This window comes from Typopeltis vanoorti, chromosome 7, assembly GCF_054136105.1.
Source record: "Typopeltis vanoorti isolate ZY-2024b chromosome 7, IOZ_Tvanoo_1.0, whole genome shotgun sequence".
Taxonomy (NCBI): domain Eukaryota; kingdom Metazoa; phylum Arthropoda; class Arachnida; order Uropygi; family Thelyphonidae; genus Typopeltis; species Typopeltis vanoorti.
The window spans coordinates 112,082,346-112,226,524 of record NC_143555.1 but is presented as its reverse complement, the minus strand read 5'-3'; the positions used below and the strand labels follow the sequence as shown (position 1 = coordinate 112,226,524).

At 33.6% G+C, this 144,179-nt stretch overlaps 1 protein-coding gene across 2 annotated transcripts; it reads left to right on the top strand.

Annotated features, from left to right (window-relative positions):
* The first annotated feature begins 56,527 nt into the window (after positions 1–56,527).
* Positions 56,528–138,909, top strand: Eip75B (Ecdysone-induced protein 75B). Of its 2 annotated transcripts, XM_090395441.1 has the most exons (8): positions 56,528–56,811; positions 116,783–116,921; positions 119,398–119,486; positions 123,365–123,509; positions 131,892–132,130; positions 134,460–134,627; positions 135,420–135,648; positions 136,198–138,909. In XM_090395441.1, exons 2-8 carry the CDS (start codon positions 116,831–116,833, stop codon positions 138,003–138,005), a joined length of 2,769 nt encoding a protein of 922 aa, XP_090251567.1. In that variant the 5' UTR covers positions 56,528–56,811; positions 116,783–116,830; the 3' UTR covers positions 138,006–138,909. The 2 variants fall into 2 exon arrangements, with proteins under 2 accessions (XP_090251567.1, XP_090251568.1); XM_090395442.1 differs by lacking the exons at positions 56,528–56,811; positions 116,783–116,921; positions 119,398–119,486; positions 123,365–123,509 and adding an exon at positions 129,522–130,258.
* The last annotated feature ends 5,270 nt before the right edge of the window (positions 138,910–144,179 follow it).

Genomic DNA, 144,179 nt, shown 5'->3' with positions numbered 1-144,179 from the left:
AGTCATTATAATTAGAAACATACGCGACTGTCTTGTCGCATCCCTCCCCCCCATCTCTGCTGAGATCTCAATCCGGAAATATTACACAATCGGTCGGCATACGGAGCGGTGACCTGAGTTCACTGTACAACCAGATGAGAATTGTCTTCCAGATGGGCCCCCATTTTTTTTACGCTGAATTGAGGGCTTTTGTAATAGTAAAAGAAGTCTGGAATCGTTTTACTATTACGCACATATGCCTATCAAAACATGAACAGTTTTTGAACTTAACGCACGCATAATAAGTATTATAACATTGAAGTATTCTCATTTTAAGATACTCAAAGATAAAATTATTGAAAATTATTCGGCTATTCTGAAAAGGAAGTCAAAATTCCACATACTTTAAAATTCCTTTTATATACACTATTGACTGATTAGACAGGACAACTCTTCCAACTGTAAAGTAGAATGATTTTAGGAAATTTCGTCGCTAAACTAAACTTTTGAATGGAAATTTGTCAGAGTAGCAACAAGTGCATCATTAAATTACGAAATAAAAAAGAGTGATAAAGAAACACATTATATTACACAAAATTACCGAAGGCGAAAGCAAATTAAAATCTTACTAGTATTAATAGTTTTAGATACAATTATGTAAATAGATAGATAGATAGAGAGAGAGAGAGAGAGATGGAGATTTTAGATAGATATTCTGCCTCCTCTTACTGTAGACGTTGTTCAAGTATTCCGGACACGGTTGAATAGATATTCCTCATAAATACTACTTATGATGTTAGCAAAAATCTATTATATCTCTCGAATGCTCATATAATTGGCCTGTTTTTTGCTAAAATAAAAACTTGCCGAAAGAAAATTTCTAACTGCCTTAAATAGACTCGGAAAATTCCTCTTCTCACAAGCGAGATTTCAACCAACATCTCTTTTCCGGACAAGTGATGCATGATGAGTCGCGGATGCATAAAATGCTTTTAACGAACTACCTGCGACAAGCACTTTGGATGTTTCTAATAAAGATATTCAGTTGTGTAAATTGAGAGTGTTTTAATAGGTATCTTTTTTGAATTAAGTTTGGTAAATGACTTGCACAAATTCGTAACACAATATATCTTCTTGTATGATTCGGAATTTTTGCTTACAAATGAAGAAAAAAATCAGAGTAATTTACAAAGTAATTTACATTTAAAATAGACATTTTAGAACTAATAAAATCATAGTGTGTATCAGAAAGAGAGAGAGAGAGAGAGAGTTTAACTTAAATACATTTTTTTTTTCTTACAAACGAAACGGTTCGACTTAATTACACTTATCACGTTTTAATTAAGTTTTGCTATTGACAAAACTTTGAGATAGATGCGTGTAAAGCCTGGGAAATTTATTATTTTATCAGATTTTTTTTTTTTTTTTTAAGTGGTAAATGATTTTCAGCGCCAGATGTGAAAACATCTTAATGGAGGTAGGAAGTTTATATTTAAAAACTATTTGGAAAATGAACCGAATTTATTAATAAGCCAGATTAATAATTGTAAAATATACCAGTCTTAACACAAAACAAAACTCAGTATTCAAATCAGCAGGGTTGACTTTTAGTCGGTTCGTTCGAACGTCTTTAGTAACGTCTTAGTATCTGACTTGATGGCACCATAGCATCGTCAGATTACGTTAATGCTAGGAATAAGATGCTGGGGTGCTACAAATCCAAAGTTAAAGGTACATCTTCTTGATTTACGTTTGAATTTCAAGATCAACTTGAGACCAACTTTGCTGGTCTTGTTGTTACTGTATCAGCTCTCCAACCAGCAAGCTGCAGGTTTGAATTTCTGGGCACCCCAGAAATTCAAACCCGCAGAATTTCAAATTTTGAATTTGAAATTCAAAATTTCAGAAATTCAAAATTTTCTTTGGGAGTGCTCGGGCCCAAGGGGCCCGGGCACCCCCAAAGAAAAAGGAAAAACACTAGAAAATTTTCCAAAAATCTTTTCCTAATTAATAACATTCATTTTTTTTAATTTATGTTGTGTCGTGTCTTCTATTTCTGTACTACTTATGAATTAGCGATCATTGTAGATGCTCAGTCATAGGTCGTATGCGATGCGTAGTGTGTATTCTCAAATTGTCTACTCAACTCGGCCCACCCCCAAGATTAAATCCTGAGTGCGCTACTGACTTACACATTATTCTACATTTGCAATCCTCTTAGAAAAAGTCTTTCCTTTGTTGCACAAAGTCCTCAGCTGCAGATAGGACTTAATCATTGTAAATTTGGGAATAAGAAATAGTCAGATGGGGCCAGGCCTAGTGAATAAGGTGGGTGAGGCAGACAATGAAAGCCCAAGTTGTGTATTGTCTGTTGGGTTTCATGAGCAATATGAGCAGATGTGTTGTCCTTCAAAAGCAACACACCTCTGCTCAGTTTGCCTCGGCGTTTTTCCTTCAATTCCTTCAGAGCTGTTGAATCAACTGCTACTGTAACAGTTTCGCCTTTTTTCGGGTACTTGGTAAGGATTACACCATCCACATCCCAAAAGACAATGACAAGAACCTTCCCTGCTGACTTTTGAGTTCGGAACTTTCTTGGCCGTGGAGAACCTTTGTGTCTCCACTCCATTGAACAGTCACAATACAAGCCAAAAAATTTGCACACCTGATTTCTCAAAATGACCCAAAATCCCTTGAGATGACATCACATATTCTCTCTTTTGGTCAGCATTCAAATATTTGGGGGATCCACTTCATTGAGAGCTTCTGCATGTCCAGATATTGGTAGATAATGACCCCCAACTCATTCCCTGGATATCCCCAGAGTCTTTGCAATATTTTTGGCTGGTATTCGTCTATCAACAAGGATCATGGTATGTAGTGTATCGATGTTTTCAGGTGTGATCGCTGTGGAAGGTCTTCCTGATCTGGGGGCATCTGTTTTCTCAGGATGCCCAGTTTTAAACTTGGCCATCCATCTGGCAACTGTTAGATACGCTAGGGCACAGTTCCTTAAAATCTCACACAAAGTTTGGTGAATTTCAGTTGCGGACTTAATGATGGTCCACACCTCTGTGTCTTTGAATTTATTCAAAGCCTCTGACATGTCTTCTTATATATCCTAAAAGAAAAAGAACAAATTATTACAATTTGATGAAACATGGGAGATAAAAGGTTTTAAGATATGTTCGTTCTTGTGGTTATATCAGTTGCTTTAATATCATTTTTGTTCTAGGTTTTTGTCAGAACTTTTAATCCTCCCCCGTATATTCTTAAAGGAAAAAAATAATAACTGAAATAGATTATGCAGTGTTATTGATTTAATATGTGTTACAGGAAGAAAAAGCGTGCAATACATATCGTATCCTCATAAAAAGAAAATGTGTTGTGTATGAAACATTGTAAAGCTTTAACTCTCTTTTCCAATTGTGAATTCTCACTGTTCTATTTTAAAGCATCGTGCGTCTGGACCTCGACTATTTGAATGACAGAAAAGTGGTTCTCAAGCATGCAGAAGCTAACCGACGTTCCTATATAGAATAGTCTTCCCAATGTGAAGGATAGCAACTTAGATTTTTGAAAAAAAATTATGTTCTTTTTATGTATTAAGTTTTTCTAGAGTAAAAGCATGCTCTGAAGAAAAAAATCCTTCTGTTCCCATAATGACACCACCTGACTCTCCTGAAAAGTCATTATAAAGGTTCTTCGTGTCCTAGATGAGATTCTAATCCAGGTCTTTCTAACCAAAGGATTTCGTTGAAACCGATTGAGCTACGGTGGCTCTCTCTAGGGATGCATCAGTGGAATGGCAGGCCAGCTGCATTAAAACTGCAAGGAAAAAAACAAAACAAAACTAATCAGAAGACTCAATCCTCTTTGGACTTTTGTGTACCTGATTTGACAACTTAAAAATAGTAACGACTTACATTTTTACTTGTAGTTTTTCTGTTCCAAAACCTACCAATATCTATAGGTGAAAAATCGCTTATTTTCGGCGTCACTATCAGTTGTGATCAAGTTTCTACGGTTACAAGCACTATTGATGCTGGTTTTGTGATGGAGGAATGCCAACTTTCGTAATTATCTCCAAACGATATCGATGGACGTTCGATGCAAAGTTGATCCACAAAATTGTCAATCTTAACACGATTTCGCACACGAAGCTTTTTTGTTTCTTGCGGTAGTACTCAATAATTAGCAAAAGATTAATAGCAGGAAGCGTGTTTTGTTTTCATCTAATATATAATACCTGCAAGTTGGTATTATATACTAGATGATTACTACGCCACCTGTCGTTGAACATATTTTATTATGAAAAAAAAAATAATTTCGCGTTGCTCAGAAATTAGATATTGATGTATATGGCAAAGCTTATTCAAGAATGAATGGAATGAAGCTTCCTTTTTTTATGTAATCAAAATGGTAGGCTACTTTTTAAACAGGTTAATAAATATAAATGACTAACAATACATCTTAACTTTAACATTATGCAAAATTTGAGCAATCAGTTCTTAGTCGTAACATTCAATTTCAAGAGAGAGAGAGAGAGAGAAACAGAAAGTACAAATTACTCCGTAGAGAAATAATCACGTGTTTAACGTATGTCCTTAGCTGTGTAGATGTATTACTCAACACTCGCCAGTCTTCCAGTGTTAATATGACGGAGTGAGGCAAAACGCCGAAATAATCTTGTTTGTCCCAAGAACTGTTAACCGCACGTGACGCGCATACATACAGTGTTTCTTAACATAACTTGATGTAGGATCAAGTTTGTGCAGTCACTTTTAAGCATGCCAATACCTATGAAATTAGAATAATTGAGGGAAGAGAGAAGGTGTTATTCGAATCGAGGAGCGGTTACACGTGGATGATACTGTGAAAGTACATTGCATGGTGAATAACTTTGTAAGATTCATTAGCGTACTTGAGTAAGAGATTACATCACGCTAGGTCTTTTAATATTGCAACTTAAGCAACAAGCTTTATTGTGTTTTCGTACTGCGTGCGGTAAAAGTCTTTTTGATTGCTTTGTAGAGTGGAAAAATTTTTCACTGTCCTGAATACTTCATGCAAAATATTCGCACCAATAAAAAAGATTATGCTGGACATTTTATACTAAAAAAACTTAACAGTTTTGATGTTACCGTGAATCAGTCAATATAAGGGAAGTCTCAGTGGCGAAACTGTTTCAAGCTATTAAACTGATCGCATTCCGAGAATCCAAAGTGTCCACATGTCACAGCCAGATTTTTTTTTTAATTTTAAATTTTAAGACATGCATTTAAAATTTTAATTTTAAATGCATGTCTTAAAATTAAAGCATTTAGCAATTAAAAATGAAAATATTTTAGATTGTTCTTTAGATTATACACGTCGGCCTAATTGGCCGAGTGGATAGTATATCCACTCTCCAGCTAAAAGGCTGCGGATTCGAATCCCGCCGTGGGCATGGATGTTTGCAATTGTCTGTCGAAATAATCAGTCAGCGGTAGATGGCGTTGGTGTAGTTGGGTCAGTTGGTGATTGAATGGTAGAGATGGAGTTGTACAGCAGGCCCTCCCTCATTGAGTCCTTGGACTCCCTGGAGGTGTCAAATAATAATAATTATTATTATTATTTCAGATTATCCTTGAAATTAAGGAATAAAATAATAACGGATATATATTATCTTTTAAAAAAATATATATATAATAAATATTCATTATTATTTTATAAGCAGACAATGTTTGCCTTTGTAACTTTAAAAGTTTAGAAAGTGATCAAGAACATTAAAATATAAACGTTCCGATTGAGTAGAGTGGCATTACCACAACTTGGATGCTTCCCAAGAGACCTTGAGAGCATGCGCATTTGCCACTGCTGCAAACACCGCAGGTGCTCCTCCTTTGGAATAATATTCTACGCTGTCAATTCAATCGGCAGCTCTGAAACTTACTCAAATCTCTGCTCATTAAGCTACTGCACTTCATCTTGGTATAGAGCAAAGTAAAAAAAAAAAAAAGTCACATAGGAGCTAGGCCTGAAGAGTAAGAAAAGTGGCGTGTGTGTGTGTGTGTGTGTGTGTGTGTGTGTGTGCGTGCGCGCGTGCGCGTGCGTGCGTGCGTGCGTGTGTTAATTGCATGCGTTTCTATAGCCGATTTTTATCATCGGGAAAATAAACCATACCACCCACGTATGAGACCAACTAAGTCACCTTCAGTTGAAAAGTCTCTCTCTCTCTCTCTGCAAACTACGGGTAGAAGATTCGAATTCCACTATGGCACGAATGCTTGTAATGTCTTTAAGTGACAGATGGTTTTCAATGAAGTGTTTCAATGAACCACCATTCCGACTGTTAGAGGCCCGAACCAGGTGACTTTATAAAAGATCCGCCATGTTTGATTATAAAATATTCAGATTTTTAATTAGTTGTATATTATTACATTAGTAAAGATTAAACAGGTGGCACATGCTCTAAGCATGTGGCTCGTGCCTTATTTTGTTTACAAATTTGTACTTTAACGGTTTATTTGATGTTTCCTTTATTTATCTTGGTCTCTTTGTAAAAATATATATATATACCCTGAGGAAATGCCCATTTGGTTGTTGCGAAACTAGTCGGTTTAATCTATACTAGTATAAAAATATATGATGACTAATTAAAGATATTCGAGTATTATTAATTTAGCAGGGGATGAAAAAATTTTATGACCGTGGTAAAAAGAATAAGTAATCCTGAAAATCTGCACTTAACCTCAAATGTTTTGCAGGCTGCAACTTGTTTAAAAGTACTATTTTAAGCTACCAAATTTAAGCACATTAACAAGAAGCAAGTGCAATAACTAACCGGGAAAAAAAAAATTGATACAACGTCAAATTAATAATATATCTCAAAATCTATTTTAATTAATTTTTATTAATTATTATTTGAATAATTAGAGATTTTCATAATTATATTGTAAATTAAAGTATTAATTAACGAGAAAAATGATACTTTCTTCTATCAATATTTTCCCTACGCTCTGTAGTTCAATCAGCATCGATGATGCTCTACCGAAGAAGAGGGGGCACAATTAAAAGAATAAATATTTAGTTTGTAACAATGCTCAACTGCGTGTTCGAATCTGAGATACCGTATGAAATTCAAAATGTTTGTTTTTAATTTGTTGTTGGATATACAGAATACTAAACAAAGCTTTCGTGCCCTGTTGAATGCAATTCTGTGATGCGATCTTTCAATGAAACTATTACTACAGCAAGTCTCGTGTCACGCACAATCATGTTTCCTGTGTGCTATGTAGAATAGCAATAAGTCAAGAAGGCAGCTCGTATGTGCTGCTAGAACAGTATAATACTTGTGCCAGAATTTCAGAGTAGTATTGTGGATATTTCAATTTTGAATACTGATAACCATTTGCTACAATAGTGTGTAGGCATGTCGTAAAAACTCCAGAGAGTAGAAGGCATCCGATCACTTCGTGATATGTTGTGTCTCACGTCCTCCCTCTATTTTTCGGTTAAAAGTGAAACCTGAGAGGGACTTTCTCAAGGATACGGCATCCCTCTACATCATTTCTGTATGTTATTGTTTCTCATAGATCTCGTATCAAGAGAAGGGATGTCAAGAGCTATTTGTATGACCTCGAAAAGATAATAAAAACATAATAAAAGTTGCGCTTCGTTCTAGGTTACTATAGCAACGTTCGATTACGTCTCTTTCTATTCTAAGAGTTTTTTTTTTTTTCCTCTCTCTTTAGAAATCGGGCACTCGGCCAAATATGGCAACGTCACTTCCTTATGGGAGGAGGGAGCCTCTTTGAGGAAGTTTCGCTCTGAGTGGGAGGCAAGTATGGAAAATTCGTGGTGCATTGTTAAGGATGTTTGACCTTCCCTTTTTGCAAAAGGCGTAGGCCATAAACGAATCCCCCCCCCGTCCCTTATCATTGTCAATGAAAAATTTAGGACGATGGTGGGTATGTCCTCATGGCTTGCATTGTGCAAGCTCATTGCGAAATCGAAAATCTTAGCTAAGAAGCAGTGTTATCTGGCACTGGAACAATCATTTGTCCAGTGTATGCTCTACAACATTTAAAGTAAACTCTAGTCACTGAGACACAGTATGTTATATTCGTTTTCAGATATACTTTGAAAACAATAAATTTGACTCGCAAAAAAAAAAACTTTAAAATGCAGAGCAGCATCCCTAAGACTCATAAAAAACCACTCTTTAAAAAAAAAAAAAAAAAAACTTTATCTAGAATGAAAATGAAGGGATGAGAAAATGTCAGCGGAATCAGCGAAAAAATCGCAAACGGAATCTTTTCAATGAAATTATAAATAATTAATCATTTTCCAGGTTAATATTCGTTTAATCTATAAATTTCTGTTCACTACTATCTATATAAGTAGGTTTAGTAAACTATAAGAAACGGCAAAATGCAGTCTGTAAAAAAAGACGCCCACACATGATTTTAAGAATGGATTATATATGTAGAGTGTAGAGTTCGATTTGCGTTCAGATTTGAAAAAATTATTTTCCTTATTACACAATAATATTCAATGTACAGCTTTCAAGGCAAAATTTTTGTAAGCACGACGATCTCATTAAAAGCCACTGCTATTTAAAAAAAAAAAAAAATTAAAAAAAAAAAAAAAAAAAAAAAAAACGTATTATATGCTAAATAGTTGCACACTGTGTTGGACATTGATCTCGCAAATTTTGATTATCACCTATCTCAATATAATTATATAAATCGCTACTTCAACATGTAAACTATGTAATTTGCAGACCAAATTCTATCTATCTAAGAATACTAAAATATCTCATATATATTCAACGTTTTGCTTATGATTCTTAGTACAAAGTTAATACAATGGCAGAATCGGGTTAAATGTAACTACGTAACATTGTAACTACAATTTAGACCATCCAAATTTAGGAGTTCTGTCTATGAAGCAGGGGAGAGAATGATACGTCAAACTGTTAAATCTGAATCAGAATCGAATTTAGGAAGTCTTTATAACGGACATTGGCGGCTCGTGGCTTGAAATCGTGGGGGTGCTGCAACTTTCGAAATATACATGCACACTGTAAGTGTATACGTGTTTGGATAAAATATCAAAATTATGATAAAAATTAAAAAAAATTAAACATGAAAAAGTATTGTTTATTTTCGATAAAAATTAATACAGTTTAGTATAATTCAAAATTACTTGAAAATAAAATATATTCTTCTTGTTTTGTTTCATGAAAAAATATTGTTTATTATCGATAAAATTATACAGTTTAGTATAATTCAAAATTACTTAAAAATTACTATAACAAATGCTATGTCTTTAATTGTAATGTCCAAATATTTAAAGAGACGGAGTAAACATGACAAGCACTACGAACACTCTACTACTGGCGCAAACTGCATATAAATAACATTGGAACTGCCCGACGGACAGTGCCGCATTACGCTAATAGCTCGCATCTCACTATAACGTGCAATCAGATTCCATAAGGTGTTAACAGGACTGGACTCTCGATATTTCTAGAGATGTCTCTGTTGTCACAGCACATATATTTATTCTAATATTCTTGTATTTTTAACACAAACGCAGCGCACCTGAAAATAAAAAAGCGAGTGTTATATGAAGTACCAACAGTTTTGCCAACGACAGACACGTCTTAGACCTTGTAAGCAGTGGAGGCTCGTGGCTTGAAATCGTGGGGGTGCTGCAACTTTCGAAATATACATACTGTAAGTACAGTGTATACATGTTTGGTAAAAAAAAAATATTATTTATTATCGATAAAATTATATAGTTTAGCATAATTCAAAATTACTTAAAAATAAAATCCATTCCTTTAATTAAAAGAATGAATTTACAATTTTTGGACATTACAATTAAATCCTTTAATTATTATTATTTGACACCTCCAGGGAGTCCAAAGACTCATCGAGGGAGAGTGTGCCAACAGCATCGAACGGTTGGGCCCCTTCCAACTACTAACCGCGCTCAAACTTACTTAACTGAGCTTAGTAGCAGAGGCTCTACCAATCGACCCCCTACAAACACTCCACTACTGGCGCAAACTGCATATAAACAACAGTAGAACTGCGCGACGGACAGTGCCGCACTACGCTAATAGCTCGCATCTCAATATGACGTGCTTGCGCGCGTACCGATATGACACTGTGGTAAACACAGTGCTGCTAGCGTCCTTCGCCCTCCTAAGTGCTATTATTTCTATTATTTTTTATATAAAATAAGAGAATTGTATAGGATTGTTGATGATAAAATTAAATATTACAAGCAAATATAAATAAATTAATAAATATATTTATATATCGAGAAAAATTAAGGGTGCTGCAGCTCCGTAGTGCCTATGCACGAGTCGTTCCTGATAACGGACCTCCTATCAAATTTGATCAAACTCTGTTAATCGGTTCCAGAATGAAACGAGGAATATCACAGGCAGATAAACAAACTTAAAGTGTTATGTTCAAGGGTAATGACCACCTAAAATATTGTTGTTTGCTCAAATCCATTGTATTTGAATTTGTATCAATATACAAATATAGCTAATGACAAACTTGGCTGATCGTTTCGTCTTAGTAAAGCAAAAGCAACTTGGTTACTATGACAGCATGAGCTCGGCGGTAAAGGCCAAGGCCTCGAGCTGCAATATCACTAATGATAAGAAGCGTTTTGCGTTTTACTGTTTTTAGAATATATCCACGCGTAAAAGAACATTAAAGTACATTTAATAAACCTATGTTCCGTCTTTTTTTTTTTTTTTTGATATTATCGAAATATAATAAACTTCACTGAGCAATGAAAATAAAACTGCACGATACCGAGTATTTATAAAATAACTTGGGATGGAGGGTTATGTGTAGAGATGTAGATGGTCCACTAACCTTTGACACTTAAGATTGCTGTAGTAAATTAGCGAAATGACGTGTTTCGACTGTTTGTCATTAGCAAAATGTTCTTTTAGGATCGTCTATACAAAATCTGGTGTGGAGCTCCATTTAGCAATAATGAGGCTCCAGCCCAATAAATATATATATCGTTTTTTTCCTGGTATATAATTAATTATGAGTGCCATTTTATTAGGAGGATCCACAGAATTTTTACAATTTCGGAAGGGTTTAAAATTATTCACAGCTTATTTCTAGATTGTCCAATTTCTGATTTCACTGCCATTTTAATGTTCCGGATGAGTGTTTTTCAATTTCTGATTTGTATTTTCAAACAAACTAATATTTTTTTTCAAGATAGCAGCCATCTGATTTAGGTGTTCTAAATGCTTAAACTCTCCCCCTCCCCCATTTTATATTCTATCCAGTAGGCTCTAGGATAAATCAACAAGTCTGATTTGTTGTGTTTTTTCATTTATACAATAATGGAATATGTACGCCCAAAATCATCACGATTAAGGCCTGTTTGTCTATGAAAAAGTCTGCAAAAATTTTAAAATAGCTGACTTTGAAATTTAAAAACATTATGTGGAAGATCAAATAAAAATTTTTAATTTTTATGAGAGGTACTCATGATCATCATATCTACTCGTTCATCCTATCTTATAGCTAATTCATGCAATAGGGTGGCCACTCCTTGCTGCATCACCTAAGGGCAGTATTTCTGACTGTAGTCCATGTGTGTTCACGGGGTCGGTTTGCCTGTTGTGGGGGACCAAAAACCCGAGTTTTCCAGTGGGAAAAAAAAAAAAACCTACCCCCGTATGAGACTGGCTAACTCACCTTTCGTCGAAAGAGACCAGTGAAGGTTCCTCGCGTCACTAACGAAACCCAGGTCTTTCCAACCAAAGGGCTTTATCTATACTGACTGAGCTACGGAGCTCATACTTATAATAGGTGGCTATAAAGGAGAATTATAGTTCGCCCACCGATTAGAGATCCTTCGACACTTCTGCGCATGTCAGAAAAAGGAGAATCCATTCCGATAATAGGGTAATCAGTCCGTATTGTGGGATGAGTTGTTTATTATTACCGGTCGGAAAATTAACTTCTCTTTTATGATTATTGTAGTTAACTATGTTGGTTGTATAACAGTTGGAAAATTTGACCTAAAAAGCACGTGATTTCGCGTGTTGACGACCAATTCGTACGCCCTTCATTTCTTTCTCCCCTTCAGCATGAATCGACTATTCTTGGCAAGACGCCAAGCAGAGACCTACAAACAGTGGGCGAACTATAGTCGAATCGTGGTCATTTCTTTTTCTTTTGAAAATGAACAAAACTGTAAATTTTTGTTGCATTTTGCAACGTATTCAGCACAAAAAAAAGTAAATAAATAAATGTATGCCTAGAAAGAAAAAAACAAACAAACCCTGAATGAACTGTGTTAATATGGCTAACCACAAAGATGATGTTGATTGATTCGCAGAGCGGTACTTTTGTGCCATCTCACATGGCAATGTTCGGATATTCATTAAATGGTTGGTCACAAAGAAAAGCTTATAAAGGACTAATGAAATCTAAATAGTGTAACTGCAAGCTATGCTCGACTTCTGTTCTAACAACATTGCTGGTATAAAATTATTTTCTGTATCCAGCAAAGACAATGAACGTAAAGATAAGATGCTTAAAGAAATATTTGAAGCAGAGAAAATTGACAACACAAGAGTGTGATTACCACGACTGGATGATTATATCTGTCGTATTTACGATGGTATTTATTAATGTTGAAACTGAATTACGATAGAATTATTATTAAAATTACAACAGAGGTATATCTTTTGGAAAAATAGATATTTAAGTGGTGATAAGCAGTTTATATATACCTATAATCAGTAAAAATAGGAAAAAAAATTCTTAGTCCACTCATCCACTATACGAATGTACTATTGGTTTATAAATAAACCTTTCGTGGGTGAAAACTACATAAAAAAAGTAAAACTAGTTAAAAATAGACAAAATTTTATAAGCACTTCAAACAGCTTATCTGTTCTGCAAAGAACAGATAAGCAATATGAAATTATATTGCTTATATTAGCTAAAGTTACTGGTAGAGAAGTGAAAAGTGTACTTTTTTTTAAAGCTTTAGTCTACCTTTATATTAATAGTAGTAACATGTAAATACTTTCAGCATATGACTTGCTTATTTCGCATCAATCAGGAGGTCTTAAAAATTAAGCCTTAATCAGTGGATGTGCTAAAAACACTGAAAGATGCAACAAACAAAATTGCAGTTTTCTTCATTTTCAAAAGGCTGTCTACTCTGAAAGGATAAAAATAATAGAAAGAGATCGATTTTGCGTTATCCATCTATCAACAGGATCAACATTCTTTTTTTTTGCATACTTTTTAGGCTTTAAAGTCAGCCGTTTTTAATTTTCTTGCAAACTTTGAGGCAAATTTTTTTCATAGAAGAAATACTCCAATCAACGTGATTTTGGGTACACTTATTCCGCTCTATGCAAAAATATAAAATGTAAAAAAATCAGACTTATCTTTGGATTACAGAGTAGAGTACAAAATGGAGAAAAATAATACTGGGTATACTTAAAACAGGTAGTTGTCGTCTTGAAAAAAATTAACTTGTCTGAAAATGCAAATAAGAAATTAGACGATCTAGAAATAAGTTATGTTAATTTTAAAATCCTCCGAAATTGCGAAAATTCTATGCTTCGCCGAATAAAAATGGCTACCAGACTTGAGAGGATGTCAAGAAAAAGAAATCTTCCATCCAAAGGAGAGGAGAGGGTGACAAAATAACTCGCTTTATTAAAAAACAAAAACTATGCAGCTTCATCCTCCCCCTTGATAATTTCACTTGGAATGACCAGGGTCATTGTATTAATTTTTTATGAAATGGTTATGTGACTCTTACACAGAAAAGCATGTAAACTTAATAGTATATTAGTACTTTGGTTTAATTATAAATTAAATTTATAATTAAACTGTAGTTTATATTAAACTTATATTAAAGTATAACTTTAATATAAACGTTATATTAAAATTATATAACTTTTATATTAAAGTTATTTATTAATAATATTAAATTAATATAATTAAAATGTACAATTAGAATAGGCAAAATGGATCACGGTGATAGATCATTTTTGTTGATTCAGAAAGCTTGTTACCCCTTTTCCAAAAAACCATTGTTCCCAACATGTGGGTATGCTTCTTATACAATTACTATCATTAACATTGAAAATGGTAGACGAGATTAATGTTTTTATATACATGAGTATAGAAGAGCTGTTGCGTAAAGTGATTTTATTAAAACTAAAATGTGTATGTATTTAATTTTTACTGGACTCTAATGGCAGTTTATACTGGAGTTTTCTTATATTTCATGCTACATTACACCTGACACTGCTGCTTATTTTTATTTTGTTGATCGCTATTTTGTTAGCTCATCTTTCGTCGAACTACTTGTCAGGTGTTCTTTACTGAAAATGCTACGTGATTAAATGTTGCAATAAATAATTCAAGTAATTTTATTGAATTATTGGCAAGAATAACGGTTGTGGAGAAGCGAATAAAGAAATTCATACTTGAAATTACAAAGGCCTTGATGACATTGCGTTACAAATTCGGTATGACATTACATGCGTATGAATGGCGTATCAGAAAAAGTGTGTAGGTTGAATTTTAGCAATACAAAGTGGTTCTTGAACACGCAATAGGGTCACCTTCGAAATATTTCCTTGCCTTCGGCATATTCCTCGAATATTTTTTCGGACACAGGTTGTCAAACGAATTCTGAAGTTGTTGTTTTTTTTTTTTTTTTTTTTTTTTTTTTAAGTTGTACAACAAACAAAGATATTTGTTTGTTGTACAACTTAAAAATCTTCGATAGCCGAAATAAGAATTTTAGGATAAATTTTAGAGAGAACATTACGTGCCAGTAAAAGAAATGCTAGATGACTTTCTCAGAAATCGATCTGAGAAAGGTGTCCGAAGTCTTTAAAACGGACAATGGAAAGAGGAAAAGAATGAAATCGCCGGACTGAGAGAATGAAATCTTATTCATTCTTTAATATGCTAAGAATATGAAAGATTATTGTTTGTCCAAAATAATGCATTCCAAGGTAAATGAGAACAGAGAAGATACGTTGCAAAGTGGAATGTTTCACAGGTGAAATAAAGCTGGAAATTATCAGGAGTGATAACAAACTAAAAAGTAGAATTTATAGTAAACTTTAAAACTAATCATGTGAAAGTGAAGTCAATTTAACGTCCACTTGCTTCTAATTTAAATTATATCATTAATTGTGGCCGTTTGCTGTTTTGAAAAGAGATGCCATAAAAGGAGGATCGTTAAACTATTAAAAAATAGCAAATGCTTTCTCTTGATTAATATTTCTATGAGATTATTTATTGATTGACTCACTGATTTATGCAGATAGACATGCTCTTTCTTATTAACTCTGCCTCGGCCAGTTGGATTAACAATGTTCAATGAAGTACACGTAATATCAAACTGTATTCTTTACGATCTTATCGAATCTAATTAACTATGTAATTAAACAAATTATAGCAAATATCTCTCTAACGACAAGATTAAAATTCAGCTAATAGTTTAGAGCTTAGTAGCAAGTCACCAAGACAAATATATAAACAGACAGAAACACATATAACAAATAACTTACAGCGAGTTTTCGAAATGAATTTTAGTTAAACTTCCCTATTCCAAATTTTATAAAAATAAGGGTTGGATCTCTGCTTTAAACACCGGTTGTTTAGGACAGCACTTCCCAAACTATGGGCCGCGGCTCCCTTTGGGGGCCGTAGGTTTTGTTGAGGGGACCGTAAAATAATGAAAACAAATTGAAAATGTTTTAATACTAAGTAGATTTTTTTATCTTAAAAGAAACGTATTTAATTTTTATTATTTCTTTTTTGTTATTTTTTATATTTTAATGGAAAAAAATCAAACATTGGTGCGGGTTCACAGTTTTTTCTTCCTGCGTATTTCGGCGCTCAATGAATATTAGTAAATATAAGTTTATTCATATAAGTTTCATTTCAAAGCAGAAATGTAAGAATTGCAGTTTCAAATATTTCACCTGATATTGACTTTTTGTGTAGCAGTATTGGAACACATCCATCGCATTAAATTGTTATTAAACTTCTTTTATGTTTTTAATTCTTTCTTTATTACTAATCGTTTTACGTTTCATGTGCTTATACTGCAAATGTACAATAACAATATATCCATCTATATAAAAATATGAGATAATGTGCCATGTCAAATATGTATGCAAGATGCTAAAAATGTAATATTTGCATTTAATTTTTACAATATTCGTTGTGTACTTGTATTGAATATAAATACAATAAATATTATAATAATATATGTCTACATTACGATTTTGTTTCGAGGAGGCGTGAAATATTTTAATTTTTCCAAAGGGGGTCCTGACATCCAGAAGTTTGGGAAGCACTGGTTTAGGATATAGACAGAGCGACACACATGACCTCCATATACTGTTCGTATTATATAACGAACAAATGCAGATCAAATTTCTTTCAATATCAGTTACATGCATCTGATAAGGTGCATGTAAAAATTACAATCTGGTTGACATTGGATTCTAAACGTAGACAAAGGTCAATTATTACTGATCTAAAAACGGAAGCAAGAGTTCAGTTTTCTGAGATTTGAGAGCAACTCAGAAAGCTAGATATTTTTTTTTAAAAATGTTAAGAATTCTCAACAAAAGCTCAGGATATTCAATAAGCTTTTCGCATTGTAACTATTATCTATGATTTTATTATATTGCTATAAAAGAGAAAATTAATGAAAAAATTATTGTGTTTTTCGTTGTTTATATATAAAATATTCTTTAATAATAATAATAATAATAATATATTGTAATATTTTGTATAAAATTGATACATTTGGTACCAATATATATATTAATATTATATATATATATAAAGGTAGTAGCAAACACCTACTATAAAACAAAAAATCGGAGTGTTATATTCCATTGATTTTTCCATTAGTTGTGTCAGCGTAGATATTGAATCTGTGTAGTACGACTTCCAGATCTCAAACTTTGTGGTTCATTTAATATTAAGGATTAATTTATAATTTCCTGAATAAGTTTTGCACGGATTTTCAATGTCAATGATAATAAATTAATCCCTCTATGTTTATTTTGATCTGTTTTATCTCGTTTATTAAAAAATGACCCTATAATATTTTTCCTCCATTCATTTGGTATTTGCTTGCAAGATATATTAGAAAAGCTGCTCTTTTATTTCTTTAAGGTCGATAGTTCAACTTCCTCAAAGTACGAGAAGCCATCTCTCTCTCGCTCTCTCTCCCCTAAGATCTTTGTTTAATGTTATTTGTAAAGATTTCCAAGCTTTGATTCAGTTCTATGTTTTCATTAAAACTATTTTTGTTATACTGTTATTTTATTCTTCGTTGATATTTTTCTGTAATAGTTCAACCTTAAACTATTGATTTTTCTTCAGAAATCGTAATTTTCCAATAAGAAATGCATGTAAGTTCCTGTATCAGCTAATGCTAGAATATATCAATTCTTTTTTCAGACTTTTCTATTTGTTATTATATAGTCTATTGTAGATAAATTTCTTGAGGGTCTTCTTGTACTATCAATTCATTAATTGTACCGAACTGTAATAATTTAATTCCATTTTTCTTGCACGGGTTCGTTACATCATTGACATATTCCTGATATTATCCGGTTCTTAATTCATGCATTAAATCTCCGGCTATTACGATCATTTCTGTTGGTTTTATTTTATCTAGAATTGCTTGTATTTATTTGTATAATGCATTTATTTCTGTTTCTTGTTGTTCCCTCTTTCAGTTGATAAACACTTATGAAATTTATTACATGTCGTTTCACGTTTATTATTGCGTATGAATGAATATTTATTTCCATGTAGTTACATTCTTTTATATTTAACTCGTATTGCTCAGGTATCATTATTGCTACTGTATATCATTACGCAGTTTTGTGTTTTATATGTTTTTTTTTTCTTATTTTTTTTTCAGATAATGCTTCAGATAATGATCTCACGTGCCAAGTTGCTATTTCCAAATCTTATCGTTTCCGGTTAATTTCAATTCACTCTTTACAATTCATTTACCTTAAAGTAAATGATCATGCAAATATAAAGTTTTTTTTATTAAATTCAAAATAAATATCAATAATTAAATGCTACAACAATTACAGCAAGTAAAATATTACATTACAGGTGTTGTTAAGTGTTGAAAATGCTCTGGGTCGCCCTAAACTATGTTGTTGTTTTTTTTAACTCAAAATGGCTTTTGGGAAGATCCATGATAATTTTTCACTACATCCCCCGATTCCTCGTTTATATAGCAGTTAGAAAATTTCGGCAGAAAATGACAGATCATGCCCCGTGTAAAATTCTTCACTGATTGCTACTGTTTCTGTTATTCAGTGCTCTTAGCAATTCATTGTCAGATGTCACCTTTCGGTACGTGAGAGATAGAGTCAGAATTTAGACTTTGTATTCATTGATACACTTTGCAGATGTCATAGATAGAAATGCACCTTCTAAAGAAGCACAGGTGCATAAATCCCATAGGGAAAGTCCCCCCCCCCCTTCGTAAGACTATATGCTTGTATTTATGTCGGTTATATCCTCTTAGATTACAGACATGAACATCGCTTAAGGCTAAAGTTATTGCTCAAGTAGTTAACAAATACTTCTAGCATTTCTAGCTTCGTATGACACATTTTGTAAAGCATATATTAAAATAATCAGATCTATTTGGAAATCATTTTTTCTCTCTTTTTTATGGAATTCTTTTCTTTCTTCATGAACTGATTTGTACAAGCTCTTGTATTTCTTTTCATCGAAACAATTTTGCAGCTTTACTTACTCTTTTTTTTTTTTTTTTCCTTCGTTCTCTTCCTCATTCTCTGTGCAGATAGACCACAGAAAGTTGTACAAAACACCTTCACTACACCAGATCGCAGAATTACCGTGGATATTGACAACCAATAGAATTTTACCATGGAGGGAAATTCGGTTAAGAGAATTATGTCATTGGGTCATGACGTAAGGGGAAAGAGCATCTACCAGTGTGCCAGCGGTTAGCGCGAGGGTTCAACGACCGCCTGTTTCTCGGGTACGCGGCCACCATTTCTGCCGCCGTTCAACTACGACAGGCCTCTTCGGAGAAAGTGTTTCGGAGTCAATGCGAGCAACAACTCGGACAGTTAGGCTTATGGACCTCGTGTGTTTATGGCATCAATGGATTACTATTGTACTGTGAATGGTTGTGGTGGTGTCAGGGTTTTTACAAGAGTACTCTAAAAGCGTGCCTAGTGCTCAATCATCGAACAAGATCACAATTGTAGGTTTTCTTTGTGACGTTTCTGTAACATTTCATCTGCTAGCTAACTGGCGTCCTCCGAAGGCAATGGGAGAAGACATCGAGGATAGAAATGACTCAAAACAAGAAGGCCTTCAAGAGATTCAACCCATCGAACAAATAGGTATAGACTTTTGGTAGTGTTCCTTTGCATTATTTATTTGCTTATCTTTAATTAATATTTTATTCATTGAATGCTATACCGTTAGGATTAATTAATAACGTCTGTCAGCTGCGATCTTTTTTTGATATTGCATGCTTCCAACAGGTGTGACAGACCACCTTAGAAGTTAGGCCTCGCTACTGGAACATCAACTAATCGTTTGAGACTGAATTATTATTATTGTTGTTGTTGGTTATTATTATTATTATTATTATTATTATTATTATTATTATTATTATTATTATTATTATTATTATTATTATTAAAAATAAAGAACTTAAGAAGGAGAGAGGTAGAGAAAGGAAATATGATATGATTTTGCAGAAGTCAAGTCAAGACAAACCATCTGATGGATCTTTTTCATTGAGCTCTCCGTTACTAAAATAACTATTATTGATATCAGGCAGGAATTACACGCACATCTTATATAACACGCACATCACTTACTGTTGTACATGGTTACGTGTTGACATTTAAAAGAAAAATTCTTCTAATGCCTCTTTAAAAAAAAACTACATAGTTCAGTCTATTTCAGACCACATGCGTGAAATGTGAAGTAACTAATATAACTGTCTTGATCATTACTTCCTTCAAATATTCGATTTTTTTGACTTTTTCCCAATTTGACGCCGTTACTATTGAAACTCTTATAACACAAGTACAGTAATTAGTGCAATAACACTAAGCAAAGTTCATATGAGATCAGTTTAATCAGCTGCAAAGAAAAAAAAAGCATAACATCAGGAATTGATCACATAAAACACATACAAAGTGACACAGTATCGTGTTGATCATGAGTTTTGTGAAAATTCTGATTTTAATAAAGGTATTTACATAGCTTACATTAGTTCTGGCAGCAAGACATTGTTGACAAAAAAGAGGTAAAAAAAAAGCTAAGTGTTATCTTCCTTAATATTTATTTCTTGGTTGAATGCTTTGGGTGAAACATTCAGATTATATCGTCGCGTGTCAAACATTACATGTGTCAAGTATTTATTGATAAGTGTAGTAGAGAATTTTATTGTTAACATGAAAATATTAATTGGTATTAACTGAAGAGTTGGTTTCGATGAGTTGTAAATACTTAGTGTCAAATCTTGTTTCGGATGCGAAGACCAAGAACCTTTATTAGGATTTTCAAATGAAGGTGAGTTTACTGGTCTCATGCGAGGTGTGTGTGTGTGTGGGGGGGGTCCTTCCGGAAACTCGGATTTTTTTATTTTTTATTTTTTATTTTTTTTGCACAGCCAAAGAAAATACACGCAGCTTACCAAAAGCACAATATTTAAACATGAAGCTAACCACCTTATCTTAAAATTATAGTTACGAAGGTCTTTAGTTAACTAGTTATTTAGTTATAAGACCGAGATCTGTAACATTTCATCTGCTAGCTAACTGGCGTCCTCCGAAGGCAATGGGAGAAGACATCGAGGATAGAAATGCTTCGATATGAAAAAAGTAAATAGTTTTCAAAGTATTTAAATTATATAAATTTAAAAAACTATTCAAATGAAATAGTTTAAAACGATTTAATTAAAACTGAGCTTACTTTTAATGAGTTTCTAGTGTAAATAATTTTTTATTGGTTAACTATAATTAAAATATTTTAAAATTTAAGTGCAAATTATGAACATTAATGTACCTATGCCAAGTAACATGAACACAGCAGCCCAAATTGAGGAAATCACATAGTAAGGGGGGGGGGGGATTATTTTATTTCATGTTCAGAGCTGGGAACTGAGCGAACGAAGTCAAAGTATTAAATCACATCAAATTACTTTTGTTAAAGCATCGGAAAAAATGTATTTTAGAAATATCATTGTAATTTTAATTATTGTTGAGTAACTACATCAAGATGCTTTTTTCGTAAGTATCATAAGGAAAATTTTTCATGTGTTGTCTCACGCCTCTATTATACTGTGATTGTAACTAGTAACAGATTTATTTACGAATCGCTGGGCATAATATCTATCAGAAATTAATACTACCTGTTGCTACGGTGAATTTTCGCTGTATTATAATATACAATATAAAGCAGGTAACTTTAAGCTACTTATCGAATTTTTCACTTCGCAAGGATAAAACAGATACTTATTATAAAATAAATACAGTAAAAAAAACTGTACACATAGTTAAGCATAAGTCAACAATAACCTATGCTGAAATTAATTTAAAAATTATAATTATAAATTATGAAATTTAAATTTTTGATACTTTTAAAAATTTTCCTATCAGTGACTAATGTTTTAGCATTATTTATTTTCTTCCTAATTAATATTGAGAAAATGTGCAAAATTTTGAAAGATGGAAAGTATAAAGTATGCGATAGTTTTTATTTATTTTTTTAATGCCAATTAACAGTTTACGAAATTTTATTAAATTTCCTTAACAGACCTTCTCATCTTCCATTTTTTTTACTGTCTTTTTAGAAACAGAAATTTTTCAATGGCTAGTCCTACACTATACACAGAGTCTAATTTGTCTGGTGTCGAGATTAGCAACCCAGCTTTCCTAGAAACCCAAGTAGAACATGTTGCCACAATAAACTTTGTAGCAAACGGCAACAGAAACTGAAATTTGGACTGTTTCTCTCTGTCTGAATTTTTTCGTTTTGGATTTAAGATTAAATGAATCTTCAATATCCATGGAACCAATCATTACCGCTCTTAAAAATCGCAATTAAAAAAAGATAAAAGGAAAACATGAAAGCAGTTTGACTAAAAATAAAAATATAATAAAATAACAAAGTACATTAAAAACTATAAAATAAAAATAGGGGTTGGGAAAAGAAGAAGAAGACGTGGAAGATTAAGTTGAATTGCTCTAAATACAAGCAGACGTTAATATTGTCAAATAGTGAGTTGGAACAACTTTACTAAAAACTAAGAAACACTGTTTGCAGTAAATGAAACTGTGAGTTCGAATCGATAAGGCTAACCAAACTGTTGCCCTCAGTACTGGCCAGAACGTGAAATATTTTCAGTTCCTTTGGCAAGATGCCAAATGTGGACTATTTAAAGGAATTGATCAAAGTGTTCATGCACTTTTGCCCAGGAAGTCATGCTGAATAAAGGCGTTGCCTTGGCTGTCACTCTTAACAGAAAACAAATCTCAACTTAAAACCAGTAACGAGTCTATTCTTAATCTCTAATGAACTGGCTATACATGTGATGGAGAGCATCCTACTTACTTGAAAGATCCATAACGAGCTGCGTGATTCATAAACTAGAACAACTAACATTAATTGCAGAACCCCAACAGTACCTCGCAATCGCCTACATTCTGCTTAACAAATGTCTAATTTCTCCTGAACACTTGGTTGATGCACGTGCCGATGATTGCACACGTGCAGAAAATTTAAAAGGAAACTAAAACGCTATCTTTATCAACTACATATAAGCGACACTCATAATTGTCCATTTTATTTGCGTTTTTTTTTTTCCCCATACGAACGGAGTGTCTATCTCCCAGAAAAAAATACCTTTACTATTTTAGAATTTTACTATTTTTAGAATTCAATATCTTGATTAAATTCGTTGCTATCGGTTGTTCCTTATATCAGTATCCGCGATGCAAAAGTGGAAAATGGTTTGTCCAGCCATAAAAAAATTAATCCTCTTATGCCTACTAGAAATGCTTAGTCAACTGATTGTCATATCAATGTCCACTATATAACTTATTGAACATTCTCTTGAAGTCCATAAAATAGCTGATAAACTATTCGTCTAATTCACTCTATGCTCAAGTATCATGCGATTAATCTTGGCAGCAATATTCTTATGTTTTTTTTTTTTAACTTTTTGTTTCCTCCCATAAACTGACACTAAAGAAAACTGTGTGTCTTCTCTAATAAGTTTCATATCTCGAAAATTTACGACATAGTTCTCAGTACAATACTGTTCGTTTAATACAGGAATTCCAAGTAACAAATAAATAATTGTTGATAAATCAATAAATAGCGTTTTTTTATTTTTTATTTTGAGACCCAACCGAAAAAAAGTATCTATAAGATAATTAGAACATCAGAAATATGTATAATTGCTAAGACTCATATTATACGTAAAAAATATAGGCCGCCTCTCTTAATTATGGAAAATTGTGAAATATTTTAGTAAATGAGCGTGTTATTCTTTCTTAAGAGTGTAATACTGATTCTAAGATAAGTTTACAATTTTCAGTATTTAAAGATAAGTATACAATTATACAGATTGTATAAACATCGTCGACTTATAAATAGTTGTAAGTTGATGTTCAACAACAGAAGAAATCTCTTATTTCAGTGGCACAGGCAGGATAAAGAAAAGGATCATTCCACCTCTTACCCCCCCCCACACACACCCGAAGAAGAGAGACAGTCTAGATCCCTTTGAACCAGATGCCATTACATCCAAAATATTATTTTGGAGAAAATGACGTCATTATTTTTAAGTTCTGCTACAGCTTGATAGCATATTGTTAAACAACAATATGTTAAAACAACAATATGTTAAACAACAATAATAAAATAAGTTAATTTTTAAAAAAATATTAACCTTTCTTTAGGAAAATTCTGCTTATGTTACTGCTATTTCTTTTTTGTTGTTTAATAATTGATACTACATTTTCAGCTGTAGTATGTGACGCATCAAAGTCTAAAATACTTGAAATCTACTAATCTAAAAATAACGCAAAACTTGTACTTCTAATACGTTAAAAAAAGTTAGTGTTTAACAATCTAATATCACCCAAACTTACTTTCCATAACAAATTTCTTTCTTTATGAAGATTTGTTCTTCATAAAGAAAGGCAGCTCGTTTGTGAAAGCTAAGACAAAGTACTGTGAGAAAGCCAAGAACGGATGCTTTATCAAGTAAATCTTTGTTTCCCATTAGCACAGACAATAAGAACCATTTTTCATTTAATAAATTAAATATAACGATTAAAAGAGAGCCACCCGAGGATATACATTATAATTCTTCTGAAATTTTCGTTAATTAAAAACATCTTAAGAAGAAATGTGACAGTTTTAAAATGATTATAGTTTAGTCATCAGTTAGTATATTATATTTTGACTCGCTAATTCTAAAAAAAAGTGCAAAAATGAACTCCAAAAAGATGCATTTCTCACGAGGAAAACTTATTCAGGACCCCAAATTTGATACTGAAGAAAGCAATGAGCATTTTTTTCCTTTGCCCAGTTGTTTGCTTCCTGAACTGAACTTTTGCACTCCTCAGTGAACATATTCAGTAATTTTCTTTTTTTCTTTTTATTTTTTTTATTCGGTTATAGCATGTATAGAATACAGTCTTCCGTGATCCATAGCCCTGATTGAAATGCATGGCTGAGAGTAAATTAAAATTTGCCTAATCGAGTTTGTATTGTCTTATAAATATTGGAGTAGTTCGCCCAATTTATCTGCTTCTCCATTGGATGAACCCAATTTCACCACACACACACACACACACACGGTACAGTGGTAACTGGGGCCACACACCGTGGCCCTAGCTACCACTGTGTTATGTGGGGTTGCACTAGCCTAGTTAGCGGTTGTTGACCTACGATCACGGTTAACCTTTTTTACGGTTCTTTAAAGCACTGGGCTAGATATCTACCTTATAACACTGTTAATATGTAAGAAAAAAAAGGGGGGGAAAACAATCAAACAATACTTCATTATCATTTAGGCTTACAGATTTAAAACTTCGATGACCACAGAAACCTATACCTGAGCACTAATTTTCTTCCTTCTACCTCAAGGAGTAAAATCTAATAGACTTTTGAACCTGAGTACCTGAGTGATTTGTTCAGCAAGTATATTGAAAGAAAGTAGACTTAATGTTTTCTACACCTACAAGCAGTTTTCTTTTTTCTGTCCCCCGCAAAGGCTTATCTAACGAATGTTATAGCTACTAAAAAAAAATGTGTTCGATTTCATTTTTTCTGTTTTATTTTTTTGTTAAAAGCTTAAATAAAGAACAATTTCCTATTATAATGAACTTAAAATTCTACAATCACATCTGTAGCTAATATTAACTGTATGCGTATGAAATCAATTCTTTATTTCATACGCATAAATATTAACTACAGATGTGATTGTAGAATTTTAAGTTCATTATAATAGGAAATTGTTCTTTATTTAAGCTTTTAACAAAAAAAAAAATAAAACAGAAAAAATGAAATCGAACACATTTTTTTTTTTTTTAGTAGCTATTTTCAGGTAGAAAATTTGATGAAATATTTAGAAAAGATACAAAGTAATAATTCCGCTTTGGTTAGATGGAATTCCATAAGATTTTGTATTTAGGATGCTACTAAACTTCATTTTCATTTCAGTCGAACCATTTTAATGGCATAATTAAAGAACACAAAATGATGTCTACGTTAAATACATCAAAAATGGCTAATAAGTTCATTTACAATTATGAATGTGGTTACTGCACAGGAATATTATTACGAAACGCACTTTTTGTGGTTACGCAATATATAACCTTATTGCGTAAACGTACGAACAACCCCCCCCCCCCCAACACGTATTCTCTAAAAATGCATAAAATTGAATGAACAATATTGCTATCATCTATCTTCAAAATTTTTGAATATAGGGGGGGGGGATTACAGACGGCTGGTTGCTTCGTGGAACAGACTCCTCTGAAAGCATTGTGGTATTACTGAAAATTAAAACAGGGTTAATGCGAATGAAATGCCAATTCGGAATACTTAACGCTAACAAAATTTCATTATTACGGTTAAGATAAATGTAAATTGCATGGCCGTCAGTTAGGATTATATAATAATAACAAACTTCAAAGCATGCGCTGATTTGCTACCTTTATGTTAGGTCGAAGGTAATTAGCTGCTTAAATTGAATATATATACAATAACGGAAAGAAAATACACATATCATTACGATACATGAGAAACTTAGTTAATTTTGCGTGCCCAGAGCTTTACGGAAATTAAGAATAGGCAATGCCAAAGAGAAATTAAAACCGCCATGAATGCAACGTGTTTTAGAAATTCAACGCCAGTCAAAAATTGCTGATTACCAAACACAGCTTAAAAATTGCTGTGCCACATAAATTTATTGCTCATATATTTCTTCAAAACATCAGTTTGAAAATATTTTAGAATAGTTACTTAATACACATATATAAAAATAATATACTACGCAAGATTCAGCATATTGGACAGATGTTTGGTTAAAAATTTTTCAAGAACCATAAAAGCGGATTTCAAAATCTTGAAGGCTAAAAAACTTCCTACATATCACGCAGGTGTTGTAAGGTTCCTATACGTGTAAGTTATCAGACGTGAAGTGTTTTTTTTTTCTTTTTCCTTAATTCAACAGAACCTTCGACAGAAAGATTTTATGAAAGGGAAAAATTGCATCCGAAAATCCTGTGGGTTTTCTCTTCATAAAAGATTAAAAAAAAAAAATTACTGTTAAGCAGGAGATTAAGTGGATTTCACTGTAAATAAAATACTTTTTTTTTTTCTCCTACATCATCAGCCTGGATAATTTAAGGTATTCACATTGCACACGCGCGCACTCTAACACGTTATCGTGCCCAAACAACAGTTCTATTCTCATATCCTGAAGGTAGTTTCGTAGACGTCACAGCACTTCAAGATAATGCCTTTGGGTTGGCAGTGCGATCACACAAAGTAAATATCCGGCGTACGATTTTATTTCTATCAGAACAACAAAACAAAACAACGACAACAAAAAAGATCAGCTTCATCTTTACCTTTGATTTCGACATTTGTTGAGGCCTGCCGATGTTGGAGTTTTATATTACATCTTTGTCTTTGTATTCGTCTTACTGGATTTGCTGCGAAAAATACAAGGGTTTCTCTCTTAGCAACTTCTGCACTGGACTGACATTATACGGAACCATTTGTACACAATGTTTCTTATGTACAAATTTCTAGTTAAAATGGATATTACATATCTCTTTCTTAATGTTTCTTAAAGTCCTTTACTGAAATTCATCTTAAATAAGGAAATGTAATCATGAAATAGATGTATTTCGTATTAATATTCTCCTTATTTAGTGATACCACATCAGTTAAATCCAAAGTCCTTTTCTAGTATATGTACTGAAAACATAATTTAGTTCTGGTCGTAATGAAATGAAAATTGAAATGACTCCAAAGCATTTTAATGGAGATCCTAAAAACCAAATTTCATTAAGCTAGAGAGGAATTATTATTATCATTTCGAATTTTCTTGCTAATAAAAACGGTCCAATTATAGAGAAGAAAGAACTGTCGTCAACCTGTCACGAATAACAAAACTAAACATTATTGAACTACAGCATATACGTATGACCAAATATGTATCATCCTATTATCAGCTTCATTGTTTATATGTAGGAGTGAAATTATCCAGAGTTGAATTTTCGATTGTTGATATTTCAATCGTTTTTTTTAAATTAATTTAAGAAAAATTAATGTAATTAATATAAGAAAAATTTATGCAAAAGTATTGCTATTAGTTAGAATCCTTTTGTTATTTTTTTTTAATTATCCGACTGAAATAAAAATTTAATCGAAGGGACATTAACATTTTACTGTACATTTTAAATAACAAAATTTATTTGTATCTGTCTAGTTAGAGTGGATTTATTGCTATATAATTTTGAAGCATTCTATCTCTTCTTGTCAGCGAAACTGGTCATAATAATAATAATAATAAAAGATAGCTCAGATTTTTGTAAGGATTCCGAAAATACTGAATTTCATGAAAATCCGTCCAACGAGTCCACGAATAATTTACGCATGGACAGACAAAACGAATCTAATATGGGATTATCTATTATGCTAACACAATTAAAAAAGTAGAATCAGCTATCCATGTTTTCCCTACCGACAGTTTCTTCCACCGTAATCATTTTGTTCTTTATCCTTTGCGTGGTGCATTATTATTATTATTATTATTATTTCGTTTATTTCTTCAGAGCTATCGTTTGCTAAGCCTACAGGCTACCAGTATTTACAATTGGGCTGGACCAGCCAAAAAACAGGACGGGCGGTAACCCATTGGTCCAACTTTCTCCATTTCACTTTCTATAGCCTAGCTGACCTTGTAACACACTTTTCCAGCCGCTGGCGCTACGGCCCTTTCATTTCTGCTCCAAGCGCGCAGCGTTGCACGTGCTGGTAAGGCCACCGTTAATCGCTAACCATGTCACTTTCCTTGCGGTCGTTGCTCCCGTTCTGTTTATAACAAGTTCCGAGCCGCCATTGGCTGTCGTGGCTGGTGTCGGATACATTCTCTGAGGCCAGCCCTCCGTGCACCTGCGTCATGTGCCGTTAGATGAGGTATCGGCCAGAGGGGGGTGCGCACAGAGAACAGAAGAGCTTGCTTTTGACCTAGCAGCACGAAGGTGAATGAACGCTCGTTTTAGGTCACACAAGCCGTACACTCCATTAGCTAAGTCTGTACCCATTATCTATTTGAGGGCGCTGGGCACCTGTCTCTGTCTGTCAGTATTACGCTGGAGGAGCGATAGAGACGCTATTCCCTGTGTTAGCTGATGACGTAACTCTGCTAGTTACGTAGTACCAAAGTATTTTAGATTATGCCCTCCCTCTTAGATAACTCCAATTACAAAACGGTTGCAGGTTTTTCTGGGCGAGTGAATCGAGAATTTTAGCTTTCCACATGAGGATGGAATGTGTTTTTGGAACAGAAAAATCAAATTAAGGATACCAAAGACTAAATATAAATAATAGATATGTAAGAAATGGAGGAGCATTTTTTTTTCAATAGAGACACAATTTCCGTACTAGTTATTTTTAGTTATTTGTTTAAACAAATAAATGAAAAAGATTAAAGAAGTTTTGACTGGTTTTTTTTTTTTTTTTTTTTTTTTGCAATTTTGTTGCTATCTCGGCATTTTTGAGGGGATGGGCACTGTAAACTACTAAAAGGTCTGTACAATATCTTATGAGTTTCCATGCATTGGCGCATACCTGTACTTTTAGAAAAGGAAGATAAACCCTTAATTTTTTTTTTTTAAATAAACAAAGGCAAACAAATGAATGTATTCTGAAAATCGAAGCTATAATATTGTACCACTACGCTTGAAAGACAATTCTGAGAATTTCATTACAGCATATTAAAAGTTTCCGGTTTCAACAACCGAAGTTTAAATATTGGCCCAATGTGTCGAACTCAAATCCTTTTCAGGAGACGCATTTATTTCCTTCAGGAAGGGGAAAGTAAGCAGCATGTTTTTTTTTTTTTTTTTTTCAGATTAATACATTTGGAATGAGTGAAAAATGTCATCTATTTATCAGTACGATTTCAAGTGATAATCATATGAGAGTGCGTATTTGCAGAATTATAGATTAGCAGTCTCTGAACTTAACATTAAAAGTTACTTTCTAAAGGCTTTTATAATAATTATCCACATTTACATCATTGAAATTTTTCTTTTCTCGAGAAAATTAAACAATTTCAGCTAAACTGGTGGATAAATCGAAATTTTCCAACATATTTCGAACTACACAAAGAAAAATAAATTATTAATATAGTTCTTATAAATTTTATTTGAGGTGGCGATATTGTCATGGTTGTTATGGTTCTAAATATGGCGCCTCTTCTGATTTACTTGCCAAAAATAGGGAATGCAAAATATTATGGTATTTCTGTGGTCACGAAAGGTTACACCGAGTGACATTTATCGGTTGTTGGTCCCTATAGGGAGAAATATTTGTCAATCCCGATGATAAATTGTCGGTGAGAGCAGTAAAAACATGGACGTAATGATGCTAGTGATGTAAAAAGTTCTGCTCAGCTCAAACATCATACTGTGGCGATGTTGACGTTCTTTTGCGACAACAAATGAATCATTTTGACTGATTTAGCTCGCACTGTCAATACCGAATCATATCACAACAGGCGCAAAGGATGCGTGCTTCAAGCCACAAGAAATCGTTTCCATTTAGTGTAGTCTGAAGTGCTCCTTCGTGACAATTCATCCACACACACGCGATCTGGCTGAACACCACCACCACCACCATCGGTGAAGTAGTAGGTCCTTCATTATCCTCCTTATAAGGGACCATCCTATAAATATCATTTGGTGACATTCTGGGGTTCTAAAAGTCACACAACACTTCCTTAGATGTGGATAGGAGAGAATGTCGTGTTCGGAAATACTATAACAGCCTGCGCTAAAATATTGCATAAGAGCTTGAACAAGTTCCAATTAATATAATTGTTGAAATCGGAGGTGTCAATAACTGATTGTGATATATGTCATGCTTCTTCTTCCACAAAGGTTCCGCTTAGTGGAAGAAGTAAAACCTTTGTGGAAGAAGAAGCATGACATATACTTCTTCCACAAAGGTTCTGCTTAGTTCAACAGGAGTATTTTGCGCTTCTATTATAACAAGAGTATCACTTAGTTTCTGTAACTCCTTCCACAGAAAGAATAACTGTTACTTATTTTATTTCAAAGGATACCCGAATAAATGTAATTATATATATGTTCTACTTTCTTTTATCTTTCTTTCTGTTGGCAAATTGAAATACTCATCATTGAGAAGTGTGGGTCGGTTCAATTCCATACTGGATTCTGATAGGAAAAAATATCAAAATTTTCTCTTTTTTTATTGTAAATACCTAGAATGGTCAATATTTGATGAAAGCAATGAGAAAAGCTGAAGAGTTTTAGGTCTTACGATGTGAATTTCTTCCTTTTTGTAAACCATCGTAATCTTTAAGGAACTCAGAGAAAGTTACTTAGAATTTTTTGACAATCACGAAATTTTGATCAAAATCTGTTCTATTATTCTTAATTATAAATTTCTTTATAAAAGTTTATAATTAAATAAAAATTTTAAAAGTAATTATTTAAACTTTAAGCTATTTATTTATTTTATTTTCATTTCGACTTTTAAATTTAAACATAAATTGAAATATGAAAATCGGTTTTATCAATAAAATTTTTTATTTATCTTAAAACAATTTTCTACTAATATATTAATTAAAACTGTAATTTAAACGAATAAATCTAATTGTATTTTTCAAAATATTAGTTCACTAATGGAATTGGTAAATCTAATATATTGCCCAAAATTCAGCTCATTCGTAACATTTTTAGAATAATGTTTTCTATATTTATATCCAGTATACTCTATATACACTAAGGATCTCGACTGTCTGCTCGCTTCTCGCCTATGGCTCGTCAAAAGGATGTACACTGTAGATGTAAAACGATGAATATGTTTATATACTGTATATATATTTAATAAAAGTAAACTTTCAGCAACTTGTTAGCGCAAATGTTAGCTTGTCTACTTTTAATAACAAACACCTGCATAGCGACAAATTCGTGACGAAAGTGTATGCAGACAAAATACCATTATAAGCTCGATTCCAGCTACTGGCTAGAGGAATATTTTCTTAGCTTTTTGCAGGAGACTCTGGAGTTAGTCGAGCGCAGGCAAGTAAGAATTTGCCTTCTGGAAGAAAGTCTGATTTTTAATCACATAACTCAGCATAATTGACAAAATTCGCACCCACGAATACGTACAAATAACTATTAATTAGGAATAGAAAATATCGCCTCTTTCTAGAATGTTGAGCAAATGCACTCGATCCCAGTAATAATATGAATTGAGGGGGGGGAAGGGTTCGAGTCTAGCTATCTACTTATTTCTAAAAAAAAAGTTCTGGCTAAAAGTGCCGTCTACCCAATTTGTGAATGAAGAGAAAATTAATTTAATAACATTTATTATATGAAATAATCATCCATATTTTGAATCCAAACGAAGGAAAGGGATGTGGTTGCATACTGAGGGAAGCAAGAAGTTCCGTCTGTATTCAAGACCACAGAAAAAGAGACTCGTGAAAAGAATGATGCGAGCTTTATATAATTCCAGTAATACTGTCCTTATAAAAAAAAAAAAAAAAAAAAAAAAAAATGTCGGTATAGATACTCAGTTGAATATCTTATACATTAACTGTTTCAAAGTTATATGTGAAGTTCTAAATTTGTAAATCATCTTGCCTTAAACAAACCTACGTAACTCAGTTTGGAGATCATCGCGACGTTTGCCCGTGTTGGTTAGAAAGATGTGGATTGAAATCTTGTCAAAGATGTGAGAAAAAACTTTTATAGAGAATTTTTAAGTAGCGATGGTTAGCACGTCTCGTATGGGAGTAAAATGAGGGTTTTCGATAATTCGGCTTATCTTCCAGCCAACAGAACAAACTGACTCCATGAATATAGATCAACAAACATATTACATCCAGCTTTAAGGGATATAGCGAAAGGAACAACAGCAGACTTTATTACAAATGTCATATCTGAAATTCCACAGTAGGATAAACGAAAGAGATGAGTGGTGAGATGTGTTGAGATTTACAAATGTCTTTCCTTTATTAGTATAACTAAAGTATAAATATGGAAGAGCGCAAAATGCATTTAGTGATAATTTGAGGCAGTAAAAGTATCTTGTTCGACAGCATAAAATATTGCTAGCTGTAGAAACGTTCTACCACTCGAAGATTTAATGCCGAGCAAGAAATCCCTCGACGGTTTCAAATTGTTTCTAAATCAGCTAATGCATATCTCGATAGTGAACTTAAAAGTGGCGGATAACTGTCCACACTAGGAAGGGATTTTTGTTTGTTTGTTTGTTTTGTCAACATTAGAATTCCCTGGTTGGCCAAATGTTAGTTCTTGAGCTTTCAAACCAAAATACCTTGGATTCAAATCCCTTCTGTGGACATGAATGTTTGTAAATGTCTTTTTAGGTAGGAGATATATTTCGTCATCTGCTTACTAGAGGCCTGAACTGGCTTGAAAATGTTCCATATGTAGACTGGACAGATTAGGCTCAATCGTGCATATAGCTATGTGATGAAGCAAGAAATTTAAAATTTTGTTAAGATTTTGCTTAAAAAAAACAAGAATTTTTTTAAATAATTATTTTATTCTTTGTAAAATGTAATCAATAAATATATTGCTTAATTTTTAGTATTGTTTAATAGTATATATTCCGAGAGCCTCCGTAGCTTAGTCGGTATAGACGAAGCCCTTTGGTCGGAAAGACCTGGTTTCGATTCTTTCAACTAAAGGTGTTCACCAGGGAACTCAGATTTTTCGGCCTCCGATACCAAATTATCTTGAATTAAGGATGCCACCAAATTACCTCAACTGGATTCTTCGTTGGGCTACGTCTTTTAACAGAAATTCTCCACCTAATGCAAACTTTTTACCAAATAAGCCGGCTCCACTTGTCGTGATATCTCTTCCCTTGCAGCATAAGTATCTCTATGGAAAGCCTTTATAAATATATCGAGAGTGGCAACGCCCTTTGGTTGGAAAGATCTGCGCTCGAATCTATGAAACCAGAATGTTGATATGGGCTTTTCAATTGAATGCGAGTTGGCAGATCACATAAAGTGACAGAGATTTTTGTCCCAGAAACTGAGTTTATTTTTCTTCCGCAACCAAACTACAGTAAAACATATACAATAAATAGATATAATACATTTCCTTTAGCTGTCGTGACCGTAACTGCGATAGATTCAACCCAACCAAGCCCACCCTCATGTAATAGCTCTACTTTCTTCACTCATATTCAAGACTGCAGAGGAAAGTATGATTTTAATTTGATTATACTAATTGCTTGTACAAAAAAAAAAAAAATAAAAAAAATGGCGTAGGTTACGACTTTTAAGAATATTGTCCCACTCACATCTTCTAAGAACTGATGAGGAAAATTCCAAGTTGAATATAAACAGCGAATATTTCAATCCATACTATGAGGCAGCGCTTTGTTTTTGTAATTATGTTTTATGATTTACGGTTTTAAAATCTGCTATCTTGCGTGATATATATTACATTTAAATTTTACATATGAATGACGATTTGTATTACGACCTTTAGTAATTTTTTTCATAAATATTAAAAATTTACACCCTCTGTCCAAAAAGAAAACGAACTTTCAAATGGCTTAGTGGCGCAGTTAGTAGGGGTGGCGCTCTTTAGTTGGAAAGAAGTGGGTTCAAATCCCTCATAGGAGAGAAACAGTTCACAGGAGAGAAACGCATTTTTTAACTGAAGGTAATTTAACCGATTTGAAAACGGAGATGGCCAAGTTTTCTCTCCAGGAATCTCGAGTGTTTCATTTCCATCTCTTTCCGAGACCATACGCATATAAACGGTTTCTTCCACCATAATCACATCTAAACCAATCCAGAAAGTTTTTAGTGGTTTCCGTTCTTCAGCTCACAGAGTTGCGAGACCAAGCTAATCGCAATTTAAACTCCGGTTTAAGAAGGATTTTTTTTTTTAGGGTTATCAGTAAAAGCATTGTGATATAATTATCTGTGTGTAATACAGATACCATTTAAGTTGTGATGGCGTAGTGTTACAGGAACCGTATTTATAAAAGGTGGCGATTGTGATAGGAAAAGGGGGGGGGGGAGGAATTCGACAACCCTAATGAACAAAAAAGCAAACACGAAATCAGTAAAACGGTTCACAGATTTCTCCAGCTTGGTGAAAGCGCTCATTACTTATTCTAAACATTATCGGCGAGAAAGTAACTGTAGTGGCCTATATATACGGCCCTTTCGACTCTCTCGAACCTCATTAAGGGCAGTGTGAACGACCTCGCCGTGGCTAAACAGCAGACTGACACACTTATGCAACTAACGCAGTTTGCTTTTCAGAAAGAGAGAGAGAGAGAGAGAGAGAGAGAGAGAGCTCGTAGGTCAGTTAAGGAGGTACGAACGCTATGATTTGCTGTTTCCTGTCCGATTCCAAGCTCATTACACTATGTTAATAATTGATCATAAATCTTTCTCACATTTATCGCGACTTCTACCAGTTTCTACACTGAGCATGCTCTAGGGATTATTCTGGAAAACTGTGTTAACCTGAACGGATGAAGATTTTTGTTGTCTAGTTTCAGCTACTGTTTACCTTCATGATTAAGTAACTTTACTTAAAGGGAGATAAACGATACTGTGAAGTGCTTCCGTAGTTGTATACACACCACTCTCTCTCTCTCTGTGTGTGTGTGTGTGTGTGTGTGTGTGTGTGTGTGTGTGTGTGTGTGTGTGTGTGTGTGTGTGTGTGTGTGTGTGTGTGTGTGTGTGTGTGTGTGTGTGTGTGTGTGTGTGTGTGGAATTAACAGCCAGTTAATCAACAGCTTTACAATATCTTTATTCAGACCGATGTCAACATCAAGACCAGTCGTTCCTTCCCCTATTGGTGTCACCACCCACATAGTTACCACACTAATATCATCACACCATTGCATGGCAACTTGCACAATATACTGGTGGTGTCATTGTCATCGTTCTATTTTATATTAACGGTTGCCGGCATTATGCCGCTAAGTGAAGAATGTTTTCCAGCGGAATATACCACTCTTCTTTCGCTTTCTAGGCTTGTGTCTTGTTATACAATATACATTTTTTATGACAAGTCCATCTACAAAAAGATGCAAACTTACAGCATATTAGTTTGAATAGTGTACTGATTAAATAATCTGGGAATCCTACTATCGAGACTAAACATGGGGCTTTTTGTTCTTTCGAGCCACTTAATATCTCCAATAAGCAATGTGGCACTCACACACTAAACAATAAAATATTCTACACTTAAAAGGCATTCGCAAATACCCATGTTACAGTGGGATTCGAAACCGCCTCGTAGTATGTCGGCTGAAAGTAAAAACGCTACCCACTCTGCGACCAGGCATGCAGATATGTGCAAATACTGCGCATAAGAACGTTTCTGTGCGTATATCTTTTTAGCTTTCCACATCATCCTCTAAAATAGGCCGCAGACTTTAAAAAAAACTCCACTTAAAAGGAGTACAGTCTACAGTCGTAATGGACCAAAAAGAAGGAGGAATTCTGATAGGAATTTTATCTGATGAGAACAAATGTCGTTAGAATCACAGAGGATGGTTAAAAAAGCTGGACATGTAATATTTTTTTCCATTGAGACAACAAAGAGTTCTTTATAAAAGTCTATTGCTGTTTTTCTATGCGACTTGGAACTACGACAAAGTACTATAGGTTGTAAACCTATAGTACTTTAGTACTATGGGTGGACTAAAAGCTTCTGTTGTATTTTATTTATTGTTATATAATCCAAAATCCTTTCTTCCAAACATGGAACTGTTTTCTCCTAAGCAACTTCAAGTTCACAAATATCCACATGCCCATAGTCTGAGTCAAATCCACAGTCTTGGAGAGTAGGCACCACTTGTCCAAATAGTTAAAATTTCAGAACAATGAGAAGTCGATTATATTGGTTCAGTGTAATGGCATCATTTGACGCAGTCATTTGCTAAACACGGCAGGGTTAATAAGATGGATAGAGGTAATCTTTAGGCATACATTTTCGAATGACCGATCACTTTTATCATGGGTTCAACTTCTGTTAAAGGCACCACTGGGGGGGGGGGGGGGTGGATCACTGCTCGAAGTATGTGGGAGTGCTTTTAAAAAATTAAAAGAAGGAAAAGCCAAAAAAAAGGCAGAATACAAAATCAGAATAATTATTAGGAAGTCCTCGTTTCACTCTCTGTTCTCCAATGCTTAAACAGTTTTTCTATTTATTTTTCGTGGCTTCGAAGGTATTTATACATCGAAATTGTAGAACAGAAATTGTATGTTTTGTATCTTACAGAATAATTATATTCCACTAATGTTTTTCATGGTCTTTGTGCTCAGTAACATCTTAACTGGTTCCAGCTAACTCGTTGTTCTTACTGGTATAATTAGCCTACATTTAAAGGTTGTGTTTTTAGTGTTACATATATCCACATATTTCTCCTCGTTCATTCACTCGTTCTTTTTTTTCCCCTTTTTCTTCTTTTAATTTTTATCTCCATCTCCTATGCAACGCCGTAAACTCCTGAGGCTACTATTGAATCACATGTTTCACTGATCGAGGATACCTATTTTTATTGTATTGTTGAAAAGACTAGGATTCCTAGTCTTATAATAGATTTCTTGTCAAATAAAGTGTAGAAGGTATAATTAAATATTAAGTTTTCTCTTCCTTTTTTAGACATTCCTATTTTAAATAGTTCATCATTCAATAGGAAAAATAGCTATTTCAACTGTATGAAGAATAAGTGGACTGTCAATATTGGAAAGTATATATATATACTTTCCAATCAGCAAGCTTCGTCTTTCGTAGTATCAAAATAAAAGAAATAAAAGTCTAATGCTGCTCTACTTACAATGAACACAATTTCGTTTTTGTCCTTTTAATGTTACTTACTTTCGGTGCTAAGTAAACTAATTTTCAGGTTCCTTGGTCGCATACCGTATCACTAACTGATAAAATATCGGTCAATTGTTTTGCTAAAACTATCACGGTTACTAAACTTAGCAAGACCACCTTTACGTAATCGTTCATTAAGTGTCCATTCAACCGAATGCTCATTCTAACATTCGATATAAAGTTAGGGTGGTTAATTAAAGCCCAAATCTTCAGGTCATCATCTTTCGTATAGGAAGTACTATAATTATACATTTGAATTAACATCTTCAGAGAAATATACTTAAATTAGGTGAATTGCTCTGTTTAGCGACTCTACAGTCTACTAAATAGTCGTACCCAGTCTTGTATGTCTGCGTTCCTTATAGATAGTTGGGGGGAAAAAAAGGGAAAGAGAGAAAAATCAGTAGTTTAGTGAAATATTTCATGGGAACAAATTATAACCTTCGATATTGTTGCTATAATTACCCAACGCTAATGCTTTATATCAATGAATGAAACTTCAAGATACCATTAGCGTTTAAGCGTGGTTTAGAGGCACTCAAACAAGAACGTAAACCCTTACTTAAGAAACTTTACTGTTTTAATTGAATTAATTAATTTCAAAAAAGGAAAAGAAAGGGAAAAGCACTACTGACTGTTGTGGAGAATGGTGGAATTATGGACACTATTCCACTGCATAGTGATCTCGGGAAATAGAGTGAACCAGAAGATGGAAAATGTTTCGCATACCTATTCTGGACGACCAGAATAAATGAATTGGCTGCTGAGGTATCTAGACGCGTAACATGCTTATGCTAAGAGATGGTCGAAATTTGTTTGACTTTTTTATACATAAAACAACCTGGACAGAGATTTTCTTTGTGTGTGTGTGTGTGTGTGTGTGTGTGTGTGTGTGTGTGTGTGTGTGTGTGTGTGTGTGTGTGTGTGTGTGTGTGTGTGTGTGTGTGTGAGAGAGAGAGAGAGAGAGAGAGAGGAATATTAAGTGATATTTAGTTTTTGGAGGAAATGATAAGGTTGTTCTTTTCGTAAACTTATTTAGGAAAAGACGTAAATTCGCAGTTTAAGAATATAAATATTCTTCAAGTCTTGTCTGCTTATGCATAGCGAGTTTTTATTCAGAAGAATGAAATGCAATGAAAAGGCAAATGTTTGTGGTATTCCGACACTTTTAGCAAAATTTGAAAATAAAGAATCTACATACTGCACAATGGATGCAAATATCTGACTCACAGATATATCATAGATAGAGAAAGCGATTTTTCAGACCAAGGAAGAGTTAAGTTTCTTAAAAAGGTAGAAGTCTCTTCTCAACACCCATCCACCCACACTTCTGGTTTCATTATCATAGAAACTCCAGTTTTCCGGCGTTTCTGGGAATAAAAATGCTACAAATGTTAACAAAAATATTAACGAATTAGAATTTTATCCATTCAAAACAGTATAAAATTTTTTTGATTTTCTAAACAAATAAAGGGGAGGACAGTTTTTTATATTCTCTTGTTCATCATCAATTTCTAAAAAAAATGTTAAGTTACAGATTCTTTACTGAGAAAATATAGCTTTGAATGATATCGATGAAATTATATCGAATCCTCAAGAAAAAGTTCTCGCTATATCTCAATACGTTTACATTCAGAAATGACATTATGACACGTAAAACAGACAATACATTAATGAAATTACTGAATAATAATTCTTTTAGAAGATTAGCAGAATAAGATTCCCATTCTAAAAATTTGTTACATGTTTAAATGGCATTTTTAATTATACCTATTTATAGGTATCATTAAAAATAAGTTATAGGATGCTGGGTGTTATTATCGCTAGTAAATGAAAAATAAACATTTTTTTTTACCCCTTCGCGAACTTATTTAGATGTTTTTATACATCTATGGCCCTGAAAATTGATACTTTGAAAGAAAAAAAAGTTCACCTTGTCCTAGCCCTTTAGCATAAGGGAATGGCGGTAATTGGAGAAGCAGCGCTTGTAACAACGTTATGTCGTTAATGATCTCTGGCGCATCATTCTTTCTTTAGTTGTTGTTTTTCTAGTCTGTCTTTTAACTGACTGTATATTTTCCTTTATTGATTTTTTTTCAAGTTATGTGAAAGCTTAAGAAATGACAATAATAAAACAGTATTTCTCAACACGAGTAACAATCCATGTATGTTCTCTGAGAGGATTGAAATGCCTGCAGAAGGCTTAAAAGATGACTAAATATTAAATGTTCAGATTTGATTGGTTTCTTATTTTTAATTGTTTAATTTTGTTACTTTGAATTATAAATATGGTCTTATTAATTTCTGATCAAGATATCATATGACTTTCCTTAGATCAACTTACCTGTTTTCCCACATCCTAATATGTCCACAACGCTGAGTTGTGATGATTCTAATTTAAATAATAATAATAATAATAATAATACAGGGTTAGCGTTTTCAGGAGTTAGATGTTTACGATCTTTGGTCATCTTTAAGATGATGTCTCTATCATCTTAGAGATACGCGACAGATGAAGAAGTGTAAATTGTTATGGCCATCTTAACTAGCATTAAGATAATAGCGAGGACGATGTGATAATTACTATTCGGTTAGAAAGACGCAGGTCCGAATCCCGTCTGGGATGGATTCGATAAACTTTTATAAGTGCTTTTTAGCGGAAAGTGAATTATCCGGCCCTAAATTGGTTGTATTCTCATAAAAATAGACAAATCAATTAGAGAATATATCGGCCACATAATTTTACTTGTTGATGTAATTTCATTCAAACAAAAGCTAAAACAAACAGGAAGAAACCTGCGTTAAACTTGTGAGCTCTGTGCAGTGAAATTATACCGGTTCCATATTCCAGATCTCAGTTATGAGCGCCTTAATTGTGTCTCGTTTCAGGAGACGCTTCGTCTAGAACTTTGCACATTCACTGTGACTATAAGAGATTTATATTCGTGTGGTTGAATGTTGGTGTACCATCTTCATAACCAATAAGCGAAACTTTTAAACGGTTTAACTCATTTCGTCTTTATGGCATCTCATTTTCTCTTTAAACGGCTATAGCTCAATGGCTTGCCATGACCAATTAACTTAGCTCCATGGAAACGTGATTACTGCTCTAATAAGTTAATTCTATCTGCATAGAATTAGTCAATTCTATCTGCATAGTGTGCAAATGGGTGGGTGGTTGTTCTCTGGCTAGTTTGTCTCTTTTGCAAGAAGGAAAAACGCAATTTTCCTAAAGAAAACCCTCACAATCCTCAAATCCTGAGGATATGGAGACCAAACTAGAGTAGTTCATATGAGAACTAATAAATAATTCACTGAAAAATAGCAGTGAATTATTGTAAAAATCTATATTGTATTCGCAAAAAAAAGAGAGAAAAGTTTTTATAGTTGGTTACGAAGTTTTCAAAGGCTCCATATAAATGGCAACTAATAACTCAACGCATGCAATAGAAATGTCCAACCGGAAGTCACTGTTACAAACATTTTTTTTTCTTCATTAGACAAATGGAAAAAATAAGTTTTATATTTCTTTAGCTCTCGATTTTTGAGATTAACGGGTATCGCTAATTCCACCAAAGTGAGTACCCAGAGGAAACCTACAATTACATAAGTAATCGCCAGAAAATGTTATGTCGACCCACGTGGCCCAAATCTGCCACATTCGCCAAAAGCTGTAGTTCACATTGCTCTCTCTCTCTCTCTCTCTGCCTTAGAACTAAAAGTGATCCACGTTCCTAGCAAGCCACAGTAGCTAAACTATGTCAGGAGATAGTTTTCATCGTGAAGTTTCTCCAGCAAGCACCAGAAAGGGGATAAAAGGGCAGTGACAGCTAAATAGGACACAGATTCCGCCTGTCCCGCTTCCGCCAACTAGCTTACAGCACTTTCTCAGTTATGACGTAACACCTGACGTAATAATGGTGTGCTCTACATACGACAGCAGAATAGAAGGCCTCCCTTCATCTTGTTCTCTTTTTCTCCCCCCTTGTCCCCCCCCCTAAGAATATAGTTTAGAAGCTTTAATGGTACTAATGGGAAAGCAGTTTATAAAACATAGCTGCGTGTTGTTTAATATTTTTTTTTGCTTTTCTTATCTAAGCAGGTTTTTTGACTGTTAAAACACACTGCCCTACACAAGGACAAATAAGGAATGAATACAGAGAACCATACAGTTTCTTTAAAGTATAAACACAGCTACTTAAATATTTTAAGTGATCGTTTAAGTAATTCCTAACAATAATTTACTCTTTATATTCCGGAGTTCGTATGATGAACGGAAAGAGAATATCAGCATTTATATTTGTTATATAACAAGTTGAGAATTACCAAGTAATAATTGAATAGATGAAAACGCAGAGAACATTATGATTTCCGGTAAGAAATTAGTTTTCTTCTGTTGCATTCATTTTTTTTTTTTTTTTTTTGTTACGTTTCTCTTTATATTGTCTTTATACTGAGAAAATATTATCCTTACCAGTTTGGTCTTTGACCGTTATGGTTTTTGCAAGACCATAACGGTCTAAAACGATTACCTATTCCTATTCATTTCGATATCTTCTCTAGCTTTATATAAATAAAAGAAGAATAATGTATTTATGAATAATCACTGTTACCATTTTATTTCAATCAACATCGTTGGAATAATAAACAACAAAGAAAAGCAGTTCTTGTAATCCCAATGTCATTGTAAATGTAAAGGATATGAAGATATGGAACGACACATACGATAATACTAACTTATGATTTCGAAAACAGAAACAGAAACAAGAAATACTAATTTATATAACTCAGTTTAGCACGTTTTACGAATTTCACACACACACACAATTATTTTTCTGAAGCCTTTGGCTCTTCATATATCTAATATTTTTTTTAAATTTTTTTTAATGGAAGATTCGTATTTTACTTTGATCTATTTTATACGCTTCTTATAATTATTGCTTCTTTTTTTGATTTCGGTACCTTCTTTCCCACTAAGCCAAAAGCAGTAGCGACACTTGCTCTATCTAGTTATCCAGAGCAAACTTTCTAATCGAAGTCAAAATTTCTAACGCCGGATAAACGAAATTTCAGCTTCCCCGTAATCCTACTGACCTGGCGTCCTGAATACGGCCACAGTGTCAGTGAACTCACGCGACTTTCCCCTGTAACCTACATTACCACGTTTAGCCCTGCGGCCGTGACTATCAACTCTATTCACTTGCAGAGCAGATGTGGGCTGCATGTTTTAGTTCGTCTGTGTGGCGACATCGCACTCGATAGCTTTTCTAGCCTTCTCTTTTACTCGTCTTTATTGAAAAGACCTCATATGAACACAATTCAAATCAGTGAAATCACAATACATCGATAGAATGTTTTTTGTAGCTCGATGGAACTCAAAGAAGAAAAAAAAAGATAGAAAAAGAATTACTTTTTTTTTTACAAATATATTCTTCATTTGTAAGAATCTGTTTGTGCTCTACTTCCATCGAATTTAATTCTATCAAACAAAGTAAGAAAAAATATTGTGTAATGGTTTTCTTACCGTTAAAAACCATATGATTCTTGAATAATGTTATATTACAAACAATAATATTAGAATAGATATCACCGAATTAGAATAGTCGGCTAAAATATTCATTTATTTTCTTTCACCTTTTTCCAGTTTGGGACTGGAAAAAGTACTGTATATTAACATCGAAGATGGCCACTTTTTCCTTTGTAGAAACTTCCGAATAGAAAAAAAAAAAAAAAATACTACCACTCCATATGAGACCGGTTAACCTGCCTTGAGCTGAAAAGCGCTTATAAATGTTCTCAAATTGCGAGAGAAAACCAGGTCTTTTCAACGACTGAGTTATGGCGGTTGATAAAAATCGAAATAATACAGAAACAAAAAATAATGCTTTTTATCTCAATCAGTAATATATTGTACAGTTATCTACAAGTAAACTACTTGGTATCAAAGGCTCTTTCACTGGAGTGTCAAGAATAAACGTTTAGGAGACTCGTATGAAAATTCTATCAAGAATACAAAAATATTAGCATCCTCGAAGTGTTTTATCTGGTTATGTATTCTTTTTTTTAGTTAAAGAATTAAACGTATTTTTATAGTTTTCATCCAGGAACGGATAATCTTCCCGGAAGTTTTCAAACATAAATAGCAACCTATAAATAGTTAGCCAAATCTTTGTATCTCTTGGAGATGCTATTTTTGGTGACACTATTAGGGTCGGTACATATGGACCGCTGAGAACACTCCATTATTACTTACACCAGGTCTAAAAGATCAAAATTTTTGTACAGTTTGACTATTTTTCCAATATTTCTCAATCATTCTCCTCCCCCCTCTAGGTCTAGTCACGGAGACTGCCACAACTCCAATGACTCAAATCTCCCTCTTCCCCAACTTAGAGAAATAATCAATATCAGGTTACAAAAGAAAATGGGACAAATGGATTGTGCCACTTTTTCGTTATCTGTGTGTCACAGATGAAAACAGCTTCGATAAACTTGTAATGTTCGTGCTATAATTAAGATACGAACTGATTTTCTAGCAGTTGTCATGAATGTTTATCGTTCGATCCTCATATCTGATACAATCCATTTCTATTCTAGTACGCAGAAACAAATTTCCATAGTTAAAAAAAATATATAAAAAAAAACTCTTGTAAGCTATTTACGATTTAAATATATCATTTCCGCTTTGTCGTTTCTTTCTACAATAGAATGTTGTTGTTAGTGGAAGCGAACCATGCACATCCCTATAATTTATCGCGTAAGGAACGATATTCGCCTGCTTTTTTTTTCTCCCCCCCCCCCATTTCTCGAAGTGAACTGGCCTAGATACAAACACGTGAGATTCGTTTTGTAGGCCAGAGGCCAATGAACTGTCGACCACGGAATGTCCCCAAAACTGGGAGCGTTGTATCTCGTGTGCGGTGGTGAAAAAGCAAGTGAACTAAGAATGTGGTAGTAAGGATACAGACGAAATATAGGTCGATTGGAAAAGTGTGTCCTACATAAGGGTCACATGTCAATAGAATCGGCGAAAGCAGGAAAGAGAAAGTTGGCTAGTTAATAAACTAAAATTTACGTTAGCGTTGCTACTGCGGCTGGTGTTGTGTTGAGTCCGTAAGTGAGGAGAGGACCGTATTAAGCAAAACGTGTGTTAAACAGGTGCATCAGTAAACAAAATAGGGAAAGAAGGGAGATCACAAACACTCACACATTCACTAACAGTATTACGTAAATCTACTTATCCTAGCGCTTACGAAATGCAACTTTCTCGGAACGAAAAAGTAGTTGTGAAATTTAACGCCAGGCGGCGCTGTTATTACTAACACCTGATTATATTGTGCAACATGTCGAACACTTACGTATAACATATTAGGTAACAACAAGTAATGCTTCATATTGGTAGGGAATATTGCAAGTGCAGTAAGAAATTCTTTCAAGACAAATGTCAAAAATAAGTCAGTGTTAACAGCGCCGCCTAGCGTTAAAATTCACTAGTACTTTTTGGGTTTGGTATGTTCTTCCAGATACATGCAGGAAGTAAACTTCGAAATGCACTCCTTTGTCACAAAGCTGATTGAAACTGAAACAAAAAAAGGGGGTGGATACAAGTAGGTATGCAACTGTATCCACCCCCTTTTTTTGGGAGGGGTTAATAATAACGCGGAGAGGAAGAGGAATATTTAAGGTACATAAAGCAATCCATCATGCAGTACATTATACATTACCAAACCGCGTATTAGACAAACCATTATAATGTTCTCTTGCATTTGTCCGAAACAAAATTCATTTCAGGTCTCAAAACAAAACGAAGAATTATAAAATCTCATTTGCACACTCTTTGGATATGATAGTTATTAATAAGTTGAAATTGATCACTTTTGAAATTACATACCCAAGAAGTATTAATAAGGTAAGTACTGGAAAAGGACTTGCTGTTTCGAGATTTCAAGTTCAATTAGTCTTCTTTTTTTACTTCGGCCTCAGGTCTTAGACCTACAACAACAATGTTCATTGCTATCTATTCTTCCACCGCTTCCAGCTGGTCTGGTCTTCTAGCATTTTGGTTTCCATTTTTCTATCTTTTTACATCCTGTTAACATCCTTTTTTCTTATTTATTGTCTATTCATTTACTGGTTGTAAGTTACTCGTCTTGTATATCTTTTCATTGCTGATCTTATTAAGTTTTATTTTTCACACAATTTTCCTACGTGTTTTCATTCCTGTAGTAGTGTTAACGATTTAATCTTAATAGTTTCACTCGTGTTTCAGATACATACGTTAAAACTGGTCTTAATAAATCACTCCTTCTGGATGAATTTTCATTCCTAAGTATTTAAAACTCATCGCTTGTTCTATTATTTTTCTGTTTATTTCCAACTTACACCTGATTGGTTGCTTACTAATCGACTGTTTTGGTGTCTTCTATTGATTATTTCCGTATTATATTTCGGCATATCTGTTAGAAATGAAATACTTCTCTTTTATCAATTATATTCTGTCTGTTACCATTACTAGTTCAACTGCATAACAGATCGCATTTGCTATAGTATTACTAATTTTTATTTTATTCTATTTAAATTCTTATCTCTTAGTTCTATTATTTCATCGGTTGAAATACTAAACAATAGTGGACTTAATGACCCCATCTAATTCCTTTCTTCATTTCAATCTCTTTTGTTTCATTATTGCATTACCCTATTGCAGCTTTATCAATATAAATATAAGCTTAAATGACTATATTTTTTTTCCCCTTTTGGGAAGCATAATCACGAATGGGGAACAATTGCCATCGAATCAAAGAAGCTTAAAATCATGTTACCATAAAATAATACAAACTTATCAAATAGAATGGTCTTCGTATATATTAATTACCATTCGTAGATTTGAAATAAAACATACATAGTGATAATAAAAGCAAAAGTGTTCTTGATGCATAAAAAATAATTGTTTATTAAGTTAAAAAAAAAAAAAAAGAAGGTTTTTAACTCTTTTTCCAGAAGTCGAGATCCCTTATTATGACATTAAGAGAACTATTATTTAACACCAGCAACAAAATCAATCAACTATTCTTTCCAAAATCTTATCTAACAAGTCTTACATTAAGTTTTTTTTCTCTTAAAACATCTCATGCTGATGAGAAAAAAGCTTTAGATATTAAAGTCATTTTCATATGCATATTTCCAATGCTTTTCTTGCTCAGACAGAATATATTTTCCGTTTACATTGTAAAATTCTCTGCTTTACTTTCCAAAAGAGTCGTTTTCTTAGGGGGGATTACTAGATTGTTATGAATTCGTTATTTTTCCCCCTTCCTTCTCTTTACAAGCTTCAGCGAGCACTAACACATGTATCAACGAACTGACTGAATCAGCCCACTTTCTCTTCTATGACGCCCTTCGAAACCGGTTTTTCATATGCAAAGGGAGAGTGTTGTTTGTAGATCATGATCAGGTTAGTTGTATACTGACCCGAAGGGGTAAAAACTGTGTCACTACGGCACCTGCTCCTATTTTCAGTTGATGTGTAGGTGCTGACCTCTTACGGACAAAGCAAGAAGCAAAACTTTCAACAAACTTGGAAAACTGGCACTAAAAGTATTGTATACAATTCTGAGCACATTTCTTTTTTTTTATTATTCACCTTATCTTTTGAAAATCTGAGTGAGTGATACTATTTGCTCAGTTCTAAAAGATATGAGAAGGATCAAAAATATAAACAAATAAAATCTTCAGCGCCATCTTGCGAGTGTATATAAAAGTATTAATATTACAAGTATACATATTGCATGTTATATCCTCCTCAAAAAATTAGAAAATAAATAATATTGTCAATTTTCAAGTCAATATTATTATTCGTGATGACGATATTAGGAGAGAAGGAAGAGAATTCATATTTGTTTTTTAGTTTAACCCTTTTGGATTTATTAACATATTTTACTTCCGTTTTTTTCACCAATAACATTTATTTCAAATTCCTAATTTGTGCTATAATTAAAAAAAAAAAAATCACAAAGATAAGTTTCTTGTTTGCTATTTCATCGCACCTCCCGAAACAACTCTTCATTTGCCAAGAAAAGCTTTCTCTGTAAGTAAGCTAAAGTTCAGCAACTTCGAATCAGGCCGATAAGTATATTCAATCAATATTTGCGAAATTATCTAGAAAATTCTGTGGCTTCTTGCTATCCAAGAGTACACAGCATGACGCGTCATAGCATTGTAACTAGAAAGCTCTAAGTTGCATTTAGCAGACGAACAAAGTCCGCCAGACAAAACCAGCAGGAAGTCATCGGTATGACGGATGCTACCCTTTTGACTGCGTTAGAATTTCCTATAGCTTTTGACTGATGAGTTCTATTACAATGACCTTTCGATGCAAATAACAAACACTATTAGATATTGCATTATAGTATCTACCACCCATGGACTATTCGATAAATTCTGAATTGTCCTATAAACTTACACATAACCTATTCGATTCATCCTGTTTTTCAGTAGCTAACAGAAATCTTACAAAAATAGGCCTATGACGTCTTCAAATACAAAACGCATCCCACACGTTGTGTTAACAATGTATCATGTGTCAACATTAGTTTTGGGCACGTTCATAAAATAAAAATGGTTATATATATATATACATGTGTAGTGTATGTATGTATGTATATATATGTAAAATACGGAAGTTTTCGCTGTTTTTGTGTATATATATATTGAACTATTATAAAAGATGAAAGAATCAATAACAATGAAATAAATAATTTAAACTATCAAAATCCCATTAATATTATTTTCATTGCGCAGTATCAAAACATTTTGTGAAAACCAAAACAGAAAACTCAGCCATGACTTATATAAATTTCGTGTCATTTCGGAAATATTGAAAATGAAGTAAAAGATTTTATTTCGTGTTACGATTAAACTGCTATTAGTCTTCAAGTTTTTTTTTTCTTTTTCTTTTTTTGAGCGTGAACTACAACAGATAACTAAAGATTTCCAGTCGACGTCTATTTGATCCGTCTGGATTGCGTGATCAACCTTTTTTTTGACCAAAAAAAAAAAAAAAAATACAGACTATGTAATTATATCTGAAATTCAAAATTTGCGAGTTGTAATTTTCTGACCAGTTTAGAAATTCTTTTCTTTTTCTTTTTTTAAATCTTAATCTATCTTGTCTGGCTTGTCTTAATCTACGCGCGCTTTTCTAAGAATGTAGTCTCCATTATAATTCAGTTCGTTATAACCGAAATAAATAACAGCATCCCTATTTCAGTTTACGAGCCACTGTCAGTTTTTGCTTTTAAATGATACCGATTCTGCTGAAATCTTCTTTAAATATTTTGTCATAAGCTATCGATATTCTGTAGGAAAAAAAAAGTCATTTATTTGTCCTCACTTCAACTGCTTGGAAAAAGAATTCAAAACTTCGGTTATGAAAAAGAAAGAGAGAGAGAGAGAGAGAGAGAGAGAAGTATTAAAATGGTCTAGAAATATGGTTTTCAATACTCAATCTCAAATACCAATCTATTTAATTATCATTATTATTGCAGTTTTACGAACAAATTATTATAAATCTATAGATTTATAATTTAAAATTTAAAGTCCAAACATTACTGCTGTCTGAGTGGCTAATTGTTAACCAGAAATGCTGCTCTAGATAGACACGTGATATCTAGCCACTTCAGACCTCCACTAAGTAGGGTGACAATCTCACACTACTTGATGAAAATCGACTCTACCTAAAGAATTTCCCAAACCATCCATAACAAAGTGAGATTCAAACCAACAATCTGCAGGCTAGAGAAAAGAGTCGCTACCTAGCAACCAGGTTGAGACTCGGGAATCAACGAAGAAAGCATCGTGTATACCATTCATGAATTCTCAGTAGCAGATTCAAACATATTTATTTCCAAAAGGCACTCTTGGTTCTCAGATGTAAACTTCATGACCACAGTCAAAAAAGCGATTAATGTACCGGTAAATGTACGCCTGCCAATCAAAAGATACTCAGAATATTAACAACGATCTAGGTCTAAGTGATCATAGAATGGCATAATGACTACCTGGTGAATAAAGTGTATAAACTTTCAGAATGATTTATCAACTCCTTTCTATTATTTATTATAGGTGTTAAACAGACACCAAGAAGAAGATGGAATCCAGTCGTAATTAAGTCTCTTCTTTTCCAAGCAAACCAGTGAATAATACTGAAGAGATATTAGTTTCATGTAGTGAGAAATGTATTGAAAAAAAAAAAAAAAAACAATAATAGGAACAGTTCAAACATGGTCGGGTGAGTATCGAGGAAGAATCACAATCAGTTCGTCTCTTAGTCTTATAAAAAATATACTGACAAAAACTGAGCAATCGACCTTCGAAGATCGTCCAGTTTTGCAGATGATCTGGATGTCTAGTTATGAGTTTACCGTATGATATAATCTACAATCATTTGAACAGGAATCAAGAATCAAAATGGTGGAACAAATCTTCTGACCTTTTCGCAAAGACAAAAGACGACATTGTTCAAAACTGCTCATGGAGCATGTCAGTGTTAGAATATATTACCACATCCTGCTAATTCACTAGATTTCGAACCGATGACTTCTTCCTTTTTTCGAGTATTTATATCTTTATTGCGAGAACTGGTGACAATAAATCTTTTGAGAAACTGAGTTTGCCACTCACACTAGAGTGAGAACTTCGAGAAAGTCTTTAAAAGATAGTGAATCATTGGGGGAAGTATCCAACTTTAGGAAAAGCTACTAGTTTATTGTCTTCTTGCGAAAGCTAAATATGGGTCAATGAATTATTTTGTGATCAAACAATTAATTTATCTGTTTTTGTTATGATAATGTAGTCATTTTTAGGCCTTCTCCCCAGCCATCCTTTGCCTTATAAAGACAACAAATTGCGCAATGAGCGCATGTTAAAAACACAGCTGATGGACACTGTTATTTGACGGCTGCATGACAGGCAGCAGATATCACAAAAGTCAACTGCTCATCATCTAGGATATAAAGTTTTACCAAGGATATAAAATCACTACATTATGTTTATTAATTGCGCATATTCTCGTTCCAGGGTGCCTTTTTTCTGATGAAAACTCTATCACTTCAAAAAAAAAAAAAAAAGATTGCATAACTTACCTTTAGTTGAAGAGCCCTTATTGAAGAGCTTCCTTCTGTCAGAGATGGGATTCAATCCAACTTTTCGGTTGGAAACACCTGGTAAAAAAAATAAATAAATAAATGTTTATTTTTGAGGCACAAACTACCATTCAGATCTTAATAATCACAATTTGCTGTATAAAGTAGCCCTTTCTCAGGAAATTTGAAAAATATCGTCAGCTGCTACTTAATCATGAATTTAACAAATTACATACTAGTACTTAGTACTTCTAAAACAATAAATTTATATTCCATTAAGAGAGAAACAAAGAAAGAAAGAAAAGAAAGAGAGAGAGGGAGAGAGAGAGAGAGAGAGAGAGAATAGATCCCCCTGTTTCGAAATCGAAACCCTAAATTTCCATAGGCGAAGTGTCATGAATTGAGACTATCTTTTTGAAAATATAGTTTAAAGTACATAATATCACGCTGAAGTAGAATTTAAATAATAAAAAAAAACATTTATTTAATGAAACAAAAGTGAAAATTCTACAGTATTTATCATTTAGAGTTAAAATAATTATTTTAAGTATTTTTTCACTTTTTTCTTCTTCAAAATGTGATTTTTTTTTTTCAAAGGTATCTGTGGGTCTTTTTGATGTAATGGTAGGTAGGTAGTCATTTCGATAGCTTGTAGGATTAGGTTTTAGAAGATGGTTTTTCAATATCATCTTCTTTTGCAGTTCCTTGCTCAGTCATTTCGATAGCTTTCTTCAACAGAAGGCTTCTTTTCATGCGAATTCAGCAATTAATTATTTCAGCAATTAATTTGCTATCGCAACCAAAAGGTCGTTGCATTTTCCAAAGAAGATTCAAAAATCTTCATAGGCTTTCATTAACTGTGAGAAGAGTTTTATTTAAAGTTCCTTTGGATTGGATTTGGCAAACACATTCTATGCATCTCTAACAGTTTTTTTTCTTTTTTTTCCCCCCTTTTTTTTATAGCATCCAAGTGCTCCACATATTCATCAAAACGGTTGGATCGTTGAGCTATCGATACCGCGAATCACAACCACGATTTGTTTTTAAAAATAAATAAATAAATATAACGCAAATATGCACAGTATTTTGTGACACAAAAAACACTTATTGGATTGATAATTAAAGCATGTTGATTCAGTTACAGTATTAGAAATCTGTACGCTGTGGTTTCAGTCAGCAGGCAATCTGCAATTGAAAGAAATGCATTTCTATCGGTTGAAAAGACCTAATTTCGAATCCTGTCTCGAACGTAAGGAACTTATATACGGATTTTTCAGGTAAAGATGAGTTAATAGGTCTCAAACTGAATTGGAAGAGTCTTTCCACCGAGAAACTCGAGTTTCTGTCGCTTCAAACCAACAAAGTAGTCGGAGAACATCCACATTTAACAGACATAAGCTGGCCACATAAGCTTTAAATTAGCTGCTTTCGTAATTCTAACGACAGCAATCTAAGTTTCATGGATTGAGGGTTATAGCTAATCTGTGTGACAGATGAAAACTCAAAGATTTCGGGGGGGGGGGGCTCACCACCTCCATTTGAGGATAGCTAACTGAGTCTACTTTGAAAAAAAAAGACAAGACGGTAAAAATCTGTTGAAAATAGAATATCAACTTGCTATCAGACGTTACTTAATTGGATTTGAACAGAAATATCCGTAAAGTAAAAAAATATAAAATAAAATAAAAATAAAAAAGAGAGAGACTGATTTCCAATGACAGCTGACATTCCTAACAAAACTTCTTACTGATTTGATAATTTCAAGACTTTTTTTTAATTGCACTATAGAAAACTATACTTAATCGTTGGAATACAATTCATTATATTTGGTTATATATTTTCCATTACTGTGGAGCTGAAGTAATCAATGCTGCAACTCATCCACTATGAGAATACCAGTTAGTAATTCACGGGAGCAGGTGTTAGCAAAGGTTTCTATCCAATATATTGTTCACTGTCGCAACATTTGAGAAGAACCTATATTTACTTCGAGCGTTGGCCCACACGTTCGACACTAGCAGAGTCAAAAAACCTTCAAGTACACACGCAAAGTATACACACAATTGGTCATTGTTTGATCACTGACATTATTGTTGATTTTATTTTCTTCTTTCTGTACCATAAAACTGTGCCTGGTGAAACCTTAATGCTATTATGAACAAAAGAATTTGTGAGCTGAAAGTCATACTCTCTGTCTCTCTTTCGCTCGCTCTGGCTGAATGCCAGTTTTTACGTCGTGCATAGTATTTTACTATGAGGGATACACAGCTGAACTTAAGTACAATACAAAAAGGACTGCAGGGAACTATTCTACACTACATATTACGTATATGTAAAAACAGAAAATCATGCATAAGATGAGAAAGAATAGGAATGGGAATCTTAATGAGAGAGAATAATCGGATTTTTACCATATATTACATATTAGGTTTCGTATCGAGTAGAATTCTCTTCATGCAAATGAATTTTTATGACCCGGGTTCGATTCCCGTCCATGATGCGAAGAACCTTTATCTGGTTTCTTTCGCGTAAAGGTGAGTTAGTCGGTCTCTATTTAAATATTAGAGACTCCAAGTGGCTTGAAAAAGTTCCATGCTTGGTCATTTATAGCAGGGTTTCGGGACTGTGTAACTTAGTACCACCCACGGTACGAATATACTATAGGTTTACAAAGCCTTTCGTGGATGGAGCCATATGAACATTAAAAAATTTAAATAAAAATCATACTGATTTCCAAAGTCCTATTCGAACACAAAGACATCAGAGTCAGTCTTCTCTTGTAATTATTGTTCATATACAGTAGAGTTTTTATATTGATCTGAGTTAAATTTTCAATTATTGATAGCTATTTATTTTCGTGAGAACCATCATGATGTCTGTGATGATTAATGAATTATGTAAATATACGTTATTCATAAAACGCTATCAAGTGACGTACTTTGTAAAAATTTGAAGAATGTGTTAAAAGTTAGTGCATTTATAACAAATATAACTTTGTTATGTTTGACTTCACAAATATTAAAATGATACAAAAGATAATATTTCATTAAATTCCATCCGCCTGATATTCCAACCGTAATTCTGTTTGATATCAGCAATTATGCAATGCCGTCCATTTTGAGTAACCATATTCTTAACCAATTTTTAAAATTAATTTTAGAGAAAAAAAAATATTACGTAGTTTATGTATTTGTCGAATAGGGGAAAAGGCGTTTGGTCACAGTAATAGATTTTAACTGGTGGGTAAACACACACACACACACACACACACACACACACACACACACTGCGGATACTTTAAAGTCATTCCTGAAATGTTGCGTAGAATTTTTATATGATCTTCACAAAATGCATCTAAGACAGTGATTTCCAAACTGTTTTTGTCACAAAATTTGAATTCTCATAGCACTAGAACAGTATAGTAGATTACGCGCTGGACCTTTTATGCAAATACACAATTATGTCGAATGGAAAATTTGGATTCCCATGATGGTACAAGTAATACCGAATAACAATCATTGCGAGGAAGCATAGCAAATGAAACACTTCCTGAGTAAATTTGTGTGAAAGCTGCTTGAAAGAAGACCGAAAATTGTGAAAGAATAAAAGAAAATATGTTAAGGAAAAAAGGTTCAAGCTCTCGAAAAATGCAAGTTTTCTGTAAGGTTATTCTTTCAATTTGTACTACTGTATTATCTACTCTATTCCAGGGCCTCCTTAGCTCAGTTGGTATTGACAATTCCCTTTGGTTGGAAAGACAAGTGGGTTCGAATCTCGTGTAGGACGCAAAGAATCTTTATAAGGGATTTTCAACTGAAAGTGAGTTAGCTGGTCATACGGAGGTAGCAGGGTTTTCCTCCAGAACTCGGATTTTTTATCCAGAAAAAAAAGGCCACGAGAACAGACGCAATTTGTATATTACGCATATATAAGCATACAATTGGCCACCCTATCATTATTAAAATTATGGTTTAAGAAGCCACGGATACTTGACCAGTCGGGAGCATTAAGGACTTAAAAGTTCTAGTGATGACGAAATGATGAGTAATCATGTTGTCACGAAGTTGATCTACTTTTAGTCTTCTATCCTTTGAAGTAATAAAACGAACTGCATTCAATCCATTTATATCGTGTGCTTATCTTGGCTCTCTCCTCTTCCCAATTTCGTTTCAGATACCTCTCATTTTATTTAGATGCCAGTATCGCTTTAGATTCAATATCTTTTTTTTTTAATATAGTTTGACTATTAATACTATCAGTTTAGTTTTCTTTTAACTGTTTTATTTCTAACCATCTTTCCACATTCATACATTAAAATCAGAAGAAAGGGAAAAAAAATTCTTTTTTCGAAGAAAACCATGTTTTTTAGGGAAAAAAATAATAATAATAAGCGTTGGTATTGCATCTAGGGGATTCGCCCTTTGATCAACGAGTGTAAAGCCTCCGTAGCTCAGTCGGTATAAACGAAGCCTTTTGGTCGGAAAGACCTGGGTTCGATTCCCGTCAGTGACGTCAGGAACCTTTATCTGGTCTCTTTCGATTAAAGGTGAGTTAGCCGGTCGTCTTATACGGAGGTAGAGGGTTTTTTCTTCCGGAAACTCGGGTTTTTAATTCCTCAGAACAGGCAAACCGGCCCCGTGAACATACGCTAGTACAGTCAAAAAATACATACTTAATCTCTCATTAGGAGGGCTCAACCAGTCCTAAAGGACGGTCGGGGAACGGGGAAACCCACAAGAATAAATAAATCAACGAATATACAGTATCTCTCTCTTATTGAGATATATATTCGTCGGATCGAAGAGTTCTGAATTAGGCGAGAACCCTCTAGATTCAACACAGGAGTAAGAATGTACATATTATTCTCTTCTTCCCCCCCCCCACTCTCAATGAAAAAAAAAAAAAAATCTTAATTCAGAATGCCCAGTTCACATTACACTATTTGCAAGTATGTTTCTTCATACTTATGAAGAATTTTTCGGCGCCAATAGAAGCCTTTAGCAGGCAGCAGTGCAGCAGCCGCGGTTTCACTTTCAAGGGCACAATCGTTGTTGCCCGTTTCTACCATAAGTTAACGAGAACCGTTTTTGTGATGTCACCTGGTTTCCAGGTAAGATGGCATTTGGAAGATGACCAACTATTTCCTTAAGTAGTTTATTTTCTCTTTTTCGAAAGTGGGTCAGGGTGCAATTTACTCTAATAAACACCACCCCACTTTGACCACAATGTAAATAAAATGTAGCCTTTCTAAGAAGACGCAAAAAAGTATAACGGCAGGCCCCGAGTAACGTTATGTGTATGTAGCTGCTTTGCTAGGCTGGCGCGGAGTTGCGCAAACAAGGTTGGTCGTCCTTTGCTCCACAATCACCGTTCAAGGTCGCTGTGGGTGTTGAAGTCAACGCTCACGTGTTCGCGCACGCATGTACGCAGCAAGGCGTCCATCGTATCTAGGTATAAAACCGTTTGGCGACTTACAGTGTGGCTGGCTCAAAGGATGCTGAAACATTGGAATAGGAATAAGCTAAAAAAAATCGTTCACAAGACTCTGCCAGCGCTGCTTGGATAGTTTTTTTCATCGACTGTTTCTCTACGAAATTTCTGTAGAAAGCGAGAATTGTGATCACGTGGATGTCAGCATCCGGCATGACTTGATTCAGACACCTGGCGGAAGCTTAGAGAGAACTGAGCAGCAAAAAGAAAAAAAAAAAATAATAATAGAGAAAGAAAAAGAAAAACAAGCCGAAGAGATGTCAGTTTGTGTGTGAATGATGACGACACATCTGTGATACGGATTCAGAAGAAATGGATTGTGAATCTTCCGTGTGAAGACGGTCAACAGACTTTCAGGTAATGTGTCGTGCTCGAACACTGAGTTATTGCTGAAAAGCAACGTCAAACCTAGGAGAAGCAAATTGGATTGCATCTACGTCAATTACAGTATCCTTTTATCATTAGTAACGTATTACCACTTAGCATTAGTAAGGTAATTATTTAAATGTATTTAATAGAATATTTCAAGAGAAATCTAGTACAAGGGAATTAATCAAAATACGACTGTAAAGCGTCTTTCGATTTTTAGTAGTTCACGATATAATTTGCCTCCCCCCCGCTCTCTAATTATGTTAAATTACATTAGCTATTGTATAATTATGAGTGAGCGTAGTTTAGTTGTTAAGATGATTTTCTTTATCAAAGACAACAGCTGATACGTTAAGCCTGCTTTGAGAACTTTGTGCTCTCATGTTTGCTTACGAGTGCACATTCAGCAATAATATTTTAGGCTTTGACAGTCAGTATACAGAACTGACAAGTCATCGTCCAAAAATATTCTCAGCATGGCTCTCAGCAGCTAAAAAACCTAGCGAACAATTACTCAAATTTTTTAACTGTTTTAAAATATTTAATTTACTTACTGATAATAATTTTACTAAAGTGTCCTTTCTGCGCGAAAACAAGTATAGTTGTTGGCCAACAACAATTCTGAGATAATGATTTCTTATCTGATATTACTTCCATGCTGCTTGTTTTTACATGAGCTTACAATTATAAACGCCAATAAATATTCATGGTAATAACTTTATTTTTAATTTATCGTGAAAATAGAACGATTCGAGGCCGAGATTACTCAGAAAATATTTTCAGCTGAAAGCTGAAAATATTTTCTGAGTAATCTAGAACATGTCATCTAAAGTTCGTTTCAAGTAATCTTTTTTTTCTTTTTTCTAAATTATCTTATTTGAAGGTTTCAAAAAATGCTCTAAATACAGATAAGGTAATTAGGAACATTTAATGTAAGAAATAAATAATAATACATATAAAGGTCTCAGCAAATAGCCCGTCTTTGTCATTTCTCTATAGCAGGTTTAAAGTAATATATCCATTAATCTTAAGAAGCCGAAAATCGGGCTTGTGAAGCTCCATCCATTGTGATGGTCACTAAAATGTACGATGAATTTATGCCATACAAAAATATAATTCTATTACTAATGCAAGAGCAAAATAGAATATTTTTTTTTTGCTCTCACACTAAAAAAATGATTATTCACTGACGAACGACAGACGTAATGAATATTAACAGATGAACTCAGCAAAGTATGACTCACCGCGAAAGAAACGATGTTAGTTAAATGATACAAATCTGTAAATTGTCAAGTGCGTAAAGAAAGGAAACGTCGGGAAGAGTATTGCCTGTTCTTACGAGTGTTATTAAGTTTTTAAGATTTTTTCCCTAGTAGTAACGGAAATAATTTTCTTCATATAGTTTCCATTGGTGCATCAAGAATGTAGTGAGGAGTTCTGTGCATGAGGGAGGAAAGAGTTTGAAGTAACTGTGCGTCCGGGATTTTTGTGAAAGAGCTAGACATGGTATTTCTTTTTAATACCGTTATTCTATGGCTTGAATTACTTGTTATGAAAAAATAATAACATGATGTTTGGAGATTTCATGAGGTACTTTAGGATTGTATTAACGAGTGCTATTCATTAAAGTAGGATGTTACGATTTGAAACAGGCCAGTGTTAATTCCTCCTCACCCACTCCTCTTCTTTCACCGATAGTATGTATCATTATATATAAAAAAGTCTTTTATTAGACTAGTTAGGTCTCTAATAGGATCAATATCTTCGGTTAATATTGCTGGCAGGCTTTATATGCGGTTCGGTGTTGTTTCTGGCAAAGAATGACTTTTCTAGACTGATGTTTATGACATCGTACTACATTCAACACAACCTGACAAATATTTAACAAGATTAGCCACATTATCCAGAGAACATTAGATTGGATATGGTTTACAAAGCATTAATAATTTGATCCAAGTTTGCGAACAAATGCAAATAGACTAATAATAAGTAGCAAATGCTCTAAGATATTGTAATCATTATTTAAATCACATAATTTTAATGCAGATTATTTTTGCAAAATAACATTTGCAATGAATTTAATAGTTATAACTATTAAATTCATAAAAATGACTTAAAAATGTTGACGACGAGCTCTGTATTTTAGATTGTTTGGTTTCATATAGTTTTGAGTATAAAAGTAAGCTAACTTGATATCGCCCACTTAAAATTGCTAATCTTCTAAAGATTATATCTTTAGAGGAGTAACTTAATAATGTGCAGAATTCTACTGCGGACACATCGGTTTCGAGAGCGTCAAGTTGGCGAAGCAAGATCATGGCGATATACAGCAAAAATGAAATAAAAAAAGAGACGAAACAGAAGAGAGAGGGGGAGAGAGAGAGAGAGAGAGAGAGAGAGAGAGTGAGAGAGAGTGAGAGAGAGAGAGAGAGAGAGAGAGAGAGAGAGAGAGAGAGAGAGAGAGAGAGAGAGAGAGAGAGAGAGAAACAGTTGATAAACAGTATTATCTAAAAATGTTATTTCTTTGTAATATAAGTAACTTTATGAATTTCATATGCTATAAATACTTCCAATACTTTCTGATTTAATTCAATAATATGACCTAAAATAATTTATCCGGGTCCTTGTCATTAGCATCGATGAAATACCCATCATTCCTCTTTGGTGGTTTTTTAATTTCAATAAGAAATTAATAATGCAATGAATTATTATCATCTAACAGTTCGGTGTTGTATTTGCTACTTTCACTTTTTATGTGATTTGTGTTCACACCTCTTATTTTTCTGCGATCCAGAAATATATCTGCATATATCTATTTCAAGTTCCCTGAAGAGAATCGAGAAAGGGACAGTAGTTTTTGAAACATTTTCCAGGCACTATCTCCACCGTTTCTTTTAAGTAGTATAGCAGTTTATATCCTTTCGTGGTTTCAAATTTGAAGCAGTTTTAACATCATGGTTTTGCAGCTCTAAAGTTCTACCTGTATAGCACTTTAAAATGAATGCATTCTAAAGCATCTTTGAAGTCATTTTCGATATCTGGAAAGACTTCAATTGCACTACTTCCAGATATCGAAGTTTGGAGTCCTGCATTGAATGTGTGCGTTGCAGGAAAGCATAAGTAACCACTTTGTATTTGACTAGTGACACATGCACCATACATAACGAAAATCGACGCAATGAATACCGCTATTCATTAATGTAGTTGCGATACTGTGACGTTATTCCCAACGAATAATAAACACCAATTTACTGCATCTATAATTTATTTTCAAATATTTATTATTTGACACGCAATTTGTTTGCGAGAGGTAGATTGTTGAATTTATATTAGCACTTTGAATAAAGAGGAAAATATGTTAATTCAGTGAGTTTTATCATTATAATCATGTACGGTAAAACACACATTTATCGTATTGTTCATCTATTAATTTAAAAGCTGGATATGTCCAAAAAAGAAGAAAAAATTTCTGTACCACAATTAGTGTGCTAATTGGGGTGAAGTTAAACAGAAAGAAACTTTCCCTAAGATAGTATTAAGAAAAAAAAAAAGTAAATCGACTGTTATATATCTATACTGTTGACTTATGAGAGTAACCCAATCAATGGAACTAACGTTGTATCCCTCCTATCTCGCTTAATTATTTTTTTACACTTTTTGTATATTCCTACGGAATATATCAAAAAATGGTTTTTTTGTGTGTAAAATTTTCAAAAGATGGCTGTCACCGTATTGATAGTATTTTGCTGAAGATATCCAATGCCTGCGTTAATTCACAAACCGCTCTCAGATTTCAATTTAGAATTAATCAAACATCTTCTAGGTTCCAATTATTAGCCATACCTGTCTCTAAGCCAGATATTTCTTTATGAATTCTTAATCTCCCACCCTCTTCTAGATCCGGGTACCAGTTAACAGACTATACACTATTGGTTCTCTGCACTCACGACACTGGAATGGATCACTGCACTCGCCGATATTCATGACCATCTGCACTGTGTGTTTTTTGGTCAGTTTATCTATTTGTCCTCTGCTTCGTCCATATGAAGCCAGCTAACTTACCTTATTGAAAGTTTTGCTATTTCAAATAAAATGTACTTTACATCATTGATAAAAATCAAACCCTACTCTTTTACAACCAAAGAATGCGCATTTGTAATTCGTGCTGTTCTGACTATGCTACGGAGGCGATCCTTTCACTGCAATCGTTTCAACGACTCGATGACCTTTTGCTAGGACTTTTTTTAAGAGAATCTCTATACGAGTCTTGAAAGAAGATGATGCATGTGTGTATGTATGTGTGTGTGTGTGTGTGTGAGAGAGAGAGAGAGAGAGGGGGGGGATGCAGAGAAGGAGTGAACAATCGACTATACTCTAAAACACCTATACTGTTTTTCTTAATTGTCTTTGAATACTCATAGTTGTCAATACCAACTAGGAGTATTCAAAGGAAATAAAAATAAAGAACGGCCATTTTTTTTTTTTTTTTTGTTGTTGTTGTTGGTGGTGGTGGTGATGGCGTCCATTAAAGCAGCATTCACGTGCATAAGCAACTATCGCAGCGTTATAGAAATACATTTTTCATATTAGAGGCATTTCGTGGGATGCGTATGCAAGTTACTAGAACTATCTTTGGTCGGTGATTTACTGCAGAACAAACTAAGGCTATGAGGCCTGTGTTCTGTGTCTGTGGCTATTTATATTAACACTTTGAGGCCAGTATTCTGTGGGCGATTAGCCTATTTTGTGGAATGAAAAATCCAACCTTCAGTGAATGGAAATTTCTTAAAAACTTTCTGTAAAGAAATTTTTCAAGCCATTTCAATTTTCAATCGGACCATTTACAGGGGAACAAAATGACATGGCGTGCTGAAATTATATACAAAAATAACCTCCGACTATTGATTGATTATTTTTGTTTGAAAAATTTGACAGAGTTGAACTGATAGTAATAATTCCTCAGTGACTGGACATTATGTAATTAAATTTGTATTTCGGATCTCTATTAAAATTTTCAGTTTGAAACATTGACCATTGAAATACTCATCCGATTTTACAGAAATCTAACCTTACACAAATTTCTTTAAATAATGTGTCACAGATGTCACGATAGTTCTCACGAAAACAAAGCAATATCGACAATCCAAAATTCATTTCAGAAATTTTCAACCTGTATTTACAGGCCATGGAAAAATTTACAGAATCTCTTCATATGGTCACTTTTAATATTTCCAAGGCATCTGATAGAGTCTGGCATCGCGGTCCTCTCATCGTATGGTTTCATTTTGTGAGTGAATTGCCAGCTTCCTCTCTGTTGCCAGATTCCGTTCATTGCGTATCATGGTGGATGCTTTCCTCTCATATGATTTGTCTCTCAATGCCAGTCATTGAGAGACAAATCATATGAGAGTCATTCAACTTTTACTTCAAAGTCTCGTTCTCTTCCTTCATTCCACGTAACCCTGTCCTTTTTCAAAAGCATACAACCTCCAGTTCTTCAAGAAACACATTGACAGATACCTTTCGTCTCTCTGATTACTTGTCCACGCACAGCACTATCGTGTTAGGGTCCTTGAGGTAAACAGTTATAAATGGTTGTTAAAATTCTGTCTATTTGGTCATATGCATCTGCAGTAATTTTTGCTATTAGATAAGTTCAAGAAAAGTTGATAATTTTTTTTTCGTTTCTAACGGTAAAATAATTACAAATGATAATTCTTCCCTGGATTGATGGAATTTATTGAAATTGGTATTTAGAACTATGAAAATTTGTCGTGTCAATAGAACTACATTAATGGTAAAAAATGCCAGACAAAATTATATCTAGAGTTATGCCAACGGCTCTAGGTTCAATTGTGATACGTGTGTGATAAATAGGTTATTGCGAAAGGCAACTTTTTTTTTTTATGATTGTCTATAATCATTTCTTTGCTTGTTTATTTTACTTAGAGGTAGAAACATAAACTTTAAAAAAATGTTAGATAAACACAGTACAGTAAAAGGACACATGGCATTAACAATAGATAAGCTCCTTTTATGTTACTTGTTTTATTTGATACGTCTCATCTCAAAATTCTTATATTCAATTTCTAGACAAAATTATCTTTCATATATTTATTTTTTAACACATCGTCATATTAAAAAGGACACAGTTAATATATTTATTCGCATGCAATAGTAGATGAGCTGTAATACATTTAAATGTGTTTTAATTAATTAAACTGATAACAATGATACGTTAAAATATTTCTATAAAAAAGATTTATTTTTTTTTGTTTACTATATGTATTTTTCTTATGCTATTTGTTACATTTAAGATCCCCAGTTGAAGATGCAAAAAATGCTCGCTTTGCTATGTCTTTCCCCTCCCCCCCCCAAAAAAAGAACATTCCAGCCCTCCCTTCACGTAGGAAATGTAATAGGTTTTTCAACCGTCAAGAGTAGGAGTCAAATTTACAAAAAAAGAAAAAAGAACCCGAAATCGGCCGTAAAAATAAATAAACACGGATGCGATCTGAATACTTTTCTTGGATAATACATTACAATTTAAATAGTAATTTCATCAACAATTATCATTACGTGTAATTTTAATAACGAATGACATTAGTATTTTGTTGATAATTGTCTCACCTAAAATTTTTGTAAATGATTTTGAATAAATCTTAATGAATTAAATAGCAATAATAATAATGAGAACTTATTCTAAGATACAATCGTAGAAGTATCCAGATACGTAATTTATTCCTAAGTCATCGGAAAAAGAAAGCCTAGAAATTATTAAACATATTTCAGTCATACTAAACAACAGAGAAAAAAAAAATACAAACCTAAAGTTATTTCATATTACTTCTGTGTAGTTACGGGATTAAGTCAATTAATACAATTAATACAATCTCGCTGTATTAATCTTAGGATTAATACAACGTAACATAATTTAAAAGTTCCTGGATAACAAAAATATAATAGGAAATGTTGCGTTTTCCATGTTCAAAAAAAAAAAAAAAGAAAGAAAGAAAAAGAATGCGTGCAACCCAAGAATTGCATTCCTTCCTTCGCAAACCGAACTGTGATAGCTTTCTCTACCTTCCCCAACCCTTTACCGAACTTCCTTCTAACCTTTTCTAGTGCACTTTTAGTAACGATCGCTAAACTCTTATATGATTGCTACATAAGTAGGAATGGGAGTCTTCTTGTCTCATAGGATCACCTTCACTTGCCATGACCGGCAGTTGGCATTATCTGATCAAGGTTTCGCTCCACATTCTTGCCAGCTGTGTGGGGAGATGGCCTCAAATGCTAGTTCTATCGTCCTTTATATCATGTCGTCGCTCTTCATATATATAAACTTAACGAATTGCAATTATCGATATATTAATATCTCTTGATCTGTTATATTTTAACAAATTTACAGTGAAATTTCAAATAACCTCTTTTGCAGTATAGTGAAGTGATGTTTGTTTTCAAAAAATCTAATATCATGATATTAAAAAAAATGAAGCTAAATTTCAGTTTTCTGAAAAGCGACTTTCAAAATAGGATTAAAAGAGTGTTTTACATTTCTCTGCCTTGTTTTTCTTGATCTCGCTATTTTTGAAATTCCAACACCATATTTAATGAGTGAATTGGTTATCGGGGTGTATATTTGTTATACGAAACTTGTTATTGTAACTTACTAAAGATAGCCAAAAAGCTGTATTGATTAAAAAACCCCACATCTTGGAGTCGTACAGTGAAGCCAATATTGGCACATTGCCAGATCTCTACAGACACTGAGTACAAGGTCAACAGGCAGTTTTCCATACTATGGCGTTTCGCATTCGTAGCGTTGTTGTAGGCCAAGGACAGGATTTTTATAGATTAGACCTTGACAACGCATTCTCTATAAAACTAGTCGCTTTTTTAACAGAGAAGAGGGACAGCATGAAGGCAAACGTCACACACATTTTTCACTTGCTACAACCTAGTTTGGGGTAATTTTTAACACTTTCGATTTCCTAGGTAACAACCCCAATATTTTTATATTGTTTGAATCCATATTCTCTGACCGAATTCGGGGATGATTAATGAGCACGGCTCACTCAATTATAAGTTGTCAATTTTGTTATCATTCACCGTCAGGAAAATTAACTTAAACGGATTTGGTGAAAATAAAACTTCATTAACGTGTAAGCAATTAATTTAAAATTGTTCCACTTTCAAGACTATGTACTGATGAGCTCAGCTACTATAAATATCGTCAATGGTTTTCCTTCCACTAGATGAATGGATAACGTATCCGGGATTCAACTAACACTATGTGATAGATGAATCTCATTGTCTGTAAGGCCATTCTGCTTACTGGAGACCTGAAGTGGCTTTCCAAATTTGGTCTCTAGAGCTAGGTTTCCGGATTATCATATCCTTTACCCATCCCGTACCAATACTAATGTACTGCAAGCTAACAACAGTCTTTCTTGGGTGGGATTCAAATTAAAAAAAAAAAAAAAAAACTTTGAGCAGGAGTCAAAATATGCGCATTACTTTAATTCTTCCCTCATATATATTGGCCGCAGTTTCTTACATGGTTTTCATCTGCTTACTAAAATGACCATTAAATATCCAGCCGGCCTGGTTGGCCGAGTGGACGCTCTCCAGTCAAAAGGCTGCGGGTTCGAATCCCGCCGTGGGCATGGATGTCTGTGATTGTCCGTGTAAATACCAGTGGTGGTCGGCGGTAGATGGCGTTGGTGTAGTTGCGGTCAGTTGGTGATTGAATAGTGGAGACGGAGTTGTAGAGCAGGTGCCCTCCCTCGATGAGTCCTTGGACACCCTGAAGGTGTCAAATAATAATAATAATAATATTGCTATCACATCAAAAAAAATGTTGGTCTTCAATACATTACTTATAGAAGACCAGGGGGGGGGGAAGGACCTGACGTGTGTATAGTAATATGCCTTTTAATATTATTTATTAATTTATTTTATATCAATTAAGCAACATAATGAGAATATTACCTGTTAATTAAATATTACATCCTTTTTAGTTCGAAAATAGAGGCGAATATAAAATCTAGGCTCTTGGTATTTGTTATGCATTCGCCGTCATAGGGTATTTGACAGTTAAATGTCATGACACATTCCTGTGCAATTTGAAATGTTCATGATCTACTGAAAGCATAAAAAAATCAGTTCAGATTCCTTATTATGATTCAATTGATATCAGTGATTTCTAAGCGATTTTTGCAAATTGCACAGTACGTAACAAATTCGACTTTGATCTATGCGACTCTGGACAGATTTTTAATGAAATTTGTTATTATTTATTATTATTTTTTTTAATTTGTCGATCCATCTCGAATTTGGTTAAATTGTAACATTTTCAGTGGGCGACGTTTCACTGTGATACAGACTAATAATTGTACTCTCGCTAGAAGAATTTTAATGAAATTTACTGCTTAGTTATCGTTATTAAATTATCCAGGAGTCTTTTCGATTTCAGCTTTTACTCTGACCACTTTTAGTATCAAAGTTTTACTGAAAACAACAAACTATAGGCCACAAATGACAATAAATAAAGTGAATCTATAGTAAACAGATCAATAACTTAAGTTCTTGTAGGAAATAACTTGGCATAAAAGCTGAAGAAACAGCCTAAATCTTTTCAAGAAACAACAACAACAACAACAAAAAGCACTATAGATGCTATTTTCATCTACAGATTTAAAACAAATACATAAGAAATATTATCAGATGAGAAAATGGACAAAAAAATTGTCCAGTTTGCAATTTTCTGTGGACAAGAAATAGCACAGAATGCAAACCGAGTGAAAAATTTTATTGAGATAGACGTTCTTTGCACGTCATAAACACGACGCAATTCTCCTTTACTTTATTCTGGTGCTGTATTTTCGTAATATTATTTTCGCACTGCATTCTCGAAGCCACTGCGCCTTTAACACATCACCCAGATAACGTATCGCTCGAGTATTGTTGCGCGCGAATTGATATGCGTGTGTGTTACCATTAGTAACCGCTGAACGTGCATAATTCCGGGAAAATAGAGCATCGCACAACTTTACTGTTCCTACCATTCCGAGCAGTACTTGACATCTGGATGTGCCAAGTACGTAGGAGCCTACACTTATCGGAAGGTGACTCCTTGACGATATGTAACAAGCATTTCTTCTTTGCCGTGTTACCCGTTACGGCTGTCCTTGGCCTTGACCACAAGCGTCCCTGTCTGCGCTACCGAGCAAATGACGCAAAAGCGGAACGTGGCTGAGTGGGCTCAATTTTGCAGTCGTTATCTGGTGAGCTGCAGGAAAACTGCTCATCCAGTCGTTAATTGGACGTAGGTCAATTTTTTTTTATTGGATCAAGGATTCTTCGTACGTAAAACCACCGTGGATGAAGGTTTAAATTCGGATGCATTTAAAAACGGTATAATTATGCGTACGATCATGACACAGAACGAAAATTATTTTGCCGCGGTAATGATTAGTATTTATGTACAAGTACGCACGCGGCTTTCAATTAAATTATATGCATTGAATAAAGTTGATTTAATCAAATAAACAACAAACAACAGTACAATACGTCACAATCAAAAGCAAAAAATACAAGGTTCGTTGCATTTTAAAATTCAAACTGATCTACATTACATTTATGTGCAATTCAATTAAATATATATTTCTCCTGCAGAATTAAACCCACAATTAAACACAAAATATTTTTAATCCATTAACTTCGTTATGTTTCCATATCGATTTCTCTCCCCACTCCGTCACAAAATCTTTCCCTTAGATTTAATGGTTTATATATTACAGTGCGCTTATCATCCCTTTGCTTTATCCCCCGTCGTTTACCTAGGTTTTGCATGTGATACAGATCTGTTCTATAATCTAACAGCTTCCTGAACTGAACTGAACAAAGCAGAATGATTTTTAGTTTTTGTTTCATGCTATTGAAAATCTTGCTGTTGTTTAGTTTCGCTTTCATATTGATTATATGCAAGCATCTATGGAAATAAATGCCATATCGAATAGATAACATCACGCGGATAGACAGTGAGTAATAATGCAGTGTTGAGCAAATTACATGCATTGCATCAGAGGAAAAGATAATTCGGCAATACTTTGATAACCTTAGAGATTAAGAACAAATATCCTTTCATACCTACCACCCATCCGTGTTTTTCTACTCTTTTCACAGGGAATAAATACAGTACAGAATGGCTGTGACTCAATGGATGCTAACTGCAACACAAAATGATTGCATATATTCATTTATTAAAAAAAAAGAAAAAAAAGGCGTCTTTATAAATAATCAGCGGATTAATTTTATTGAAAAAAAAACGCCTTCAGAATTCGCAATCTTTATATGTATGTCTTATGTAGCATGGAAAAAAAAACTATAGAAAAAAATTGCGTATTTCCTATTAAGAATAAACCTTGTACCAAAGTCCCCATAAGTAAAACTTTAGGGTTTTTATATAGTAATCACAAATTTTATAATAGCCCACATATCAAAGTATATATTAAAAAATCATGATTGCTTAAGCAATGCTAAATGCTACATTTTTATTTTAGATTGTTACATCAGATGAAAGTTTTTAATTTTATTAATTTTTATATTTTTTCATATTTTATTTATTTTTTACATTATCCGGAAACCCTGTTCTACAGACTAAACATGGAACTTTTTCTTCAGGACTCCAATGATTAAGGAAAAATTAACGAAATACGATGCCCGAAAGTGTGTGTGTGTGTGTGTGTGTGTGTGTGTGTGTGTGTGTGTGTGTGTGTGTGTGTGTGTGTGTGTGTGTGTGTGTGTGTGTGTGTGTGTGTGTGTGTGTGTGCGTGCGCGCGTGTGCGTGTGCGTGTGTGTGTGCGTGTGCGTGTGCGTGTGTGTGTGCGTGTGTGTGTGTGTGTGTGCGTGTGTGTGTGTAGTAGTAGTTCAACCATGAGGGCGGTACGAAAGTAATGTCTGCTATTTTTTTCTCAGAAAATATCATTTATTTAGCAATTGCTTTCGCATGGAATAATCCTCCATCTTTCTCGAGCATCCTCTTATTTTTCAAAGGTTTCTATCCTTCATTATACATTTTTGCCATCGCTCATTGAGACACTGTACACCGACCTCATAAAAGTCTTTACTCCGACGTCAGAGCTCTGCAGGAACAGCTCGTTTCAGCTCCTCGCTGTTCTCGGAGTGCATCCTCCAAAGTTGGTAGTCAGAGGGTGCTATAACACAGCAATGGGTGAGGTGGGGAAGATCAGTCCAGCCAAACTTCAAAGACATCCCTTGTGCACATTAGTGCGAGATAAAAGTCAGACACTTGAAGAGTGGTGAAACCAAGATCTCTGACCTTCGTTTCAAGAGTGGTGACACTTGAAGATTGGTGAAACGAAGGTCTCTGACCTTCGTTTCACCACTCTTCAAGTGTCTGACCCAGCGTCTAACTCTGCTAATGTCAATAGATAGGTGCCCTCTCCAAACACATTTTTCAGAAGAGTATGAATTTCCATTGGACTCGATTTTTCCATAGTAAAGAATTCGATCACCACTCCACTCTCTGCCTCGTACGTGCATCTATAGCAGACGCCATTTTGAACTACTTTGCTGCGCTCATGTGACATTGGCAGCGCCACTCACAGTAGTAGAACTAGAGACTACTACTGTCCAGTAAATGACATGTAAAACTTTCTGCTATGCTTGAATTGAAAAAAAAAAAAAAAAGAGAGAGAGAGAGAGAGAGAAATTGCTTTTACCATCCCTCGTATTTATATTTTTCAAACGGAAACGATTTTATCAGTTATACAAGTCATTTGTATACTGATCTAGTCTTAATGAATGTGTCAAGTAGCTTTTACTATTTAAAACAATAGGATTAATGCAAATAAGATAACATTATATTTATCAGAACAGATGTTCAGTAAAACAAGTCAATATTCGTAATTTATGACCAAAAGCCATGAACGATAATACTGTTCATGTTTTTATAACAGAAAAATGATAACGAATAAAATGATCACAGTGGTTTATTAACATTATCAGTCTAGCAGAATCTCAATAAAATTTCTAAACTTTGCTGTCTTGCTAATTAGTGGTTTCTGAAAGTTTTCTTGAAAGGTATTTAATGCTGTTTCAGTAACGGGTTTACTATTAACTGCACGTCCGTTATGAAAATATTTAAACATAGAAACGGTAGATATTTCTATAAAACTAAATTCAAAATGAACATACAGCAAAAACGTAAGAAAATGGTTAATCATATACAATCATAAAAAAAGGTATGTTTCGTAATCGCATTCTTATACAGTGACATTTTTCCATTGCCAAAATAACTAAACGTAATTAAAAAATTATTGTGGATATAATTTGGTTCGACTTAATTTTGCCATCATACCAAATCTAATATGCATATACAAACAATAGTATCATTGTGTGTATGATTTGAATTGAGTCTATATTTTAGCTTCAAAGGATTACATATCTTGAAGAAGAAAAAACTTCTCCAGGTTTTTCTGTTCGTTGACCACAAAAAATTTTTTTTCGCTAGGAGAAAAAAAAAAAACTCTAGTTTTTAATCGTTGTAATAATAACAGGCTTTAGAAATGCACCCACTCTTAAAGACCGTGAGAAATGGAGACCAGCTGCGTACCAATGTCCCAAAAGTGACGGCTAAAAAAAAACCTTTGATGGAATCAAAGTACTGAAAGAATTCTCTATTTATTTATTCATTTTCCTTTATTTATCTGATCTATATTGATGATCTAGAATAGAAAAAAAAAACATGTTCACAAAATGTCCTCAGAGTAGTTTAATCCATGAAATGATATTTAGTTATTGATTCCGTGCTATAAGAAATTCAGTAAAGCGTGCATTTACCGATAAAAGCATAATCTGCGTATATGAATGGAGTTCTCTAACTGAAAATATAGCCTAATAAAAGTAGAAGAAAGTAATTCTTCCGGAGTATTTATTAGAGACGGAAATTGGGTGATCTTATTTTTTTATAAACATAAACTAGTTAACCTGTGCCTCTGTAGCAGCGTAATTTCAATATTCTTTCAAACTTGAAAATCTATGTGTGTTTACAAAGCTGACTGTTCTATGAACACCCTCATTTATTAAACATACACTGTGGTAATAGGTCTTACCTCGCCCTACTCTGGTATTGAATATCAAAGAAGTAAATTACTGTGAATGTTTGTTTAGTTACATACAAGGTAGAGTACAGTTTGAAATGTGTCCAAACGGACCAGGATTTATGATTTTTGAATAATTTTTGGGATTTCTGGTTAGCTTTATTCGGTACACTTTGAATAGTTACGCACAGATTCATTGAATGAGATATAATTTTAAAAGAATACAATATTGTTTTGGTTTTCCTATTTATTGATTGATTTTATTCAATGGTGTGATTAGTAGTAATAATTATATTATTATTATTATCAGTAAATAAATTAATACATTTTTATTACATTCAACATCAATTGTCATTATATTAAGCTATCTTTTAGTAAGTTCCGAATGGATCTGAGATGTCCCAAACAGAAACATATTCGCTATTATTTACTAATAAAAAAAAATGCATCAGGTTTTATTTGCAAATATATTTAAACATAGGATAAAATGATGCTCTAGTACCCTAAACAAACTTTTAAATATTAAGAATGCAATGTAAAAAGAATGGGAATATGCCTCTATTTACAGTCTTCCTTATAATTGTTCGAAAATCTTTGTGGAGTCCTAGAAGTTCATAGAATACCAACTTCAGCTCATATGAAGTTTATCATATTTATTCTTAAATTCAATTGAAATATATTGTAAGTATACCTGCCATCTTTTCGACAATGCATTACACTTTTTTCAAGAAAAATTATCCCTATTTATTTAATAACTACATGCTTCGCTCTTCCACAGATCATCCCTGTTTTCTCCTATCTTGCTATGTTATAAACATTTCTATATCTATCTTAAAAGATCCCTTCACTAATTCCTAACATTTATAGTATGCGTTTTCCCTTTCCGGCAAATTATACTGTTCTATATATCTCCCCTACTTTCCATTTATGTACCAAATTATGTACCCAACGTTCGTTTAATATATCTTCATAGAATTTACATTATCGCCATAATTTTGTTGTATGCTTTCGCATATTCTTCATTGTCTCTTCATTTCTTCAAAATCGTGACCAAACTGTCCACATGTGATAAGATTTAAAGATTATAAAGAGAAACAATAACTTCTTGCTCCTCACGGATCCTTCTCAACATTGCAACAATCCTTTGATTTTCTTGACCACTTTTAAATACGACCGCCTGCTAAAATTTAAATTTTGTGTGTGTGTGTGTGTGTGTGTGTGTGTGTGTGTGTGTGTGTGTGTGTGTGTGTGTGTGTGTGTGTGTGTGTGTGTGTGTGTGTGTGTGTGTCAGTTTCATACAATACAGTATCACCAATGTAATCCATGGCATTCATGGATTACATTGGTGATCCATGTTCAAATTCATTGGTGATCAGTTCAAATGAAAAAAAAAAAAAATCTTACGGCTGACAAGACCTTAATTAGTAGCCATTCTTCTCTGTCCACAATACTAGTTTAATAAAGCCATCCAGAGGATTACTTACCACAATTATGTTTTCATCTTCACCAAATTTGCATAATTTTCAGCAAACAATGGGCTACTATCTTCAAAAATCCTGAGTATCATGCTGTAGTACTGTTCTTGGATAAATGCTGCTGCTGCCCAATTGCAGCTGCATGATACTGAGGATTGTTTGGAAGATAGTATCGGACACTACTCTTTCATACATTAATGCTCATATCTGTCTGTCAAGATTACGGATCGGTTATCTATTCCTCTCAAATTCAATTCATGCATTAACCAGCCATGTGGTATTCTACCAATGAATTTCAAAACTCTAGAAAAACTATGGTCTAATATTCCTAGATTTTTTTGATATACTTCTACATAATAGGCATATCTGTTTATTATCATTATCTAACTCAGTTATCTTTGTTATAAATTGTGACTAGATTACTAAGATATTATCTCCTTTTAAGAAAGTCGAGCTGTCGGTTATAGATCTGTGATCCATGATGCACCGTCTTTGTACATAGATATTCTCCTTCTCCTTTTCATTCAACTGAGATTTTGGCAAGATTAAGAACTGAAATCAAACGATGGTTACTAATTTCTTTGCACATATTCTGACATCACACTGACGATGTGACATAATATTGTCGCATTTACATCAAGAATTTGTAATATCTTTAGCTCTTCCACCTACTCTCATCTATTCAACTTTTTTACCCAGCAACATACATTGATGATATACTCAATTAATATTTCAGCTCTCCCTTCTGCTGTAATCGCCTTATTTTCATCTGTTTTGCTAATTATTTATTTTTTTCACAACCATTTTTTACTTTTAATTGTCACCTAAAAAAAATCCTAAAATTTCATCATTGCTTCCACTGCTAGTTTTCCCTCATAATCTGATTTTCCCATCCTTACCATTCAGGTGTTCTTTCATAAAACTTGTATGCTATTCTTGATTAATGATAGTACTGATTTATAATTTTTTTCTTCCTTTCTTTTTATAATCATATACAATCATCTAGAGGTAAGTGATTTCCAATTTAGGAATAAATGCGATCGGAGAGAGATGGTTGTGGAGAAATGACCTGAAGAGGATGGAATCTGATACTTCTCAGGTAAATACAAGCAATTGTTCCTGAAAGAAGTGCCTTATGAATGTTGCATTGCAGTTGATTGAGTGGGAAGGGAGCATACAATGAGAAAAATAAGGGCATTTGTGAATCTCTTGATTGCATATTAGATTTGCTTACTAACCAGAAGAATTAGAAATGAAGGGAAAATATTCGTGGAATTAGTGAGCACATCATGCAGATGATATATATATATATATATATCCATTGAGAGAAAAAAAAAAAAAGAAGGGTACGGTGTCTTGCTAGTTGTCCTGGATTTGCTAATTTAGAATTTAACACCTCAGCAGCTAAGACCACGAAGTGAGCGTATTATGTCTGTGAATGCATGCGATAATCGATTATTCCGTTTTTCTAGTTTGTTGGTTAAAAACTAGTTTCTGGGGGAGGGGGACCTTTCACCTTCGTTTGAGACTAGCCTTGTCTTCGGCTGTAAAAGCTTAGGAAATGTTCTTGCTTCTTTGACAGAATTTGAATCAGAAAACCATAAGTGGTATACCAAAGGGCTTATGGTTTTAGTCTTCAAGGACTTTATTTATTTCATTATCATTAATGACAATAGAAATAAATACAAATTAAGTAAGAGAGAGAGAGAGAGAGAGAGAGAGAGTAGCAGAAATAAACTTTTTGAGGTATTTAGTGTGTAAAGTGAGGTGAAGACATATCTCGCTTCGCCCAAATATATACGACAAAATAGAGAGCGTATTTTTTTATCTTCGAGGATAGGGGAAGAAATCAAGAGATGAGATGCATATGCAAATTGACTCTCCAAGTATAAATCGAGTCATCAGTCTGCGGAATTTTAAATAAGGATGCAAACTGGGATATTTCATCATCCTTTCATCAACCACCTATAAATAATTGCGAATCTACACCATGCTATCTTATCTCTCTCTCTCTCTCTCTCTCTCTCACACACACACACACACACACACACACACACATTCATATTTCTTTGCATAACACTCGCCAAGATTTTTTGCCAATCTCCTGATTTTCGTTTTTTTTTTCAATGCTTCTTATTCGCTTACCATCAGGACCGATGCTAGGAGTAAACAAAGGGACATTTATTTAAAGCAAGAAATTAAAAAAAAAGTGCGAATTTGTAAAAATTAATTTAAAAAACTCAGATCATGCGATAAAAAAATGTAACACTGGCTCTTGTTATCTCTTTTACTTCTTGGAATGTTAGGACAAAGAACCGATTTAAAATCATACTAATCTTAGTGACTCAATATGGAATATGAAAAAAATCAAAATGCTGCCTTTTTTTTTCTTGTAACGTGAATGCATTTTTGATGTATCTTGTTTAAATGTGCGTTAAATATAGCAAAGATTTTGGGGGATATATATATATATATATATATATACATATATATATATACATATACACATATATATACACACACATATATATATATATATATATATATATATACACATATATATCTTCTGTTTTACTAAATAGTAAATAAGGTTTCATAAACTGAATATTATTTTTTCTGGAAGCCTAAAAGGCCACACAAAAAAAAAGCTACTAATCACACCAGCTCAGATGATAAATAACCTTAATGTCAATTTATGTAACTGTTTTCGAGCAATATTCCTAACATAGAAGAGATACAAGAATTTATGTTTCGAAAATGATGTTCTATAGATAACCTTGACGGCCTATATAATGATTTAAGCACAGTTATGAAACTGGAAGGATTGACTCACACATACAAAGCTTTTTTTTTTTTTTTTTTTTTTTTTTTTTTTTTTTTTTCATTTGTTCCATTTTTCTGTTTCGCATTAGCAAATTTTCTTGAGATTGGAAGTTTTCTAATTTATCGTGCAGCAAATTAACAAAGTAGACCAAGAGTAATTTCGCTGAATTGATATTTACAAATATACAAATATGGGATAAGAGGATTTTATAAAGCTCCAAGAGCTTCAGTAAGCAGATTTTAAGCGATACATTAAATGCTTGAAATATGAAAAAAATATTTTTCTCTAGTACTCCAATGCATCTAGAGAGTGGAAGGATATTTATCTCTGATAAAATCCGGGGCAGTGAAGTGAACAATGCGACATTTATCCTTCGGTTGGAAAAAACCTAGTTTGGAATTCTGCCCAGGAGATAAGGTACCTTTATGAGAGCTTTTCAAGTGAAGGCGAATTAGTGTGTGTCATATGGTGGTGGTAGGTTTTTTTCATTCTTCAAAACAAGCAAACTAGCCGGAGAACACACGCAGTTAACAGACATATTTCGCCTGCCTAAGTTGCTCAGGTCCTAATTCCAATCAGCTTAACCCAACCCAACTCTGATAGACTTACTAAACTTCACGAAAAAATGAATCAAATTACAAACGCCAGCAACAGCAAATTTCAGAAATTTCATCACTCCTTTCCTCTTCATTTCTCTCTCTCTCTCTCTCTCTCTGACATAAAGTAAAAAAAAAAAAAGTTGCAGTCCAAAGTAAACAATACCGACTTGATGCAGTTAATTAAAACTAAATCGACTAAAACTGTATTCCTAAGAGTTATTTAATCTGATTAAAAACAAATAAATATCACTAAGAATATTAATCAGGAGGAGAAATATCAATCACAGAAGTCAAACACATATATTGTAGAATATTTCTTGAAATATTTTACCTAAAACTACTACTATTTTTTCTGAAGTAAAATTTACCGATGTGCAGAATAAAAGCTTTCACTTGAGCAGCATTCGTCATTAATTATTCTGAATATTATTGCATAATTAATTAATTATTATAAAGATTATGACAATTAATTATCAAACTCTCAAGTTCTGTAAAGTAAACATTGAGATTTAAGAGGTAATGGCGCTATTTATTTTGGGACTAACCGTACTCCAAAAATCGTCAATAAAGAAAGATTTACTACATATTAACTGCATTATATTACATACATTTCTATTGAATTTCCTTTTTAAAAAAAACGTGGGAAAAAAAACTCCACTGCTTTAGCAGAGGCTTTCCCCTTTTATCAGCATGCTTATAAGCAGTCGCTGCAAGAAACAGCTGGATCGGGCGCCCTCTAGGCGTCATGACCGAAGTTACTGCTTTACCCTCGCTCCAGACCTTGGTGTCACTGGACTTGACCCATATCGACTAGTCTGTTGCTATGACAACCATGATATTCACCTCTGTTATACAGTACGTGTACCGTTGGTTGCAAGCAAGGCCCAAATTTTTCGTCTCGGTTACAAAATATCACAGATGAGAAGTCGCTTGCAATTTTGTATGCTATACATTTATTCCTGCCAGTTTTGCGAAGTATTGTGCTGCAGATAATGCAGAAAATATGAGAATGAAATGTCAATTTTAACGAAAAATGAAGCTGGGATTTATTTATGCTTCGTGAAGCTGCGTTCCCCTTTCTTCTCATGTGGCCTAATTCTCTCTCTCTCTCTCTCTCTCTCTCTCTCTCTCTCTCTCTCTCTCTCTCCCTCCCTCTCTCCCTCCTGAGTTTTTATATGACGCTGCATTATTACCATTTCTGCAGCAGAATCGTTTAGAAAAACTATGATTATTGTGTACACTTTTAGCAAGTATCTCATCATAACGAGGTTAGTGGATTACATACTGAATTTCCTCAATAATCAGAGTTTATATTAAAACTTCCATTATGATATCATTGTATATGCAGCATACGCTAATACATGCAGTAGATTAAAGGCAAAAATACGAAAAATTGAATTACATACGAACTTGAAAGAAATTTTTCTTTCGCAGTTACACATTTTATATTTGTATTTAATATATCCATTTGTTTTAATAGAAAATAAATTATATTTCAATATAGCATTATACTTTTTAAATAAATAATTAAATCATTTAGAAATAAATAATTTATACAGTACAGTATACATTTTAAATTTAGATTCCGTGAATTGTATAGCGAAAATAACAACAAATAATTGCTGTAAATTATACAGCTCTAGTTCAGTTATTGCTGAAAGGAAAAACATTATCGAAATATATTTAATACTGTAAAATGAAATCTTCAGTGCAAGTAGGTAATCCTCCAAACATCGCTATAGAAAGTGTATTTATTTTTAGTTTTTCTATTAATATGCTTATACAAAAGTATAACTTGTTTAGCATCTGTTTTGAAAGAAGATCTGCTAGCTGGTAGATTATATACAAATAATTATATAAATGATCCAAGGATTACAAAAATGTTTCATCGAAACTCTGGTTTTAATCACAAGAAAATTAAAATGGCTAGACAAGTTTTTGTAAGGAAGGTTTCAATGGTTCTGTATGTATTTCCCTATATTGCTTCTCTCGGCGCCTTCGAGACAATAATCAACATGCTTCTTAGATGGTTGAGTCAACTTTGGGCAACAAGCAAAATAACACATAGAAAGATTTGCACTTTGTCTACCCCCCCCCCTTATGAATTCATAACCTTCCGTGAAGGATATACTAAGCAAGCGAACTTAAAAGCCACATGCTCTATATTTAAGTTTATGATGATAACGAACCCAGTTTTGTTAATGTGTATCCTCAATGTGTTATGATACCTCTCTAGTTCAATGACCTCGTAAAAAGGAATAATTTGTACTCAGATTATTTCGTTATAGAAATTAGATCAAATTTGATTTAATATTTTATCCCCAATAACCACTTCACCTTTGCTAAATGAAAATCGTTAATGTCTTATTAACAAAGCAAATGAAGAGTGAAATACTGACACTAAATTCCATGTTATTGGATAAGTAAGTGATAGTATTTCTTAGCACTCTCACCCTGCAACGGATATACTTAATCTGCATTGCACGCAACCAATACAGAGAACCGTGTTGCAGCTATTAATTAAACTCTACCGCCCACGTTTTTGTTTAATACAAATGAACTAAGTTTAATTTCATTGGCTCGCGAAGTTTCTCTTTGCCGAACATTGCCTTGTGGATGACCTTTCGTACTTGAGCTGACTTCCTTTGCCACAATGTCTCATATCGTAACTTCGTTCGTGTTACTTCAGTTCACTACCGCCAGGGGGCTACATAAATGTTACAACACTCAGGGAGTTACAAAAGAGAAATTTCGTCAGTGGCCTTTTATACCTGAGACGTCTGATTCAGCACGTGTGAAGAGCACTTTCTAACATTTTACCATTAAAGTTCACCTTTTGTGCAGTGGAAATAAATAAGGTCACATATTAAATACCAATCATTACAACAGAATAGCCTAAACCCGGTGGTATTTTGAATGAGAATTCTTTTTAATGTGTACAATAGTTTGGGATACATTTATATGCAAAATACTTTAAATATTCGTAGCTTTAATATTTTGGGGATACATGAGATATGTTTTCATTTGGGTGATTTAATTTCATGACCGTGGGCAAGGTCATTCACATCCTTTTTCTTTGTTCTCTCTTTTCTAGTTCTTTTTTTCTCCATTTCTCTCTCTCTCTCTCTCTCTCTTTTTCTCTCAATCTCTATCTTTCTCCATTCTATTTGATCTTGATCGTCAATTTCCTTTTCCTGGGTCGGAATCTTGTCTAGGACTTCAAGATTCTTCCTCCCTTCCTCTGTAAATTGAAGGTGAGTTTGTTGGTGTCATGAGGAAGCGACAGAATGTCGCTTCCATGACAGAAACTTACTCCACGACTTATTCTTCTCTACCCGCTTTGCTAAAGATATAGAAAAAGAAACTGATGCTCAGGATCAAACAGAATGGAGAAAGACAGAGATTGAGAGAGAAATGGAGAAAATAGAACCAAAGAACCAAAGAGAGAACAAAGAAAAAGGATGTGAATGACCTTGCCCACGGTCATGAAACAAAAGTCAGAACTGTAGAAAAACTGTCCGGAGAAAAATAGGAAATTAACACACGTTATATTCGCCTCTTAGTTCTTTGGGAATAGTCATAAACAACTTCTTTCTCCCATTTTTTTTCTTTCTATTTATCTGTCGTTTCTGTCCATCCATTCGACTTCTTTTCTCATACCTTTTTTTCTGTCTTTTTTCCCTCCATTATTGCCCCCCCTCTCTTTGCATATTCTTTATTAATATTCTTTCTAACCGAATTCTATCTATTCGTAACATTCCAGTATGAGCGAGTGACTGTAAACTGCCTGATAGATGGGACAACAATGTTATCGAACCACTTCATAATCAAAACCCAAGTTGGCCCATTCCGTTGATATAGAAACGCAACTGTCGTCCTATATAATAATTACAAACAAGGCTGATAAAGAATAATTTCAATTTTTGAACCCACATTTAAGGATGTCAGCGAACTGAGATTCCCACAGTCGTTGTGCTATCCAACAGCGAATAGCTCTAATGTAGAGGAACGTTGGCAGACTAATTTACAACACTTACTGATAGCTCATTACCTACAATAATAGACCTTAATCAAAAGTTTCAGGTCGAATCCTCGCGAAGCTTTTCTAAAGCAGGTCACCACCCCCTTTCCTCAATTCCGTTTATGTGTGTATAAAGAGGTGCCCGACATCCTTACAGTAATTTTCTCAGGCGTGCACCAGTTAAAGGTAGAACAGATGTGACATGGTCGCGAAGGAAGTATTTAAGTACTGAATATTCACTTGAATATCAGCGATTGCCGAGGGGTCATTAACCCTCTACAAACTACTCTTGCTAAAGAGCTGGAAATTCATCTTTAACTTCTTTGTGTCTGTGGGGGGATGAGGGGGGGGGTGTTAAATACAACCACCAGAATGGTGTCCACGACTTATTCTTCTCTACCCCGTTTACTAAAGATATGGAACTTCTGTTCGGGTCACCCGTTCCCCTACTTCCTGGCAATCTTCCTCGAACTGGACGCTACCATGGCTTCAAGGTCTTGTTGTTTTCGTTACTAAACATTGTGTTTATTTGTCCCAGCAACTACGGTCAATGACCGGGACCTTGAAACGCTCATGCTGTGATGTGGGCTTGGACCGCGCTGTCGGTTTCTACCTGGCCACTAGAGCGTGAGTGCAAGGAAGCGGTTGACAGGACGGTACGTTGCCCGAATGAGGAAGTGACTCGAAATCACCTGCCTTGTCTAGGGGCGTTTGGTTTTGGACCAGGAAATGCTGCTTGCATGAGACAGTGAAAGTATGCATGTGTGTGTGTGTGTGTGTGTGTGTGTGTGTGTGTATGGGGTGATGAGTCGACCCTGACCTCATATTTTCCTGTGTGCTTTCTCAAGTGCAGGATTTGTAATAATAAAACATTAGGGCTGGGCGGAGGGAAATAGAAATGCCTAAATATGTTTCCGAATTCAATTTTGCAGATAATCAATTCCAGTAAGATATTTAATCATAAGTAGCATGCGCCACTAAATATGTCTCCATGCTCACACGCTCTTCTTAAATCTCCATGAGGATGGAGTAACTAAACTAACATCGTATTTCTATTCTCCCTATGTATGAAATCGAAAAAGTAACAAATGAAGTGATGTGTTATCCACTTTAACTGATTATTTGACATGGATGCTACTGATAATCTCTCTATCTAATGACTGCCTTTCCATTTATTTTTAATTTGACATTTGCTCATTAAATTCTAATCTTTTAACTCTACTTTTTAACATACAGAAATGACCGAAATAAAAACACATTTTGTATGATTGTGTGTGTGTGTGTGTGTGTGTGTGTGTGTGTGTGTGTGTGTGTGTGTGTGTGTGTGTGTGTGTGTGTGATTCTTTTTATATCTAGTTAGTATTTAAGGCTCATGTCATTTGGATGCTCTGTTAAATCTGTTTAGGATATGGCCAGTAAATTTATGCCATACGTGAAAAATCACACGTTTCATTTGAAGAAATTATCTAAATCAATTTTAACTTTGGAAAACAAACCCGACTTCCAAGTCTCTTTGTTTTTCCCGTCTCTTACAAAGCATTAAAATAAGGAAATTTAAAAAAAAATGCTAAAAAAGACACTCATTTAGTACTTTGCTAATTGGCTTTTACTATACGGTGCTTTACTCTGGCCACATGAACTCCGTATTTATGTCATATATCAAGCTTAACGCGTCATCACACTTTACAAATGGTATGTCTGATAGATCGTACATGTGCATTCACATTACAGTAGTCTTCCAGAGGGAATTACTGTACAGGTCATCGCTCTTAAACATGCGGTATAAATGTCATAGCAGAAAAAATAGTGTTTAAAATAAGATATTTTTTTTTTTTTGCATTTTGAATGACTGCGATTTCTATTCTGGATTTTCAAGAGTGAGCAGAAATTAGCAACAAGGGAATAATAATAGGAAGAGAGAGAAAATACTGCAGTAGTGGATTATTACGTAGTTGAATATTGTAAAGTAAAGTTTCCACAAATAAGGAAACGTGTGTTGAAATTAAATTTATAAAATATATTTAATAATTTGACATAAATAATCCACAGAAATCCATATACAACTGATTAGAACGATGAGTATAACCTCATCCTATACACCATGTGTGTGTGTGTGTGTGTGTGTGTGCATAATGGGCAAATGACATTGAATTACACTGTGCCTCGTATGCAAGTAAAAGTCAGAACTGTAGGGAAAAAAAAAAAGAACAAGAACAAGAATCGCATAATACGACAATAGAATTATCAGGAGCGTACAGGACAAAGGAACAAGGTGAATACAGTACACAAATAAAAGCATGAGTGGGGATATCATGAAGAAGCTGTTGTTGTTTGGAATAACAGCTAAAGCAACTAAGGCTATAAGGCAAATGTTTTATGTCTGTTAATTGCGAGTTTTCATCTGGACATTTTGCCTGTTTTGTTGATGGGAAAAATCCTTTGCCTCCATATGAGACCAGTTAACTCATCTTCAGTTTAAAAATATTTATGAACGTTTGCGAGATTCGAACCCAAAACCTCTTTCCATACATCAATAGGCATATCATTATCGACTGAACTCCGGAAGCTCTAGACGAACTGGAGCCAAAAAAAAAAAAAAAGCTCATAATCTTAAACATTCATTTTCAGTAACAGGATCATACAGAAGCTACCCCTCTAGAGCGTTCTATGTAGCGAAGAATCTTTGAAGTCGCAATTTTCATTTGATGGAAATGTTTGGATCCACATCATCCCTGAATGCTATCAACAGTGTTAAATTGTTTTTCGAATTGACATCAAATTGTGTTAGTATGGGGATGCTTTTCATGTTATGATCTCAAATAGCTCGTTTTTGTTGATAGTATAATGATCTTACTGTGAGCATCACCCTAAATAACATAGCACTCTGTGCGATGCTACAATTTCATGGCAACGTTATATATTTCATGAGTAAAATTCACTCTGTTATAAATCCCGATGTGTGAGAACGTGTTATAAATCAACAACATGGTACCGATAATCTCTTCGATCCTAATCTAATCGAATATTTGTGGGATAAGTTACAAAGATTGTTTCCTGGAAGCAATGAAAGATATTTTCCGGTAGTTTGTCTGCGTTTCAGGAGAAGGGAAGGATTCAGGTTTCCGAAAAGAACGACCCTCCATATGTTTTTCACGATTCGAAGCCAAGTTATTCCATTCAAAATGTATTTTCGCTGAAACATTCACAATTTGGTTAAAGTATACCACTTAGACATATTTTGAAATGCAAATTAAATATGGGTTTATTCTCAATGGTCTTCAATTAATTTTTCGTCCGGATTAGGAAACAAGCAACTCACAGCGTCCTCATGGCTTACTTATTGAAATTTAGTGAAGCATCAGATTAGCATTAGATTTCGATACACATTTTTTTTTACTTTCCTTTATTAATTATTATCGAAAATAATTTGGCGCAATATTTAAATTACATCAAATGTATACATTCATAAATAATGAAAAGGTATTTCTTTTCAGTAATTTTTTTTTCAAAATATAAAGCTGCATTTGAACTCCATTTTTTTAACCAAGTTCAAAATTTATGTGTTATAAAATATATTTTCGTAAAAGGCTGACTCACACTGTACACAAATGAGTACTTACTGGTACTGTATATTATTTCGTAGAAATGCTTAAATGCACAGCACGCACAACTCGAATTTCATTAACAACACGAAGAAATACGCGTGGCCAAACTTTTTAAATAGCATACATCATAATGAAGAGATCAAAAAAATATGAAAATAACTGCTTATATTTAGATTACTGAGCAAGAATAAAATCTCACATGTGTGTGAAAAATCCTGATGTAGCCGCCAAATGAGGCCTTCTGGCATACGTCATATCAAATGCATGCATTTGATTGTCAGAATTTTTATTATGTCTAAATAATTTTAGAAACCGTGTCTTTTGAATATATAGTGCATATTATATTCTAAATTATTTAGATAAATTGTTAAATTCCTTCAGATCAAATTCGATCAATTAGTGCTAGGGGATATTCAATTAGTGTAATTGGTGAATGAGATTTTCCATAATACTCTATTAATTTAAATGCATTTAGCTATTAGCGGCTCATAATGTGTTCGTGATCATGTATAATCTTCGCAACCACAATTCTTGGTATTTCCGGAAAAGTGTAGTGTAGTGTATTGCAAAGTCTTAGATCGAAATACTTTTTCCAACCAAAGAAGGATTTTTTTGATTAATCAAAGCTTGAAGCATTTCTTTCGAAAATTCATCACAGGGTAGAGATAATGATGCACTTTAAAAAGTTTCAATCTTTTATTATTAATAATAGTAATATGGACAACTTGGATCCCTCAGAAGTTAAGACGGAACTTTGGAACTCGATTGAGTTGTAATTAGCATCGCGTTAATCTGATATAGGTTTTGCAGTTCAGTCTGCATCCGTTTCATTGAACTTTATCAGTTTCAAAATATTCTATCCTTGGAGATTCGTGTCCATCGTTTACAAGCTACTCCACTGATTTTATATCACACCACTATATCAAAATACAGCTTTTTTTTTTTAATCTCGAATAATTAAAAATACGTTTATTCTGGACCACTCCACACATGACCTAATGATCCTTTTTTTCTCTTTTTTTTTATTCTTCAAATGGAGTAGGAGACACTGCTTTAGTTTTAATTTTATTCGGTATGTCACACAAACATGGACAGGAAGGGATACACAGCAAAGAAAATAAAGAGAAGGAGGGGGGGGGGCGAAGGGAAATGAAATAAAAAATTGAGAGAGAGAGAGAGAGAAGAGAGAGGTTGCTTATCTCTCCTCATCCTGCTTCTACTCCCTGAAAAACGGATGTAAAACCACGTTTAAGTACAATAAGACATAGGCGAATTGTGTGCGTTACCCACCCCCTGCTGAGCACGATAGACATGTGTAGGCCAGTGGTACTAAGTTCTGACAACTGCGTTTTGTACCATTCGGTCTGCGAAAGCGAAAGCGGTGGTAAACAACTGGGTTCGGCCACCCTCAGAGAGAGAAAACAACATTCGGCAAAAAAGAAGAAAAAAGCTTTATCCCACCCTGAACAGGGACAATGGGAGGAAAAAACATCCACACAGGGAGCAGAGCTCCTGGGGGAGGCTGATGACAGTGTTAAATCCAAAGGCCACTGACACGGAGAGCAACCTTGAGCTTGTGGACGTTGACCTCCCCTAAGCGAAGAGCAATCAGAAGGGCTTGGCCTGAAAGGGAACTTGGGTCAAACTTGGCCATTGTGCGGACAGTTTCACTTTTTCCTGTTTTACGATCTGTTGGCCCAAACTACTTCCTTTATGTTCTTCTCGGAAGTGCTGGGTTTTTTGTTGCAACTTTCAACATCGGTTTCAATCATCTGCTCTGCACTTCTAGTGAAAAACAGCTTGTCTATTTTCTTTCTCCCTTCATATGGACAGTAAATCAAGTACGATTTCCAGTTATACGAAATCGAAAGGATTTAAAATGAGCACAAATGAATCATGTACAAAATCCCTTGGAATAAAAAAATAATAAAAAGTCGTTGATAGCAGTATTACATAAACACTATCTTAAGAAAACGAGAATCCACTGTTAATTGAAGCAAATCATAAGTTAAAGTGTTGTTTCCATTGAAAGCGGTCTAGCTGTGAATTTGATGAAAAAAATTCAAAATTTTGTTTATTGTGAATTTTATGAATTATGATAACTTTGCTATATATTGTTTCATTTATGGCTAAACCATATTCTGTCACTGCTTTAAAAAATACAAGCATGATCATTAGCATAGAAAACCTTTGAAACCAAATCATTGATAACTCATTCGCCAAATTATCCTTTATATGACAAAAAATTATGAAATTTTAAGCAGTTTCTTCCAATTTTTATATTTCGCAATAAGGAATGTGATCTTCAATACAGAAATGTAGCAAGATTTGTAGGGCCTTAGCACAAAACGAAATCAAGTCCACAGTACACAGTGGGCCTTCTCATAAAGGATTATTCTCTTTCAGAATAACCACTCCCTGCCAGTAGCTGAGTTAAGGAATTTACTTTAAAAAAGCATCTGTCATATCAAATTTAATATTCTGCGAAAATCAGATTATAATTTTTAAGGCACACATTTTCTAAAATAGAATCAAATCTTGGCCGCATAGAACCTTTGTGTATGTATGTGTGATAAAAAATATTGTTAACTGATGTAAGGGTAATCTTTAATAAAGCACTTTTCTTCTAACTTGTCCTAAATAACATTATTTGTAAAATAAAGAGATCTACTGTTTTCAACGAATAGGAAAGACACATTGAGGGTAGAATGTGTCTATCTCTGTGTACGCATACTATTATATGTCATCTTGAGATATGGTGGTAAGAAATTCCCTGGGTGAATGACCGCTTCGTCTCTCGTAAAAGTAGGTTAGCGGTCAGAATGTAACATGAGGACTTGTTAGGGTAAACTGGTTTACTGCGTACTATGTCGTAATCTGACGCTCTGACATAATTATCTAAAACTGCGGCTGTATTACTGATACTAGCAAAAGGGTGTCCTTTCATGGCTTAAACAAGTATTAAGTTGTTTTGTGGTTTGGTTTCCATTCTGCTTTTATTCGAAATAACAAAGCAAAGAAAACGTTGTACATCCATTAGCGTTTTATTTTTTTATGAAGTAATATAGCTGTAACAGTAATGCAATTTAAAAAAGGAGAGTAATTAAGGAAGATAGAAATATTGTTCACTTCCGGTGATGCGATTATATCTGAATCCGTATGGTTAGGCTTATGGTGTAGAACAGGCCTAACTTAAATATTCCGCATTAGTTAATAACAGCTAATGGAGAACTCATATTACTAATATGTAATGCTACTCTATGTCAGTCAATATGTTTAGTCTCATTGTGAGATATATTACAGTTTGGCACGTGCAAACATCTACACGTGTCTGTACATTGGTGCATTTATTGGAACTCTGCGCTCTCTGTTTCTTGTAAACAAAGCAATGAACGACATAAACATCTCGGAAAGAGGATTGTGACTATTATGAGACATAGCCAGGTGTCTTTATATGTTTGCGCGTGTCCAGTTCTAAAGGCCCACTCCAGCAGATGTGTTGAAGTATAAGCGTTACCAAACCAGGAAACTGACAAAGGAATCAGGAAGGGTGACCACATGAGAAGGGACAGTGGACCAGAGAATTTTTATAATGGTGGTGTGTTTGTGGTAGGAAAGAGAAAAGAGAGAGTGTGTGACAGAAAGAATAGAGGAAGGGGTTGTTGTTTTTTTTTATAAACGTCGATGGAAATAACCAAAGAAACAAACACGACTCGACATCTGCGAATGACACTTAGGAGGCGAATTGGAACGAAATCGGAATAAACATCACCAGAAGCGGATTAAATCATGGATAGTTGTTATCTATCCGCATATACAAATGAACTCAAGAGAAAAATAAATATCCCTCAGTATGTAATTCATTATTAATACATACAACATAGAGATGAAGATAAAATAACTAATATAAAGTAGTCATAGGGTATTGTATAGCTAACAACATGCTAAGTACAGCGTCACCAAAGCCTTTTAAGTTTTCTCAAACGAACAAGGTTTAACTCTTAGTTCTTGTTTTAGTTTGGTTGGGATTCTCCGAATGATGCATTTTGTATTATTTACATTTAAGGATATGTAAAAAAATACCTTTCCATGTTAGCCTATTAAATATAGATGCACAAAAACGATTTACGATTTTTGTAAAATGAAGATATTATAGTTCATATCAATATCGATCAAATTGATATATGGTTATCATATAACTATATATCGATTTGTTAGACAGTAGCGCCCTAAACTAAGTCCTCAATAAAACCGAGGCACACACGCATCAATATGTTCACAAGTTCCATTTGAAAAAAACAGAAAATATTACATCGAATAAAGAATCAGTTTAAAATTTGTAAATTTGACGCGATATTGAGAATTTCTACCGAAAGTATTTCTTTCACAGTATGCAAAGAAATAACTATCTGAAGTGAATGTTTTTTCTTGTCAATTAAAGACAAATAAATTAAGGAGAATAAACGTTCTACGTCTACTTATAGGTAGTAAAGGAACTTTAACTACAGGATATAAAACCCCAGTTCTCTCTCTCTCTCTCTTGAATAAACGAAAGTGAAGAAGAATGACGAAATAAATGTATTATTTTTTTAAAAAATGCAAAAATAAAAACCTATTTTAAAAACCTGGTTAACCTATTTTCTGAGGACCGGAAGAAGGAGAGGAAGTATTTAAAACTAAAGACCTATCATTCCAGAAAATCATGCCTCAACAAAGACAACCATCGGAGAAAGGGCAAGGAATGGGGGGGGGGTTATTAAGTGATATTATGTCTGTAAGAGATGCAAGTTATACTCATTCATATACGTAAACATTACAACTGTGGCACAGAATGGAGTAATGAACCATGCTACCATCATGCCTATGATGACAATAGACCAGTCAAAGGAATGAGAAGGGGGGGGGGTATCAATCCCTACAGAATCGGTTCAATGCGGTTTCATAGGGAAGGGGGGGGGGGATTATATATCGAGGAATTAAATACTTTCATCCAGTCAACGCTCTTCAGTGTGCTCTTGCCCTGGCTACAGCTGAGTCATCAGTTCCGCAACCGGCAGGAGGACAGAAGGGTAGAGAGCTAGCTGGTCGAGCAGGTTTTTCTGGTCCCGTACTGTGGCTGGAGGTGCGGCAAGGAAAGCTCACACTGAACCAAGGTCAAATACGGACACTGACTCCCGAGAAAGTATGTTACGTGCTATTCGGTGTCACGGTCGCCTGTTACCCCTTTTTCCGCGGACTATTTCTATATCTGATGCGCATAAGAGTCGCGCTCAAACTGCCAATCAAACCGGAAAAATAGGGAAATCACCAGAAATAGTGTCATCATGTTTGCAATGACATGGTAATAGTTATTCCTTCTAATACAGATTTATCTTCGCCTAAAAAAAGCAATCGTAAACCATAAAACTCGCCCGTTAAGTTGAATTACATGCAAATCGTAAATAATGTGCTGTAATAGGATTACGAGAATCATTTTCAATGCCAAAACATAGTTAAATAACGCACGAGCGAAAATGTATTTTCCTCTCCCGTACTTCAAGGGAAGTATTTAAAATTACTCGTGTGCATTTATAAATTCGCTTTAATGGGTGATAAAAAGCAATTCGTCTTTCGTTAATTTTATATCAAATGGAATAATTTTAAATGTCTTTATAACTCCGTTCTTTATATCGCTGCGTTTTATTTTAGAAACCTATCATAAGTTCCGATCTTCTATTTAATTTGAAAGGCAGACGAGATAAAAAAGGGAAAAAAATAAAAATAAAAACCTCTCTGAAACCTATCGCAATAAGTATAAAGCGACATCTGTAGAAACAATGTTTTAGTACAGTGAGTACAGCTTAATCTAAATATAAAGACAGACGATGAAGCGTTTATTGCACAGAGGATCGCGCGTTTGTTGACATCCAGGTCATTGGCCTCACATAGTTGGTCGCTGTTAGCGAAGATATTATAACTTCTTGTGGACAACACATAGCAACGATTTACATCATACCAAATACTATGTAGTCGATTAACCTAGCGGGTGTTTGAATGTGTAATTGAAGGAAAACGAAATAATATCAAAGATAAAGATGCCGACATAGTAGCAAGAACACACCTGGAGGGAGACGGCTTAACCGGTAGGTATGGGGCACGGTGGCTGGCCTGCCATGTTCTCTTTTTTTCGTCTGCCTTCTCGTGAGGTTGTTGACCCTCTGCATTTGGAAATACACGTGAGACAAACACGCGCGCGTAAAGAGCATCTTTGTCACGAAATTAGCCATCCGACTTAGCTATCAACAGTGTCATTTACCGGAAGGAAATCTTGGAAACTTAAGATGTCCTTTCGCGTATCTCAAGTTATAAGGAAGAATATCATAAGCGATGTACAAATGGTTAAAATGTCAAGCATATTGTACAAAAAAGATCATACAAAGTTACAAATTAGTAAAACGCGAAGTATATTTAACATGTGACATTAATTTTGTTTTCAAGAGATCGATGATGTAAAACCCGAATCTTAGGGTCCTCCCCACCCCAGTTTTTGATTCTCGCGATTAGCCATCTTGTGCACATTTTTTTTTTTTTAATTTATATTTATTCTTAAACTTTTTTCATCTTATATGAACAAACGATGAAGATGAGATCTGGGTTATTTTTAGTACTACATTATCGAAGCCCTCCATCTATCTTCGTTCAAAGACATGGGGAAATGGATGACAAAATCCTTTGACCTGCAACGTTACGAAATTTTACGAAGGCAGACATCTTACTGAAGGAAAGGTCACTAGAAATCGAAGCACTTCCGCAAGGTGGGGAAGTTGACCTTTGCTGTGGTACCTCTTCGTAAGGGAGCAAATTTTATCGAAGAAAAGCATAGTTTTGCAATCCATGCTTTTCTTCGTTTTTTTTTTTTTTTAATTTCTGTAACGGAGTTTAAACGGCATTTAAACTTATGAATTCAAATCTAAATCCTAAAGTTTACAATAAAATATTATTGGACCGTGGTTTGGGAAACAAATGCTCGTACAAATGCCAAATTCATCAAGTTGATTTCGGTCAATTTAAAGAAGTCGCTTTTTCTTTTTGGAGAGGTTTATTTCACTGATGGCGTTCACCCAATTTTCTTGTAAAATACGAAATAGGAGAATTCAAAAAGAGGATAATCTGATTTCCTTTTAATGACTGGACGCTCACCTGTAAATAACTAGTGTTAGTGGTTATCGCGCCATGAAGTATCCCATTTAATTATAGTACGGTGAGAAAACTCGTCCAACCTACGCATTTACTGTTAATGGTTGACATGACTTTTCAAACACAGTGCATGTTTAGTCTGGCAACATTCCAAGCGTTTCATGTATTGTGACTCTTCTCAAAGAAGAAGAAGAAGAAAACATGTTTTTAGTCTATGATGTAAACGTAAACGTGTGCTTGGTTTTGTTTCTAAGTTTCAAACAAGTGTTTGGAAACTTAGAAACAAAACCAAGAATACTCTTGCCTTAGATTTATCGATAAAATATAAAATTCCAGGAGTATAAACATGTACCGAAAGCAGCACAAACAAAAAGCCAAAAGTATTTAATTCAAAAACAAAATCCTTTTGATGAAATTATAACTTTCGAAAATCTCTTGCTCCTAAGACTCGAATATGGTATCTATAGAAAGTTATTTTTCTGTTATTTATATTCTATTATTGGACGCCTCCATAATGGTGCATAGAGTGATGAAGAATCACTGCGCTACAAAAATTAGAGAAAGAAGAACCAAGTTTGAATTTGTCTACTCCGTAAGGAATATTTCATAAAAATTTTCAACAGAAGGTGAGCCAGTCCCATATGAAGGTGTCACGATTCCTTCCGAAAAGAGCCTCCTTATCACATAATAGTCTAATTTTCTTTAAATGACTTCAGGGTCGATGCCCTTTGGTTGGAAAGATCTCTGGTTTTTCATCCCTTAACAGGAAAATTTGAAAACTGAAGTTTCTACCATCCCCCTCCCTAAAAAAAAACAAAAAAACTAGGCAAACCGGCAGTAGAAAAACACAAGAACGGATAGAGCAAATTATAGATATGGGATTAACTCTCTTACCCTGAAAAAAAAAAATCGGATTTATAAAACCAAACAAAGTTACTTGATCGACAAGGGTGATTGAACCTAATAAACATGCAATTTCATTATTGTTTTCTTAAAATTTCCCTTTCTTTTTTAACATTCATCTGAAACATGTCAAAGATTGTTTCTTCCCACAGGTCATATTTCCATCCAATTAAATCACCTTTACTGAATATATCTACAGAGAAATCCTCCCCCCCCCATCCGTTCATAATTCTCCAAATATCAAAACAATGTCGCGATGTATTAAAACGACAAGCATCATTTTTCTGTAATTGTTACTACATCCCACAAACTCTCTCTTTAAAGATATTCTAAGATGAATGACTCTTGAGCATTTTTTCCCTCCATTCCCACAGTTAAAGAGCAACCAGTCGTAGATGAACTTGTATTTCCAGTAACTTCACAGTTTTCGCGCATTTTCTGAAGTTCATTCAACTCATTTCCTCTCAAATCGATTTCTTGTCTGTATTGTAAGATTAACTCCGTTACTAAGCAGCTCGAATAACAAAAATAAGTTTGAACTTCCTGTTTTTGGACACAGGACACATATGTAAATAATGCTTAATTGTGTCGTGTTGTCTAAATTGCTCCAGACGCGTCGTTATTTTTAAATGATCCAACAAATGTTGTCACAGGTTCAATCCTATGATAACCGTGTTATTTCTTATAAGCCACTTTCCCTATCCCAGCCAGATCAATACTCGGAAAGACAGATGAACATAGAGAGAGAGAGAGAGAGATGCGGGGTTAGTGAACACCGCAGTTCTGAAGTCAAGGACCCTGCCGGGTTCAACAACCTGTGGCGGGTGAAAGTGTTACAATGACCTGCGCGCTAGACTTGAATGGGAACACTCGGTACCCTAGCTACAGAAAACCTGACTCCTGTAAGCGTTCTCTAGGTAAACAGTAATCAACAGAGCTCCGCTGGCTAGTAATTCACATCTTAAGAGAAAGAATGAAGATTTCAATGATAAATTACTGTAATCAGACCTTAGTTTTTTAACACCGAACAATTAAAACCATTTTATATGCACAAAATCTCTTAATTAAAAATAAAACAATTGATCTGAAAGAGGATTATAATTCTAAACAACTGCGCTGTTCCTTCAGCCGCACCTCGGAAATTAGAAATTCTTAGGATTACTGGCAATACAACATTCCGGTTTGCTTTTATAAATGAAACATAAATCATATGAAGTATCACTTGTTCAGTCTTTCACCTCCTCGCATCTGTCTTTTGCTTTTCTCTCTGTGGTGTCCTTCTTAATATAACATACACCTGCATATCGTAGAAATCTTTCAGGAACAGTTTAACTTTTGCACTTCTCATAACAGTGTTTGCACGGCATTACATATTCTTTATTAAAACTTTCTTTTAATAAAATGGCATGGTGAAAATTGGTCCCTGAGCATAAAACACTTTCTTTTCAAAAAGCAGTTGTATTAGAAGTTTAAAGTTTTAAATTATATGAAAGAGGGATATTACGTTTCCCGTAAAAGTATATAAAATGTTTTTATTATATGATAATATGTTAATTCATTTAAATAAAAGTCTATATAAAATTACAAATATAATGCTATCAATAAAAGATAGAGACAATTATGTCGTATCCCAAGTTTTGCCGAACATATTTTCATACCACCAATCAGCTTTTTGTATGATGACGAAATAAATTCATATTGTTGCTTGCAATAATAAAATCGTCAAAGGCTTTTAAATAATGAAAACGATATGCCGCTAGAGGATGTGCGTTATTCAGCAAATGAATTCATGTAGGTAGTAGCCGGCAGGTGTACAGCAGTCCAAGTACAGTCTAGTGAATTTGTCCTCATTCTTACTTTCCTGACCCTGGCAATGAATAAGTGTGAAGCGTGAACAAAACACTTTCAATATTTATTTTCCTTCCTTGTAGTTAAACTGCCTGGGGAAAAAAACAATTTAAAAGAAAGGAAAGCTGTCGTTTTCAGCGAGAAAACTTCCTGGTATTGCCGGCTTAAGCATAAAACATTCAGGAAAAGACAGTTAGCAGTCTCAAAGAGTCATCTGAAGATTTTTGTGATTTACTATGGTGTGGGATTTTAGATTCTTTCGAAATTCCGTCCTGCTGACTGGGATTCGGGTGGAAGTTGTTTCTTCCCTGGAGTGTCGCTTTGCTGCCAACAGGTCAGTGACCCAGAGGACGTCGTTCTAGAACTAGATGAGGATTTCGTCATGAAAGTTGCACAACTCGAGTTAGATAAATACGAACGCTCTCTGCAACGGTTTCTGGGTTACAATACATCAAGATAATTCTTTTCCTGAGACAAAAGTAAATAATGAATATTCATACGTCATTCAGTTTCTTCAAAGGATTAGAAAGCAGTGATTATAACTAATTAAACAGCGATTTGGGTTAAGATAATATGCAGGGAGAAAAATATCAACTAATTCATATTACAACTTACCCAAGGACATAGTTTAAATGGTTAAATGTAGATAGTAAATAACATTTAAAATAGAATTGACAGTTCCCATGCTAATAATTCTCGCACAATCATTCACTAGCATGCGCCATCCTATAACAAATGCAGCGCTACTCTTTCGTGACATTAATTTTCATTGTTGGAAGTTATCCAAGGTCTTTTCGACAAAATTCAGTCAGAAGAGGTTTTTTTTTTTTTTTTTTTTTTTTTTTGCCTGGAGTATAACTGTTAACTCCCATTTATATAATTAATCTACGCAGAAAATAATATTTTCTGTAATTCACTTTATAACTCAAGTATATGCACTTTAAGCGATTACGACTCAATTTGTAATAATATATTTATTTTAGGATTTTCAATTTCCATAATCATATGATTTTACTAATTGGGTGTATATATAAGTTGGAGCCAAATATATTTGTAAAGAAGCGGGAATAGAATATGTGAATACTCCTAATTATATAAAAATGCTGAAAATAAACTGGAACGACGAAAGTTTGAGACCACTTCATGAAGAAAAACCTTTCTAGATTCCATAAAATCTTCAAGACGTTTCTGAGACGCATTCTCAATCTAATGTGTGATGTGTCTGCGCTATTGTGCTAATTTTTAAAAAGCCGTTTTTTTTATTATTTTTATTTATTTATTAATTAGTAACTACTAAAACATGCAATCATGACGGCGAATCCGGGAAATCCCTCGATATTCTCCAGAAATGATTTCTCTCCTTATTTAAACAATATAACTACTATTATATGTTGTTGAAGGTTATGACCAAAAAGAAGCGGCCTAGTGTGCCGTCATACGATCCGGATGAAAACTCGTAGAGAAGCGCTATAGGAAACTGAATGCAGAAGAAAACTGAGAAAATTCTCTCACTTCTCAACTCCCTCCCATTCACACCATCAGTTTAAGTATGCAGAAGGATATTTCTAGGTCAAGGCTAGGACATCTCGTAACATTAAAGTTATATTCTTCCATATAAGAGCCGTATAATTTTTTAATGTAAATTCCAATCATAAAAAACTGCAAAGCTCCAGCACATCAGTACCGTAAGTGATAAGTTTGATAAATCTAGTAACCCGCTTTTGAGACCAAACGTAGTATTTTTGATAGCGGCCTTAACACCGAGTGACAAAACTCATCTATCACCTTAAAGACTTTGACAAACGTCCATGAGATGTTGGAATTCAAACGCATAGCTTATTTGTTGGATAGGTAGTACGCTGTCCACTAGGCTAACCACACCGGCCATATTAATATTAATTCTATATTAATCTATATCTGCATCTATATTAATTTTATCTGCATAATATCATGAAATAATTGCAGATCAAAAATAAATACAATCTTAAACGGTTTGCCTTTTTAATCAATGTTTAGGTTATTCGTATTTTAATGTTATTAAAATTTTATTTCAAGAAATTTGAAACTCATCCTCTTGGTTCATTCTGTAAAATAGTTCATTTTGCAAACCTGATATGCTTCAGGAAAACAGAAATATTTATATTTTTCGGAATAAGAACAAATGTTGAAATCGCTTACATATAAAGGTATGTTATATATTGACAGATGGGCATTATGTGCAAGAACGTGAAATGTATATAGATGCCAATGGGATATCATATCAAAGGAACTGTCGAATTCATGATTATTTCTAATGGGTTTAACACAAACCTGTTCGCTAAATAGGTATAAATAAGATTCAAGAATAACAGAAAAATGTTTCATGATTTTCTAAGATTTAAATTGTCACATTTAAAATAAAATTAAAAGTATTAATTTTTTAACTAAAGATTCCAATATCAAAATTGGAATTATTATTATTATTATTATTATTATTATTATTACACGACACCTCCATAGTGTCTAAGGACTCATAGCCGGAGGGCATTCTAACTACAAACACTACACCATCCATCGTCTACATTGACGTACTAATTTGAGATTATTGGTACATGACATCTCAATGGAGTCCAAGGACTCATCGCGGGAGCGCATTCCTTTACAATCTACCATCCTCATCGCACGTTCCACTATCCATCAATACACAGTATGTCATGTTCCGTATTTAGCAGACAAAAATACTAAAATACTATTCAAATGAAAAGTCGGTACTTATTTAAAAATGAGAAACAGAAGCAAATAAATTCAATGATAACTGAAAAGCATCTGATTTGATCGAAATTTATGATTTAAAAATAGTACTGATTTCATCATGAAGAATTAATAAAATTAAAATACGAAAGAATAAGATGAATTATCAATATAACCAGAGATATAAAAGGGGTGTTCCCCCCCCCACCACCACCACCACACACACACACACACACACATGCGGATCCGTCCGTGATCTTGCATGATTTGGGTCCCGTAAAATTTCCAACTTGGTTATTGGCGACATCTACCAGTATTGTATCGATCGTCAAGACATTCCTAGCTATTAGAATACAGAATGAATCCTTGTGCTCTGATAATTCACATCAAGAAAAATAAAAATAAAAATAAATAAAAATAAAAAACATAATGTAAAAGACTTACAAAAATCTTTTAACATAAAGCATTTAAATTTAAACAATATGTAAATACAATCACGGATGTCCAATTCCAAATATATAGCGGAAACATTAGAATTAACAACTAAAGACAAAAGATAAAAAGAATCAATGAAACTGGGGGGGGGGGGGGTAGAACCAGCACCAAGAATAATAAGTGAGGGGAAAAAAGGCTTGGTTTACATAAATTCTCGATTGAAATTAAAAACGAAGACTTATGACGATATCCAAAAAACATTTAAATTGCTTTAGATTTAAATAATATAATTAATGGAATATCGTCTCTAAATCCAAAACAATGAACTTCTAATTTTATGTTTTTCTTATCCCATTTTTACAGTGCAAATACATATTTTTAAAAAATAACTTTTAGCTCACGGCGCTATTTAATAAAGTATTTTTTAATATTACTGCGAGAGTAATTTATTGAGAGAGAGAAAAAGAGAGCCTCAATAGAGAATAATTAAACAAATGTGGTTAATACAAAATGTAAAAAAAAAAAAAAAAAAGAATAGAACTACCGCTACGTTCCTAATTTATAAAGAAATTCACAATTTCAGGATTACACAAATTACAGTCTTGTCTTCGCCTGATTACAAAACTATTTACTGTGATTATACTACCGATTAAAAAAAAGAAAGATTCGTTGTTAATTCAACATAATTGCTTTAAGAAATGAAAGTTAAAATAGTTAAACAAATGCTATGGTTTCTTAGTAAACAAAATCCAAACAGGATGTAGTAGGCTTAATGGAAGGTGGGGGAGATACGATAATTGATATGATTCCTCTTGTTTTACCATTTAAAATCCCTCTTTCCCGTAATTGAAATCCTATAACGCTGTGTATGACTTAGATTGAATCCTTTGAGGTTATGTAATATTAATTATGTATGATAATTCCAGTTCCACAGAACATAATCTTAAAAATAGATATTTATAAAAGCTTTCGTGCATATACACGACAACACAAAAGTTTTGTAGCATTTTAACTTCTTGCCCGTGTTTTCAACAGATAAAGCACAATAATTTATAAAAACTAAAAAAAAAAAAAGTAATTTCAAACTGTATAACCACGTAAGAACTTTACTAAAACAACGAAAAAGTAGTTTTAAAAAGAAAATCCTTTTAACTAGCTACATCTCAACCACCGCTGATACCGGCAAACACAACCTCGCTCAAGCGGCTGTGCGGATCGGTCAGCTAGAAAGTGTTACCCAGAAGGACTTTCGTGTGTGTGTGTGTGTGTGTGTGTGTGTGTGTGTGTGTGTGTGTGTGTGTGTGTGTGTGTGTGTGTGTGTGTGTGTGTGTGTGTGTGTGTGTGTGTGTGTGTCAGATAAGATTCAAATCCAGGTTTTGCGAACAAAAAGTGTACAATATCAACAGCACCCATTTTCGATTTAAAAGCCGCCCAAAAAGCTAAGTTGAAAATTGAAACTTTTAAAAGCTGCAAACATATCGTAAAATTTTATTAAATAGAAATAAATTAAAAGAATGAGGCGGCATGTAGCTTTATTAATAAAAGGTAACAAAATAAAGAAAGAAATTTAGATGTATACCAGTAGTTCTCAAAACTTTTAACAAAATCACCAACAAGACTCAAATGAATTTGTACAACCATGACATACGACTGTGTGATTTTTAAATTAAGTTGAGAAAAGAAAGAAAGAAAGAAAAATAGTGGTAAAAAAGATAAAATCTTCAAAATATGTATGGTTGTGGGAATGCTCTTTGAAATCACACGCAAGACCATTACAAAACACTAATGCATATTATTATGTGCGAATTGGGACGAAAAAAAATAACTAAAGGATGGATTAAAATATTATGGCCTGAAATATCTAAAAATAACTATGGAAAGAATGTAGTTCTGTTGCTTTACAATCTTATCCAAAGACTGGTCATGACTAGCAAAATTAATTAAAGAAATTTAACGTATTAATATTGTATAAAGCAGGCTGAATTTTAAAAGATTCCTTTGTCTGTTGAACGCAAAGTGTGCATTTCTAATATCAAAGATTTCGACAATTGGTTACAACCATAAAACAGAATCACAAAACACTGAGATCTAGTGGCTTTAGTTTGCCTCTCCAATGCAAACCTGGATTAGAGTTCATAACCGTCGAAAATTACCAGAACGATTCCACTATAATGGAGTCGGACCACATCTCGCTGCAATTACATGAAACTGGCAAGAGAAATTCGATGTTTTTATCTCTCCAACTACTCCAAAATACTATGATTGGTAACATGATTTTCCTGGGCTTATCCATCATCATCATGCCGAAAAACAGTGATCATAGGCGGATGCACCAGTCTTCAGCAACGATATTCAAATAGACTGTAGCATTTATCCATTCCTTAAGTACTGTATATAATGATAATAATGGATAAATGCTACATCCATTAAGTATATAATAGAAACAGTTTCCTCTGATACAAAACATTTTCCCAAAAAACTGCTGCGCTATTAGTATTGGCTTGGATATTCACAAGGGATCTAAAGCTCCATGCTGAAGCCACCTTGGCGTATCAGAGTAAATGTTGATTCTACAAACAATGCAATATTCGTGCTATTCGTTGGTCCGATTCTTCCTCTATGTGCACCAATGAGACCTAATTTCACTTTTTATAAGAGATTGACGCTCTACCTCTATTTTTCCCCCTCAAAACTCCGATCCGATTTCTGTAAAGAAGACTCACAATTCACCTCCATTGAGCATAATTTCTGAGAGAATTCTAGAGGCGGGATTGTTGATTTTATATTGTCTTACAGACTATTTGTATTGATGTAGTCTCCATCTTTTTTCTAGTTTTGCGTCTACTTTATCTATATCAGTAATAATGGATTTTTTTTCTTATCATTTATGCATTAATGTTAATCGTTTGTTCTCCTACATAATCAACAGTTTATGTAGGAGATTAACAGTGCCCGTCTAAAATTGTGTACAAATTCTTCGAAATGCCTGTTTGTGAATGTCTTTAGATGATTTTTCTCTCCAGTATATCGCCAATCAATGCTTGTTATTAAAGCTAAAAAGCACCTAGGAAACGAAAGAAGAAAAAAGAAAGTTTCAGAACACGGCTCCCGACTTATCTAAACCACGGCCCATCCAAGGTGGTAATAGTTACCTTGGGAAGGCCAAGGACAGCTATGAACCATTTATAAGGAATCGCCCGTAATTATTTAATGCACTTCAAGGAGTGAACTGGTGATATATGACCATACAAAAGGGAAAGGTTTACATAACATAATATTTTTTCTCCTACTTTTTAAATTCAAAAATTCTTACTGATATTTTTTTTCTTATAGAATCTACAAACATATGATTGCATGGAAGCAATAACCTGTATACTTTACGAATGAATCTTCGGTGTTTTTCTTTTCTTTTCTTTTTTTTTTTTTTTGAAAAAACAATAATGTGAATTTAATGTGAATTTAATTTGACTCTTGACAGCGTTGACGAGAGTAGAATTTGTCATGAATTTCAAGTCTGGGCTTTCCGATCGCTTATCCGATTGACAGTTCAAAGATTGGTATTAATGAGTTAATGATTTCAAACAGTATATGCTGTTGTCAAATAAAAAAAAGCTAGCTATTTATATTGAAATATAAAAATTTAATAAAGGAAAAATAAAATAAAAGATGTTATATTACAATAAACAAAGAGTAACAAATGCTGGAATACTGTTAACATTACGGACATATTTCGCTTTGTCTGGTACTGCTTAGCTCGATTTTTTAAATTTTACCACATGTCAACCTCAGAAATAACACCCATGTGTATTGTTTCAAGATGAGATAAAAATGTCAATTATATTCTTGCTCACGAGGAAAATGAAAAAATACAAAAGGTCACATAAATGAATTTAATTTTATGTGACCTTTTTCGGGGCCAAAAAAATACTACTACGTGTATTTTTTTGGCCCCGATTTACATATTTTGCAGAATGAAAAGCCCAAATTTCCGAGAGGTAAAATCCTCTCACCTCCGTATGAGAATGGCTACCTTGGCTTCAGCTGAGAGGTCTTATTAAGGTTCCTCGTGTTGAATGGGACAGGGTTCACTGGGAGTGAGCTTCAGATGATTATGTAATTTTAGGGGCTTATAATATGCGAGATTCTGTGATAGAGAGGAGGAGGAAATTTTAAAAATCAGAAATAATATTACGTACGTCTTAGAAGAATTCTAAGGATGGGCGTATCTACCATTAAGACTGAAAACTTTTCTCCGCCTAAAATATGTTAATTGTGCCTGTATTACAACCGACAAACTGGTTGGATATTACACGCAATTAGCAGATAAAAACTTTATTGGCTTTGCAGCCTCTAATTGTCTCTTCGTAATTGTAACTAATCACAAGGTTAAAATTTTAAAATACTACTAATAATAATAAACTGATCAACCTGTTTGCTATTAATATTGTGGTGTATACAACTAAGTTTAACTTCTGCAATTTCCGTCTTAGGAACAATCAATCTTAGTGCAGTCTGCCAAGTTTGTAGCATTTGTTTCTGCAAGTAAATTTTGCAGAAAGTGCAAAATTTACTTGTTTTGAGAGTGCGTTAAAAAGACAAAGAATTTTTATTCAGCCGAAATATACTAATTAATAACATGAGTGACAGTCGATGAATCGATTTCATACTGCTATGCTGAATTTTTTTTTTACCGAAAGTCGAATATAAAATGGCATAAATTTTGAAGATGAGAAACACTTTCGTTTTAGATGATATGAAATTACAAAGAAGCATAAATAACTCATAAAAGAAACCTCCATGGCTCATTTGTCGGTTTGTTTTAGAAGGACACGAGGAATTTCTAATCAATTCCGACCAAGATTACGTTAACTAGTCTCAGTTACAGTAAGAATATTTTTTGAACTAACTAACAATACAAGAAAATATCAGATATTAAAAATAAAAACAAAAACTAAATAAATAAAACCTACCACTATAACAAGTTGCGGCTACAATAACCGTTCAGCTTTTGGATAGCGAATGAATCAATCGACCGTGAGATGCGGTGATTGATTCATTCAATCCAATACTCTTGGAGGGTAATCGATGGCAATGCTGTAGCCAATGAAGTTCTAACTGAGGCTCGGCTATTGCTATTACCCTCCTGCCATGACCATGATCAGAGCTTTAATTGCTCAATAACACCTTATTTCTACACTGTCCTCTACAGATAACGGGGAATATGAAAAGCATTCTTGCTTCGCCCCTTTAAGCCAGTCCTTATAAGGACTATAAGGACCGTTCAGCTTTCTTTTTTTTTTTTTTTTTTCTTTCTGTGACTAGACCAAAAGAGCTACATGTCTAACAATATTTTTGTGATAAAAAGAAGAATATAATGACCAAAGGAAATACCGTAAAAGGAATAATAATGACAGCAATCGAAGACCGACTCAGAGAAAAAGTAAAAACTGAATCCATTCAACCAATGAAATGAATTAATTACTTTTAGAAGCAAATCTTCAAAAGTTCTTTGTTTTTGCAAGGAATATTTAGATCTTCAATTATTTCTGACATTGCGTGCGTTCTGATGGAGCGTTTTATCTGTTTAGAGGAAGAATAACTGCATGTTCTTTAAAAAAAAAAAAAGAACTTTCCACCTTTGTCTAATAAGAAGAAGGCATGGAGTGAAAAAGCACAGAAAATGCTTTTTAACGTTCACATCGCGTCAGGAATGTAATAAATTTTCTGTACATTGCTTCGAATTTTCGAAAGCGTCGAATCACGTGTTAGGTCTTCAACAAGCAGAAAAGCATCCTGCTAATTCCAGACCGCAAATGCTTGAAAAATCAGTTCCATGCTTGGTCTCTATAGCAAGGCTTCTGGAATGTGTAATCCTTAGTCCATTTACAGTACCTAATAAGCTGTAAGTTTATTTGAAAATTTCTTGGATGGGATTCGTAATGATTTTTTTTTTTTTTATTGACACAGCGCAGATTTTCCTAATTTAGTTATTTCTGCACAGATATGAAATTTGGGATTTCCTTTCGCTAAACGTGAAGGTTACGGAGTTCCAAAATAACACAATCCCTAGAAAATGAGAAGTAAAAGACTACACGGAATGTTCGCGGAAGGTTTCATATATGTGATCGCTCAATAAGAACCAAAAATAGACAAAAGTGTCACGCAAAGCACAAGAAATGATTTAAGAATCGAGCGACAATGTTTTCCAAACTCTTTGATAGAATTTTTCTTATCTCATTCATTTTTTATAAGCACTATTCTGAATTTCCATGTATAAATGGAACTTTTTTTTTTTCCTGCATGAAAATGAACGAAAACTGATATTATGTAAAAATAAAGTTCCATTCAGAGATCGAAAAGTTTTCGAGATAAACATATTTTGGAATAAGTAACTTTTAGAGATAAAATATGTCTTTAAAAATAACAGCTTTTGAAGATAAGTATTTTTAGAAGGAAAAATAATCTTTTTGTTAATAAAACAAAAAATTCTGTTGATTTTTTGTTTAAAACATTCAGTATATTCCTTTTCAAAGTATCATTCAAACTACTTTTTTGGCTTTCCAAGTTAAATTGCAATGATGACCCTGAAATTCAGCAATGACCTTAAAGAAATAGTCAATGAACTTTATTTCGTCACGCATATCTACACGCTGTAACTTGATGTAAGAAGGTTACAGATTACATGCTTAGAAAGAAGAAAAAATAAACAGGGAAAACGTTTAACGCGGAAGGGATAAAACGAAGGTTAGTACCTTTCAAGATCATGTTTATATTTTGTAGTTTTCCTGTCGATGTTTTCAAGGTAACTTCCTTGCACTGCACATTCACCGCAACACGGCAAGCAGTCGGCCATTACATTGTTCGTAGGTCATTGTAACACTTTCACTAGCTGGCCTAGCTAAGCGTACATTGACATCGTCATCTCCTGGCCATCCACCTTAGGTCTCACCGACACACACACACACTAGTAAGACTTGTTTCGTCTTTCAACTTATTCTCAAGCTTGCTTAGTTGTTTGGTATGTGCATGAACGTGACTTCGAATACTGGCAATAAAAGAATATTTAGCATTATGTGACCTAGAAGGTATTCGAAAGCACAGCCCATTCCTTCCGTAAATCCTTATGGAGTTAAATAATCAGGAAACATAGAAATGGGTGGGAATAAATATCTCTTTACCTGTCATGGTTTTATGAAAGGGAAACACTTGTAGAATGCAGTACGTGTTCGCCTGAGAATAGATTTTTCATTTTCATTTATTTATTTTTGTTCACACCTTAAGTAGACATAAATGCAAAATATATTTTAATTTAATAACGTATAATTTGCCTTGAATCAACAATGAGCTCACTATCATCCAATTTTTGATCTGCCATGACCAAATATAACTTGACTTCTCATACCATTAACTTCCCGTAATGGTAAGGTGGTTAACCGCATATCACTGTATTCTACTGTGTTTGTCAGCACATGTTTTTTGGTCGATTTTTCTGTTTTGCCAGAAAGAAACCCTTGACTTCCTGGAAAGGGGAACCCTTTCACCTCTATGAGATCTAGCTTACAAAGGTTCAATCCTCTTTTTTTTTATTTTATTTTATTTTTTTTTTTTTTTTGAAATTTCGAATATTATTCGAAACTCTTAGAAAGCCCTCGATTAACCCTGAGGGTTCGGAAACCAGAGGTCAAAAAACGTTGGTACAGAAGATATACCAATATAACGAATTTTCATTTGGTAAGCGATTTACATCCGATTCATCAAGAGATAGAGTCTGGATAGTCGTAATGCTAGATATATCGCTAGAAAATAAAAATGTAACCTCCAAGGATATATCACTTTTATAAATGAAGCTGTACCTCTTAAAAAGAATTCATGAAGTTATGTTAGAAGCAAACATTTTAAGGATTCCTTTACTCAACTAAGATTCACAATACAGAAACTGGATTTTTTCAACACCATTTTTCATATTTTTACAGAAATTTATAAAAAAAAAAAAAAGAAAGAAACAGAGGAAAGCTAACCGAGTCATTAAAACTGCTTTCATCAACCTCGACTGGAGAAAAAAAAGAAAAGAAAAAAAATGCAAAACCGAAATACCACCAAATGAAATTACGCAATTTTGAATAGTATATGCCAAGAGGTGGGGGAAAATTTAGATATAACAGCAATAATAAATAACTTTATTTAATATTTTTCAAAAGGTGATTTTTCTAATTAATACTTTTATTACAAGGACAAGTTTCGTTATAGAGATTACACACTACAGAGACATCTGCAGTGTAAAGATTATCTCTACATAGATGATTCGCAGATTTCTTCACTGACTTATCATGAATAATATAAACTTGCGTATTTGTCGCATTCAATCAGAAAAAAAATAAATCTACGAAGAAGCCTCTTTATTGTTAATACTTTAAGACTAATTTCAGTGATCTTTGCGAATTCATAAAGAAGGTTTATCTATTAAAACAACTTCAAGGATGGATATGTTGGAATTCAAATTGCTATTCGATGAATACGTTATTTGGTCTATATTAGTGAAGCGAATTCGAGTATTTTTATGAAACGCATTAATCTCCTTAAAATAACAACATTAAGTGGGAGCTAGATGCGTTCGTGAATTATCGTTATCGGAAATAGATTTCGAGGCACTGACCTCGATTGCCCAAGGGGATTTAGTAAATAGATCGTCATATTATCTGGTTAGATGACATATACTGAGCAAATACCAAACCTTTAACTATCGCGATAATGAAGAGTTTGACTAAGCAAAACACTTTGACATTTTCATTCTTCTTTAAAATCAGTAACGGTAAAGAAAATAAAAAATAAAAAAAACTATTTTGAAACTATATTAATGATCAAAACATGATGTGCCACTTTAATGTTTGATTGCGGTTTGTTTCTTTAATGCAAAATTGATTTGTTGTAACTGGTGATCATTTATCATGAGATAAACTTCCTTCTACAGCAATGGAAACAGAGAGAACAATACATTATACAGAAATACCAGGTCTGTTAACATCAAAGGCAGTTGGATATTTGAATAAATTATTGGTATTTCTCTGGTATTAGCGCTAGACGAACGTAGCTACAGTTCCACCCACAACATCTCGCTCGCTCTCCTGTGCTCTAAGTAATCAATATCTCGGATTTGGCCGTTTCTCGCACAGATTCATAGAATCCTGTTGTGTTAAAAATAGGTACAGGGGCAATGATAAGCCACCACAGTACTTTGGACTGTGCGTTATACTGCGAGACGGGCGAGCTGAGTTCATTGACATCAAGCAGCATGAGCATCAGTGCTAAGGCTCACTCATTCAGAGAACAACAGCGTTCAACTCCATGGAAACGGCACACTGTTGTCACATAGACATATGGGATCGGTAGTCGCCACTAGTGCTGCCGATCGATACCATGCTGCCAATGGCAGAAATAAGAAATTTTAGAAAATGTGCAATGAACTGAGGAGTCAACAGTAAAAAGTTGCTCACATCTAGCAGTCAGATCAAGAATAGGAGCCATGATCCTACAGGTGTGCCGAAATTCAGGTCTCACTCTCGCTTTCTGGTCATATAAAGGCAAATCATATTTCCAAAGCCCTAGTCCATAGGCTTTGGTAAAATTATCTGTGGAAAAACAATGATTATAAATGCTATCCATCTGTTGCTTTGGTCCATCTTTTATTGATTAACAATAATAAGATTCCATTTTTTTCTCATTTTTTTTCTTATCTTTGTCTTGTACAACTAAATATTTAAGTTCGAAAGCGAAATAAACCAAATTAGCAGCCGAGATGTTTTTCAAAACATCTTACAAGTTTCCACGTTTATACTTTTCCACCGAAACTTTTGTTTCATGTAAGAATAAAATAAAGATTGACAATCATTTAGCGATTCATTTAATAAACTCACTTTATCTAAACAAGATCAAATCTCAATCCTTTTACAATATCATTCATTGTAAATTCGCACCTAGATACTAAGTGGGCTAAGCTGTTCAGTTATGACATCCTAAAGGGATGCATTAATTTTTTTCTCTCTCTCTTTTCTTGAAAATAGATGAAATGTCGTGCCATCCTCTGAAAATTTTCCACAAATTAACAATTATGGAATTTAAGCAATTCTGTAAATGATGTAACAACCCGCGATGCTAAAAACTTTAAAAGTTGCACAAAGTAAATATCAAATCTTTTGAAATTTGTTCAGTCTGCAAATGCAAAATGTTATGTACTAATAGAGTTAATCGAATTAATTTATCGAAATAGAATAGATTATTATCAATATATTGATGTTTAGGTTTATCTAATAAGGTTCGTGCATAAATTAAACAACGCCATCGGGTGAAAAGGGATGTGTAGTTTAAAGCATGAGCGGAGGTGGAGAGAATGTAGATGTCTATACTCTTTGTGACGTAACATTTATGTTGCTTAACATTTTTCTCTTTTTTTTTTAATTTAAAAATTATTTCTCGCATTTTTTAAAATAAAATTTACGAACAGATGAATCTACATCAATGGAGCAGGAACCAATATAAGTGAGGAATGAATATTCAGATCTTTTCCTTAAATAAATACTTATATGCGACTTATTCCTTAAAGTGTGATTTACTTCAGTTCTTGACAACCTTGACGGGGATTGAATTAGAGAGAGAGATGAAGTTTCAAGTCGAGGTTTTCAGATATCCTTATCTGGTTAACAGTGTAAAGACTACATGTTAGATTTGATGATCTTAGTCTAAAACAAGGGCAGAAGTACTATAAAGCACTCTTCCCATTCTCTTAAGAAATCTAAATAAAATAACTCCGAATTTTCGCCAAGATAAAAAAAAAATTTTTTTTTGGAATTATTGATATAATAAAAAATAAAATAAAAATATTTAAATAAATGCTATCGAAGTCAAAGCTTAAATAAATTTATATTAATGAAAGAACAAATGCTAATATATATATAACTGATTGTTGCTAGATGTTGTAAACCTATTTTACATTTATTATCATATTTGGACTAATCTTGAGACTAAACATGGCGCTTTTTTTCACCCCAAGCCACTTCAGTTTGCTGATAAGCAGGGTGATCTTCACATAGAGGAAGAAAGGGAGTCTGCCACCTAATAGCTTTCACAAACATTCGTACCACAGCTATTGGCTGGAGCACGGAGACGATGTGTGGTACGAATGTTTAATGGAATGCTACATAAAATGCCTGAAGACGATCTCGATCACACGACTGAGTTTTAGGAAGGATTGCAAAATATAGACGGGAATGCATGGTGGCATGATTATTTGGTCGGATAAGTCATTCAAGCTCAGTGGTATGAATGGACATAACTGTGTTATGTGTTGGTTTCCTGAAAATCCGAACGTGCACATCGAGAAGAGAGTTAATGAACCAGAACTTACATTGCTTTCAATTTCTGGTTTGGTATGTCATCCAGACGTAGTGTGGGATCATCCTATATTGATGGGGCTGTTACTAGTAGTGCGTACTTCCACATGCTGGAAATATCCCTTCTGCTTGCTATTCATCAGCTGTATGAAGATGAGAATTTACTACCAACAAGATGAGGTCCCTTCCCATTACTATCGTAACGTCAAGGTCTATCTTGATGTACATTTTCTATCCGGTGATAGGCCAGAGAGGAAGTGTTGAGTGTCCTCCATGTCCAACTGATTTCACTCCACCTGACTATTATTTGCGAGGATACGTGAGAGATTCGGTGTGTAACAGAAAACCAGGCACGCTTAGAAAACTAAGAAATGAAAATGAACAGTTGTGTGCAGATATCTTAGAAGTTACTTTGGTGAGCGTTATCATTCGGTCGGGTTGGGTTTTGCAGTTAGCCGAAAAAGCTAAGGCTGTGAGGCAAGTGTATTATGTTTGTTAACTGCCTTGTGTGTTTCTGGATGAAAGATCCGAGTTTTGAGAGGAAAACCTACCATCTTCGTATGAGATCAGCTAACTTACGTTCAGCTGAAAAGACATTGTAAAGGTTCTTCCATCCTATACGGGATTCGAACCCAGGTCCAACCAAACTGTCTTTCGGTTGTTTGCAGCTCTCAATAGTACCTAAAAGCATATTTCTCAAAAAAGAAATAGTGAACACTTCTTTAAAATAAATAAAATAGATTCTCTAACATATTTTGTTGCACAAAGAGATAGGCGAGGTCGTTAACCCTAATTAATTTTTGAAGATTTGCAGGCAACTAATTTTTAAAATTGCCGTCACTGATACCTGACACAAAGTTATCATTAATTAATTAAGGCCCTGATCAGGTCATATCTGGACAATTGTGCTCAAATTTGGTCACCAAGATTTGAAAAAGATGAAGGTATTTTGGAGAGGGTACAGAGACGGTTGACAAAAATGTTGTCAGGACTATGGAATGTTAGCTATTTGGATGCGCAGGAAGTGGTGAATAAAAAGATGAGAAGTATTTTTTTACGCGAAGAGTAGTGAGTAAGTGGAATGCATTGCTTGGGTGTGTTTTGAGTGCTGAGAATGTGAATGAGTTTAACGTTCTGTATGGCAGATACGTTGCAGTAAGGAAAGGTCTTCCGTGATCTCTCTCTTCTTCTTCTTCTTCTTCTTCTGGATGAGTCTTTGATTCCAGGAGAGTTAATGTAATAATAATAATAACACGATGTCACTTCAAAATGCCACTTTTTGCGATTATCTTCGGTCATCCCCCCCCCCCCTTGTATGGTAAGCAGATGTTCGAAGGACTGTCATTCTTCCAAAAGAAGGTTGGTTGAACAAACGCTGAATACAGACTTCGAATTGCTTAACAAATTTAAAACAAGCACGGCTGTACTTTAAAAAATGTGCATTTTAGCTTTAGATGATTATCACACACACACACACACACACACACACACACACACACACACACACACACACACACACACACACACACACACACACACACACACACACACACACACACACACACACACACACACACACAGATGCGGGAAAAGAAGATTCAGTGCATTTGCAGATTTTTTTTTGTAATTACTAAAGCATGTCTGCTATCTTAAATCTAAATTAATGTAAATAAATATTTCAAATTTTTGTTTTATTGAAATCGTCTCCAAAATATCAGAAATGTGTTATACTCTCATTTCATTGATTCTGAATGAAAAATAAAAATAATAAAAATTCTAGCTACTATTTATAAGTATATTTTTGAATCAAGGCATTAATTTCGAGATTCATTTCCAAAATTTTAAAGAAAGACAAGCTCTGTAAACAAATCAAGAATGCATGAACTTCTCTTGAACATCTATGCTTTTGGACTAGATTCGAGACCTTCTGAGTCTACGTTTTTTCAGTGGAAAACAGTGAGATATAAAATAATTCTATTTTATATTAAAATAACAAAAATATATCGATAGACATGAAATATTTAGAATAACTATATTAATGAAATCACTTTTTATATAAGAGCAAATAAGAAAAAGCATACAAATACGAATACAAGCAGCCAAATCATATCCAAAAAATACAAGATCCAAACAAAACCAGCCAACAGTAATGGAAAACCTCCACAAAAAAAGTTAGGCATTCCCACCCCCTTCCCTTCTCTCATGGTGTCGAAAGTGGCAAGATGAACGTACCACGTGGAGTACATTGGCCCATATCCTATCGTAAAGAGTGCCCAGAATTGAACAAGGTTTCCATGGAAACATCTCATGGTCTAATGTCAATGTACTCCTAGTGTCAGCTATCTGCGTGGTGACTTTCTGGTCTGCTAGGGTACATTCCTGTTGAGTGTATACTTAAACTCTGCCTCTCGACGAAATATTATACCTCAAGAAATTATCAAGTTCCTTCAACTGGTAAAAATGCTCGCGAGGAACCGATAAAAGGCATTAATGTAAAGTCGAATATTCCGGTAATTATTTTCAATGGCTAATGCGGAAGATATTTTTCTTTTTTAAATAAAATATTTGCAAAATGCAATGCATGTGGCTGAAAAGAATAATAACGGAAAGACAGATTTGTATACACAGCTGACCTTCATTTTTTTTTTTTTTTTTACCTTTACAGTTCACCATTTTAATAACTCATTTTCACTTTTGGAGTTAGTTATATTGTTTTATCATCCTTACCACATTTTACATAACTGTACAAAACAAACTGGTCAATGTATGTTCTAAATGATGACGGGTTGTCGATGTTTATCTTGTATCCGTAGAGAACTGTAAACCCCACAATTTATTTCACCGAAGAAGACCTTTCATTTATTATGTGTGTGTGTGTGTGTGTGTGTGTGTGTGTGTGTGTGTGTGTGTGTGTGTGTGTGTGTGTGTGTGTGTGTGTGTGTGTGTGTGTGTGTGTGTGGTTTCGAACAGTACTTCCTTAAAACCTTCTTTTCTCCCCCTGTTTGCAGTCAAATTGATAGAGAGAAAGTCTCATAGCTTAGTTTCCGATTTCACACACGCACGCGCGAATATACATACACACGCACACATGGATCTCTAAAGTATGTCATTTGATCACAGGTAAGCAGAACCCCTCTCTCTTTATAAACACGCTTTCTTAGTTCAGAATTGGGTCAAACTCATGGAAGAATGTAGGTACAATACTATGATCTCATACGTAACTTTTTCCTTAAGAAAATTGGGTCAAAAGTCTGAATGGCCTCATTAAGAAAAATGTAGATCCCGCACACAAACTTTCTACACTTTCGCTGACATAGTTTGTTTCGCTTCAAGCTATCTAGATATGGTCGCTTTTATACGGAAGCATTTTTGTATGGCCTCGCCATGTGGTTAAAAAATATAAATACGATAATAAATTATACATATAAACAGAAATCTAGTTTTAATTTAAGCATGTAAATTGATGTCGATAAAGTTTTATAAAAAAATTGTATTAGATTTAGAAATTGAATTAATAATAAGAGTATATTAGAATTATAAACATAATTATAAATTTAATGCTATTTAATGAATTTGTACTTACGAAATGGCAAAGAATGTAGGAAACGATTCTTGGTAATGTATTATATAATAACAGGGGAAAAAAAGTGCAATAATAAAACAATCACCAAAAGTTTATACTGAATAGTTGTCCTAATATGATCACATTATAACTACAGCAAAATAGTTTAAATTATATTAAATAAAAATTTGTAATAAGATAATTACTATTTCTTTCTGAGAGAGCTTGCTATAAAAATTGTATCATTTTCATCTTTCGTCTGCTCTTTAATTCCATGCAATAGACGTTTGGTGGCGTCATCACAGTTAAAATATGGATTATATATTTAAATTATTTGAATTTGAAAATAATAAGATTATGAAAAATAGTCAGGTATATATGGCTAATATCAGAACAATTCGTTAAAAAAAAAAAAATCCTATACCTACATATAATAAAAGTATGAGAGATTTTTGTAAATTTTATTTTCCTAGAATTTCTGAATTATATTTTTTACATTTTCTGAATGCCAACTGAATTTTAATTAAATCCACTACTTGAGTTATTTTTAAATATCACACGTGCTTTGTTTTAAAAAACGCCAAACATTCTGTTACTGACTGAGGAGAGAGAGAGAGAGAGAGAGAGAGAGAGAGAGAGAGAGAGAGAGAGAGAGAGAGAGAGAGAGAGAGAGAGAGAGAGAGAGATGACCTTGGCAAAGCCTGCATTATACAGCAGTCTCCAATTTAGTGCCAGCGAATGTGTATCTCAAGACTGCCTCAGTTCACAACCGTCTTTTCCAAGGTCACTTGGTCAATTTTGTCCAGTCCTTGCCCTTGAGAGGAAAAGGGGTGTTCAGGGTCTCGCAGGTCGTCAACCTCATCTCTAACTCTGTTTTTCTTTTCCCTCCTTTCTTTCTTCTTGACCTTGGCGTTGTTCTTAGATACTTCTAAAGGACACCACCTTGCTGGCCGTATGCCTGAACATCCACTTGAGGATGCTAGAGGAATACTAAAAAATGCTTTCTAAAAACAAAAAATTCGGAATGTACGCATGTGATCCATCTTCAAATATAAAAATGGGAGAAAAATATCATCTGTCATTAATACTAGGATGGTATTGGATGTGGTCATAGAAATGAATGTCTTGTGTAGTTCATTGATTACTAGACTTCGATTTCTAATAAATCGAAAGTATTAATATCATCAGTAATCCACATTTAACATTCGTTGTTTATAACAATTCTCAAGACATGTTCATTCACATCATCATCATCATCATTGTAATTATATCCCAAAAAGTACAGTGGGCTGGTTTCAGCCAACACCACTATCCATGTTGGTTATTCCCATGTGTTATAGAATCTCTGCAATGAAATCGGTTGGCGAATAGCATTTTTTAAATTATCTGACCCATCTGAAATCAATTCGAAGCAAATGAGATCACGAGGAATTACTTTGTTACATTGCATACGATGTGCATATTCTCAATCCAATTAGAGACATGCGAGTATAATTTGTTGAGATAATCCTGTCAAACAATTGCCCACGATATTTTTCAAAGGGTTGAAATAGAACAGATAAGAACAAGAGGCCATACCGAGAAACTGTATAAAGGTTTATGAATAAGTAGATGAGGTTTTTGGGGTTTTTTTCGAGATGGGGGTGGAGCGAGTGCACATATAGTTGGACAAGTTTAAGACATGGTATAGTAGACATTGCGCATCTTAGAATCCGTTTCTTCAAGGCGTTATTCCTATATGAGTATTTTACTACAACAGATGGGGAGAAAGTCGATTCCTCAATTCCTCATATTCCAAGTTCGATTCCTGGGCATGAGGAACTAGAATCAAACCCAAGTTTTTTCACAACGTGGCATATTATTATTCTAGGGAAAAAAACCTAGTTTTTCTCCTAGTGTAATTCCAGATATGTTTTAGGGAAAAGATACAGAAAATTGAATATTTTCGAACTTGAAAAGATCCAGCTTTTCAAATTTCATACTTGTCTTAAAAACGTTTCGCGTTTTCCAAAAATTCCACAGTATATTTAATTATTAAATAAATATTTTTGAGTTTTTTATAATCACTAAAAGAGATTGATTCTGATCAAGTGAAAATACATCAAAGTGCTGAATTCTTTAACTAATAACAAAATATTGCTAATGACCTGCACTAAAAGCGAGACCCTCTTGTAAATTGTGATAACCTCAAGATTTCATCATAACCTGTGCACGTATAACATATACATAACCTTGAGATTCGTCTCAAATTATGTAGGTATTACGGAGTATTGAGTAATGATTAATATTTACATCAGTTTTGATAAAATGAAGTGAAATGACGAATGGTTTTTTTCATTTATAGTATTAAAATTCAAATAATGTTCTATTTATTATTCAAATGAATGCTAAATAAATAAAAATAAAAATACATCTATTCTTTAATCCTCGTTATCTAAAAATTAACACTTTAAGAATATCACAATGATACAGTTTCGTATTTGTTTATTTGCTCTTTTATTTTCTTCCCTCCCTCGTTTCACTCATCAAGTTTGAGTATTAAGATGAGTGTCATATATGAGTATCCTCAATTAATATGAGTAGAGATTTCCTAGTCAACTTGCACTCATACAATCACTAAAAATGAGACCGAGTCCATCCTTTCCACTGTCTTGAGTTTCACCTTTCTATTAATTTCTTCAAAGTAGTGGTAGATAGGTTATGGTGAAATCTTGGTTATCATAATTTACATATACAGTTTCGTTTTTAGTGCAGGTCATTTTCCAACCTTTTGTTGCCTCTTTCCATAGCACAAGGTTCCAAAATGGAATTACCATTCCTTCTTTATATACAATATATAAGATGTTGATTTTTAGAATTACGACCGAAACAACTAAATTTATGAGACCAGTGTATTACGTCTGTTAACTCCGTGTGTGTGTTTTCCTTTACCCAAATTGCTTGTTTTGTGGGATGAAAACCCCCAGTTTCTGGGAGAAATCCCCCCTGCCCACACTTTATTTGAGACCAGCTTATCATCTTCAAATGGAAAACTTTCCAACCTCAGGGCATCGTCGATACCAATATACATCTTTAGATTATGATGCAGTAATCTGCAATCGTCAGGAAGTTTCAATAAAACCATCGAAATCGTTCGAATGGTTGAAATTTATAAATTTATAAATAAATTTATAAAAAATATATCTTGAAAGATAATATAGTGTAATAATGGAACGAGTTGAAAATTATCAGCGTAGGTTTTGAATTCATTTCGAAAATATAAACTGTGTACGCTTTTAATTTCAGAGAGAAAACAAAGAGGATCTATATTTCTCTAAAGTCGTTTACTTCAATTTCATATTAAGTTGTCATTAACTCAATGATAGGATAAAACGATATAACCTTACGATCTTGGTGGTCAACTAACTTTCTCAAATAAATAATTATCTCTTTCCTGATACCATTTCCTTGTAGGTAAACGTCCTCTCCAAAGACCTGTTTGTGTCTGGTTGTAAAAACCATTGCGCTTCTGGAGAAATCTTTCTCTTCTTCCGTTTTCTTTTTTTGATTTTTTTCCCTAATCCATCCATATTCGAAATGAAGTTCAAGAGCAATATTGGATCACAGTTTTACCTCTAACTCTGTACTTCCGTGTTAGGAGAACGTCCTGTGAAGTGAAATATGTACGATTACCTTACGGCTCGTCAGTCACGTTGTTTGGGAGGTTCTTCCGGTTACCTTGTTGGCGGTAAACCCTCCCTTCCCCTTCACCTTCATCGGACATTGTATTCCCGACCTGTTTACCCACCGACTGTCCGACTGAGGCAGTTCTACAAGAAGAGGTCACAGACCTCATAGACAAAGGAAGGTTCCAGAAGTTGAAAGGTTGCAATGGTGTTAGTGAACTCTCGCTGGAGCATTTCTCGGTAACTAGATAATAGCACACACAGCATCGAGTGACATTCAAATATTCCCTAACTAATTACTAGATCGTAGTGAGAGTAAATTTGGCATAAATGCCAAATTTACTCTCACTACGGTCTAGTTTGAAAGTCAAATTTACTCATTAGAGTAAATTTGGCATTCAATACAAGTCTCACACACACACACACACACACACACACACACACACACACACACACACACACACACACACACACACACACACACACACCTAAGTTCTTCATCCTGAAAATTCCACTCGTAATATGATTACATCGGAATCAACTCCTTTTGATGAACAAAGAAGTGATTAACATTTTGGGATGACCAGATTGTTACCTTCCAGAAGTAAATAATTCGTTTCATAATGTCCAATTGTCACACCGACTCAGTCTCGGAGCAGTAATTTTATCTTTTAATTTCTTTTTATCTTTGAGATTTTAATTGGAACATTTTCAATATCACTCATAGCATTGAGTGCATAGGAAGTGAAGTTGAAGGAAGCAATTATCCCTTGAGGTTATATGAAAATAGAGATGGTACACCTTTCCCCACGATATCCACCCACACCAGCAGGTGGCGCATTTCTGAGAACTACATTGTTCTTGGTTTCGTAAGTAAAACAAACAACGGAAGGCTTAGGTTCCGTGAACCTTGGGCAGAGACGGGAAAACATGCGCAGTGCAATGACTCTTCGCTGACGCATATACTCGGCACACTTGATATTGATCCACGCATACCCTACATCAGAGTACGTCTGCCGAGTCGCGTGCTTCGGACAACTGCAAGAGGAGCAGAGGGTGAACGGCTGCACGGTTACGTGACACACTGGCAAACTGTAACAACCCTCGCACGCGTTAAATTATCGGTCATTGAACTCTCGGCTCGAGGTCTTGCAGACACTAGGGGCGGAGCATTCAGACGCCATTGACCAATCGGCGTTCGCTTTACAGCGACGCAACTCCTGTGTCGTGGTGTGCGGTTGGTACTTCGTTTCTTTCTTCATTCTGGGTGGACGGAACCAAAAATAATCGCAAAATAATAACGTGAACTTGTACGCCGAAAGAGAACTGCCCCCCTTTCTCTAAGGCAAACCATTCAGGCTTGGCTGTGCAATGTAGCCTGCAGTACCGGTTTCTGCCGCTACACCTGACTAACGCCCGTGGCCTAGCCCGCGTTGAACTTAACAGCCTGACAAACCACTTTCGCCGTCACTTGGAACCTTGAAACAGAGTCGGTAACGTGGGTCGCTCCCAACTCGTGTGTACCTACCTTAGACGTGTGATCTTTGCCTATCAACTTAGCTAACGCTGCAAGAAGACACAGTGATTCACGTGGAAGAATTTTTTGGGTTTAATGGTAATACAGTGGTTGGATGGCTAATATTCTAACTTTCACTCATGTAAGGCCCAATAGTTGTTTCCTTAAATTTGTTAGTAGACAGTGATAACTGAAGTATTTCTCCAGAGGAAGTGAGTGATCATCATGATACTCAGCGAGAAGGATCTTCAGCTTCTTAATTCCCTGCCAGCTCCAGAACCTGACTCGGATAAGAGAGACAATGATCTAAAAATAGGTGAATATATGTCTTATTTTATGTGTCTTGCTATATCGATTTCTGCTGATTTATACGAAATTAGAAGATATGTGTACTAAAAATTAATGTAATAACTGCTTTCACTCTCTTTTAAATTTAAGTACACTACGCTTTCGCCTAAGTGTAGATATATACTGTTTATTACATTATATTAATCTGCCTATCTTCGTTTACTATCTAAAACTAGCTGAGAAAATGTGTTTTTATATCGATATCAAAACCATTGACACTTTAACGATTTTAAAAAATAATGCTTCAAACTTAAATTTAATATTGTTGCGTAATTACTTTTCGCGCTATTCGATGTATCTAAAATTATTATCTGCTCTAAATATATATTTAGATATCCAGAAAGAAGTAACATTTTGTTCCATGTGTTGTGTTAGTGTTTGGTAGTGTGCGATGGAGTCCTTCGCGCCATCTGGTGTAATGAATGAGTCCCAAGCTTACCCAGGAACTAAGGTGATATTTTTATATGCACGCGTGAGCTGCTGCTATACTACCATGGTCAAGGAGTTTCTATAAAACGATGGAATAATATTTCAGTGTTTTCTCTTTATGACAATCTCGTTTAGTGCTTCTCGAATATCTAGGAAGCCATGTTTGGCCTAGCACGCATACACAGAGCATCATTCCCTGTGTGTGTATGTGTGTCCCCCTACTTTCCTTCCCCGTCTCGCTCTCCACCCCTAACGATGCGCGAACAACAGTCTGCCGGCGTCAAGGTCAACGGCCGGATATAACATGCACGGCATGGCGACGGAATGGGAGAGGGCGACCTGCTGAAAGGCTCGCCATTCCCAAGATGCGATACGGAGCAGTTTGAACTGGAGGGTCCAAAGATTATTTTTTGTCTGAGGGAGCAGTGACCGCACTCCAGATAACGCAGTGGGTCAATCACCCAATGTGTGTGTATTTACATGCACAGATATATGCTGAATATATACGAACCTTGTGTGCATATTTCATATTGTGTAAATAATAATATTATTAAAATATTTCATCACGTCATATAATAAAACAATAATATTACATTCACACTAATTCAAAAACAAATATTATGAGGTGTGATATACAATAATATTAAAACTAACTTGAAAATAATAATGTTATTTTAATATTTTTTTATCCATCGGCTATGCTTTTTATAAAAAATTAGCATATTCAATTTTTATTAATGTACTGTTTTTGACTGATATATGATTATAATATTAATCATGGAAAATGGCATTCACGTTAATATAATCCCAAGATATTGATATAGTGTAACTGCAAATCCTATTAATACAAATTTGGAATTCAAAGATAGATTTTTTTTTTCTTTCGTACAGAAGACATTATTTTACAATTAAGAACACTTTTACTTCTTTGAGTACAATGAACCCATGAATAAATAAAAAAATAAATAAATAAAATAAAGAAGAAATAAAATATTAGAATAAATGCTTTCTTTTAAAATAAGTAGGAATATCCTGTAGTAGATACTGTTGTTTTATGAAGATTTTTAAATTTCTGATTTTATACACACACGTATTTTAGGAAAAGTCGCTAGTTTCATCTTTTCTTTTATTAGACAAGATAATATATTCTTCAGGAAAGTGAACAATATGATTTATCTTTCCTTGCGTGTTTGCTATGGCGATTTAGGAAAAGATTTCCTGAAACTTTCAATAAACAATTTATCTAAAGATAAAAAAACCTGTCTCGTTTTTGTTCTCATTTCTCCCTCATTGTTTTTCTTTTGTATTTTCCGGGTATCTTTACACAGTATTCTTTTTAGTCCCTTTTCTTCTCTTTCTTTGCAAACACATGCATGCACATTAGTTTCAAAAAAGTATCTATTTTATCTATTCAAAAAGTTCTTGACTGTATTTCAGAAATAAAGAACTTACAATTTTTTTCACAGATTTACATATTTAATGACTTAAACACAGCCAGCTCTAACAATGAAATTAACAAATTTATCAGACGAAAATAATTAGAAACTAATTAAACCTGAAATATTAAAAATAAATTCCAACTCTAGGTTTAAATTAATCTTTCAGTGAACAAAATGAACATTAATAGCAACAGTATCAAGCGTCATAAATTTATGAAACAGTTTCTCTGTTATTTTGTTAAATATTCAGAAGAATATTTCAATATACTGCATAATATATAATGTATAAAGTATATATAGTTCATATACTCTATTTAATATCTATAAAATGATAAGAAAAGGTTTCTTTAAGACTTAAAATATCTTGCACTATGGAAATATTGAAGTACATTTTGTAGACTAACTCCCACTTTTCATTTTATTTAAATCACTGAACTCAAAAGAGAAATAATGTTGCTGCTGATATTAAAAGCTTAATTGTCTTTGACTCCTTTCGAATTAAAATTTCTGTCTATATTGACTACAGATTTGGAGAAGTCTGGCTTATCGCTTTTTTTTTTTTTTTTTTAATTACAGAGTTCGATGGCACAACGGTTTTGTGTAGGGTATGTGGGGACAAAGCTAGTGGATTTCATTATGGAGTTCATTCCTGTGAAGGGTGCAAGGTAAGATCATTTTTAAATGAGATAACATAATAATAATAAGGAGAATAAAAAAAGGCAAAGAGCGGAAATATATTTTATTTCCGCTCTTTGCCTATCTTTAAAAATGTGTCAGATTGTGAATAAAAGTTAAAGATGTGTCAGATTGTGAATTTAGAAATAACATGCTCAAAAAAATAAGCCATGCTTTGCGCATAGTTGACAAATGGAACTATATGATGCAGATTCAAATCAGATAGAACCATTTAAATGGGATAGTTCATTTTCTAAACTTTTTTTGGTGGAAAAAAAGTTCGTAATGTGTTGAAATTTGAATTGGATAAAGGCACACAGAGAGAAAGAGAGAGAGCATATAATGAGCAAAAAATATGGCTGGAGAATATGTAAAAAAGTAGTTTAGTCGCTAAGCTAAAATATTGATAGAATTTGATGTAATATTTTTCCATTTGATATATAGATGATTGTTATTGCCTGATGTGGCTTAAAATGGAAGAAAAAAAAGCTATATTTGGTCTCTAAGCAAGGATTCAGATTATATAATTTTTGCTATATACACGGCTAATGTGCTATAAATTTATATAAAACCTTTCATTGGAGAAATTATCAAAAAATAAAAGTGGTAAATTTTAAGGATTTTTTCCCCACTGATTCTGTGTAATACTTTCGCAATTTGCATATTTACGTATGTATTATGCAATGTTTGTAACCTGAGTTACAAACTCTTCAGGAAGTTCACTAAAGGCCATTACTCCCTTTTTTATCCATAAAGGATGATTGTTCATAATTAACATTATTAGAAGAACGACAAATAGATATTATCTATTTGTTTATTATATTAGCATTTGTCTTTTTTCACTTAAACGAAAGATTCATTCTCAAAATTTATTCGTATAAACAAATGACAATAGGTTTTCCAGTAGGGCAAAAAATAGACTTGTATTTTTCAAGGGCGACAAATTCCTCAAGTTGTTTCGTTACCTAGGTAATGCACGTGACGCAGAAAACTTGACTACAAAGTGGAACCAGTTTCTGTTTTGTTTTTTTTTTCCCTAACAAGAGATACTGAAGTTTGCCCTTGAAAATGTGTTTCAGTAGATGCGGGGTGAATGACCACATTATGTTACGTGTGTAGCACACCTGGAAGACGCTGGCAGCTTGCCAACACGAACCATCCAAGAAGTCAATGACCGACGCTGGATCTCATCACTTCCACCTCACCTTGTATTTCCTTACGAACCTATATGCACATTTCCCTGAATTCCACGGCTGCTTCAACCTGTTTTATCAGCCTAGAGCTGCTTTGAGGAGGTAAACGACATTATAGTGAGGGGCATCCCGATTGGTCAATGCCCTTGAACCTAGGAAAGTGATTGGTCAGGAAGAACTTGTTGCATATCAAGTTCAGGGTTAATCTAAACAGAGTTCAATAACCTAACGAAGTGTTGGTTCCGTCGTGTGTGTGTGTATGTTTGTAAACCATTGAGGGTTAACCAGCACGCAAGATTTAAATGGTTACTACAAACTGGTAAGCTTATATTTATATCTTAACTTGGGCAATATAATTTGATCTTTATTTATCTACTTCGACAATATTCTTCTTAAATGGTAGCTAAATGTAAATGTTTGTCCTAGAAGTTTGAATTTTTAAATGTTGTCAAAGAAGGTATATTCTTGTACAGAAAAAGTCTATGTTAAATATTAGGAATCTTACCTACTATAAGTTTAACCTCCCCTTAAAGTCAAATAAACAATATTTCAGAATTTTCGATCGAAAAACATAGTAAATGCACTGAATTTTATAAAATATTAAATAAAAAAAATTAAAAAAAACCGTGCCAAGAATCTCGGAGTTCAATGACCTCATAAGTACTCGGTTGCTATGACACGTGATGGATGAACACAACAGCATAGACTTGTTTCGCAAACTGCTTATTATATTTTACTAGATTGTTATGAATAGAAGACAGAATCTGTGTAAACCTATATATACGCATTTGTACAGAGTTATGTGATAATAATTAAGTTGCTGTACAAAATTAATATTTATGGAATCATGAACTCTCGGCATCTTTGTTAAATACTTATTCGTAATAAAAAACCGCTTTATAAACAGTTATGACTGACGCAGAAAAATATACTGTTTTTGGTATCATGCTTACGAATTTAGATTTTAACTCAAAAGGAGAATTATAACTGATAAATTATAGTTTTGCGTTATCAAAAATAAATAATACATAAATCTAAAAATAAACTTGAATTTGCTGCTTATATTGAAGAATATAATTATCTGCTGGTAAATATTCATTGTGTTATAACGTTGATTTATATATAAAATGTAAAATTGAGTGAAATATAAAATTTTGAAATATCGTTTGTTTTAAATTCAGAAAGGTTATGATTAAAACTACTATTTTAAAATGTTTTTTTCTAATAGCGGTATTGATTTTTTCGTTAAAATTTCATATGTATGTCTATTTAATGCGTTTTCGACTCTCCTGGCATAAAAACATGAGTAAAATGAATAAATATAGAACTAAATGCTACGTATTCTATTGCATTTGCCATTTTGTTTATGCTGTAAATACATTCATTTTATTTACGTTAAATTGGTGACACAAATAAGATAAATGATAAAAGTTTATACAGTTAAATAAAAATGAAAACGATGTAAAATAAATGTATGAATAAATCCAGTGTTAACTATGATTATAAAAATTACAAAACTGAATCATTCTTTTTTTTGAAACAGATTGCATACTATTCTAGCATAATTATCATAGCTCACTTTTAAAATGTTTAATTTCCCGTTTAATTGTACTATTCTTGTATAAGCGAAATTCTTTTAATTAATGCTTATTTTCTATATTTATCCATTACACGTTTCAATTTTGTGTAAATGATAATCTTAATAATACGCCACTGCGTAACGTAATTTTATTGTAAACGACGCCAAAAGCAAGCGAATGAAAATCGTTGATCGTCTGCAGTTTCATAAAATCCTTTTCACAAAGCAAATCTTTGAATTACAGAATCCTTTTGAATGACCATTTCACCTACGGTATTAAATCATTCTTCTGTTACAGAAAAAAAAGGGCTTCGTCTATAGTCTGACGTAATAAGGTCCACCGGGGGCCGGCCATTTGGTCTTAAAATCAACCAAGCTGTCACTTATTACCTGCTAACCTCGTTGGCAGTCGGAGCAATCCGATCAGCCAATCGGAAGTTAACACACACAGTACCTTTACGCCTAGCGACATTCTTTCTTGGGTTCATCGTACTCTGTTGACCTAACTTTTAGGGCATTAGGGTCAACGACCTGAAGAGCTCGTGCTACTTCCCCCCTGAGGCCTCTTCCGTTATACTTCTACAGTGTGTAAATTGCGGAACTAGTGAGGGGATAAGCGTTGAACTTGAATATGGCTGCAATTTCCTGACGTCATGGACTACTTTTACTTTCGAGGAAACTGTGTCATCGCGCGCCCGGTCAACGACCTGTCCTCACTGTAAAGGGGCGTGATCAAATGCGCGCGCGCGTGTATGTACTTTTCGTAATATCACTTCCCTTAACGAATTCGTACAGGAGAAACTGCTGAACATCACCAAAGAATGACCTAAATAGTCCCTTTATTTGCCAGTACGTCTTGGTGCCTTAGTTTAACTTTAGTCGCATCAAGCCGCTCGGGGGGAAATTGTCGTCGGAAGCCAGAGCTGCCGATTCAACCGAAATTTGATTATTATTATTTTTTTAAATAATCTATATAAATTTAATACGCAGTTTCAATTTATCAGTGTAGTAGTGTTTTAATGATTACGAAACGCCACTCTAGCAAGATTATGTGATGGTTAAACTTCAACTGGAACATTCCCTCTGTTTTCTACAGGGTTTCTTTAGACGCAGTATTCAACAGAAGATTCAATACAGACCGTGTACTAAGAATCAGCAATGTTCCATTCTACGGATTAACAGAAATCGTTGTCAGTACTGTCGATTAAAAAAGTGTATCGCTGTAGGCATGTCCCGAGATGGTAAGTGTTTTGAAATTTATCAAATTATCAGCTTTATCAGTTAATTTAATGTACTAGTTCTATAAAGCGTGTGACGTATGCAATAAGAGTAATTTTCTTTTGGGTTTATTTGTTTTAAATATAATAAAGAATAGCGTGAGATGCAATTGCTTCATTCGCGTGTTTAGCACTGGATTCGATGAATTATGTAACGCATTCTTCACTATACACATGCGCAGAATAAGTCATTGCTTTATTAGTCAAGTAATGGAAATTCCAGATTGCTACGATATAAATATTCTTCAGATAAAGCTTATTAATAAAAATAAACTGCTAATTTCGAATCTAAAGGGTATCCAATAATTGATTTTTATCTTGTAATAAAAATCCTAAATATAAAATTTCCTTAGTGATGGTCAGTTGTGTGTGTGTGTGTTGAGCAAAACTAATAAAAATGAAGAATAAAACAAACAAGTAAATATTTAATGAACAAAATGTTGTCATTTTAATTTCAATTTTAGTTTATATAATATATTGCAGATATTTTTCTCTGGTGTGTTTTTTAAACATGTTAATCCTGATCAAATATTTAAGACATTGACTGATTCAGAATTAATAAAATCTTCTTAATTATGTTTAAAGATTCTGACTGTGTAAATAAATATTTATAAACTAGGAGTATGCTTATATTAAATGGATATATATATATATATATATATATATATCCGAGAGGTATATATATATATATATATATATATATATATATATATCCAATAATTGATTTTTATCTTGTAATAAAAATCCTAAATATAAAATATAAAAAAGACTAAAAATTGCTACTGGGATTTTCAAATGAAATTTCAAATACGTACATTTTTGTAACATTCCGAAGTTAAATACTAGAGTGTACTTTTTTATATAATGGTTAAATAAATTGTGAATAAATCTGACATTTGTGCAAGTTTATTATTATTAGATACTTCCTTTATTGTTGAAAACCTTTTGGATGTACTGTACTTTTAACTTAAGCTTTTTTTTTTTTTTAAGTTATTTTCGGATTATATGCCAGCAGTTATCAAAATCAGTAATTACTCATATATTCGCAATCGGATGTGATTATTTATTTATTTACTGATAAAAATTAATCTTTTTTTAAAAAGAAGTTAGTTCGTATCTATTATTATTTGTATAATTATAAATAACTAAATTAGAATCTAGTTATAACTAGATTCTAATTTATATATACTATAATCAGTGCCGTAATAATCGGTGCATAGGTTAAGGGCCCAGAACGAAGGGGACCCTGAAATGGGGGTATCAAAAATAATCAGTATTACATTTTCATTTTCAAAATTAAAATTTTGCCGCTGTGTGGGCCGATTCCATAACTTTTTTGGTTAAAGTTAATAATTAACCTACCAATAAAAATCAACTATTAATAACTATTGGTGCAGTAAAATTTTAACGTTACTCAAAAACGTTACAGAATTTCTATTTCTATCGTATTTGTGTTTTTTTTTTTTTTTTTCAAAAAAAAAGTGGGGGGGGGGAACAAAAATAAAATCTTGCACAGGGCCCATGAAAACTAGTTATGGCACTGACTATCACATCTTCATTGACGTTATGGTAGTTGTATAAAAGTTATATAAAATATAATTACAAAGCTTATTTGGGGTTGAGGGAGATACATTGCAACAGTGATGAAGAAAAACTCAGGGAATGACTGTAGATAGTAACTAATGGAGATATAGATGTTGTGATCTGTTGGTGGATAAGACCCTGATATGGCTACAGGTAGACTACTGCATACAAATCTGGTGGCCTGAATTTCAAAAGGGTGAAGAAATTTTGGAGAGACATGTTAACAGATTTGGTACAGGAAATGGGGAATGTTGAATATGAGGATAAATTGAAAGGCATTTAACAGATGGACGTTGGGAAGATTTTCCAAAGGGTATAATAAGGAGAACGAGGCTATGAATGGAAGTTGGTGAACAAGGAAGCGGTTTTTTTTTATCTGCATCGAAAGTGGAATGCATTGCCTGAGAGGATGGTGAGAGCGTACATGGCGAATGAGTTTGAAGAGAATTTATAATATGATAGAATTTCTGTTGCCATGTCAATTCCACAGAGGTTCTGTGATTGTGATGACAATAATAATATAATGATATTGTTCTCTTTTAAGTTGATCGAGTCGCGCCTCTACTTTGTAGCGAAATGAATATTATTTATTTATTATAAATATTAGTAATCAAAACATAATGCAGAACCTTTTGTTCTTTTTTTTCGAAACAGGACAATGTTTCATCATTTCATGTTATCAAATGTACGCATTAGTGGTATTTATTCACGTTAATTATACGTTTTGGTTTATGTCTCAATAACTGAATTAAATGATAAATAAATTTTTAAAGAGAAAGATATATTCTCATATTAAATGACATCCCGATTTCTTATTATACACACAATTGTATCATCAATTAAATCTACTTGGTTAATAAAAAAACAATTGGAATATTGTTTACATAATGCTGTAATATTAGAATTACCCATTCTTGAAAAATGCCTAACTTACGTAAAAATGTTAAGCCGTAATAAGATAATACTATCATGAGAATATTCTCCTTGCATAGAGAAAAAATACAAGCATAAAAGAAATTCATCTTTTTCAGGATTATTTTTTTACGTTCAACATTTTCAATTTTAGGTGATTATCTGTAAGTGCTTATTAGGAAAAAAAAAACTTTCCTTGACAATAAGTTACTTACTCAATCATCTGAAACCGGAGATTACAAAACTGACCTTTCTTTCATGGCTGCTTTTTTTTTTTTTTTCTCGTATGCTTTTACTAGTTCAAGTATTAGTGGATTTTAAAGAACATGCGTAAATTCCAACTGCTTTCATTTCGATATCACCAAATGCGTTTATTAAAAACACTCATGTAATCATTAGTTATATGCAAAAAAAAAAAAAAAAAAAAAAAAACTTTTTTATTTATTTTTTTATCAAGCAGATCTTTTTCTAATTCTACATATCTAGTGTATTAGATATGTAGAATTATTTTGGTAGTTATATATCTCAACGCGCTTCTGTTTAGGTAATCTATTTAATTACTGAAATAATATGGCATCTCATAATTCAGCAATGCCATATTCAACAGGGCTACATTTTCTAAGAAATGTTTAGGAATGCATATGTTGAATAAATTTTTTTTTAACGCCAAAATACCATGCTCAAAAAAAAAAAAAAAAAAAAAAAAAAAAAAAAAAAAAAAAAAAAAAACATGCCTCAAAGCGTCAGATAAATAGCATGGAATTTCCTATTTTCTTGGATTACAAAATATTGATTCTCAATAATAATTCTACAAACCTTTAGAAATCATTTCAGATTTGAATTTTAAGGCTTCAATCACTATGCATATATTTTTGAACATAATTGTTAATTATAGTAAACGGATATAATAAAACTTTTATTATTATTTATATGTTAATAAATGGTAGGAAAACCCAACTTTCCCGTAAAACGAACTCTAATTATAATGAAAATTGAACGCAGCTTTTTTTTTTTCCATTGGTGAATGATAAATAAATTACTCCAAATTTGGAAAAATGAAACCTATAAGTCATGTAAATTATGAATTAAATAAATTCTGTTTAGTTCTGTCTTATAAAAAATTTAAGAAAGTAATTAATTTGTTTATTCTGATGGAGTGTCAATGTTAATGAAATTCGTAATCTTAATCCTAGGACTGAAAAGTAAAATACTGCCAAACTTGGTCTTATAATTCCCTTCTAAATTTAAGATATTTAAAAATTTTTATCTCAATATTAATATTGTATTTATAAGTATTGCTTTTTTAATAAAATCTCTGGCAATATATTAATGTTAAGCTTGCGGGGAGGTTTTTTTTTTTTTTTAATGATTCTTGTCATAAATTAACATTTATTTGTTCGAATTTAATATCTGACGATGGAGACTGAAATCAAATAACTTGATTTCTAAAACAAATCAAATATATTTCTTTGTTTACATCGCATACTTCCGCATGCTTTACCCAAGGTTGACTATTTTTTTATTGGCCTGATTTAACTCTTTCTTGCTTGCTCAATTCTAGATGTATACCATTTATAGCCGTTTTAGGTCATATCACTCAAAGCTGCCAGAGGGCGGTGTTGCAGTTTAGCATAGCCCGAATTCCACATATTACAAAAATATTGGTGAATGCATTCCGGTAACTGTGATTTGTAGAACAGGCTCAAAAAGTTTATCAAAAGCTTGCTGTTTTCATACAAAAGCAAGTATCACTTTCCACTTACCATACGTTCATGTTATATGAAATATACGTCGACACTGTTAGTAAAAATAACATAAATATATAATTTTTGTTTATCGTTTTATTCAAATGTTGTTTAATTGTTTTCTCTTTAAAAAAAAAAAAATATTAGCTTATTATAATTCATGATAGATGGCAGCACTCCCACCTTTTTGTACAAATTATACATGTGCATGCTATCTATCGCCTACGCTATTTCCCAATTGTGATCTTGTTTACATGGTACTTTCAAGGTTAAACTTCACGTACTGGGGATTCGATTGCGTCATGTTCGCAGGTGACGGGCCGCATTGAGAAACCACAATTTTGAGATAAAGCACTTGAATGATCCTAGATATATTGAAATTTCAGTTACATTGACGTCTTGTGATGGGTAAATATTTAAACAAGAAATTATTATTGGGGGATATGTACATATACATATCCGTATATCAGCAGATAAAGTAGGAATATGAATTCTGTTTTCCTGAAAAGCACTTCCTGCTTCTTTTTTATATGATATGATATATGATTATATGATAATTACATGCTGACGGTGGAAAATAAAAAATGGACAGAAGAGATTGGCAAATCATTTAGTTTTGGAAAGAGCGACAAATATTAGGGGGGGGGGGAACAAACGAGATATGCTTATTAGTTTTTAGTATTTTGTGTTTTATCAATATAATTACCTTTAATTTTTCATGATTTTTTTTATTTTATAATAAAAACAAAACACAATAGACAAAGTTTATCGTTACAGAAACTATAAAGAATTCATTAATAATTTGTAAATTTCATTAGTAACTACAGTATGACATTGATGTGAGAGATTGGATCGTTTCCGACAATGCATGAGAGGCATGGAATAATAGATGTTGTCTAACTGCAGTAGCGTCATTTAGCATAAGCAAAAAACGCAAAGCTTCCGTATCCCGAACTTAGAGCAGTGCCGTAGCTCGATATTTTTGTCTGGGGAATAATGCTAATTATGGGTTTCCCTCAAAATTTTTATTTCTGATAAGAAATACTACATGCTTTCCATTTGAAAAATGTTTTTTTTTAAATCATTATTTAGAGTTTTTTTCAAAAACAATATACTAACAAATGGCTTAGACAGCACCAGAGTTTACAAATCGTGGGAGGTTTTAAAGGGTCTCGAAAACCATTTGTTTCTAGACTTCATATTTGAAGTTACGCCATGTTTATGATATGTGTATCAAAATTATTGATCTTTCTTTTTTTTTTTTTTTTTTTTGTCAGACGGTCAGACTAATGAAACGCAGCAATTTACTTTATTCACCTTCTTTTAGCCAAATATATTTTATATGATGAAATGCGGTACAGCCATATTTTACGGGTTTTTTTTTTTCCCTAAAAATGAAATCACATATTTAGCGACTAATTTATTGAAATCAAATCATTTTTTTATATATTATTACGCCACCTGGAGAAATCTAAGCACTTATAAAACAATATAACCGAATAATTATAAGTCCAAACTCTTTGAATTATCTGCCGAAGAAAATATCTTGAGTTATCCCACCACTGTAGATATTCCGAACAAGAATTCGTTTCGAATTTCTGTTATTACCTGCTGGTCAAAGAAGGTCGCCAATCGATCGAGACGACATGAGCGATAAGCTACGTACGGTTAACCAACAGTTCTCTGCTCGTGGAGGACAAGGCCACGCGCCCGACGTGTTTACGAGTAGAGTGTTGCAAGGGGCTGCCTCCACGTGTAGCAGTATTGATCCGCTGACGCCACTTTCAAGAACTGTTGGAAGCTATCCCACACTCGCATACAGCAAAGCTATTCTCGTCGTCATTTCTTCAGACCATCCGGTTTTAGCTAAGTTTGGCGAACGACAACTTTTGCTTCTCCGCTCTCAAAAACCAGTAGTATTTTTCCATTAAACGTCCGCAAGGTGGCGCTTGATCAATGTGTAGCGACAAAGGTACGCAAGAGTGTGGTTGAAGGTCAGTTGAAAGTAGGTCGTCGAAAGGAAACAAGTTCAAGGACACGTCATTTCGATCAGTCACGTCTGCTGTTTGCCTGGAACTACCACCCAAGTCCCAAGTAACTACGACACAGAAGTGCGCACTCCGCCAACGTCGAGCTATCGAGCCTATCATGTGACGAACATTCATAGAAGTGTTTACCGGACCTATTGCAGGCGTGTGGTGCCATCGGAGCTTTCAGAAGTAGGCGATGTAGCAGGAAGAGCGGTGTGATCCGCTAAACAGTGACATTTTGTGTTCCTGACAGACCAAATAACTAATTGAACACGAACTTATCTCGGCTGTACCCAAAAGAAAATGACAAGCATTTTAAGCAGACTTTTGACCGGCAGTCAACCTTGGCAATCGCCTTATCCCATTCCAAGTTCACGGAACTCTGATCATGCTACTTCAAATAGCGGAAGTACACGGTCAAGCAGAAAGAACTCGAATGAGAGTAAGTTTTTTTTTTTTTTTTTTAATTTTTGTGACATTTTTGGATTGTCATTTACAATTTAAAATGAATAATTAAATTTCGTTACAAATATATCTCTATGATGGAACCCTAAGGGATCTGCTTTGTAACAATATTCGTCCCTATTGAAACCCAGTAGGAATTAAATTCGCTCGTCTGATTATTGGCCGAAATTCCAGAAATATGTCACCATATTAATTATATATTTATTTCATCTGATTCTGTTTTACTTGTTCATCTCTGAATAAACTAGAATTATTATTTTTTAAAATATTTATCTATTCAAAGATCAAAGATAAAACTATTAATATTAAACAAAATAACAGGTTTTTAAAATCGTAATATTTAAGAACCAAGTGACAATGATTATATGTATTACACCTACTTTAAGTAGCACACGGCCGGCGCTTTAGTTATTTGCTTGTAACCTGAGCTTGTCTTGCCCCGGGATAGCATGTGAGAAGAGTACAGGCAGAACCCGGAAGTAAGATCGAATCAGATAAAAGTTAGAAAGTAGTATATCATCATCACTCACTAAAACAATAAAATGGAAAAAAAAAATAAAAAAAAATACTATCGTTCAGTATATCTGAAATAAATATACGGTTCATATAATGGGACGTATAACAGCTTTAAAAATATCAAAAAAAAAAGTATTTCGTCATTTGAAAAGCAGCAGGTAATAAAGATGGCTTTTATCGTTTTGCTGGTATTGGCTATATTTTTAATTTATAAAATGAAATGGACATGAAAATACGAAAACAACTGAACAAAAAAAAAAAATGAAAATGATAAAAAATACAAAGTTGATTCTGTATCACCTAAGAATTTATTTTAGGTGATAAAATAAATTCTTAGGTGATACAGAATCAACTTTGTATTTTTTATCATTTTCATTTATTTTTTTTTGTTCAGTTGTTTTCGTATTTCCATGTCCATTTCATTTTATAAATTGAAAAGCTATTTATACCTACGTAGTAATTGTCTGTATTATATTCTGTCATAATTCGAACTAAAAAAAAAAAAAATTCGACTGGTTTTAACCATATCTTAATATATTAGTAATTTCATATTGTTCACAAATGAATTTTTTTTTGAACATTAGAAACCAATATTTTCTAAATAACTTATAAACGTTATCTTTTAATTTTTACCCAACACAGGAAGTATAAATCTTTTACCATAATGATTGTTAATGGAGAATATAAGATAGAGCAAAAAAACTCTCTTTAACAAGGTGAAAAATCATCTCGGTTTCTTTCGTACAAAAAGAGATAAGGCATAAAATTGCTGCATGTGGCGAAGGAGGAGCCAAAACGGGTGACTACATCTGTACAGTAGTCTGTGTGTTATGTGATGTACTTTGGTGAGGAGCCAAGAGGAACTCTTGTTCCGGCACTAAACAAAACATAAAAATTAGATCCGGCATGGGCTCCTCAGATGAAAACTTGTATCTGCACTGCTAAAGACGCCAAACTTTCCCCAAATAAATTGTAAATGTTTAATTACTAACAATATCTGTAAGATTTGGTTTAGAAGTTTTTTTTTGAGTGATAATGAACTTTGATTTTCAAATCTTATATTTCACTCCCTTTGTCATTGTTCTTTTCTTTAGCTGTGCGATTTGGGCGGGTGCCGAAGCGCGAGAAGGCTAAGATCCTTGCTGCCATGCAGAAGGTCAACGCCTGCTCCCAGGAGAAAGCTCTGGCTGCAGAGTTGGAAGATGAGATGAAGATACTGATCACCATAATACAGGCCCACGAGGAAACTTGTGACTATACCAAAGACAAAATTGTCCCTTTGATAGAGCGATCTCGGACTCAACCATGTTACACCCAATGTCCTCCGCAACTGGTAAGTTTCAATGTCCATTTCTTGGTAATAACGCATTTATATATATATATATATATATATATATACAGAACTTAATAGTAAACTCGGATGTAATCATATTTGTGTTTTTAATTTATTATTGGCATGATAAGATGCATCTAATAATTACTACTTCGATTTCAAAAAAGTTATAAAGGGAGAATGTGTATACGATTCCTGTTCAAGAATTAAATGAACTTCCTTAGAATTATTGAGTTTAATTTGATGAGACAGGTGGGATGTTTCTTTATTATTATTATTATTATCACAAAAATCGCATTTATATCTGTTATTCTTAACAGATAACGAATATAAAATTCCCGAAAAAACAAATATTGATTTCCTCTTCAAGGAGAAGAAAGCACGAAAAAATCGCCAGCACTCTAAATTTTTTTTTTTGCTCATATCCAATTGGTATTATTTAGTAACTAGGCCACGTTAAAGCCATGGCAACCGAAAATTCCAGTAATTATATCATCTGCGTCATATTTCATAGTCTCTGATACAAGCCGTTCGTGATATCGAGTTGTGCGTAGTTGACATTGAATTGTTTTTATATGTACTTTTTTTTTTTTTTTTTCATTTCAAAATCATTTCTAGTATTCCTGTGCAATAACTTGCCAACAATCTTTTTTTCAAAAATAAAATAATAACTAGCAAACGTGCAATTTACTCGATAGTTAATTTTCCTTATCTTTACTTTTCATTTTATATAATTTTTTTGTATTCTCTTTAATGTTGATGTGACCTCATTAAACGTTAAATTAAACAGTATTAAAATCACGAAATAGTTAAGCATTTTTATATACTTTCAATAGCTGAGCGATGTTTTTTTTTTATATATATATACTGAAAAGTAAACGGAGATACGGCTAATAGCATTTAAAACAATTGCAGCCGTACATCACTGAATAAATGACATAATGAAAGATATTGCTTTTCAGTATGCAACGTCATTCCTCTGATATACACGAAAGTGAAAGTGTATGTGTTTATCAGCTTTAAACGCTAAAAAAACATTTCCCTAACAACTGTGCCGTTTCAAGGTCGAAATGTCAGATAATAAAACTGAGAAAGGACATTAAAAATAAACAACCTTGAAAATAGGACCACTCTATCTATCCTTTGTTATTATCGGTAGAATGTTTTCCTATTCCATGATTGATGTAATGTACACCATTTGCCGCAGTAGTTTCGTTGGAAGAAATCAAGGCAGACTGAGTGACCTTGGCCTTCAACAACTCCGCGGGCGCGCACGCGCCTCCGGTCATATTGCACATCTTCGAGCGGATAGAAGCGGTCATTTCGGGAATCCTGGCAACAAGTGTAATCTATGACCTTTAATGGTGACGTGGTCATTAGGTCTGATAGTTAATAAAAAAAAAATAAAGTTTATGTGAGTGACTCTAATATCGAGGACATCTCAATAAGGAAAAATAACAGAAACAGGAAATGTTTTCCACATTACTACTACTACGCATATACGTAAAACACACAAGGTGGAGTAGTACGCAATATAAGCAACAGATCAAGGAAGCATTAGATAAATTAAATTTAGTTGCTTGTCTTCATACGTTTTTCTAATAATATACAGTGAATAGAATACCCAAATAAGAGGCAAGTAAAAAGTATGCGCCACTTGAGAATGACAAAATATTTGTCCTGCAATGGGTGCAACATATGTTTTGGCTATTATATATGTTTTTAATATAAATATAAATTCCAGTAAAAGATGGATCGAATTATTTGCGTTTATCGTTGGGTGGCCTGACACCTGACGGCGAAAATCGTCACATTGCAAATCCTTATTTTTATCATTGTAATGATAATTATAATTCGTTATTTTAAAAGTAATTTTTTTTTCTTTTTAAATTAGAAATTAATTTATGTTACTTTGAGAGCAGTATTTGCACAATTGTTTTGTGACTACCTTTGGGAGGGGACTATATCTAGAATTATGTGATATCACAAAGGAGCCGAAGTTGTTTTCAGTATTTTTGAATATTTTAGGATTTTTACATTAGAAAGCAGCAGATTAATACTTTAAAAAATATTAAAATATTTTTTAAATTATAAAAAAATTTCCTACCCTTTTAAAAATTTTGAAATTTTTTAGAAAAACAAACAAACTCGCACACCATTATTGTTTATGTACACTAATTTATCGTAAATATAATAAAAAGAAAACTTAATATCTTTGAAATATATTTATTAAATGCTTAAAAATATGGATTTTGAAATATTTATTTATTTACTTTTGGTTAATGATATCATAGTATATTTAATTGGCAATATAAATATTTTACTTTAGGCTTGTCCTCTGAACCCAGCAACACATATAGTGGAAAACAGTTCATCACACATCATGGAGGATTTCTCAGAGAGGTTTTCTCCTGCAATACGAGGAGTTGTTGAATTTGCAAAAAGGATTCCAGGGTTTAGCTTACTAGCACAGGATGATCAAGTAACCTTACTGAAGGTAGGAATAATAATTTTTTTTTTTTTGTGCATTTTGTTTTCACTTAAAGGCATTATCATGTATTATTTAATATTCAATTAAGATATTGTTATAAAAATTCTTAAATAATATTATAAATTATTATGAGAAACAAAAATACCTTATATTCCCTTAATGCTTCTTGAAGACTTAGTTTCTATAATCACATGGTGTAAATGTTTCTTGAGTGTGAAGTATGACTGCCATCACAATGAATTTAATATCGAAAAAATTGTTTTTCCAATTCTAGATTCATAGTTCAAATATTATAGAAGGCTGCTTGTTTTTCTGAAATAAGAGGCAAACATTACAATTAATTGTCTAGGCAACTGAAAGTAGCATTTATCTCAAATATTTCTTTATCATTTTTGTCTGTCCTTAATATTCATGGATTCATCAATGATCCATTCACCAAGATCCATCTAAAAAGATGTCTTTGGTTGTTGAATCATTGATGAATCCAAATATAAAAATATCATTATTAAATATTGCAATAGCTAAGATATTGAAATGCAGTATCAAACACACAAGGAACTTAATGATATGACGATTCCCAAAGAAAACATCAAATGATTATTTCCTGTAATATAAGATTGTACCTATGTTTTATATCATCTTAGGCCATCAGTTAGTTTAATCTGAAATAGCTATTTTTTTTTAAATAAACTTATTTCTTTGAGATTTCTTGTTTTTTAATAATTATTTTAAGTATCACCAGCAAAATGAATAAATTTATGCTCATTTTTAGTAACATACTCACTTTTTTTTATACAGGCTGGAGTATTTGAAGTACTTCTGGTTCGCCTTGCTTGTATGTTTGATTCCCAAGCTAATTTTTTGATCTGCTTGAATGGACAAGTATTAAGAAGAGAGAGTTTACATTCTGCTAGCAATGCTCGATTTCTTTTAGATTCGATGTTTGATTTTGCTGAGAGACTGAATTCTCTTCACCTTTCAGACAGTGACCTGGGACTTTTCTGTGCAGTAGTAGTAATTACAGCAGGTAAGAAATCTCAACTACATCTTCTGTTTGATATTACTGCACATATAAAGTCATTAGTTAACTTTTTTACATTAGTGTTGATATTTAGAAATTTAAGATGACTTATTTTAATAAATATCATTTCCAGATATAGGAAATAATGATTTACACATATTAATAAAAGACTATATATTGAAATACAATTTTATTGTGTATTGATAATATTTATACTAAATATTAGTATAAAGCTATCATTGCTGTTTATGTTTTAGTCCTTATAGATAACTTTTAATTTTATAGTTATTCTTCTAAAATAAAAAAAAATGCAATTCATATTTTAATTGTTATTAAATGCATTATTGAATTTTAACTATTATGAAATTAATATATACTTTAAATATTCAGAAAAGTACTGAAAATCCAAATTTTCATTATTCTTTATACCAGTCCATATCTGGCTAGTTTTGTGCTACAATAATTTATAAAAAAAAACTGAGATACTTAGATTAATCATGTTAATATCTTATCTGTACCAATCTTAAACTTATAATTTTTCTATTTATCTTGCAGATCGTCCTGGACTACGCAATACGGAACTTGTGCAAAAAATTCAGAAAAAACTGATGGAAGTTCTTCAGAAATCTGTTAGTTCTAACCATCCAGAAAACCCTACAGTCTTTGCTGAGCTAATGAAAAAGATACCTGATTTAAGAACACTGAACACTCTTCATTCAGAGAAGCTACTCGCTTATAAGATGGAACCACACAATCAAACTGAAGCTATGGGACCACAGTCAGCAGTCACAACAACTGTGAGTTCTTCCATCTACCCTGGAATTACTCCAGATATTTGGAGTCAGTATGCCAGCATGGTTGCTCAACAGTATCCTTTTAATGAAGAAGACAATCGCTGCACATCTCCAGGACAACAAAGTCAGCATGGTGGAAGTACAACTGGTAGTGAGTGGAGTACTACTGATTCAAAGGATGGTCATGATCTTGTTGGAAGTCCTCATTCTGTAGGTGGTCATGATCTTGTGGGAAGTCCTCACTCTGTTGGCAGTGGTATCTCCACAGATGATGTTAAAAGTCCAATTCGATCATCATCATTTTCAAGCACTAGGAGTTATGAGAGTGAATGTATCTGGTCAGGAGAAGGTGGTCAGACTCCTGAGTTGCAAGCTCTTCCAAAGAGAAGAGAAAACATGGAACATGGAAATAGCTCTGGAGATGAAAGTTATTATACAGACAGTCCAATTAAGGGAACAAAACTTCACAGAGTAGATTCACCTACAGATTCTGGTATTGAAAGTGGAAAGGAACATGGCTTAAGTACAACTCCTACAATATCTGTGTGTTCCAGTCCCCATTCATCAATCGAAGAAAAAGTGAAAGATATTCTTGAAACTGATGTCCCTGCACAACATGAACCAATTGAGGACATGCCAGTTTTAAAACGAGCATTACAAGCTCCTCCATTAGTTAATAGTAATATGTTAATGGATGAAGCATATCGACATCACAAAAAATTCAGAGCTTTACGAAGAGATGTTGAGAGCCCCTCCAGCCCTTCTGGACTGTCTTTAGCTAGTTCCCATAGTACATTAGTGAAAACTTTGGAACAAGCCCCTCGATATCTAAGTGAACAGCAATTGAAACGTACTGATCTTATTCATAACATTATCATGAGGACTGAAACTGTATCTGTTCAAGTTGGACAGCAGCAGCAGCAGCAACAACAACAACAACAGCAGCAGCAGGAGATGCCTCTTGCAAATGCTCCTAGTGTGCAATTGAGTAACAATTTTTCTTATGGCATTCCTAGTGCAAGTCCCAACTCTGTACCGCCCACCCTTGTGCCTACGTCGACCACCCAAACCTCAAAAAGTGTGTGTCCACAAGGTTACTACATTCCGCATAATAATGTGGCAGTTCCATGTTATTCTGCTGCCTCATCTGTTTCTTGGCCATTTGTAGCATCACCTTCAACGGTCACAATGGTAGCAAGTCCTGGTCAAGTTCGGACACAGTACAATGGTGACCATTCATCAACCGTTCCATCAATGACAACAGTCCCACAACAAGTAGCATCATCAGTGGCTGGTGTATCCATTGCAAGTGCTTCACCACAGCCAGTAACACCTAGACTGATGTACAATCCCCGGTCACCAGTTGCATCATCACCTCCACTAGTCATGCCTACAATTATGGCACCTCCAACTTCCTCCAATATTAATAATAGTCATCAAGAGACTTGTCTTGCAATAGTACCTTTCCCAGTATCAACACAAAGCTTCCACAGTGATGCCACAGAGGCCCAGCCTTTAAATTTATCAAAGAAATCTATGTCCCCTCCAGCATTAAAAATCAATTTGTGATTATAGTATTTCAAACCCTCCCAAAATGCCAGTAATGTGATGGTGTGATCATGCTGTACCAGAATCTGCTCGAACTGCACTTGTGGTTGCCATCCATAAACTGTGCCATCAAATCATACCAATCCAGAGATGTGCTCCAACAATCTGTGTGTGTGTGTGTGTGTGTGTGTGTGTGTGTGTGTGTGTGTGTGTGTGTGTGTGTGTGTGTGTGTGTGTGTGTGTGTGTGCATGTGTGTGTGTGTGAGTATTAATGGCAGTCAAATGCAGTGGGCCATAGCAATTGCTTCTGTGTAAATATGCCCATTTTGTATTTCTATCCGTAATCATATGAACAAATTGGACATTCAGTGTGTAGTGTTTCTGTACAGCATTTTGAGCTTGACAATTACAGTAAAAGTGCACCCAAAGATTGGAACATATGCCATGTTCAGCTGATTTCTTTTGGTGGTGCATAATGGGACGTTTTTTTTGATAGTCTTGTACAAAATATGTATTAAGGGTTGGTAGAGGTGGAGAGGGCTTGGGTTCGGAGGAAGTGGGACCGTTAGATTGTAGAAAATTAAGAGGTGTTGCTTCCGTGTAAATATTTGTGTTGTATTTTCTTTGTCGCCTCACTGTTAACTTAAGAATCAACATTCAGAGCGGACAGTGCAAAATATTCGTTCGACGAACAGTATTTCATTCACCCTTGTTGTGAACTATACATGTATTTCAACATGTTTTAGTGGTTGGTTAGTGTTGTCATCCTAACCCTCCCTACCCCCCCCCCCCTTAGATAGCTGAAAATCAAATCGCTATTTAATTTTGACGATCTCATTGTGGTTCTAAAAGTAACCACATGGTCTTGTCATGTGATCTTACATTTGTTACCATGTCACTAAAATAAAGATTTTTTCTGAGTGGATTCTCTTAGTATTACTTTACTGAATTTGTTTCTCTGTCTTTATATATACAAAGTAATATACAGAACATTATATACCATATTATTTTCTCAAATGTCATAGTTAAATTAAGAAACTTTGGAAGGATGTTAGCATGAGTATTTATTAGATGTTCTCAATACAACCTGAATTATGTTACTTGAAGTGACATGCTATGACAAATGTATGCATATGTGCCAGTCATCCTTAAATATAATATTTATCAGTAAGAAAAATTCAAAATAATTCCAAAAGATGCTAATATTTATTTTTCAGACAGTATGCTCTTATTGCATATATGATATATAGAAACCAGCATATTCAACTTAGTTTTGTCATTCAGGAAATATCAGTATTTTAAGCATCATATGTATCAGCATTAACCAATTTTAATATCTGTGGTATTTTGGACATTGCAATTTTTTTTTTTTTTTTTATAGATGCCCAAAATATTTTGCAAGGCTTTTCCTTCCAAAAGTTTGTAACATCAGTGCACAAGGTCTGGAAACTTTACATAAATAAAATGTCTCTGAAGACACTACTCAGTTTAATAATTTGATGATCAGCTGCAATCTTAGGAAAGAATGATTTGCAAAATATAAATCATAATTTAAAACGTTTTCTGAAGTATTTCAGAAAACTTTAATTAATTACCTTTTTGATAATTGCTCATTCTTAGTTTTCTCAGAATTTTATTTTGGTGCATGAATAAAATAATAAAAAATTACCCTAAACAATGACATTATTATAATAAAAGAGTAGAAAAAATTATCATAAAATGCAAAATTAATAGCAGCTATCTTTTGCAGAACAAAGCTGCGATTCATTTGGTGCATATTAGGTTTTTTGCATTGATCTATAGGAAACTTATTCTAAGACAAAAATGTCTTTTGGGATAGGGTATGTGTGTGTGTGTGTGTGTGTGAAGTGGGGAGGATAGATTGATAAAATTCTAATATAAACAGACTGATTAAAAATTTAATTTAAAATCAGGTTAAAGAGTAATACTTTTTATATTCGCATACAGTAAGCTACATGGTATCTCGTCAAGCTGCCTTATTAATCTACTATACTGTCATCAGCTGTGACGAAAGCTCAAAACAACTAGCCTGTGTGAAAAAAAAAAAAGTTTTCTTAGCTGCCAGGAATTACAATGTATTTTTTATTTTAGAAAGAGAGTGGTGGAGGATAGTTTTTTAAAATCTAAATCAAAACAATGTTTGCACTGGGTGCTTAGTCCCCCTTTGCCTCAAATAGCTGTGATGATATGTGCTCCTTAGTAGATGTCTAGGTAACTTGCAGCAAAGGTGGTTTGAGCTTCCAGTATAATGCAGATTTTTTTAATTATTTGTACTAAAATTTCATTTATTTTCCTCTCTTGTCATTGCACATAAAATACTATCAGTATGCAGAATTTCAGCTAGAAAGTGATCTGTTAGATATGTGCTCATTCAATTGGCTCCCCTTACAATGAATAAATTAAAATGTAACTTCTTCTTCTGTACTCTGTATGGTAGTTTTAAAAAAATCATCTGCCACTCATCTTTTTTTTGTTATTATTATTTATTTTTATAACTAAGCATATCCAGGATTCGCATACAGTATAACAGGAGAAATAAAAATTTCAGTTGGAAATATTAATCCTATTTTGTCAGAAAAAATTCCTTCCAAGTAATAGGAATCATGCTACTGGAATTTTTTTTTTCTTTTTCTTTTTTCCTGTTCTAATCATATGGGGGGGGGGGGGAAAACAAAAGGAAAATTCTAATATTGTTGACTAAAATCTTTACTTTTCCTGTTATAGAGGGGAATATATATTATGTAACCATTATTCAACATTTCCAGCATTCATAAATTATCTATGTAACTTACTGTATATAAAATAAGAAAAAAAATGCACCATATCAATTTAAGTATTATAATAAAATCAAGATGGAAAAGGAGTGAAAAAAACAAATTTCGCTTAGTGTAAGCTAAATAAGAGCTGCAATTTTCCATTTATTTATTTTTTATTAATTCACTGAGTTCATAAATTTGAGAACTAATGTTCTCTCAATAACTTGATGACTGGAGCTTGAGTTCATGCACTATAATTACATTCTGAAAACTATGTTAAAAAATTTTCATATTTTACCAAAAAATTTCAGCTGTGAATAACTTTTTTAAAAACAGGCTGATTAAAAATATATGCAAGGGAATATTATAATGTTAAAATTACATGTAATTTCAGAGATGCTTTGGATATGTAGATTTTGAAATTTTGCTTTCATGCTCAAATATCATTTCATATTAAAAATTCGTCTGAGCAAGATGTTAGAGAGAAAAATTATGATATGTAATATATGTCCAATAATATAATGATTTGTACATGATATCAATTATTAAAATCAAACTACATTATAACTTTGCTAAAGACTTTAATTTTAAAAAAAATTATTTATCTTTTTCTATTTCACCTAAACACTTTTCTTATCAAAATTCAAAGACAATAATCATATTAAAAATCAATGTTAATAATCATAACAGCTATTAGCATGTAATTATTGTAAATTGATAAAAATTAAATTTGTCATTACGCGGTTACATTGTCCTGATAAAAGAGATGCTGAGCGAGCTAAATATGTGCTGTTATATGACCTAAAATTTATGGTGTAATCATCTAATGCCAAAAGCACCTTCTGATCAATCTATAAAACATAAACCTAGCTCTCAAATTAAAAAAATATATTCCTATGAATATCAAACTTATTCCCTTTAAACTTATTGAAAAATATCCTATCCTAATAATTAGAATAGGCATTTGGAAATAAACTGTGATACTGCAAAGACTGCTGTTAAACATAATAAGTAATTTATATATGTTTTCTTTGAGGAAGGCTAAATCATAAAAACCTATAAATATGTGGAAGGGAAACAAAAAAATGCATGTACATACATGCTGCTCATTTTTACTTCATTGAGAATTCAGTCCAAACCCACTGTTATTAGGAAAATGCAAGTACATAACATAATACGAGATATTGCAATAATGCAATTGCTGCATCACTTAATGGGTCCAAATGTTAAATTATCGGCATTAAGCATATAAATGTTTGCTGTTAACTCATCTAATTTTTCATAAAATTAAATGAAGCTTAGCATTGCTTTTAGTTCATTTTCATATCTTGTATGGTCTAGTTCTTGCAAGCATTTTCCAAGTCTTCCACTTCTATTGGAAGTGGAAGACTTGGAATATTTTTTTATGTGAATTCCAACCTCAGAACATTGTAGACCTATTGTACATTCTGGGTCATCTGGTTGCACCTGGACAGTATTAATGTTGCCTGGTTGGCCAAATGGTTAACATATCCACTCTCCGGCTACCATGCTGGGGATTCATATCCCACTGTGAGCATCAATGTGTGTGTGGTTGGCTTTAGATGGGAGAAGAATTTCATTGCCAAATGTCAGATCTCCACTTAATGGAGGCCTGAAGTGGCTTGAAAAATTTCCATGTTTGATTTGTAGAGTAGCATTTCCAGATCAGGTAAAAAATGAACAAAATATACAAAAAATAAAACTAGAAAAAATATAATGGATTTCATGTTTTCTGTCTTTTGTGGGAGTCACATAAAAAACGTCCTGTAATAAATACTCGGCAGATATTTATATGCTTTAGAGTTTTTAACATAACTGCATAGAGAGTGCTAATTAAAGGGCATTTACATCCATAAATCATTTGCAAGTACAGATTGAATAGACAGATTATAAGCATTGAGTAAACTTTTGTCATTGGGTTTTCACAAATTCTGATGTTCATTCACCCATGAAGCAATGTTTACTCAAAATGGAGTGAAGAATGCTCATAATGAGCAGTTAGGACACTGGTGAAAATCCCTAATCAGCACAAAACTAATTTTCAACATTAATATTTGGTAAAAGCAATATATATTGTCTTTGTGGAAACCAATTAACTGGGCTATATATATGTGCAGTAATTGTCTCAGTAGGAAAATACATCCTCAGAATGAGTTGTGAAATCTTTTAGGAGGATGGCCTTTTACTCAAACAGAAGAGTATTTCCATCAGATAGAGCTCTAATGTACATTTTTCCAAGTGAACCAATGCTATCCCAACCAACTGAATGTTCAAGGACATTCTTACCATTGACCAGCAGTATCTTCAACTTTAACCATTTAGACTTGGATCTGAGGTCACATGAAAGAATTAGTCTAAGTGCAGAAAGTTAGCAACAGGGATACATTGCATTAAAAATTTTGGATGCAACAAGCTATATTTGAGATGACCAGCCAATGACAGAACATTGCAATCTAATGACTGCACTGTTCTATTGTTGGTTCTATCTGTATTTCATCCCATCGAAGAATGATGAGATGACATACTGATCCAAGCAGCTATTTTGATTTAGAAGAGTATGCAACAATACAATTGACTTAATGATTAGGTTAACCTAATCATTAAGTCAAATTCTCAAACTCACCTGCTATCTGCACTGAAGCTTTATATTTTTGTCCATGGCCTTGGAATATACATTTAGAATTTTATTTATTAGTATTCTGCACATCCCTCTTTTGGGATTATTTCAAAATTGGTATTCATTAGGTTGGTCAAATTAATGCTATATTTACATCAGAGAAATTGTTAATATTATTATTATCATTATGACATGACACCTTGAAATCCCAGGACTCAGTTGGAGGCTACCATACTTCACTGTAAAGCGGCCTCCCATTACATGATTCATGTTCTCTAGCTGGTTTTCCCATTTTGCATGATATGCTTTATTGGTTGAGAATTTATAAAATCTTTAACTTTCTCAAGTGAAGTCCATAAAAATATATCAAAATATTCAGATAGTAATATTTTGACACCTTCTTATGATGCCTTCTATATCTACTACACTTATGGCTGGCTATCTTTGGTAATTTATGTAACATCTTTCCAAAATCCATAATGTTAAAAATTTTAAGGGACATTTTTTTTAACTTTGATTTAATACCTTTGAAGTAATATGATGAAATATAGCATACTTTTAACTGATTAAAAAAAAAATGAATAGATCTTTTAATGCAATAACAAGTTCTGATTACTACTTTTGTGTCATATTTCTATTTAAGGGGGGAAAAAAATTAAATATTAAAAATTAAAGAAATTTTTAATTTCTTTGATTTCAGAACAAGATTACATTTGTGCCTGAATAAAGTGTTAATATTATTTCAAAATTAAAATTTAAAAAAAAAATGAAAATATCAGT

Excerpts from the sequence above, each read along its gene's own strand:
- Eip75B (XM_090395441.1), top strand. The coding sequence starts at position 116,831 with ATGATACTCAGCGAGAAGGATCTTCAGCTTCTTAATTCCCTGCCAGCT. Across the intron at positions 119,487-123,364 it reads ATTCCTGTGAAGGGTGCAAG|GGTTTCTTTAGACGCAGTAT; the intron begins GTAAGATCATTT and ends TGTTTTCTACAG. Across the intron at positions 123,510-131,891 it reads TGTAGGCATGTCCCGAGATG|CTGTGCGATTTGGGCGGGTG; the intron begins GTAAGTGTTTTG and ends TCTTTTCTTTAG.